This window comes from Bemisia tabaci, chromosome 1 (genome assembly GCF_918797505.1).
Source record: "Bemisia tabaci chromosome 1, PGI_BMITA_v3".
NCBI lineage: Eukaryota > Metazoa > Arthropoda > Insecta > Hemiptera > Aleyrodidae > Bemisia > Bemisia tabaci.
The window spans coordinates 81,867,869-82,012,047 of NC_092793.1; the positions used below are offsets into that span (position 1 = coordinate 81,867,869).

The 144,179-nt window shown below is 41.9% G+C and overlaps 1 protein-coding gene across 1 annotated transcript; it reads left to right on the forward strand.

Moving 5' to 3' along the window:
* Window positions 1–5,742: 5,742 nt before the first annotated feature.
* Window positions 5,743–114,378, forward strand: LOC109043807 (LIM domain only protein 3). Its single transcript, XM_072306292.1, has 5 exons — window positions 5,743–5,826; window positions 64,458–64,829; window positions 66,779–66,904; window positions 88,902–89,254; window positions 109,860–114,378. Exons 2-4 carry the CDS (start codon window positions 64,501–64,503, stop codon window positions 89,242–89,244), a joined length of 798 nt encoding a protein of 265 aa, XP_072162393.1. The 5' UTR covers window positions 5,743–5,826; window positions 64,458–64,500; the 3' UTR covers window positions 89,245–89,254; window positions 109,860–114,378.
* Window positions 114,379–144,179: the final 29,801 nt, after the last annotated feature.

The following is a 144,179-nucleotide window of genomic DNA, read 5'->3' on the forward strand; positions in this document are numbered from 1 at the left end:
TTCGTGAACTTTTGCTAGTAGTGTTGACAGGGCTTTCCCAAAAAATATATCCAACACAAGTAAACGCGTCTTCTGCATCCTTCCCCCGCTGGCACGTTCACTTGATGGTTTTTATTGATGTTTCAAATCGAATGAGAAGCAACTTTCCCTTTGTACTCACGTTTAAAAGGGTTTCCGCTATTTCACCAACTCTGTCAAGACATAACCACATGCAGTTGAAACACTTGAAACAATGACAAATGAAACAAGAGAAGGAGGAAAAGGGAGCCTTTCGGCCAGAGAATCTGAACGAGAGGAAACTCAGGGTTTCCATCAGCATTCCGAGTTCTCGTAAGGGCCGATTATTGAAATTGATAGACAAAGCCATAAAGACAAAAAAGACAAAAGGAACATGGAGAGACCTTATTGGTGGAAGCTAGTGGATGCTCTAAGGAGGTAGGTAATGGACTAACTAACGGCAACCCACGAGGGACCCTGCGGCTAGACCATCATTTTCTTCTTAAGTCTATAGGGACCATTCATCTCAACTAATAGGATCGCTCCATACTCCCTGTGCCTTATTTGTCTATCGTTGTGTCCATCAATTTCAATAATCAGCCCGCCGGATTTCTGAGAATCTGGTAAACCCAGGGAAAGAGGAAATTGAGGAATTCCAGGCACGATTTATGAAAGAAACGAGTGTCTATCATCATCAATGACTGATTGTGAGCCTTAACCGAGCCCGAGGACTCTACACTATACTGCCGTGCTAAGGAAGAACGCCGTACGAACATTCGAGAGTTGCCAAATTTCCTTCGATAAAACATGTATTTTTGACGAAATCTATGCACATTTACCTTTGAAATTTTCAGATATTTTAGAGTAAATTGCGTACAAAATTGTCAGAAAATGTTGGAAAAAAATATTCAAAATCTTTCCAGTAAATTCGGTTTTTATCGAATGAAACTTGGCAACGCCTGAAGGCTCATACGGCGTTCTTCCCTAGCACGGCAGTATACAGCGCGGCATGTCGGTCGCTGGAAGTTCCGTAAGCCTCCGTGAAAAGTCATCCGGCCCGGGGGACCACGATTAAACGAGTCTGCGTGGCGCGGCATGCACCGAGCACCGCGGCTGCGCCGTGAAGAAGGGGGAGGGGGGCTCGGCTGCGCGCTAACAAGCTATTCATTGTCGCGACTTCATTCATTTTCACCGTCGGGAACTCATTCACTCCCTTCATTCACTCGCTCACTCATCGATCCGTTCATTCATTCAATTTTTCTCCTCGTTTTTTTTTGGGCCGAGTTATTCTATTTTCCGTCTATTGTTGATAATTTATATTTTCCGCTTAATTCGGTGCGGTGTCGTCGCGACGCGCGGCTCTGCTGCCAGTTGATCACCGAAAATCGGCACTTTTTGGTCGCGCAGGTGGCTCGCCACGGAAAAGCCTCGGTGTGGGTAGAGATACTAGTGTGTAGCTGATATTTCCCATGGGAAAATTCATATTTTCATTCGCCACCGTAATCATTTTACGTCGACCGAGAGTCGCGTTCGGAAATCATTTTAGACGTCAGGGTGTCTACAAGTCCGTAATTTCCGGTAAGTCCGGAAATAGTACTGATTTTTTAAGGGCGGTCCGGAAGTACCGGAAAAGTGCGGAAATTCCGCAAAAAGGTCCGGAATTTCTTTTAATTTTTGTCATTTTTGTCGCAATTTCAAATTTTGGAAATTTTTCGAATTTCGTCAAATGGAGGTACTGTGAAAGTTCGGAATTTTTCTGTTGGAGAAGGTACTGAATTTCTTGATAAGGTACTGAAAAAGTACTGTAAAAGTACTTATTTTTGATCAGCCTATTTTAGTAGACACCCTGGACAAGGGTGACATCGTGAGAGCGGCGGTTTCTTATGTAACCACGCGGTGTTGCTCCCTTTTTCTCAATCCGGTTCATGATATATTTTGAAAGATCGCGAAGGACCTCTTGTCTTGAAAATCTCAGAATATAGGAAAAGCTTCTAACTCCGATCCCGGGTAGAGTCAGTGGCTCGATCGCTTTTGTCCCAAGTTTTTTCTGCACTAAACGTCGGTGGGCAACAGTGAAGTAGCTTGATTTTTTTTCTTAGATGCGCCGCGCCGTCAGGTCGTTTGTCGTCAGCGTCGGTCGTCAGTGTAGTGGGCCCTCGGTTGCAGGAGGGGAGGAGGGGCGGCCGGCGCACAGTGGATCGAGTCAATAGGAGAGGTCGAACAAAATTCGGAAACTTTAAACGCTTATAAATCCGTTCACACAAAACTTTGAGGTCTTAAAAGTAGGGCCATCGGTTTCCCCGTGAAATTTTTTTTCAGAAGCACCCCTTAAAATTCAAAACGAGACAAATTAAACTTCTAAATTTGCAGTTTGAGTCACAAAATTCTTGTCCGACCTCTCCCTCTGATCGGATCCACTGTGCGGCGACAGGAGAGGGTAGGGGTCGCGGGCTAACTCGATGATGGACCATAAATAAATGGGCATTGAGGAGCCCGGGCTTGCGTGACCGTGCAACTTGACACTTTTCTGTCCCACGGTCCAGCAATCTCACACCGACGACCAAGTTTCAGTAGTGGGAGCGAATACCAAGGAAGGATTTATCCGACAGTGAAGGGTTTATCCATCATTGAAGCGCAGATACGTCGCCCTAAACCCAACTGACTCAAAACCTACCCTTTATACAAGTGTTAAAATTGCCTCTGATACCAGAGCGTTCGTGCACAAATGGCAAAATCGGTCGCGAGGTGCCGAAGAAGTGCGCTACACAATTTGAGAACGCTGTCCTAGAAAAAATAGAGCGGTCCTATCGGTTGAATACTGCCGTGATAGCGAAGAGAGCCGTAAGTGCAAAAATGAAGTTCTGAGAAAACGGGCTCAGAAGCTTCTGACAAGATCATTTTATTGAAAGAAGCCTCCGTTCTTTGTCTAATTGCCACTAATCGTCCGGAAGACTCCTTGAAATCGTATGGATGATTAAAAATCGACCGATTTTATTTCCATTACATAAAAAAGGGTATTTTTCATTTTCATGCTAGGTTATTGTTAGGCAAGACAGCCGTAAGTGCTATCTTCTTCATGCTTTCGTGGTTGCGTTTTGGACTCACAACAAACACATTTTCAGGTTAGAAATTGGCCGAAGAGGGTGGCACTTTACTGGAAAGCACTGTTTTCATTGGCTCTCATGCACCTGCGGCTGTCTTGAAAAAAACTATGTCATTTTTTGTGCACTTACGGCTTTCTCATACGTCTCGTCTTCATTAAAATAGGATGAATTTTGCTGTTTTAGCTGTCTCAGTAATTTCATCTAAAAGAGTTTAGACGAATTTTGAAGAAAACTCGATTTCGAAAATTTTGCACTTACGGCTCTCTTCGCTATCACGGCAGAATAGGTAGTTGCAATGACTAAATGACCGTATCAACCTATAATTGCTCCTATAATAAACCTAGGATTGCTCCATTTGCCGTGTCTTTTTTTTCTATCGCGTTGTCTATCTCTCAGTAACAAACTACCTGACTGAAATGAATCGGATTTTCTCAGCGATTACTCGGGTTCATTAACTTTGTCGTCTCCAGTCACCGTCGGGGACTTTTCAGCCGAGCCGTCAACGGTGGAAAATGATGGATGGTCCGAACGAAGTGACTTGGACTTGGAGTCCGCGTCCCCTCGAAAGGGGACCAGATGGAATGAAGACTGAATTCGTGGCTCCTTCTTCGCAAGGGCGTATCTCTATTTGCTCATGAGCCCCAGAAAGCATGGCTTGTTATGTAAAACGGGGCTCAAAGGGGAAACTGAGGCTCGCCCTTGCGTTAGAGGAGTGACGGATTTTGACGCGCGATCCTAATGACGTGGCTTCCTGAGTCACGCTGTGTCGCGGTGCAGTCGGCGATGACGTAGTCGCAGATTTGCCGCAAGACCGCACTTCTTGCACAATTAGCCATCCGTGCAACCTCATGTCACTCCCTCCATGCTCCCGTCCCCTTTGCAATTTTCACACTTCAATGAGGGATTTTGAGAAAGGCTTTCCGCCGACAGAAAATTATTTTTCTCCAATGAGGTAGTCCTCAGGCTTAAAATTCGCAAAATGTTTTGCGATTTATTCGAGGACAGTATCGTATTTTGATTCGCTTCAAGTAACCGAGCCCCATTGAACAGGCGTTAAACTATGGCGCCTACTAGCTGTCCACGAATCACGTAACGCTGCGATCTTCATAATTTTGTGACGTATCATGACAGAAGGTACGGGAGGGTAAGAGCTCAGCGCTGCGGCACAGTATACTGAATTTCAACTTCTTTTTTACATTGTCATTAATTTTGTTCATTTTGCATTTGAGTATTTTTTCCTCAACTTATTTTTTTCTTTCTTAAAAATTAACTACATTTTCAATGTCATTGTCCTCGGTATTCATTTTTTCACCTCTATTTTTAGAATATTTCTTTTCAACTATTCATTTCTTAAATGGGCTGAGTTTATCAAGGGGGCTGAGTAAGAAATGTTTTTGAGTTCCTCTGGTCGTATATTTTCTCCTGCCAAAAACTCAAAGTCGAGTAAGGAAATTAGTTTGTGAAAAGAGGGATTAAAGTTTATTTTCTACTTTGAGTGTTGTGCAGGAATAAAACTTCAATGCTCCCTTTCTTGGTATTAACTCAATTTGGGTTGGTTCCTTTCTGATGAAGTCGGCCCAAATACACATCTTTCAGTGTCTCAAATGTTCATTTTTTCAATTAAATTTGAATTTTATTCATCAGTCATGCCAATGTGTGGCTATCATACAAACGTTAATCTTATTAGAATCGCAGGCACGCTAATCAAACGTTAAAGCCATTTTTTATGTGTTGGGCCATCGCACCCGCAAACTCCTTCGAATGGGTCAAATTGAGTTCGGCGGCGGTTATTCGACGAGGACCATCCGGGGCGTCCGGCCCCGCAATTACGGGCACACGTCCAATAACTCATGAGCCCTAGCTCCCTGCATAATCAACGAAAGTCAGGGCTCATGAGTGTTTGCACTTACGCTCCTCTTACGGAAGCCGATCAAATTGTGGAACACCTCGCGCCACCGTAGGTGCCAGGAATCAGCATAGCATTCTCGAGGAATTCCGCGAACCATCCGACTCCCCCCCCCCCCCCTCGCCCAATCATCATCGGCTCTTCACAACCGGTAAACCGGGCCCCTGTGCCCGTTTTGGTGGCCCCCTCGCCTCTCGACTCTGGCGTTGAATCGGCCCCAAAAACAAAACTCGAAAATATGATGAACAGGAAATTAGGCTCTCTACAGTGCGATAGGACCTCGTGCATAGGGTTAACGTGAAACATAGTTAGTAAAACAAAAGAATACATTCTATCTTCATTACTAAAGAATATCTGACTATAGTTCCTTTTAGCATAAGTACGTCCAATAAGTTATCGCTTATCATGTGTAATGTGGACTGCATTTTGCAATTTGGACCTATAAATTTTGGCTCATCTGAAAAAACACTTATGTGCATAGGGAAACTAATGGCACATACGTTGTTTTTAAACCGGGCCGGAATTTATAGGTCCAAATTGCAAAATGCAGTCCATATGGCGGAGGTCCGCGCCGGAGCAAACTATCGAAAACATCACAAAAAACGGCAAAAATGTCATTTCAAGCTTTACTTCAATCGATCATACACCTCATCGCTTCCTAGTAGTTTATTTTCGAAACCTAGTCTCAAATCAGTCTAAAATCCTATTTTTGACCCTTGAAAATATTAATTATATTGGTCGTTCTTTTTGTTGCAGGCAACGGATTGTTCGTGATGTGACCACATCGCAAACACACTTAAATCTCTTTTTTTAAATCACGTAAGTACCCTTTTAACATTCGGCTCCTTGAGCTTAATTTTCAGACGGACTTGACAAGTGTTTTCCAATGTTCCATTTTTATTGAAAAAAGTGTATATTGTGTCCCACGGAGAGTGCGTCGAGGAAAATGTTAAAGCCTTAGTGCCGCAAGTTATCTCCTTCTTCAGAAAAATCGGCCAGCCGCCGCGGATGAAGCGGTGAGTGCCGGGAGAGCCAAAACGCCTTCACTCCCGCGCGTATGCAATACGGACATCCGCGGAGTTCGAATAGTTGTATCCAGGCGATGTAATGGAATTTATTTAGTTTTCGTCGCATGCGATACTAACTGAGGGTGATATCCTTGTTTCTCTTACACCTTAACCTAATTTCAGAGTTGCTAATTGTGCCGGAAGTAAACTCTTACTGGTTTTTCTCGCCAATATGTCAATTTTCCGAAAAATGCACCGATTCATTAAATTAGTATCACGTCGTTGATTCTCGAAATCGCCCAAAACAAAACAAAAAAAAAAAAAAAAAAAATAATGAGTGAATGAGATTTAAATTCATACAATCCTAATTGTCTGGTATCTCTCGAAAGAAAGAAGTCAATGTCAAAGAGGAGACCATCACACTGCCGTGATAATCAAGAACGCCGTGAACCCATCAAAATTTCCCCATTTTTTTTTCTATTTTCTCTTATTTTTTTGTGTGGAACTTAACACTTTTTAAAGTAAAACCTGTCTGCACCCATGTACCTCAAATTTACAGGTGAAGCTTTTGATAGTATTCGCGAAAGAATTTTGTGAAAACTTTGTCCCAAGGCACACAAGTTTCTCCGCTGTAATACATCGTTTCCAAAACATTTCAGCAGTACGTGTCCAGGTGGCTCAGTTGAATCGACGCATTACTGCCGAATGCAATGCGAGAAATATCGGAAATATATTCACACGGAGTTTTCCTTGCCGTGGTTGCGTGCGCGCGAGTAGGCGGTCTTTTGTCTCTCCTCGGTCGAATGTGTGAAGCGCGCACGTTCGTCAGGGCCTGTGCGAGTGAGAGGGTGCTGCGTGGTGTGTGTGTGTGTGGATGTGGAAGCTGCACGGGGATGGAAGGAACGGGCCCGCGCGCGTTATTATTTTTTCATCAGTGAGTGACTTGGGAATATTTGTGTCTAATATGAGCTGTGCGGCTAAAGGGAGCGGGGCGCGCGAAAGGGACGTTAATATTGCGTTCCTGGGCCCGAAAGGGGCCAAGCGGGCGCGGCGGGGGAGCGGGAGGGGAGGGGGAGCGGGCATGCCGGATGCTTATTGGAAACACGCCTGAGATGGATGACTGTTTATGCGCGGCCAAGAGAAAGAAATTGGAATTTGAAGCCGGACTTATATTATAAAACAGAAGATAGCTGAGGAGCTGATCACCCCGAGAGGGGGCAGCGCCTCCATATCGGAAATAGCTGCGCGGCGCGGCGCGGCGGCGGGGTCCCGGGCGTCCCGCGTAGCCGTCGGGCGTCGGGTGACGAGGCGCGAGGAGGCGTCCCTTCGGCTCGGCGCTGTGCGGGTTGCAGCCGCTCGGACGCCCGGGCGCTCACAAACAAAACGCAGCATTAGCCAAGTGTAAGGACCGCCTCGACTCCACTTTACTCCGGGCGGCGGGCGCGCGACCCGTGCTCCCTGCTCCCCCCCGCCGCCGCCGCCGCCGCCGCCGCGCCGATGCCCACTCCGTCCGCTCGCCGACCCCTCTCGCTCCCCCCCTCCCGTCGGCTCCCCCGTCTACCCGCGACTGGCCCCTCTCCGTTTTACTTATTAAATTCTACCTGCTCACCCGCAACCCCCGACCCGGCCCCGGCTCGTCTTGCCGCCCACCCCGCACTTTTTCAATTTATTTCATATTAAACCCAAACAATATACGTTAAAGTGCTTCTCACGCTTGTCCCTGCCTTTTGGCTTCTTCTATAGTTTTCTTGCGCCCCCTCCGCGCTCGCTTTTCACCCCTTTTCCAGTATTCACACTCCGCTCCCAACCCCGAGCTTCTCCGTGTTCCGCACGTCCAGGAACCCGCGTAATTGGCTTTCCGTAGGATTCATCATTTTTCCAGGCCGTAGCCGATCATTCAGACTCTTCACAGATCCGAATCTCCATCCGACAAGTCTGCTCGTGCTTTTAAACCTTAGGGCTCTCCAGCTCAGTGTGCACGTGCCTCGAGATGTTGGTTTGGATGTTCAGGGTGTCTACAAGTCCGGAACTTCCGGAGAGTCCGGAGATAGTACTGATTTGTCGAGGACGGTCCGGAAGTACTGGAAAAGTGTGGAAATTCCTTAAGAAGGTCCCGAATTTGTTTCATGTTTTGTCATATTTGTCGCAATTTTAGCCAGGAATTCAAAATTCTGAAATCTTTCGAATTTCCTAAATTGGAGGTACTAAAAAGCACTGAATATTTTTGTTGAGACTGAATTTCTTGGGAATGTACTGAAGAAGTACTGTAAAAGTACTGAATTTTAGCCAGCCCACTTTAGTGGACATCTCGATGTTTGCACTGAAAATAAAAAATATGCTGTTTTGGCATCTAGGATGTCAAAAATGTGTCTGGTGATCCCAGGATGCTGCCTTTACTGCTCCCGCAGTTGATTTGCATTCACAGGATGTAAAATTAACTGCGGGGCAGTAAAACAGCATCTTGGATCACCAGACACATTTTTGACATCCTAGATGCTAAAACAGCATATTATTTTTTTCGCATGTGGTCAGAAAGGTCCACAATGCTAGTAGTTTTAATCCGAGGTTTTAAATTTACGTATCCAGGGATTGGCTTTAGAAAACTGCGATCTTCATAAGTTTGGCGTGAAATCGGCTCTTTGGGAGCAAGGCATTTCTGTCGGAGAACATGACGTGTCGGAGGATACAATGACAAGTCACGCTGATGAGCGAGGAAATGAAAATATTTCGATACTGACAATGAAACCTGGAGAGCCATGTAAATCCATCCCGAACTCAGCACGCGAACTTGTGTCCTTCCCCTTGAAGTTCCTTTACTTTCCCGCATTCTCACGATTCAAAACTCGCTGTTTCGAGCGCGTTGCCGAATCCGCTATCGTGACGATTCCCCATGAGCTACTCCGCCGTGCTAAGCAAGAATGTCGTACGAACATCCGAGAGTTACCAAACTTCCTTCGACGAAACGTTCATTTTTAAGGAGTGTTGTGTACATTTCCCCCTTGAAATTTTCGGGACTTAAAATTCTGAAAATTGAAAAACATCTGAAACATATTGAAAAAACAATTGAAATACATCTGAAATTTGATGAATTTCGTGTTAAGTGGAAACTATACTAAGTGAAATGAACACGAGGATACCCTTAGTTCATGAATTGAACAGTTATTGGAAAAGATATGACAAAATGATATAATCTGCTAAAATACGTGTGTTTTAATGGGAAATACCGCCAGATGACGTCACTAGGCGGTGCATTTTCTCAATCTTAAATCTATTTTTATACTATTTCCCATATCAGAAAAAAATTGTAAAAAATACTGTGAAATCAGCTTTTTAAGCACTTTCAGGTGATGCAATAAAAAAATTGTACGCAAATTCTCCATTGCGAGTAAAATCGTCTGAAAAATTGGAATAAAAGTATTCACAAGTTTACAAGAAAATTTATGTTTTATCAATGGAAATTCGGAAACGCCTGAAGGTTCATACGACGTTTTTCCTTCGAGCGGCAGTACCGCACTGAAAAAAAATTCTCGGCGTTTTTACCGAGGTCCGTTGGTACCTTTGCCATCTCACTTTTTTACCAATTATCGGTAATTTTACCAAGACAGACTGGTAAGCTTACCTAAAAACCGGTATTTTTACTGTTTTTTTCAGGTAAGAATACCACTTTTATTGGTAATCAATTCCCGATAACGTTACCATTTTATCTCGGTAATTCTACCACAGTTGATGAAAAATATTGGCGTTTTTACCAGGGTCCAGTAAAATTACCGAGAAAGTTCAAAATTTTCACCGAGATTTCTCGGTAAAATTACCAATTCCATAAATGGTAATTTTACCAAGAAAAAACTGGGCTCAAATAGAACCCTGAATTCTTGGTAATTATACCCTTTTCCTAGTAAATACACCGAGATTTTTTTTTTCAGTGCGTACAGTAATGAAATGCCATTGGTCTTCTGAATTGGAATCCGGGAAACTTGGCTCCGCGATTCTTTGGCGCTTCGTGTTTCGGCTCGGCCGGCAAGCAGTGGCGTGGCGTGAATAATCGATTATCGATATCTCGCCATTTGAAGCTACGGTAAAGAATCGATCATTAAGGTGTTCGCTGCGAACACCCTGATAATCGATCTTTTTTCATAGGTTTAAATGGCATAATAATCGATATATCGAAATTCACGCCACGCCACTGCCGGCAAGACGCCAACGGGAACCTCGTGACTTCCATTTTGGTCCTGACAGTGGTCCCACCTCCCTACTTCTTTCGACGGCTACCTGTCGTCTGTCGTGTTGAAGGTGTTGTCTTTGAAAATATACTTGTGTCGGAGCTCACCACCTCTTCTCAACCCATCCCTCGATCCCTCCCGCACCACCACTTTCTGCCCTTTGCACGGGCCAACATACGTCGTTTACGTATCCATTTCCTCGCAAGACTCAGTTTTTCCACGATAGATATGCATATGACGTCAAGAGCTACGCCAAGCTAAAAGAACCAAGATAACTAATGGTAAAATTGTCCAAGAAGATTCAATAATCTGACTGTCTAAGTCATACCGCTTAACTGAAGATTCAAACGATCTGGAATTGGTCTGGAAGCCGGGAAAATCAGGGGAAAACAGGGAATTTACGACGCCCGAGGAAAGTCAGGGAATTTTTGGGAAAAGTCAGGGAATTTTTGGAAAAAGTTAGGGAATTTGTGGGAAAAATCAGGGAATTTGTGGGATAAGTCAGGGAATTTGTGGGAAAAATCAGGGAATTTCCGGCTAATCTATTAATCACTGAAATATCACTGATCCTCTATCTGTTAACCTTTTCTAGTCATTTTTACAGCTTCTTATCCTTTTACCAGCTGCCTTTTCCCATTATTTTATCTCCAAAGAAGGATTCTGTGTCCAAAGTTTAGCGAAAGTCAGCGTATTAAAACTCGATAGAAATTTCGTTCGAAAGTCGAGGAATTTTGTCGATGTGTAAACATGAAATTGATACTAATATAAAGACGATAGAGCCAGGTCTCTGATTAAAACGACCGGAGCGCTCCTTCTCCCCCCTCCGAGCGGCGAATAACGAAGCGCAACTCCCGAGTTCTTTTAGGTTAAGTGTATTAGTCTCATTAATTTCACCGGTCGGACAGTGTAACAAGCCGAGTGGGGTCATTTTTCGAGTTAATCCAGGCGAGAGAGAGCGCCAGATTGTAAAGTAAATAAGTGGCGGTGGTCGACGGCGTGGAGAGTGGGGCGGGGGGGGGGGGGGGGGGCGCGGGGCGCAGACAGACAGAAACGAGGGATCGGGACAGTTGCAGCTCGTTAAAATACCTAGCCTAATAAAATGGAAAATAATATAACAAATACCCGAGTCCGTTGGATTCGAGCCCTGTGATTTCAAAGCGACTGGTCGCGCCGCGCCGTGCGTGGCCTAGCTGCAGAAGCTCGTACACGGTCCAGGTTATTTCGATGAATCGATTAATTGCTGCATCGAGCGTCACGATGGTGAAACTACCAAACCGCGTATCTCGGTTTGCGACGTCGCAAAACGAGTGATTTTTTTAAATGGAGAACCACGCATAGTCCACTCTTAAAGCTCTCCGTGATTTTTCTTCTCTGTGAGAGACAAATTCTGAGAAAACTTCAAGGAGGGATTTTTTTCTTCTCCTTTTAAAAAATATAAAAAGGAGCGGAGATTTATAAGCACCGCAAACGAGATGCGTGGTTTGGGAGTTTTTCTCTGTCGATAAGCTTCCTTGTATTGCTTCCCTGCTATTTCCAAGAGACGGAGGGGCGTTTTTCTCAACGATAGGCGATAGGGCAACGCTGATTTTCTTTAGGCTCTCAGAATGGTACCTGAGCTATTATTTGAAGAGTGACAATTTAAAACCTTGCAAGGGCTATGAATTGTTGCCAAGACTGTGTATAGTGTTTCTCACGGAAAAGAACCTAGATGCCCTTCATAGACTTTTTTCTATAGACTATAATTTTAATCTTATCATCATCGTCACCAAAAATTTTCATTCCTTAGAACTCTGTATGTCTGTAGCATAAAACAAGCAGTTGCACAATTGGATTGCATTTTGCAAGAATAGCATTCCAATGTCGCTTAGGTTGTGCAACTTTTTTACCTTGCAAGTATAAACTAATCATTTGAACAAGTTTGATCTTTAATCTCAATGAACTACAAATTCAAGGCAAAATTACGTTTGTAATTTAATTTTTTGCGTGATTCCAGTAATGTCATCGCTAAGAATGTAAGTTGCACAATCCTAGCAACATTGGAATACTCTTGGTTCCTTTTTGCAAAATGCGATCAGGGCCGGATTTACCAACTTGCCGCCCATGGGCCGCCTGCATTTTGCCGCCCCCTTATCATTCGTTTTGAGACATCAATAAAAACCATTAAGTGAACGTGCCAAAGGGAGAGGGGTGCATTAGACGCGTTCATTCTTGTTGGACGCATTATTTGCGAAAACCCTGTCAACACTACTAGCAAAAGTTCACAAAACTTTGCGCAAAAGTTAAGTTCCGTATACCTATCTCTGTGTGGACGAGGCCTTCCATTTGAAGAAATGAACGAAAAAATTATGAAAGAACAAACATAAATGTGATTTAATAATTTTAACTTCCGCCGCTAACCGCAATGGGTTTGGCGCAATTCGTAAAGTATTCCTACAGTCTAGTAAGCGCTTTGCGTTTCACGCCGACCGCTGTTGACCGCACTGTATTTGACGCAATGCGTGAAGTATTCATGCAGTCTTGTAGGCGCTATGCGTTTCACGCTGACCGCACTGTGTTTGACGCAATACGTGAAGTATTCATGCAGTCTTGTAGGCGCTGATATGTGTTACATGCCGACCGCCGCGCCGAGGGTTTCTCCTGTTCATCTCAAGTTCTTGTCATCATTGCTCTCTGCGCCGCGCCGTTCCAGGCCAAATTGCGTGTTTGGTTTCTCTCTGAACTCGACTAATTAAAGGTGCTGTCTCTTGCATCACCGAAAGATGACAAAATTAGAAATTACTATACTCTCAGGAAATGAGAGATTTTGTCACCTTTTCTCGTTTGTAATTTTTCTTCTGAACCCGATTTTTTTTATACCTATATTAAAAAAAAATTGCAAAATTTCCCGCCCCCTAAATTTGCCGTTATGGGCCGCGGCCCATGTGGCCATCCCCTAGATCCGGCCCTGAATGCGATCCAATTTTTAAAACACCTAATGCTACTCACTAGATTCTGAATTTCTACTCCTTATTTCGGTTGATGGTTTGATGATAATGTATAATGCCGTCAGTAAAATTAATGAAATTAGAAGACGGAGGCGAAAATACTCGCGTGGCAACTTTGTTTTGTGAGTTCTACGAACTCTGTTAATTTATTAATTTTCACAGTAACGTCAATTCATACTCAAATTACTATGAGGAAAAGGAATAATGGTTCGCTTTCGTTAAAAATTAACAAGCCATCCTCAGAACAACGCTCCACAGCATAACACTGCTTTGAGTGTTGGCAAGTGTTGCCAAATTTATCGTACGGAATTATTCATCGACCCACTGCTTAGCGGGAAAGTGTTTCCACCTCATCTGGAAACTGTGCCTCGCTCTTGAGTTGCCAAATTTATTTCGTTCGTAACTGAGTCATTTTATTCTCTTTTAGGAACGTACCAAATGAATTTCACGATCGAATTTCGCAACCTTGTCGAGTTGCGCGATTGCCAATGTTTGTTGCCGGATGGGACATTTCCGGTTGACTTGATTGGTTATTTTTGAAATTAACTGCGAATGCTGACAACTTTGGCGTGAAGAGGAGGTTGGGGGAGCCTTGGCTGCGGGCAGTAATTGAAGGGGTAAAACTGGATGGATAGTTAAAGGGAGAGGAGCCCTACAGGAGAGGGAGGCGGGGGTAACTGCATTTCTTAATTGCTTTCCGAGTATTGTTCCTGTTATTTTGCGTGCCTCGCGCGCAACGGCTCATCGTCTCCCTGCCCTGCCCGCAATTCGTGCAAAAATTCCTCATTTCCTCCTCTCATTCCCGGTTAAATTTTCGAAATTCGCCGATTGAGTCTGGCAACGCTGTCGCTGTTACTTCGGCAATCACTGCCAGCTTTTCGGATCATCGTTGGGGAATCATCGGAGTCGGTGGAGTAAAAACGGCAGCGCTGTAGCTATTATTCCAAGTCATCCTTAGAGTACCTGTATAGAGAGAGTATGGACATGTCGAAAATTTTGAGGTTAGGTGATGGAGCTCTTAGACCCCAAAAGGGTAGGCAATCTATGAATTCAAATTATCCAGAGTGATTTATGATCACAATTGTTGGGAACTGTCGTTGGTAAAGCACGTATTTGACTTGGTTTTTGCATAAACTTACTCATTTTTGCGGAAAAATGCTTACTTATGAAATTTCTTGTCCATTTTCGTTTAATATTCAAAGGTTACCTACCCTTTTGGGCCCTAAGAGCTACATATTTCGAGTTGTCCATACTCTCCCCATATAGGTACTCTAGTCAGCCTCAGCGCAGTGGAGCTTTCAGCAAGTTGGCAACACTGTTAATACTCCTTTAAATCCATCGAATTTATCGATTCTAGGTGGGAATCGATTGTTTAACATACATTGTAAAGGAGAAAAAAACAGTGTTGCCAACTTATAATAATCGCCACTGAGCCTGTGTAGAACTGATGTTGTTCGGAAGGTGTCCGAACTCTCCTGGGCGGGGTGTCTTTAGTCATTGAAAATCGGAAAAATCGGAAAAATCGGAATTATCCGGAAATTCAGTGTCATCAGGAAAAATCAGAAAAATATAAGGAAAATTGGTCATGGGTAGTGTCGAAAGGTGACAGTTGCCCGTAATGAAGTGGGGAAAAATGACGTCAAGGAATGAAAAATGGCATCATCTGTAGAATATTCAGTAAAACTGTTGTGTGTCAAAAATATTTGTTAATATCTTGCTCCGGAATTGATTCCCACGTCGAGTTTTCCGTTGTGAATAGAATAAAACATCAAAACTTGATTCTTTGATCAGTGCAATTGACCCATTTTTCGATATAAAGCGTGTCTTTGCGCACTCTGAAAACTAACAAGGCAAAACAAATGTTGGAAAGCGTTAGCTGTAAGTACCGAGAAGTATATTTTTAAAACGTCGCTGAGTGTGATATCTTAGCCAGAAATTAGATGGCTCTTTTTTAAAGGAAAAAGTATTTCGGCACAGTAAGGCTACTGCGGAGCTGGAGGAGCGATCCCGGGAAAAGGGCCAGCGAATGAAAAAATGATTCAACTCTTTATGACGATGGATATTACACAAGCTGCATGCTTGACACGCATTGGGGGCCACTCAAGTTTCAATTTGTCGCTGCTCGATCGCCGCTTCGGCCTCCCGAGGGGTGAGTGCCGAGGTGAGAGAGGGGGTAGAGGGGGCGATCGGGGGTGGCTCGGGAGTAATAAAAAGAAGCAGGCAACGGCGAGCACATCAAAAGCAGGGAAAATTCCCCGTCCTGGCGGGGGGGGGGGGGGCAGTAGCGTGGCCACGGCGAGCTGAGCCCTGAAGTCGAGTACTGTTTAAAGAACGCATAGCGTGGACACACGGACGAGCTCCAAAAGTAAAGCATCCCTGAAAAGTCGAAAAAGTACTTGTTTTAAAAGAAACGCAAATTCGGGGCTGTGGTCGCCGTGGGGTCGCGGAATAGTTCAGGGTCCGCCCAACACGAAACATTGTCACCATATTGCTGCAATCTTGTCAGTATTGCCGTTATTATCGTGAACAGATTGTCATTGCAATTATTTTTTGAAGTATTTACAAGATAGTCACGCAACGATGTTGTCAAAATATTTTTGAAAAATGTTTTATATTATTTTCAAAACATTGAAAGAATATACTCGTTGAATATTGTTCCAAAACTACCCCCGAAAATTATTCATCAAGTTAACAAAATATGTCATTCATTTATTTACGTTATTTGCTGACAAATTTAGTTAAAGAAATTTATTTATTTTTACATTATTCTCAGAGACAGTTTTTTGCAGCATATTGTATAATTATCATCATTATTTTCGTAAATTTTAAAAATCTTAGAGGAATTTTTTTTTTTTAATTTACAAAATTTCAAGTTAAAATTGTAAGAAATTTATTTTGAAATTATTTCAGTGAAAATATGATACTTATAATTTTAAAATATTGAAAAACACCATAAATATATTTAATATAAAACATTTGGACGACATTTGATGAATATTTAGGGTTCTACTCCGACACCCGTGAATCAAAATTGTTCTCCAAACTCTTTCACCACTTACATGGCTATTCCGAACTGATGTTTTGATTCCTTCTCCAACAATGTTCATCGTATTTTTTCCCAAATCTCCTGCATAACTTTCCTCGAACATTTCCTGAAACGTCTGAAAATCGTTAAATTCCATTACATTTTCGTTGTCGGGTGCTCGTTTTTCTGAAATTTATTCTATGAAAAATGACAGTGGCTCATTTTTGAGTTACCAATGGATCCGCATATAAAACTGGTTGGATCTCTCATCCAGTGACAACTGCAAATGATAACCTCTCCGCTCAGAAAAAAATTGCCATAAATTTCAAGCTCTTAATATTTTGCTGACCCTTGGAATTAGCAGATCAGCCATGTTGTATTTTTGATTTAGCTCTCTCTCTCTACAGTTCTTGCTCTTCTCCACGCAAATATACATGGTTGGTTGATAGATACGTGTATTTGGTGCTTTTAACATTTGAGCCATTAACACCTTACAGGAGAGATCAAAATGCTTGTGAATGTTGAAGTGTGAAACTGTGATTAAATAATCTAGCGAAAATTGTATCGTAAAATATATCAAGGCCGATCTCATTAACCCCCTACCCCAAAAACATCCTGTCAAGCAGCCGTCTCTAAATTACCAGCCATAGGAAGAGTGGGGAGGGGGGGCAGGGAGACCTGTACAACCATTACGCAGCATTACAAAGGAGGAAGGGGATCTTTGCAACCAATACAGAGCATTACAAAGGGGGCTGGGGGGGGGGGATTTGTGAACCGCAACGTAACGATGTAACGTGATATTCTCTAAATGTTTTCCGCCCGTCTTTCAAAGCGGTTTTGATGAACGGGCGCTTGAAAAGAGCGAAAACTGTTTTCTTGTTGCTATACTGCATCGCATGTCATACTTTTATTCTGCCTCGTCGAATAGCAGCCCGAATTTATCCCAAAAAAATAAACAGGCCTTTTTAAATTATTCTGACAAAATTTGTCTTATTCTTGCATGAGAATGGAGGGTAAATCAGTGATAAGTTCAGTCATAAATGCGCAAGATTCTCCTGATACATACATAAGAGTCGCTCTCACAGCGCTCTCCGGCGCTCTGCGACGCCTAACCGTCACAAAACTCTGTCCTCCCACAGGTCATCAGGGAGTTGGTATTCCCTCATCTCATCCATAACACCCTTCCGCCAACCTTTCGCCCTTCGTCTCCTCCCAGGAGGAACCCAATCAAGCATCTTTTTTGGCAGCCTCTCTTCCGTCATCCTATTGACATGACCGCACCAGACAAGCTGTTTGGTCTTGGCGTCGAACACGATGTCATTTTCGACTTCCATTATCTGACGCACTCTATCATTACGGACCCGATCTCTCCTAGAAATTCCTGATTCTCCTGATAACAATGCAATTTGCGAGGGAAAATTTGTCAACACTGAAATGTAGGTAGGTTCTTTCGCGAGGGAAACGACGAGTTACGTTGGACATTCTTCTTTGAAATGATGGCATAAAGCTCATTCAAGAATCACGAAGAAGCGGCATTCCGGCACGGCGCGCGGCGGTGGAGAACTGATCGACTCCATCACGAGGGAGGGACTTGGGAGCAGCAAGCTGAGCGTTTGGTCAAGTCTTCGTATCCTGATTACAAGTTGCTGAAAGTCAGGGCGTGGCTGATTGTGAATAATCAGTCGTAATATCGTAATAAAGCGCGGGCATCGAGGCGTAAGCCGTAGTGAACCCCCCGGCCGCGCGCGGTGAATTGATCGGGGGTCAAACTGTGGTCACTTTCACAGACTCCACACAAAGGGCTCGGCCTACCAAGTGGGTCTGGAAAGTTCTCTCGTTATCCTCAAGTCCCTGTAAACCCATTCGTCGCCAACAAGGTTTTAGTACATCAATATCGGCAAGTCAATGATGAATCTTCTCCAACTTTTTCAGCCGACTCTACAGTAAGTGTGCAAGAATATCTGAAACAGTAAAGAGGTATACTGGAAATTCTCCTCATAGCGATCAATGCAACCAACTGAATCAAATTAATCAAAACCGGAAAGAAAGAGCTGCCGGTCGTAGCAGTTTTATTCTTGATAGAGAGATGTCGGAACTTATGTAGTCAGGGCCGGATTAAGGGCGTGGCCACATGGGCCGCGGCCCATGGCGGCAAATCTATAGGGGGCGGCAAATTTTGCAATTTTTTTAAATGTAGGTGTATAAAAAAATTCGGATTTAGAAAAAAAAAATTACAAACGAGAAAAGGCGACAAAATCTCTAATTTTCTGAGAGTATAGTAATTTCTACTTTTGTCGTCTTTCAGTGATACAAGAGGCAGCACCTTTCATTAGTCGAGTCAAGAGAGAAACCAAACACGCAATTTGGCCTGAAACGGCGCGACTTACCTAGAGAAAAATGATGACGAGGACTTGAGATGAAAAGGAGAAGCCCTCGGCGCGGCGATCGGCATGTAACACATATTAGCGCCTACAAGACTGCACGAATACTTCACGCATTGCAATCAAACACGGTGCGGTCATTGCGGCAGCGTGAAACGGATAGCGCCTACAAGAATGCATGAATACCTCACGCATTGCGGCAAACACAGTGCGATCAGCGGGAGACGCATAGCGCCTACAAGACTGCGTGAATACTTCACGCATTGCGTTAAACACAGTGCGGTCTGCGAGGCGCGGCGGCGGAAGTTAAAATCATTAATCCACATTTATGTTTGTTCTTTCATAATTTTTTCGTTCATTTCTTATGAATGGAAGGCCTTGTCCACACAGAGATAGGTTTACGAAACTTAACTTTCGCGCAAAGTTCCGTGAACTTTTGCTAGTGGTGTTGACAGGGCTTTCCCAAAAAATGTGTTCAACACCAGTAAACGCGTCTCATGCACCCCTCCCCCGCTGGCACGTTCATTTGATGGTTTTCATTGATGTTTCAAAACGAATGAGAAGGGGGCGGCAAAATACTAGCGGTCCATGGGCGGCAAGTAGGTAAGTCCGGCCCTGTATGTAGTGATGTACCGCACCCTTTCATTACAAGTGGAGAGGAGATAAGAGTGTGCCAAACTGTAACGATTAATTTATTCTTTTTTGATTAAAGAGAAACAAGTTTGTCAACATGAAAAATCGAGATATTGCGTATTGGCGCACAAAATTTAGCAAAAATGTAAGCTACATTTTCTCTTTGGCTCCTTTGTCTATAGCTAAGTCTATCAATTTCCATTATCAGCAGGACCGAGAGGAGAGTAAGAGCAGAATAAGGCAGAAGTCCATGGGTCAAAATCAATGCCAATCTGGCGGCCTTTGGATAATTGAATAACGAGGACGTTTTTCTGTCTTCGTGGAATTCGCGCGAGGCAACATCCGTAAAAGTTTAAAAAGGCCGCTATCATCAGAGAATTCGACGAGGATGCAGAGATTTCTTAGCCTTCCTATTTCAACCCCGCCCCCTCCTTCTCCTCAAAAATTTGAAAGTGATCTCCTTTTCATGGTAATATAATAAAAAATTTAATTTCATAAATAAACGCGCTGTTTGCACTCGAAGTTTTAATCGCGGTTTTGCAAAATGAACGCGATTCGCCGGACTTCTCATGTTCAAAACTCGTTTCCGGAGCCTCGTGACCTGTCCGGACTCGTGTTCGTGAATTTTTCGCACCCCTGGTAGTTGGATATCTAAGAGAAACTGTCCGCTTCACAGGAAGGCAGGTGTGTAAATATTCAGTGGCAATGGGAACACCGAGGGAACCATGAAAAAGTAAGTAGAGCCAACTGCACTGCCGTCAATATCTCCCAATCTTGGGCAATCGGTTGCGACGGGTGGTCTATCAGGAGGAAGAAGGCGCTGCGCTGCGCCTCCAGCCGTGATGACACATGACGTCTCGTATGATATCAGATCATTTGTTGGGGGTGGATAATGGGGGGGGGGGGGGGCGATGAATCGTCGGCTTGCAATGCTTACATGCCACTCGAAGCGAACACCACCTGAACTCCCTTAACCCCCTGAATCCCAAACGGCATCTTTATTACCCGGCTGCATTGATACGCTGTCGTACACTCGTACCATCCGACTCTTATCACTGACCTCCCTTCCCCGAAGCCTCCTTCACCTTCCGTGCTGCGGTTACGTGTCCTTCTTTTTCGCGTTTCATGTCACTATCGGCGGTTCCACCAGGGCGCCCGGCTCCAGGGGTTCTTCCACACTGCTCAGTAGGTGGAAATTCCCTTTAACCCTTGAAGGGAATAACCCTGGAATAACAGGCCTTAACTCAAGTCGAAAGTTTTACCACAGCTTTCCTCTGTATGTTCACGGAAAAAAGAGCAGGGGATTGTTGGATGATATCGACATTTTCTGATTAATTGTGCTAGTAACGCAATTAATCGTGGTAGTACCTCAATAAATTAGGTTACTAACCCAAGTGTTGCGGCGCTATCCCAACTAGAGTTGCGGTACTACCACAAATCAATTCGAAATGCATGACCATATCATCTAACATATTGGGGTAGTCGCAAGTTTAGGGCATGGCCACTAACACTTTTTTTCCGTGATCAATGTTAGCGGTCCGACTTCTTGCTGATTTTAAGTGTTCCTTCTTTGCAACAAACGCTCAACACTTTTTTCCGTGATCAATGTTGGCGGTCCGACTTCTTGCTGATTTTAAGTGTATTCCTTCTTTGCAACAAACGCTCAACACTTTTTTTCCGTGATCAATGTTGGTGGTCCGAGTTCTTGCTGATTTTGAGTGTTCCTTCTTTGCAACAAACGCTCCAAATAATTTGGTAATCGATGGACTGTGCTCCATCGACGAAATTATATGGTTACCCGCGACTAAACCAGACATTTTCAGGGAAATCCGTGGAAAATGTTCCCTGAATTCCACGACATCTATTTCAATCATCAACCTATAAATTTTCAGAGAATTCCCCTCTCTTTTCAATGGATTCCCTCAGATATTTTTAAGGAAACCCTCTGGTTTTTTATATTTTTCCATTCCGCATGATTTCTGGAGATTTGCACGCGTTTCTGAATAGATTTACAAACGTCTTAAAAATGGAATATTTACAATCGGAGGCTTCTTAAGAGGGTCGCGCGACAAGCGTTTTAACCAACCGTCTCCATTCTGAAGTCGCAGAGAGGCAGAGAACGGGTGATATGACATAATTTGCCATCCAAGCTTCTCTCAAGGTTATCAGTAGTCCCGATGTATATGCCTGCCGACGGACGGTGAAATTTAATATTCAGTGATGTAGGCGCATAATGTACCCAACTTTTTACGGATTACAGACTTACACATCGAAATAGTTCCCTCGTTACGTAATGACCGGCCCGAAACTGGAATCCTCGCTCCTGCACGCAAAGCGTCGATTTTGGAACGTTCCTGTTCCTAAATAAGAAGATGTAAAAACTTGGCTAATCACGATCGTTCTACTTATTTCAGACGATTCTAACCTCCCTTGGTTCTTTTACTCTTTTACTTTGCTTTTCCATATGGATGCACTCCTTTTTCAAAAATCTCATTATATTTTTTTATCTCTTTTTCTGTTTCAGGTAAGTGTTCTTTTGATCGCTCAGCTGCTAATTTCGTTGGCAATACTGCCGGCAGAAACGTAAGGAATATTTGGCATCGTATTCAATTTTTGTTTTTAAGCAAGAGAGGGGTGGAACTTTTCCATTTTGTTTTAATACATACTCATTAACATACTAAGCGTATAAATGATTACAAATTCAATTGAATAATTATGTAAGTAGTCAGGGTTGCCGGCGGTTTAGAAAACCGGGAAAATCGGAGAATTTTTAACACATAAACTAATGACTAAAACATGTCACCGATCTTCCAAACGTTAACTCTTTCCGGTGATTTTTAAGGCTCGTCATTTTTCAACCAGCTACTGAATACCTTGCTCCACAATTATTTGGACGTATTTCTGCTCAAATGAGCTATGTTGCGTGCAAACCCTTTGCACATAGTTCCTTTTAGCATAAATACGTCCATTTGATCTCCAAACAAGGAGATTTTGTCCGAAATTCAGCGAAAGTCCGCGGTATCTAAAAAAAAGAAGTGAAATTTTGTTCGAAGGTCAGGAAAAGTCAGGGATTTTGAGGATGAAGAGATTTATGACAACCCTGATAGTTACTGCTAAAGACACATTCATTTAACGGAATAGAATGAAGCATCTTTTCCATTCCTGTTTGATTAGTAAGTGGCAATTGGAAATGGAATAAATCTGTGATCTGTAAGTGTGCTAGCTACACATGATCATCATGCCATTTTTAGGTAGTCTAGAACTCGTCGAAATCCGGCCGTTTAATCAGAATCCCGGGAATTTTCACCATTGATTCGAGGAGAAGTGACTTAGATTATCATCTCATCCCCATTTCCCAGTTTTGCGCGAGCGAAATGATACAGTCTCGTCTCGGATCGTCGGAGGCCGTCGCGTCGGCATAGCGTCCAGTCTGGGTCTAGCAAGTGCACCAAGATGGTTTTATTCTGGAGTGGGGCCGGAGGTGGAGTGGAGGGTTGATATTACGAATGCTCGCCGTTTCTCCGTGGTCACCCCCTAATGATCGGGACGTGATCTTCGGTATCTGAATTATTCATCCTCCTTGCGTCCTGGCCGCCGCGTTATCGCTCGGTATCTTCTTACGGAGCCGCCTTGTTACGCCGCGCTGGCGCACGCGACTCGCTCCCCCCCCCCCCCCCCCCCCTCACCCACCACCACACGCAAGTCCACGGAAATCAGTGTCGTCGGATTCCCAGGGTGGTCGGACGGTGAATTGGGGTGTTGAGAGAACGAGATTTGACCAAAACTTGAACATTTCCCGCACCAACTACACTGAAAAAAAAATCTCGGTGTATTTACTAAGGAAAGGGTAAAATTACCAAGAATTCAGGGTTCTATTTGATCCCAGTTTTTTCTTGGTAAAATTATGGAATTGGTAATTTTATCGAGAAATCTCGGTAAAATTATTGACTTTTACGCCAATATTTTTTATCGACTGTGGTAGAATTACCGAGATAAAATGGCAAAGTTACCGGGAATTGATTACCAATAAAAGTGGTACTCTTACCTGAAAAAACAGTAAAAATACCGGTTTTAGGTAAGCTTACCAGTCTGTCCTGGTAAAATTACCAATAATTGGTGAAAAAAGTGAGATGGTAAAGGTGCCAACGGACCTTGGTAAAAACGCCGAGAATTTTTTTTTCAGTGTAGGTATACTACAAGTAGTGTAGGGGCGAGGAGGCTGCATCCCTGGTTATATTTTACTTTTTCGTTCTCCTCCCGGGGAGAGGAAGTATTGTCATCAATAAAAGAAAAAAAAAGGGTGAAAGAAGGGTGTTTCAAGGTGCCTGGGGTCACTAAAACCTTACTTGAAAAAATGTGTGTCCATCCGTCCATCCGGCGTACCATATTTCTATGTACAGCCGTAGCTCTAAATCCATTTTTTCCAGTTTCCTCCAAAGTAGGCCTTAAAACCCATCTATATGGTCTTCTAATGCACCTTAAGTGATTTTGAGTTGCTCCAAAATTTAAGGGGGGGGGGGGGTAGGGGCAAAGCGCAATCTTTCTTTTTCTTCATGGATGGTGTAACTTGGAGATTTAGGTGTAGGACGCAGGGTTATTATCTGGCAATGGGGTAAACATTTTTTCTTTTTTTTTTTTAAGAGAAGACTATTTGTTAAGTTTCAGGGGAGGGGTTTTGATTTCATACAAAAATTATTCTTGCCATTTATTCTATCAGAAATGATCGAACTCGGGCGTAGAAATATCATCTGCTGTTTTAGGCTCTTCTCTCGGACTAGTTTTCAGAATCCGGAAAGGGGTAATAGAATTAGATAAACCGGAAGAAATAGGAATCGAAGAATTTGGCTCCCGTTAGAGTTTTTGACTCGAACCTATGGATGTAAACTACTCCGGAAGAGCTTCCGAATGAAATATTTCACTTTGTAATGATCATTTCCCCGCCCCGCCCCGCCGCTCCGACACCGACGGGAGGAGGATGGAAAGCTGGCACTCGTCTCTCTCACATTATTGAGCCGCTGCGTTGCTCTCGGCCATGTGCGGGCTGATTATTGAAATCGATAGACATAGTTATAGACAAATGTAAAAATTAAACACTAAGAAGTGGCCCGAAACTGTATATAACAAGGTGGAGAAATGGTGCTGGGTCCACACCCAGTCTTGTTATAGCTTTCTCTATAGCTTGTATAAGCTTTCTCCACCTTGTTATAGACAAAGAAGACATAGGGAGTACGGAGCAATCCTATTGGTTGAAATGGGTGTTCCTATAGACCAAGGGTGTTAAAGGGGTGATTTTGTCATATTTCATCCAAGAATGGTTCAATTTAGAAACCAAGGATATCCTCATGCTCAATTCTCTTAGCAGTCTCACTGCCAACATGGAATTTACAAAATTTCAGACCCCTGAAAATTCTCCGTGCGCCCGAGGCCGACCCGATGGTCGTGTGGTGTCGAGTCGCTTTATACTGAAAGTAAAGACGATACGAATCCATTTCTGATTGGTTCCCGTATTTTGGAACTCCGCAGTGTCACAAACGGGGATAAAGATTACATTTCCATGATTGCAAAGATTACGAACTGGAATGGACCGGGGAATCAGGGGCACGGCAAGGAACAAACGGAATGAGAGAGGGAACGGAGACAGGAATTCGGGAATGAGTTGATCAAAGATTACGAAAAACGTTCAATTTGTGTAATCCCCGTTTGAGACATCCATGAGCCGCGTTGTCTTAACTCTCTCTATAAAGGCACTCTAGTGTGGTCAGTAAAATTCCGCACCCGTAGACACTAGGGATTTTAGTTCAGTCTCATCGTGAACCTCTTTTAACCTAGCGTACTCCACCCCCCCCCCATTCGCCCTAAAAAAATGAAGAAGGAAAAGGGAAGAAAGAAAGGAAGAAGGAAGGAGCGGAGGAAATAAGAAGTCAGGACGCTTATAGTTGGTAATTATTCATGATGATATTGACACAAGTGCATATTGGAGGCTTTAAAATTTCAATAACTATATAGGGGAGCCCCTCAGCCCCCCTCCCCCGACCAGGGTGGCAAAATTTCATGAAAAACAAAATCTTAAAATTTCACGTGAAATATTTCATGAAATTTCAGAAAAATATTTATGAAGGATATTGAAAAATATCGGTTCCTCTTAATGTTCCGCTAATCGTAAACATTGTGACTTTCTTCTATTTTTGTGTGTTTGAGTGCGGGTTGCATACTCTAGCCCCTGAAAAATATGCAAGATTTCACGACCTCGTGGACTTTCATGAAATATTTCACTGGAGTTTCCAATCTTTCATTTCTTTCTTACGTTTCATGCCACCCTGCCCCAGACCCCCCTTCCGCCCCCCCCCCGCTCCCACCACCCCCCGCGTTGAGAGTGTCTGGACCCGCCCGTGTCATTTAAAGACAGCATTCGGAAAGTTAATTTAAGGACGAAAGGGAGCCTGACGTAAAATCTGGGCCGCGTCGCTATTGAAGATATTTGGCCCGCGGAAATGAATGCTTATTCGTCGTGAGCCCATCGACGGAGGTATCGATTTCAGGAGGCACTTGCCACCGTCGACGGCCGGGGCCCCGGGCCGGCTGCAAACTGTGACTGCGTTTAAAAGCCGAAGCTTTTAGTTAAATATGCCGCACCCTGATTAGCCGGGCTAATTAATGTAACTTCCCTCGCCCGCGCCCCCCCCCTCCCGCTCGACGCGCGCCCCTCCCGGCCTCGGCGCGGCGCGGCGGAGCGCTCTCGGCTACAGACGCCCGGCGCCGGCGGAGGGCGGTGTGGCGGCGCGCACTCAACCCCCTTGTTCTCGTTTTCATGTCCCATCTGGGCGGAGGCCCTCACTTTTAATTAGAAATTGGAGTCTTAATAACGGAGCTCTCTCTCGCTCTTTTAACGAAACAATTCCACCCTCGTGTGAATTCGAAGCTCCGTGTGTTTGGGATCGTCGCCATGGCAACCCGCGGATACCGCTTCGCACCTCGCCGCCATATTTGTTCGCGCCGCTCTACACCAACAGCCCAGGGTATACTTTTTCCAGGTTACGCACCTCCCATAACATACTAGTAATAATAAAAAAAAAATTGCTAATTCCAGTGAAACTGTTTTTGGACGGATCGAAAGGAACGTTCTGCGAGGTTGCCGGCGCCCAATGCTGCCTTGCTAAGGAAGAACGCCATATGAACATTCGAGAGTTGCCAAATTTCCTTCGATAAAATGCTTATTTTTGACGAAAGATATGAATATATTTCCGAGAAATTTTCAGAATCTTTAGGTGAAATTGCGAACAAAATTATCTGAAAAATTGGAAGAAAAATATTCATAAGCTTACCAGGAAATTCGTGTTTTATCAAAGGAAATTTGGCAACACCTGATGGCTCATACGGCGTTCTTCCTTAGCACGGCAGAATGGACCCGAGTCAATGGTAGAGGTTGGACATAACTCGGTAACTACAAAAGCTCATAACTCCGTTTGTACAAAACTTTGAGGTTCTAAAAGTGGTTTCATTGGTTTCCTCGTGAAATTTTTTCCTAGTAAGAGTTTAAAATGTGACGAAGTAAACATTAAAATTTGCAATTTTAGCCAACAATTTCATGTCCGACCCCTTTTATTAGCGCGCCACTGTGCGGCGGTCTGGAAAACTGGGAAAGTCAGGTATTTCGCAGCGACCGGGAAAAGACAGGGAATTTCTGGCACATCTACTAATCACCATAGAACTCATCACTGATCTTTCAACTGTTTATCCACTCCAGTCGTTTTTAAGGCTTGTCTTATTTTAACCAGCTACTGAATGTTTTTCTTCCATCATTGGAAAAATCTGTAATCACTACCCGATCTAACTCAGAAAAGTTACTTTACTGTCAGAAGTACCTCACCAGCAAACTTTTTTACCAAGTGGACTCTGTTCGGAAAATAAATCTACCGAGAGGTTTGAGGCTCATTTCATGATCATTCTCAATTTTTTTAATTCAAGTTTTCCAAGATCAAATTTGAAATTTTTAAACCGGGATTATAACGGTGTCGAGCCAACGTGCACTTCGAATGATTTCGAGACGGTAGATTTTTTATCATTAGACTTCTAGTTTATTTGGACACCCAACGTTTCTGAGGAAAAGGCATCCGAATTCTTGATGCGTGCTTGCACGCAATGGAGCTGACGTAAGCACTTGTACGCGCGTAGACATTACTGCCGTGCTAACGATTAACGCCGTATGAGTCGTCAGGAGTTGCCAAATTTCCTTTGATAAAACACGAATTTCCTGGTAAACTCATGAATTTTTTCCTTCTAATTTTTATGATAATTTTGTTCGCAATGTCACCTAAATTCCCTGAAAATCTCGAGGAAAAATATTCATAACCTTCCTCAAAAATAATGATTTAACTGGAGGAAACTTGGCAACTCTCGAAAGTTCATACGGCGTTCTTCCTTAGCACGGCAGATTAGGTAGAGTATAAGATTGAAGCGCAAAGATTAGGCGCGCATAATTATTATGAGCTCAAGGTCAGTATCGAACCTCAATCCGCGAGTTGTTAGCTGAGTATCGAGCAACCCACCACTCTAGCCAGAAATGATGCCTTGGCAGGACCAAATTAGGACCAATTTTATTATCAATTGCCAAAATCGGAAAATGTGTATCTTCCTTTGCGACAATACAGGCCTTGGCTCATATGTGCTTTCTTTTACAAGCAATCCCAAACCAATATTTTTTCACAAAATTGGCTTCGCCCATTTCAAAGTACTGACCGAAAATTTCGATCAGATATTTTGGTTAGTTTGCTTTTGGAAAAAGCATGTTTAATCGGATGTTTTGAAATGTTGCAATAGAGTCGGACATTTTTGCACCTCAGCGATTGATAAGTATAGCTGACTGTCTCTCCAAAATCAAGTTACAGCCAAATATCGTGTCGGAAATCCTATCTCTCAGGGGTAAAAATGCTATGCCTTGATATTATTTTTTTCACATTTTAATTTTTCATTTCCTTGTCGACTTGTTGATAGAATAAGAGAAAATAGAGCACCTGCATAGGGAGAGTACAGACATTCGGTAATTTTTAGGTTTGGTCATGGATCATTCAGGCCCAAAAGGGCAGCCAATCTGTGAAATCAAATTATCCAAAATTATTTATTAGTACAATTGTTACGACCCTTTGTTTGTTAAGAACGTATTTGACTTAGTCTATTAATAAATTTTCTAATTTTTGTGGAAGAACGCTCATTTATGAACATTCTTAGCCAGTCTGTTTTTCGTGTTAGGCGGTTGGTTGCCCTTTTGGGCCCTAAGAACGTTATATTTCGACGTGTTTTTACTTGCTCCATGTAGGTACTTTAATTGACAAAAAAAGAAAATTATAGATAGTCGAGAAACACAATTTTTAACTCGCAAATGAGACGTTCAGAATTAAATACGCCCTACTGACAATGTTAGGGGTTATAATATCACTGTTTTTTCTCTCAATCTAGTCTCATTAATGGTGATTGAGGAACTTCCAGTCCGTCACTACTTGGACAAAAAAGACGATGGTACTACCGTGCTGAGGGAAAACGCCGTTTGACCATCCGAATTTTGCCACATTTCCAGCGATTGAATATGAATTTTTGAGGAAAGTTATGAGAATCCCTCCTCGAAATTTTTAGATACTTTAGATCTGATTGCAAATTAAATTCTGTGAAAAATTAGAAGAAAAATATTCACTGGTTCCCAGGACATTTCGACGGTGAAACTACCAAACCACGTATCTCAGTTTGCGACGTCGCAGACTTCCTGTCATACTTCATTTTTTAAATGAAAAACTACTTAACGTCCAGTCTTGAAAATTTCTGTGATTTCACCGTCGATTTGTGTTTTATTGAAGGAAAAATATCAAATAGCCCATACTACGTTCTTTCTCAGCACGGCAGCGTAGTTATGATCCTTGGCAAGGATCGATCCTTGTATCGATTGTTATGCCATTTAAACCTATGGTAAAGAATCGATTATTAAGGTGTTCGTTGCGAACACCCTGTTTATCGATCCTTTTCCATAGGTTTAAATGGCATAACAATCGATATTTCGCAAAGCACGCCACGCCACTGCCTTGCGTAGAACTGCACAGCCGGCGCGGCGCGGCGCGGTGCGGCGGTGACTTGAACGCCCGACAAGACGGTAAACCACGGCAGCCATGAGCCTTGCCGATTGCCGCTCATTGTCCGAGCCCCCCACACCCCTTCCCATCCCCCCTCACCAGGCGTCGGCCCAAGCGGTGACCACTGCGGTAATGCGGTATGCGTGTGAAAACAGAGGTCAAACTTTGGTGACCTCCCACTCCACTCACTCATTTAGTCATTTGATTTAGCTCAGGCTCGCATGCGACCCGCTTGACGCTATGCACGGCAGAGGTGTACTAATTACCATTTCTCCTTCTTTCACTCCCCCCCCCCCCCTTCTCTATTCCCCGACGCCCGACACCCTTCGCCTGGCCGGCAGTTGATAATAAAACGTCAGAAGTTTGATTTTTGACCTCTAGTGACCCTTCGACCAATCGATGAGCTAGGTTGTGGCGAGGAAGGAGGCTGTGTTCGCATACACCGAAAAAAAATTATCGGCGTTTTTACCAAGGTCCGTTGGTACCTTTACCATCTCACTTTTTTTACCAATTATTGGTAATTTTACCAAGACAGATTGGTAAGCTTACCTAAAAGCCGGTATTTTTACTGTTTTTTTTTCAGGTAAGAATACCACTTTTATTGGTAATCCATTCCCGGTAACTTTCCCATTTTATCTCGGTAATTCTACCACAGTCGATAAAAAATATTGGCATTTTTACCAAGGTCCAGTAAAATTACCGAGAAAGTTCAATAATTTTACCGAGATTTCTCGGTAAAAGAAACAATTCCATAAATGGTAATTTTACCAAGAAAAAACTGGGATCAAATAGAACCCTGAATTCTTGGTAATTTTACCCTTTTCTCAGTAAATACACCGATATTTTTTTTCAGTGTACATCACGCACTTCCCTGTGCTAAGTAAGCTTCGTAGGAGTAATTAAGGGTTTGATGGATTTTTGGCGGGAATCGAGGAGTTGCTCTATGATCGATCAATTCACAAATGATCGAACTTACTTTCGGTGCATCAGTCAGGAAGAAGTCGCGTAAAGTCTCTACTTGTATTCCGGATTTTTTTTGCGGTTGTGTTCTACTGAGACTCTCCTGATTTGAAAATCGGTTGAAATTTGGCAACATGGATATGCAGTTAAGTTCTTTCATGAGGGAAACGACGAATAAATGATTCAAATAATGATGTCAGGGAAATGCAGGAATTTAGAAAATTTTGAAGTCAGGAAATATTAGGGAATTTGAAGATGAAGAAATTATGGCAACCCTGGTGTGTGTCCGAGCTGCTAAATCGTTGTATCCCGGGCGAAAGAACGTGTCTTAATTCCAAGGTTGTAAAATTGACTCAAATAAACCAAAGAAGGTACCAACGCAAATTTGATCCAACATTTTTCTGATTTTTGCACGGAATCGGAGGAAAAATCAGAGTAGTGATCAATCAAAATTGCCCAAGATTCTCCTGATTTGAAAATCGGTGAAAATTTGGCAACATTGAAATGGAGTTGAGTTCTTTCGTGGGGGAAACGTCGAAATTATCTGAAGGATGATGTCATCGGTGAGAGTTTCCTCCCTTATCATTATAATCAAGGAAGATGAAGATCTTGATGATTCTTTTTCGACGTGCTCCCGGGTGGGCGATGGACCGTTAGCGTTCATCCGGCTCGCGTCTCCTATAATATTCATAAAATATTTTGATAGGTTTTCTCAGCAGAGCCGCGCTCTCGGGTGGAATAAATAAATAAATTAGCTTTGGCACTCACTGCGGCAGCGCGGAGCAATGGTCCTCGGTGATTTATGCCCGTCGATTCATTGCAAGCCTATCTCCCGACTGGCGCACAGCAAAGCAAGTCTACGTCGGGCATCATGTGGAAACTGTAAAGACTTCACATCTTTCTTAACAAAAAACTTAGGGGCTCTAAGGTGGCTCCATTGGTTCTCTCGTAAAATCTCGTATATGAAGGACCGATAATGGGTCACTAAACCTTGTTTATTTTATCGAATATTCTGAAAGTACAATGTGAGTAGATAACGTGGTGATTTTTCCGCATTTTTATGGAGCCGAAATCGCGGAGAAACCCGCTTTTGAAAAATCTAAAAACTGCGAGACATTTCAAACGCACCCGAATGGCGGGAAACTGACGGTGTTGACGCACTGCGGTAGTCATATCGCAATCTTCTCTCATTTTCCTCTGATGTTTGTTAAAATAAAACGTGTTTCAATGTGGAATTGTTGCTCGTTTATTACAGCTAACATATGAATGAGATTCAAGTCTTGAATTCAAAAGATATAATTTCGACTTTAGTATTGTTTTCATATACGAAGAGTAGATAGACATTTGACGGAAGTCGTGGAAACCCGTGCCCGCTTCTGATTGGTGCCGGATGACATCATTCGGCGCGGCGCGAAACCGGGGCGTTTTAAATTTGCGTATAAGTTGAGCGATTTGAACTGCGCATTTCTCGGTTATTGAGTTACTTGTTCGCGTTTTTAATGTGCGCATCGTGTTCTACGCGTCATTTTCCTTCAGAAAACTATATTCGCAAGTCAAAATTCGTTCATGGTTTTGTGACCCGTTGGACGTATTTTTACCGAAGAGAACTATGTGCGGGTGAGAAATATGGGGTGTGCTCGTTAATAGATAACGTGATATGCCTCGACATTGATTTTGTCCTGCTCATGAGCCTTGCCGCTACTCTCCACGCCTGAGCTTTCGTTGATTTCCGAATTATATTCTTTCCGATCTGACAACCTCGATCGTGTATTAATGCAGTAATGTGGTTGCTGTGATGACTATGACAAATGACGCTCGAAATGAGCCAATCAGCATCGCGATAATATTTAAAGCCGACTGATCAATGGCCAGAGTCGAATGTCCTCGATTTGATTTGATCAGTCTTCGATGTTAAATCGCCTCTCGCAAAAAGCGATGCTAGGGGCTGCACTTGTAGTCGCTCCTTATACAACTTTTTTCGTAAAGGAAGGTCCCATGGTTTACATTGCGATTACGGGATGCTTAAGGGCTCCTTACCGTAGCATCGCAAAAAGGACACTTTTTACAGACTTTGATTTAAATTCAACAATAATGTAAGTTTCGGATAGAGATCCTCTCATTACAATGATTTGACCGTGAATATCTCGGCGCCAACATTGATCACGACTTAAATTATTCAAGCACCAATAAGAAATATCCAGGCGTAGTTTACTATGTTCACCATAATTTTACGAATATTTACAGAGTTTTCTCTCTCTCCCCCCCCCCCTCCCCCCCTTTAAAAATTAATCGTCGATTTTCACCGGCGCTGTATAGTTCGGCCAAACTGCCCCGATACAAAAATTCGTCGTTGCACGATGAAGGAACGTAACTCCATTCCAGCGGGCTGATTATTGAAACTGATAGACAAAGCTATAGACAAAGACGACAAAAGTGATTTGGAGGGATCCTATTGGTGGAAGCGGGTGGTGGCAATGGACATAGGAGGTAGGTAATGGACTGACTAACGGCAACCCACCAAAGACCCGACAGTTAGTCCATCATTTTCTTCCTTAGTCTATAAGAACCAACCATGTCAACCAATAGGATCGCTCTATACTCCCTGTGTCTTCTTTGTCTATCGCTTTGTCTATCAGTTTCAATAATCGGCCCGCAGGGTTGTAAAATTGACCCAAGTAATTCAATTCTTACAAGAATGTACCCGAGAATGCAATTTTTCCCCAAATCGTCTGATTTTCGCATGAGATCAGAAGAAATATCAGTGGTGTTTCAGTCAGAAATGCCCAAGATGCTGCAAGTGAAAACGCGGTTTGGGAGGGGAAATTTGGCAACATTGAAATATGGTTACGGTTCCTTCGCGGGGGATACAACGAAGTTTGCATTACTGACGTGCTAAGGAAGAACGCCGTATGAGCATTCGAGAGTTGTCAAAATTCCTTCGATAAAACCTTTATTTTTGAAGAAACTTACGTAAATTTAATCTTGAAATTTTCAAGGTTTCAATGTGGAAACGCGAATAAAATTACCTGAAAAATTGGAGGGAAAAATATTCACAGGTTCCTGGTTCACCAGAAAACCCGTGTTTTTAGAAAATTTCTGGCAACACCTGAAGGTTCATACGACGTTTTTCCTTAGTGCCGCAGATCAAGCATCTTCGTTCCCGATAAAAATGTACGGAATATTTATCCAGGAAGGATTTTCTCTAATTCATTTTTCATTTGCCGCAGAGATGCCAAGGAGCAGGCGAATTCTGCTCGCATTTGCGTTACCTCCATTCCCATACAGTTTTTTTTTCGCGCCGTGCGCGGTATCTTAATTGGCGAAAATTCCGGGGTAATCCTCCGCGAACAATTTACTAATTAATTGATCCGGTATAGTCGGGGTCAGGTTGTGGGTCAGGTTTGATCATTAATTTTAAAAATAAAAAAAAAGATAGCGCGGGGGGGGGGGGAGGGCGAGAGCGACGAGCAGGGGGCTGTGCCTCCTTAACGAACCTCGGTCCACGTTTAACAGCCACGTTGTCTGATCTACGTTTAATAGGTTCTTTTCCGCACGATACGAGTCGTGGACGACTCAGATTCACTCCTCTCGTGAGTGCAGGTGGGTTCTCTTGGGATTGCCCCTGATCTCCAATGATTTTTTTTTAAATTTTGTGCTTTCTCGTTCCCTTAGGGTAGAGGAAGTACTGTCATCCTCCAAGAAAAAAAAGAGAAAAACAGTTGAAATTTCATTATTTCTAGACGTTTTAAGGCCATTGGATTCAAAATAACCATACTTGAAAAAAATGTGTGTCCGTCCGTCAGACGTCTCCAAATCTGTGTACAGCCGTATCTCAGAATCTATCTGTTCACTTTCTTTCAAAATTTGCAGGGAAGACTATATCTATGGTCTCCTTATGCGCGTCAAACGATTTTGACGTACGCTAAAATGTGCGGGGGGGGGGGGGGGGGGGCTAGGGGCCAAAGTTGATTCTCAGCAAAATCACACGGAAAGCTCATTTTGAAGGACTGTAAATTTTGAAAAATGCCTTCAATTCTTTAAAATTGGGCATCAATTTGTCGCACTAGGTGGTTTTTAAAATGTCCACGGAAACACCCAGATCCGTAGGAACATTATTGCGTGAAAAACATTTATTTTAGTCGCACTCAACGAGGAAGAGTTCGAAATAGCAAATACTCAAGGTGTAAATTATTTAATTTTGTTGCTGATGAAAGACTATTGTAAATGACTTCAAGTTTTACGGTTTTGAGAAACCGAATTGTAAAACCTTTTCGGGAGAACCGTAATGAGAGCAGCTGACCCCTGGTCTTATGGAACGCATCTCGTGGTTTGCGCAAGGAAAGCCGGTGTCAAAATGGACTGGGACTGCAGCTTGGAAAGTAAAGAACTACTATTTCTGGCTCATCCCTAAAAGCAGCAGATACGTCGTTTCTTAGATGAGTCAGCTTTGTTCCTCATTGTAAAATGCAGTCCTTTCTATCACTCGGACCCGTTTAAGTCTCGTTTTTCTTTTTCCGTCCATTCGTAATCCTTAACTTTTTGAACAAGCTCAAACTCATTATCCGTACCATTTGAACGGTCGTACGACCAATTTTATATCGGCCGCTGTAGGTCCAGGGTGTCTACAAGGTCCGGAATTAGTCCGGAAATAGCACTGATTTTTCAAGGGCGGTCCGGAAAGTACTGAAAAAGTGCGGAAATTTTGCAAGTAAGTCCGGAATTGTTTTCATGTTTGTCGCAATCGGAGCGGGAAATTCAAATTTTTCGAATTTCTTCAGTTGAAGGTATTGAAAAAGTACTGAATTTTCCTATTGAGGAGGTACCTGAATTTTCGGGAATATACTGAAAAAGTACCGTAAAAGTACTGATTTTTGGCCAACCTGTATTAGTAGACACCCCGAGGTCTTTCCGCCGAAATGATGAGTCTCCGGACTGCCCTTGACCTCGTCGTGATTCGAGGTCATGGCCACGTTTAACCTGTAGAGTATGGGTCTCGGTGCTAAGCAGGTAAGTCATTTCGACTTCTTCCCGCGTTTTCGGAGCCATCCGACAACGAGGCCGTGGAGTTTCCTCAGCGTCGTAATTATCCGTCCATTCACAAAGCCCGTGAAAATTGAGCGTGGGGTCACGACTGGGGGGGGGGGGGGGGGGCGTTTTGCAGTGCGGCTTATCCTGGCGATTCTGCGAAGGAGTTATCCAATTAAGAGCGTCCTATCGATCCGCACGGATCACTGGGGTCCCGCGCGATCGGCTGCCCCGTTGCGTTGCCGCGCGAGAAAAAGCGGGCCGCACAGTGGATCGAGACAATCCGTCGTCTCCCGGACGAAAGAACGCAACTCCATTCCAATGTTGCCAAATTTCCCCTCGCAAATTGCCTATTAATCAAGAGAATCTTGGGCATTTCTGACTGAAAATTTCCCTGATTTTTCTCTAGATCCCAAGCAAAAAACAGAGATATTTTGGATGAAATTGCTTACGTACATTTATGTATCATAAGTTAATTGTTTGAGTCAATTTGGCAACCTTGGAGTGGAGTTACGTTCCTTCGTGCCGGAGACGACGAATTAGAGAGGTTGGACATGAAATTTTTAATTAAACTGTAATTTTTGATGTTTCATTTGTCACATTTTAAATTTTGAGGGGTGCTTCTGGAGGAAAATTACACGACGAAACCAATGGAACCACTTTTAAAATCTCAAAGTTTTGTATGAACGGGAGTTATGAGCTTTTATAGCTTTCAAATTTTGTCCGACCTCCCTCACTGGCTCGATCCATTGTGGGCCGCTGCGGTTTATGCCTCAGTTCTTTTCAGGAGAGAGGATTTCAATCCGTATCCTTTTGCCGATGGGAATCCGTGCCGTTCGCTCATTTGCTTCGTCGCTTTCATAATTCAAGCTACCCATTTTGAGCGCCTCTTCATGGGATCATTGGTTACGATAAATGCCCAATTTTCAGGAAGACGGCACCTGATTTAGTGAAATTCTGAAATCGCCATTGAAAAGTCACGCACTTTTTTCTTAAAATTTCACGTGCAATTTCAAGAAGTCTCTCAAATTTTATGCAAAATAACCTGAAATTTCCCACGAAAATTTCTTACAACTCCACGTGAAATTTTATCCTTGAAATTTCAAATTCTAACTTCATAAAATTCCCATCTCAGACTGCCAATAACCGAGAGCTAGGCCTGGTACGGTAGGTGCAGGCCACCCTGTATTTACATTGTTTTTCCCCCTAAAAGGAGAATAAGAAAGAAAGACAGAGAGAAGAACATAGATTTTAGTATCTCTCTTTCGGTATGACTCCTCTGCAAAAAATTTATACAATGCTTGATTTAATCCATCGTGGCGATTCTCGAAAGTCGGCAACACTGTATCTTCCATTTGAATACATGTAAAATAATCGATTCTTGATGAGGCAGCTTGCCTTGCCTGAAATCGATATTTTCAATGCATTTAAATGGAGGAAAACCAGTGTTGCCAACTTTCAAGGAATCGCCACTGATTTAAGCACATGGCCGCGATTAATGCACCTGCTCTCCGTTCGCCGGTGTTTTTCGAGTTGATCCTTTCCGTCGTGAATCTCCTTGCGGTAATTTAGGGGAGATTTTGCAACAATTGTCGGTAAGGAACTGGGGGTATTGCCAGGACGGAATGCCCGTTTCATCTTCGAATGATGACCAAACAAGGGAATTATTACGAGCCCAAACCCCGGCGAGGGGAGGACGGGGGTGCCTAGATTAAGGGGGCGCGATACGGCCTCGGGAGTGGGCAGCAGGGAGAGGAGGTACTGTAGCGACATTCCGTCGTTGAAGTTAACACGCCGGGTTTTTACGCGTATGAAAAATTATTCTCCTGTTAGCAACCGCGTTGTCAAGTTTAACCGTCTCAATCAAAAATTTGATCGACTCGTCAGGCCGATTTACAACACCGTGCTTAGAGGGAACGACTGGGCCACGTCAGTGAATAATTTACTCCCCTCCCCTCTTGAGAAATTTTCCACCCCCCCCCCCCCCCCCCGGTAGACTGAAATCAGTTTGAAATCTCTGACAGTGTCATTTCGGGAGAATTTTAAACCTTTTTTAACCAATGCAGTTCACGAGTTTGTAAGTGTAGCGCGTCGCATAATACGTCGTTTCCGGGGCTGGAGCCTGATTATTCGTTTTTTTTTTTCACAAAATAGTCCGTTTAAAGATCAAAATTTTAAATATATCGCAAGGGCGCCGAAAGTTCTTCGCCTTCACATTATTGGAGGCGACCCTCGCTTTTTTTGAGGTTGCCTTCACATTCTTGTCCCCGTAAGACTTGCGCACTTTACTGTTTCCTTCACATGTAAGGGTGTGTTTAACTGTTTTCCTCGCACAGGAGAGCGCGTTACACATAGTTACCTTCGCAAAAAGCTATGCACTTGGTAAGTGCATGCCCTCTGCTGTTTTCCCCCTTCCAGGTGCCCTCACGATTTTTTACCCCTTTTCAGGTGCTTTGCTCCGTGATTGGTCTGCTATCGGACGATAGAGCACTTTCTGCACCCCTGATGTATTGACCATACCCAGAATTCATTCCACTGAAGCCAAGGATTCACCTTCAAAGATGAAGTCGAGCTATCAGTTTTGGGTGAATCGGGGATAAGAGGTGCCCATAAGTTACTATCCCGTCTGGGCAGGTGGCGTGGCGGGCGTTAGTTGGTGTGAACTTTATCATGGATGTGAAAGAGGATTGTGAAGGGTAGATTGGGAGAATATACCTGGGATAGAGGATTATTAAAAAAGCGTCAAAAGTATGTTACGTCACATTTACAGTGTTGCCGTCTCCAGAGAATTTAACAACGTTTAAGGAACTCGGATTTGTAAACATGACCGAGAAAAATTAACGTTTGCGGGAAGTTCGTTGAAACGGAATGATTGCAACGACATAAAAAAGAACAATCTAAAGGGTGTCCCTGAGTTGGTACGCCAGACTTCAGGGATCGATTTTTAGGGTCAAATTAAGACTTTTTGTTGATACGTTGCCTACTTTTCTGGAGCTTTCGGAGGACGATCTTTTCTTTACCCCGCAGTTGAGAGCTTTCCCATCAGTGTTTGGTAAAACGCGTTAATTACCTTTTTCCTTCAAACTTTTACGGGCTTCACGCGGAGTAGTTGGAATTCAAAAAATTTCATAGGTTCAAAAGTTACAGCCATTTTTAAAATACCGATGCTGCCTACCTTCTTCCACGAAATCTCAGGCATTCGAAACTACAATAAATGAAAAATCGCGCTAAAAATTACCCCCTGCGAAGATTTCATATTTACGATTTGGAACAGAATTATGGAAAAATTTCCGGGGGAATCCTCAACTTTGATGGGCAATTGCGTCAAAAAAAGCATTTTCAGTAACAATTTTATGGAACGAAAAAGTCTTATTTTGAGCCTTCAAATCTATCCCTGAAGTCCAGCGCATTAACTCTGGACACCCTGTATAACTGCTCCACATTTCTCATCTCTATTTCCATAGCGGTGTTTTCTACCTTTAGTTTGAAATAAAAATGTCGTCACTGTTTTTTTTTTTTTTTTTTTTTTTACGATTTGGCAGCAGCTGCGCGCGGCAAACACGGTGCATGGGCACAGCTGGTCCGAGAACCGATCTAATTTAATTAATCAAACCATCTATTATGTTCATCCTCTTTGACTTTGATTTTAACGATCAATTTAATTCGTCCAAACCTCTCCTCCCTCCCCCTCCTCGTCACTCGTGTGCAGGTTGTTCACCGGCGCTCACATCCATGCCCTCCCCCTCCCCTCCCCCTCCCTTCCCCAAATGTCGCTCTCCCTCCCCGATGCGATTTTCGCAACTGCTATCTGTGTGTGCGCTAGTCATTTGATCAGTTTAATTGCTTTCGCTTTGTTTTCACCGCTGTTGCGGAAGAATTTGGGGTCAGAGCCAGAGCTAAAACGCGGAGCCGGAAAAGTGTTCTTCAGGCGCAACCCGAAATGCGCTTAGATCTGAGTTTGCAAACACAATCATTCGAGCGTCCGCTGCGTGGCGAAATTGGAGCCTCTCATTCCAAGTTCCAATCGCCGCGCCGTAGCTACGAGGGAAAGGACTCAAATATGATGTTGATATTCCGGAAGGAGTTAAAGCTATATTGTGCGTTAAAACCTTTTTACATGTCCTCGCGGAAACTTAACGCTCATCTATTTTTGAGATTAAACGTCATTTTGCAATAAGGAACTAAAATTTTCGACCCATCCGTATAAGCACATATCTGCGTAGAGAAACTATCAGCTCATACGTTGTTTCTGAAATGAGCCTAAAATTGTAGTTCCACATTGCAAAATGGAGTCCAGTCGTTCAACGGAGGCTATATAATGGGTGAACATCCTCGCGGCAGTGGCGATTTTACGAATTGGCAACACTGGATTTCCTCCATTTAAATCCATGAAAAGTATCGTTTTCAGGTGAGGCAGCCTGCCTCACCAAGAATCGATAGCTTTACATACATTTAAATGGAGGAAACCCAGTGTTGCCAATTTGTAAAATCGCCACTGCCTCAAGGTTGTTCACCCGTTATGTAGCCTCCGTTGAGCGACTGGACTCCATTTTGCAATGTGGAACTACAATTTTAGGCTCATTTCAGAAACAACGTATGAGCTGTTAGTTTCTCTATGCAGATATGTGCTTATACGGGTGGGTATGCGGGTGGACACGCGGTTCCCAGCCGCGTCGACCGCGCTGCTGTCCCGCGGGTGCCCGGTCGGCCCAATCCGCCTGAATCGGTCAAACCGGCAATTTTCGAAGGTGTGTAATTATCGCTTCGTGCTGAGAACACGCCCGTTATAAATTATGGAAATTAGAGGACCGCGCCGTAAAAATGAAGTGATAACGCCCCCCCCCCCCCACTCCACCGGCCTCCCGCGCCACACTCTGTCGGGATGGAGAAGTTCTACCCTCGGCCTCGGGGCGAAACGTGACTGATCCCGAACGAAATCCCGGGAAATAAGGATGAAAAAGGCCTTCAGACGGAGCGACTGCCGCGTCGTCCGACTGTCGAAGAGGCGTTGCTCAATTTCGCGAGAGCGGTCGGCCTCACACTGAAAAAAAAATCTCGGTGTACGTACTGAGAAAAGGGTAAAATTACCAAGAATTCAGGGTTCTATTTGATCCCAGTTTTTTCTTGGTAAAATTACCATTTATGGAATTGGTAATCTTACCGAGAAATCTCGGTAAAATTATTGAACTTTCTCGGTAATTTTACTGGACCTCGGGAAAAACGCCAATATTTTTTATCGACTGTGGTAGAATTACCGAGATAAAATGGCAAAGATACCGGGAATTGATTACCAATAAAAGTGGTATTCTTACCTGAAAAAAAACAGTAAAAATACCGGTTTTTAGGTAAGCTTACCAGTCTGTCTTGGTAAAATTACCAACAATTGGTAAAAAAAGTGAGATGGTAAAGGTACCAACGGACCTTGGTAAAAACGCCGAGAAGTTTTTTTCCGTGCGAGAGCGGTCGGCCTCACTGCCGTGCTAAGGAAAAACGACGTATGAACCTTCAGGCGTTGCCAAATATCCTCTGATAAAACACGAATCTCCTCGTAAACATAGCATCTTCATTTGTCCTCCGATTTTTCAGATATTTAGTTCGCAATTTCCCCGAAAGTTTCATGAAAATTTCTAGGGAAAATAATCATAACTTGCCTCAAAAATAAACATTTTATCGAAGGAAATTTGGCAACTCTAGAATGTTCAGTTCGGCGGTCTGCCCTAGCACGGCAGCTCAGGTGCCGCGGCTCGGAGAAACGTGGCAATCGGCGAGGTGCCTATTAATTTTCGCGATCGGCGTCGTGCGTGCTGCCGACTCCCGTATCTGAAGGGGCCGCGACACGATAACTGCGGAAACACCTCGGATAAACTACGCAAAAGCTCTTTTGATTGAAAACTCACTTTTTAGTGCATTTTCCGAAGGAAATACACAATTTTTGTCTCTTGCAACCCTCCGCTTCCACCAATAGGATCGCTCCATTTTCTTCTTTTTTTTTGTTTATCGCCTCGTCTATCAATTTAAAAAAGGGAGCTTTGCTTAGTGGGTAATTACAGGGTGTGTACTGTCAGTTTAAACTGGAAAATGACGAGAAATTCGATGTCATTCGGATAAATTGGGAAAATAATAGGAAATCAGTCATCGATCAGGAAATTCCGAGTGTTGCGAACATTTTTCAAACATTTGCTGCAATTTATTAAATATTTTGTTCTGTTAAATCAAACGAGTGTCAATTTATTGGTGCAAAATATCAGGAAAATCCAACAGACACTACGACCAATTCCAATAATAAGCTCGTTGTTTGTTTTTAAAAACTTGGTACCTAACTGCTGTACTTCACTATGATATTCAAATAGCTGTTATGGCGCATCTCTACTTCTCAAAATTATGTGTTGGTCCCCTTTTAAAAAATAAAACATAAATGGAGATTTGCTTTGTCGAAATCGAAGTTGCGCAATAATTGTCGATATCTGCCACCGATTTTCTGCTCGCACTTGTACACAGTGGAGCAAAGAGAAAAATAGATAAGTTGAACTTATACACAGTGGAGCAAGGAAAAAAATAGATAAGGTTGAAACCCTCCGTCATTGCAGCTGAAGAAGAAATCTGCGCGATTTCGCAGTGACGCGCCTTCATTTCCGTGTGACACTTCTCGCATTGTCGCGAAGCTGATTTAGTTGCGTGACCCAACCTAACCTAACTCGAGCCTTCTGTGACACTCCCACGCCTTTGTGACAGATTTGAATTGGATCGGAATTATTAATTGATGTGAATCGATACCGGAGGTAAAGAAGCATCTAGATTCCGGACATTTTCTGCTGCTTTTTGATTTCACTAAGAGCGAAAGTTTTACTTCTTAAAAGCTTATTTTTACCCAAAATTACCAATTACAGCCGTAGTCGTGCTCGTGGCTCCAGCTTATTGGTTGCTCTCTTTTTTTTCATATTTTCTACTTTGCCAGTAAAAAGCGGAATTCCAAGAACTACAATGTCATCAGGTACCTGTAATAAAACAAATCGGTCATGGGTCAGGAAATTACGAGTGCGTCCAGCATTCCTCAACTACGTGCAATATAGCACTTGCAGTTCAGCAAAAATGAAACATTTGATTGAAGTAATCATGGTTTGTAAATTCCAACAAGTGTCAATTCATCCCCGGCAAAATCAGGGAATTTCATTGAAAATTTCAGGAAAGTCCAAAATGAAATTCCAGTAGATACTCTGGTAAAATTTTGAAAAAATCTCTAAAAATGCTCTGAAATTGAACAAAATTATAGTTAGCTCAAATTGCACCCCTGATTGAAATTTTGCATTTCCAACCAAAGCAATGATGTACAATAGTCTATACTCGAAAAGGAATTATATATTTCCACGGATCGATACGACATTCGAAAGCTCATCGTGCCAACTACAGAGCCACCCATTGCAGCCTGCAGCTCCTCGCGCCCATACGCATACGTGCGCACAAGCACACACACACACGCACACGCGCGCGTTCAGCGTGAGGGGGCAGGGGAACGGCTGCGGTGAAGGGGGGGGGGGGTGAGAACGGGGCCTCTCTCAAATCATTTTAATTGACCAAAATAAAAATCCATTATCGGCGGCTATTAGTGGCTCATTGTTCCCCGCGCTCCCCTGCCCTCGCGCTGGGACGTTGCTCCGATTTGGGGTCCCCGCTTAATTTTCCACCTCTGTTTTCCTCTTTCCTTCATTATTTATTCTGTTTCCCTTTGGTCTCGCCGGCCTCGAGGCCTCATCCCTTCGTCTTGGTAATGAGCTCTGATCCGTAGATCTGCCACGGCGCGGGGGGCTCGGGGCCCGTCCGCTCAGGCGTCGCCTCTCCCATTCGAACCAATGGAAAAGGATTGATTATCAGGGCACAGCTTAATAATCGATTCTTTACCATAGCTTCAAATAGGAAACTTTCGATTTATTGATACCCGATGATGCACGCCTCACTGAAAAAAAATTCTCGGCGTTTTTACCAAGGTCCGTTGGTACCTTTACCATCTCACTTTTTTTTACCAATTATTGGTAATTTTACCAAGACAGACTGGCAAGCTTACCTAAAAACCGGTATTTTTACTGTTTTTCTCAAGTAAGAATACCACTTTTATTGGTAGTCAATTCCCGGTAACTTTGCCATTTTATCTCGGTAATTCTACCACAGTCGATAAAAAATATTGGCGTTTTTACCGGGTCCAGTAAAATTACCGAGAAAGTTCAATAATTTTACCGAGATTTCTCGGTAAAATTACCAATTCCATAAATGGTAATTTTACCAAGAAAAAACTGGGATCAAATAGAACCCTGAATTCTTGGTAATTTTACCCTTTTCATAGTAAATACACAGAGATTTTTTTTTCAGTGCTCTTGCCATTCCGTGGCGTGCCTTGCGATGAATCGATTGATCTGCCGTTTAAATCTATGGGAAAGGATCGATTCCCAAGGCACACCCTAAAAATCGATTCTTCACCATAGCTTCAAATGGGGAAATATCCATAGCAGATGATACACGCTTCGCCACCGACGCCCGAATCTTGGTAACGCTGCGCCTTAGCTTAGCCAACGATTGAAAGTGACCAGCAACCATGATATAGAAAAGCCACCGAAAATACACGCCGTGTCTCTTACCCGTACATGTACGTGGAATATAATTCACAACAAATTGTCCTAAAGTTTTGGTCGATGTTAACTTTTTCGCAATGAAGATTAAACCTCTTGAAGGTTTTTTAGTGAAAATTTTCTATCAACCATGATTCCAGCACCTAAGAGCCGTTTTATCTGTCCGATTTTCTGTTTGCTCTGGATTATGCAAGTCAGGGTTGCCATAGTCGGGGAAAACTGGGAAATGTCAGGGAATTTTAAAAAGTCAGGGAAAATGACAAAGACACCTTTATTTGCTTTCTGGAATGGGTTCGACATTTTGAACAAAAACTTTTGCCTGAAGACTATTGCTATTAATGTCTTTTTCACCATCTCGCATATTTTCAATCGTCAGGGAATTTCATCGAATTTTGACAGGGAAATGCCTGGGAATTTCATTCTCTAAAGTCTATGGCAACCCTGAATGTATATATCCGAGACGCTAACTTAGCACACTACGGCGAAGGGCGCTAGGCTAAGCTAGGACAATTCATTGGTTATCTGATTGATTTACTTTTTTTTTTAATATGCCTGTTGTTGGAGATATGCAATAATTAATCTGACAACGCAGCAAAGGGACCATCCCTCCTGCACTTGTGCCCTTGAGATTTTTTACGACTTTTGGGGCTATGCGCTTCCCACGCAGCTGCGACTGCGCGGACCAGATCACCAACCCCTCATCTTGCCTTTGTCTTTAGTCAGTCCAGATCCTTCTCTGTAGCTTAACGCCGTGTTCGTCTCAGTGCTGTAAAACTGAATAAATTCTATTTCGGAATTAAATCATATCTTATTAATATCATAACCTTAATTCCTTCAGGTTATGGGCCGCAGCTTACGTGATACGCGCAAATATCCGCGATCGTGACCGCGTATACGGAAAACAAGCAAAGTGTTCATTAAAACTTGTGAAAATTAAACGTGTGTGATGAAAACGCGTAAGTCTACGAAAATGAACCTAAACGTGTGTGATGAAAACGCGTGAGTGTACGTAAATGGATTCTGCACATGAATACGCGCGAAGACATTTGATTTTCAGTCGACGGAAAATACAGTGTGTGAAAATTCTATTGCGCGCTGTGACATTCGAACCTGATATTTTGTGTGTGATCGATAATTTGATATTGCAACAAAGTTGAACATTAAAAAAACAGTTATGATTTTTCTGCGCTGAATCATGCTTATTTGCGCCAAGAGCTACTTAAACCGCATTCATGGTTCGTAGTTTGAATGATACCTATCTCTGATTAGAAGATAGTGAAAAAGCTCAACTTCTGCTCGGATTGAGGAGCGTCCAGATAAATCAGCACCAGAAAATTAGTTGTGCAAAACTTTCTTTGAGTTTGCTGATCACAGTGAGCGGACACAAATATACTTGGTGAAGGATAACACGCATTCCTATCGCAATGGCCACACAAATTGAGAAGACACAAAGTACTGGATGAACATGTTTCATGGACTCTGGTTTCAAAGGCATTGTGGAAGACGTTTGGTTCTGCTATGATGTACCCTATGACCTGTTATCAATACCGAAATTTGGAAAGCTGGTCATGCAGAACCCACTCATCAGGAGTCAACGTTAAAAGGGAAGTACCGTTACCTTTTGTGGTAAGCTTTTTCAGAACTTAAGTTTCGATGACAGTGCAGTGGCGAGGCGTGAATGATCGATTGTCGATGTTCCCTCATTTGAGACTATGGTAAAGAATCGATCATTAAATTGTTCGTTGCGAACACCCCATCTGTCGATATTTTTCAATACCTTTGAATGGCAGATCAGTCGATACACCGCAAAGTACGCCACGCTACTGATCGATAAGAAATGATTGGTAAATATTCCTAACTTGAGTTGACAGTTAAAGAATTGATGAGATGAATATGAAATATGGTTTGAAAGTTAGAGCTATACAAAGTAATGAGTGAATAAAATTTACAGAGTTGGAAGTTCGTAGAATATGTGAGTATATTGGTCTTAAAAGGTGTTGTATCAAACGATAATTTATGCGAGTAGTATCAATAGTAAAAATTGCCATTTCTAGAAAATTTGAAGATGAAATTTACGTCAGTATAAACCTCCATTAAAAAAATGCACTCAAATATTGCTGATCCACGTAAGAAATCAAAACGATTTCGTTCTTTTCATACATGATTAGTATGCACACAATGGTGTGACTTTTAAAGATAGAACATAAATGAGAAGTATTTTGTCTTATGTTCGAAAAATTATACTGCGAGAATCTCAGAACTTTTTGATTTAGAAATTATTTCATATATATACTGTGACAATGATAGAAGTAAAAATTTCGATTAATTTAAACAGTTTTGTGTCGAGCAAGGTATCACGTCATAAGTCACCGAAATTTCACGAACCCCGCAGAAAAATGGCATCACCTAACGAATGGTGAAAGAGCTTGTGCAATGTTCATTGAAGTAGAATTATACGAGGCATTTTAGGGGTAAAGCTGTTTCAACGGAAACGCACCAAATCATAAGTACCCTAACAAAAGCCTTAGAATAAATTAAAACTTCAAATGAGTAATGGCACTTGAAATAAACCAAGGATGAATTTCCTATGCGTTTTTAGCTCTTCTGTAAGAATCTGGGATGAAACCAGGAGATGAAAATCCTGGAAAGCCATTCTGGTCCGTTTGATTTTTGAGCAGGCATAAAGCGTGGGAAGTGGAAGATAAAATTTGCGAGAGTCGAAATGTAATAGTCGGTAAGACAAAATTACATAACATCGAGATGCGTGATGCATTTCGAGTGACCGATAAAAAATCAAGTGGAAACTGATACGACTGAATTTGTGTCAAAATCAGGAATCTCCAAACTTGATAACAAGAAATCAAGTGGAAACTGATACGACTAAATTGGTGTCAAAATCAGGAATCTCCAAACTTGATAAAAATGATATTAACTCTGAAGACTCAGAAAGAAAATTCTGAGGATGAAAAACCAGAAAAAATAAATTCTGGAGAGGAGTTAAAATTAAAGGTCACGTGTGACTCAAAAGCAAATGAATGGTGCAACGTGAATAAAACGGAGACAAACTCTTTGCGAGACGTGAGTAAAGGTGAGCTCAGGCAAAACAGTATGAAATTCTGTGATAAGCTTAACTGAAATAGAGAGCAAGTCTATGATAAGCTTAACTTCAGAAAACTGTAATTAATAATATCATATACACAGTACTTAAAGCAAACAGTGTATGATGAAATTGAAATGAAAATACTGAAATAAGATTGAAGCGAAACGTGAGAGATTGGATCAGGCAAAAGGAAAGTGCAAATGGAAATGAGGATAAAACTGACGAGGCAAAATTTAATATTTATCTTTGTGAAGCCCAAATTTTGAACTTGCAATATTTACGAAAAGTTTCGACGAAAGTAGAAAGAAAACCGAGGAAACAACAATTTAACAGGCTCAATTCATTTACAAACGATAACTTTTGTGCTTTGATACATACTAAGGCAAAACGACAGGGGTACTGTCGAGTGAAATTGATACGTGTTTTTAACATTGGCGAATAAAGGAATTTTGCAAAAATATTTGGAATGAGATGAACAGTACGAGTTTTTAGTCTCAGAAGACCGAGATGAAACCTATCCTCTCGATTACCAGTTTTTTTTTGCCTCTCTAAATTCATTTTAGCGTTTGCAGCTAATTAAGAGTAAGAGAGAGAGACTTCATATTTTACACAGATTAATTTACAATCGAATTATTTTGAATGCGAAAATTGCGTTGATTGGCTACTATTTGAAAGTAGAAACTAACAATTTGAGAAGATAGATTCAAAATTTTGAGAAAGTTACTAGAATTTGAGAGGAGAGACTTCAATTTCGAGAGGAGAGATTATATTAGAAGGAGCGAAATTGAGGGGAGAAAAATGAGTATTTGAAGAAGAGAAATTGAGAAATGAAGAATGAGAATCTCTGACAGAGTTCGATTTGAAAAAATCGGAGATTACATGTGTTAATTGAAAAATACACTTCAAAGGTTTAAAGCAAGGTGCAAGGAACTCATCTGAAACGATTGCAGTCAAATTTTTTCTCTTTAACAAAAAGCAACAATTATTTTGAATATTGTGTCTGGCACGAGAATAACTTTGAAGTACTTCAGACTCTCATGCGATAGATCGTCAGATTTAAATTAAAGGTAAACTTTTGGGTATAAGCAGTGAGACAAATTATTATTAAAAAAAATTAAGCTCTAACAAGAAGAAGTAAGCAACAAAATGGTATGATAAGCTTAACTATACGTAGCGAGTGAAAAAGAAGTTGATGATTAGCCAGTGTATGAGAATGCGAATATTCGGTGAATAAGTACCCAAGTTGGGTGTGCATTTAAAAATTCAAACTGGAATAAAAGGCCTGATTAGAGAACTTAAGTAAATAAATTAAGTAAATGCAAGTAAGGGCGAAAAATACTTTATGAAAGGCAATAAGAATGAAAGAGAGACTAGAGGTAACGAAAGAGCTCTAGAAAATGTATTTTAGTAAATCGAGGTATCTAGTCAAGAGTAGACTTATTTCTATTCGAGAGTAGACTTATTTGATACCAGAAATTGAAGATGATAAAAAGTGGAAAGACAAATCATAAGAGAAATGATTTTTGAGATACGTTGAGGTAAAAGAGAAGATATTTTTGATTGGCATCGAAGATTCAAATTGGGCAAATATTGAGAATAACAAAAGGACTTTTCGAATTGAAAGTGAGAGAAAGAGAAATTCATCTGCATTATTATTTAAAACTGCATCATATGTTGGAACACAGAGAATCTGAAATCTGTGACGGCTTCTTTGGTGGAGGCAGAATAAATGCAGGTAAAGCAGTTGTAGATTCTCACTGGTCAAAAGTGATTTTTGTCAACACCAAAGCGAGTACGACGAAGCCCATTGCAACTTAGGTACGAGGATTGCATACATAAATTTAAGAATCTAGTTTGCCACGTGATATCAAAATATGAACGTGCATTATACGTGGTGAGAGGACGTCAAAATAAGGTCATTGATTTCGTACATGTGTTCACAGGAAATTAGCTGGCCGATATGATGATCAAGCTGTTACCAGTCTTGGAGTTCAATCAGTCGAGTTTTTGGACTTGGAGTAGAACTCATAGTAACAGCAAGTACACGATCTGGTGGAGGTTTTCCTGGGTTTCCCTTCATCCATGCAGCACCGAATGGTGGATCGTAAGCATCACCCCAGAGTTGGCACTTGAGGACGATTGCAGCACGGCATCGCAGTTCAACAGAGCAACATAGTCAAATCAAGCAAGAATCAGATTAATTCTTGAGGGGGCGTGTTGGAGATATGCAATAATTAATCTGACAACGCAGCAAAGGGACCATCCCTCCTGCACTTGTGCCCTTGAGATTTTTTACGACTTTTGGGGCTATGCGCTTCCCACGCAGCTGCGACTGCGCGGACCAGATCACCAACCCCTCATCTTGCCTTTGTCTTTAGTCAGTCCAGATCCTTCTCTGTAGCTTAACGCCGTGTTCGTCTCAGTGCTGTAAAACTGAATAAATTCTATTTCGGAATTAAATCATATCTTATTAATATCATAACCTTAATTCCTTCACCTGTTTTTCAATGAGCCATTCTGGGGTTTCTCAAGGAAGCATGCAGTCGTTACGGGAGTAGCTCCCATTTTCAAATGCTCGTATATTTTTCCCGTCAATGATGACCAAAAACTTCACACGCTCTCTCATCAATGTTAGCGATCTGGACTAATCTGCGCAAATAGATCTGTGTTGAGCTCAGATTAGAGGTAGGACAGGGAGGAACCACCATTGAGGGAAGAGCGAGTAAATTGTCGAACAATATCGGTTCGTTAACATGAGTCAAATTTGGAATTAGGAGGAAAGAAAAAAATTCTCTCGCACGAGAAAAAGCCATGCAAGATGAAAGCAGCGCTAATAGATAAGGGAGAGCGCCAGGAAGAGGGGCACGTGCTTGCGGAGAGAGAAACAGGACGCAGGAAGGGAAGGTGAAAGTGCGAGAGAGAGAGAGCAGATGAGTGAAAGGGGCATCGGTGCGAGAGGGAAAATCGAGTGGAGGAAGCAACAGGAAGAGTGGAAGAGAGCGCACATGACTCGAGAAGCTAGGAGAGAGGACCACAAGGGAGAATCGGAGTTTTGTGGGGGTTCAGAACTTTGAAGCTGGAAGAGCGCGAGGGTAGGGGCTTTCAGGGATGGGAGAGAAACCGCGTCGCCGAGAGAGGGAGGGTGGAAGAAAGACAGAGAAGCCGCGAGGGGGGCACGGGGGCCGGGAGAGAGACGGAGAGACGGAGAGGGGGCGATGACAAAGAAAGGCCGGTAAATGAGCTGATATAGGAAGGTGACAATGCGCGACAAATGAAATACGCAAATGAAGATTGCATTGAGGCCGTAAGCCCGGAGCCGGGTCCGGGCCGCCCGCCGCGCCGCGCCGCGGTGATTGTGCCGGGTCCCTCATAAATCATAATGAGACATTGTTTTCTTTACAATGTAACCAAATCATTCCTTATCATCCCCAGCGGGGCCCGGGCCAACCCGGCGACCAACTTAACTAACTCGCCTAACTAACTAATTTACCCAACTTTGACCGGCCGACGCGAGGACGTGACGTCACGCCGCACCCCGCACCGCCCCGAGTATCCTTGACCCTGCTTCGCCACAGCCTCTTCCCGTCTCATGTCACTGGCTTTGTCGATGATCCTATTCTCGCCGCCTCTCGCCGCATCCTCCGTCAAGAGATTTAGTTCGTCTCCACGATCCCGCGCCCGCTCTCTCTCTCAACATCTATGATCGTCCTGCCAATTATGAGCCTAATCTGACAACCTTGTGATAAACTGGACTGCATTTTGCAATTTGGAACTATAAATTCTGGCTCATCTGAAAAAAGACTTGTGTGCATAGGGAAACTAATGGCACATACGTTGTTTTTAAACCGGGCTAGAATTTATAGTTCCTAATTGCAAAATGTAGTCCAACTGTCACTTCCATGTTAAGTACCTATATCATAGAGTCAATAAGAATCGCCATGTACTGGAGCGCCCGTGAAGTCAATCCGTGCGCTGGCCATTCCGAGCCCCCTTTTCGCAGAAAGTAGGAACCATCTTGGACAGGGCCGGATTAAAGGGGTTGGCCATATAGGCCGCGGCCTATGGCGGCAAATCTAAGGGGCGGCAAAAATTTGCAATTTTTTTAAGTGTAAGTATAAAAAAAAATCGGATTTAGACAAGAAAAAAATTACAAACGAGAAAAGGCAACAAAATCTCTCATTTACTGAGAGTATAGTGATTTCTAATTTTATCGTCTCTTAGTGATACAAGAGACAGTACCTTCAATCAGTCGAGTTAAGAGAGAAACCAAACACGCAATTTGGCCTGGAACGGCGCGACTTAAGAGAGAAATGATAACGAGGACTTGAAATGAAAAGGAGAAACCCTCGGCGCGGCGATCGGCATGTAACACATATTAGCGCCTACAAGACTGCACGAATACTTCTCGCATTGCATCAAACACAGTGCGGTCAGCGAGAAACGGATAGTGCCTACAAGACTGCGTGAATACTTCACGCATTGCGTCCAACACAGTGCGTTCAGCAGCGGTCGGCGTGAAACGCATAGCGCCTACAAGACTATCTGAATACTTCACGCTCTGCGCCAAGCATGGAAGGTCTTGTCCACACAGAGATAGGTTTACGAGACTTGACTTTCGCGCAAAGTTCCGTCAACTTTTGCCAGTAGTGTTGACAGGGCTTTCCCAAAAAATGTGTTCAACACGAGTAAATGCGTCTTACGCACCCCTCCCCCGCTGGCACGTTCACTTGATGGTTTTTATCGAGTTTCAAAACGAATGAGAAGGGGGCGGCAAAATACAGGCGGCCCATGGGCGGCAAGTGGGTGAATCCGGCCCTGATCTTGGAAGTGTACGGCATCATTTAACACGGTGGCTTATGAGAGCATCGCGGACTGCGAGTGGTTTTCGGGATGCATCTCTTTAAATAAATTATTTTCGCAAATTTTAGAACATTACGTAACCGAAGTCGTAACGAATTAAAAAAGTACGAAACTTTCCGGTTTTTTTACAAGTATTTTTTAAGCAAAGCCCGGAGCAGGGACCCCTCGCATAAGGGGGATCTCTTATCTATGGTGATAACGGTGACGTGGGAAAATTTCCCTCATGAACATTCCTGTAGTCCAATTTTAAAGTAAGAGGTCTTAAATTCAAGCTGATAGTATACTTGATCCAACGATACTACTAATTTTTTTTTTTTGCATAACACTAACGGTTCGCCAGGGAATCAAGGTGAGACCTCGCTTTATGGGTGTCCTTCGTATATGCCTATTCCGAGCTGGTCGATAACAGGCAGAGATAATATTATCAAGTGAACCGCGTTAAGCAGAAAGGAGTCAAGCCACATCAGGTATTGCCAAATTAAATTGAGCAATTTAACATTTTACATGAAACCGGTTGTGCGGATTTCCGTGCAAATTTCGGTGAATTATCTGCACAGCACGAAGCAAATTCCTTAAAATTTTCGAAGGAATCCGCACAAACGTTTTCCTGTGAACAATGAAACTGCCCAGTTAAATTTGGCAATAGCTGATGTGGCTTGGCTCCTTTCTGCTAAACGCGGTCCATTTTGTAGTAGCGAGATAGGAGGGGATGCACACGAACTCTTTGTGGCACTTCAGTGACAGATACCGAACTTGAGTCGTGGCAAGTGGCGGTCCAAGCCGCAAAGCCTCAAGAGAACTCGGGGTAAGTCGGGAGCAAAAATTATTTCATCAACCTTTGATAAATTAGCAAAGCGGCGCGCTATTGCGATGCGAGGTTCGAAATCCGAACGCTGTCCACGGACGATAGCGCGAATGCTGCACGTATCGGCAATGCGTGGAATATAGGTTGTCGGAAGGTGGAGTAATATCACTCATTTCGCCAACTCGGAGGTCGGGAGAGTGGATGCTCTTTGGCCAAACGTGACAACGGCAGCGACGGCCAAGAATAGAGACTGGTCGAGGAAGGGTGCTGTCGGAGCCGCGCGCCCTCCCGCTCCGCTAATCCGCACACACGAGGAACCGCTCCTCAAAGTCTATACATAGTCATACAAAACGCGTATAGTTCCTCAAAGCAAATTAATTATGAAATTTTCATCCCCGCTCATCTTCACCTGCTCCGCTTTGCGTAGCAACCTCAAAGTCTTGCTCGAATCTTGACCCCTCCGGCAGCTCCAGCTCTGATTTAATATTTATGCTGGTCCGCGCCTTTTTTGGTCCTCCGGGCCCGCGCGGGCCTTTGAAGCTGGTTCCCGGGGATTTCCACCAAGCCGCTAAGCTTTCACGCCCTCCGCGAGTCTTGGTAACTCTCCTAAGCTAACCAATTTCCAAGCTCCGCTGTCTCCCCTCCCGTGCCCTTCGCCAATCCCCCAGGCTTAGACTAGATGATTTTTCTATTTTCCTCGAGCGTTCTTGTTTTTCTGCCCCCGGAGCTTTTTTCCATGGAGAAAATCCAAGGTAAAGAATCCCAATTTGTTTTGCAACACTGTACATTAAGTGGACGTATTTCTGTCAGACGGGACTAAGAGTCATAGGGGGAGGAAGGTAGAGGGGGGCTTGGATTGGCGGTGGAACCGAACGTCGGGTTCATTCGGTCCTATGCTCGCAATGCTTTTCCATGGCGCTTTCCGTTTGACAGAACGCGCTACCCGGCATTCCAAATTCCTCAAAAGGAACTCAAATTGGCGCTTAGTTCCGTTTGATAGAAATACGTCCAAATTATAAACTAAGTATTTTATGTATTATTCAAACAAGCTAATCAGGAGACATTGCCCTAAAATACATGTACAGGGAGAGTTCGGACATATCGAAATACGGAGCTCCCAGGGCCCGAAAGGGCAGCCAACCCTCTTACACAAAGAATGTCACTGCCAATCTTCAGATTTCAATAATTTGTTTTCAAATTTATTTATACTACGTATTTCCATCAGCTATTTATTTAGTGATGTTCATTATTTTTGCTTTAGCACGTTATCTTATTCCTGTTTAATCCGTTCTGTTTCAGGTAAGCTTTAAACTTCCTCTCTCAAATCTAAACAAGACAGTGAATCCGTATTCGTGAGTGTGCTCATATTACACCAGTTTTTAAAGTTGCGTCTTTTATAGTATTGGAATGGGCTTAATATATTTAGTATTTTATCCGAAGTTGGGCTCGTCATAAGAGGAGAGAAATCCGTGATTCCACCAAATGAAAATACGGAACATAATCAAGAGCTAACATGCATTGGAATTTTACCGCCGTCGAGTGACACCCTTATTTACACGATATTAAATTATTAGGTGCTCAATTCTATTGAACTGATACGTCATTTGATTTTTGACGACTGCATTTGAACAAGTGTTCGCTCGTTCGCGGTAAGTATGACAAACTGACACCGCGAGCACTGAACAAACACAGCCATCCAGGATTTGCATATGTTCATCTTTTTCTCGTGAAATTTTTCGCCGCGTATCGTAGATGAAAATCCCGAGCATGATCCAGTTGTATTTTATCCAGTCTTTAGGGTTATTTTTTACCGAGATCTAACTTACTGAAAATTATTTTTACGCAATTTTCCTGCCGAGTTGGACTTTCAATTGGACCGCGTCAAGCAGAAAGAAACCAAGCCACGTCAGCTATTGCCAAAAATTGAGCAATTTAATTTAATTTTTTACACGAAAACGGCTGGGCGGATTTTTGTGCAAACCTCAGCAAAGGATGTGTCCCATTAGGAGGGTATTTTGGCCCTAACTTTGGTCGAAAATTGAAACAGCTTAGAATGATGTCATGTATGGTCAAATCGACTCTCAATCATCTACCCTGTGAGAATTTTTACATATTTGAGATGTTTTTGAAAGGTTTTTGCCTGATTTACCAGCGCAAAGTAGTGAAATTTTGCAGTTTTCTCGAATAATTGCTCTTTTTCGGTCCTAAATTACAGATTGTTTATGTATGAGTACAAGCGACTACCACTTTCTCCTTTAAATATGTTGTAATGGGTGTACTAAAGATTAACATTTTCGAATATGAAAGTGGTAGTCACTTCTGCTCATTCATAAACAATTTAATTTAGGACCGAAAATGAGCAATTATTCGAGAAAACTGCAAAATTTCACTACTTTGCGCTGGTAAATCAGGCAAAAACCTTTCAAAAACACCTCAAATAAGGACAAGTTCAGTCGTTGATTGGTCATATTTGATTGGTCGTTACTTTGCGCCGGTAAATCAGGCAAAAACCTTTCAAAAACATCTCAAATATGTAAAAGTTCTCATAGGGTAGATGATCAAGAGTTGATTTGACCATACATGAAATTATTCTAAGCTGTTTCAATTTTCAACCAAAGTTAGGGCCAAAATACCCTCCTCAATGGGACACATCCTTTAATTTAATTTTTTTCACAAAAACTGCTAGGCGGATTTTTGTGCAAACTTCAGCAAATTTTCTGCAAAGTTCGAAGCAAATTCCTTAAATTTCTCAAAGGTTGGTTCACAAGTTGATTTAGAGATACCGGAAACGTTTTTTGGGATAATGCCCCCACTCCTCCCCCCTCCTAAATGTACGGTACAATAATAGTATTTGAGGAAGAGAATATTGCGTGTAAAGGCTAACATTTGTGGAATTTTTCAAGGCGTCGTCCTCTTCTCTCTTTCATTGCATCAGTATGCTTGTCTGGACGCAGATCGTTCGAGCACCATCCATCATTTCCATAAATCATCAACGGATCGAAGTTTGATGGAAAGGGAACCTCGTAAACAAGGTAATTTGATTGGTCGTTACGTGCACGCGGCAATAGCAATGGCGTTTATTCCTGCAAGACCGTGCGAGAAAGCGCCGGGTCCCCCCATCTTTCGGACACCCCCCCCCCCCCTGCCACTCTTGTTTTGAGATTGATATGCGCCGCATGCCAAGAGATGTCGCTCGCATCGCGTTCCGCGCTCGCATCTTGCACGGTTCAACACCATGTTGCCGGGTACTCCACCTGAGCACGAAAATTGTCCATGTGTGATTTATTACCACTTGACTAGATTTTCGCAGGCAAGGCTTATAGGCGGGAAAAGAGCGAATTTCTGGCTTCTGCATTGATTTTAAAGGAAGCTATCAATGCGGTAAGGAAGGATTTCTTTTTTCGTTTTCTTTTTCTTCTTTTCTTCTTTTTTTTTTGATTGTACTAGGAAAGCAGGTCTCAGCCAACCGATCAGTTCAGAATGGATACCGCACTCTGATCGAAGGAAAAAATTACACTACCACCACTACCACTCTACTACTACTAATACTACTACTAATACTACTATGCCGCTTTACAGCGCTTCCGTACGCTCTGCGACACCCGACCGCCATAGGTAGCCAGAGCTCCTCTGACAAATCGCATCCCCTCATTTCCTGCCTTAAACCGTCAATCCACGATTTAACAAACAAATTGAGGGCTGTTTCGGTCGAAGGGCGTAAGAGTCTCGTGGCGCTGCTAAGATTGTGCAATTTTTAAAGAAAACTGCGGCAGATGAAATTCATTTACAGTCGACTTACTTCCCTACATTAGTGAGGAAAAACTTGGAGCAGATTCAGGAAAAAATTCGTAGCAGAACTGTCCGATAAGTACTTACAACTAGAGAACCACATCGCACAACCGAAAAAGCATTGGAATTTTCACACGCCCTTTTACCGAAAAATGTCTCAATTATTTTCCCTTGTTAAACAATCCGTTGGAAGTGGAGCCTCATCCCTAATAGCACGCAAAACATTTACTATACGACTTTGCCACTCATGTAGTTCCATCAGATTGTAACCGATTATGATACATCTCGTGACCTCTGTTGGATGCAGTACACACGAAAAAGCTTTCCATCGGGAAAGGTAACTTTGATTGAAAGTCAGTATTTTCTGGACACAAACTGGCTACTCCATGGTCCAATCCAAAGCCAATTAATTAGCTCACCAGTGCCAACGATAATATCGTTCCACGCTCCGAACCCCAAGTGCTGCCAAGTTTATTCTCTTCCATCGCTTTTGAGGCAGGGCATGACCACAAGCCGTGGAATCAAATTTTCAGAACCGAACCACCCGCTTATCACGATGGATGGGTTTTTGTGATAAGTTTTCGTCTTTTAAAAAATTTAGAAGCTACATGTATCATCAAAGCAGAACCAGATTAGCCGGGGTGTCGGGGTGCTGTAAAAGCCGGGAGGGGGGGGGGGGTGACTAATAGTTGAATTTTTGCTCTCAACCAAAAGTTAGCGAAAAATAATATCGATGATAAATTTAAAGCATTCGAGAAAAAGGACAGAGATCCAAGCTTATAGTTTGAAAAAATTATACAATTTTCCCGCATGAGACATAGCATAATTTTATAATATTAATAGAACGTTTAAAAATTATAATCATTCGACATTTTTTACAAAATTATGATTATATAAGAGAAATAATTTTCCACCAATCAGCAGAAATTGGGACCGAAGCAAGGTCCTTACCTATAGATGGTTTTGATATCAATGTCCTTTCAAGTACGCGCTATAAAATATAAACATTTCTCCCAAGTAAATATTCCAGGAAACTGAAGCACTCTTTTCTCTCCCTTTCTTTTCCGCCTATTGCATCCGTTAACTGAAATATTTCGTTTCACTTCGAAGTCATCTTTCAGCTTGAACCTGTATCTCATTGCGATGTACCTGTAGGCAAATTTCTTTCATTTGGCAGCATTGTTTTATTTTCGCCGTCTAAAGAATCAAAGTGGTTCAACTGGGTTGACAGATACATTTTGTATAAAAGACACTTCTCAAGTTTTTGAGGATGCCGTCATTAAGGAAAATAACTGATCCAGCAGATGGTGATTGTACCCGTGTACCGGCTAAGTCTTGCCCACTTTAAGGTTAGGGATCCTTTATAATGATACAGGAGATACTGTATAATAATGCAGCCTTTTTGTTTGATAATGTTTACGTATCATATTTTTCGATAAAATAATTTCGTCAGCCATGTTTAGGCTTTCTTCGTTATTTTCTGAAAAATTGGGGAAAGTGGGGAAGTCAAGCCAGTCTTACGTAATTCAATAGTGGGATGAGCGGTTTTATTACGAGTGTCTTACAGGGAGACTTGGAAGGGGCAGGGGGGGGGGGGGCAAAAATTAAAATGGCTTACGTAACATTAAAGCGGCCCCGAAACGAGGTGCATCATCTACACACGTGAGCTCCTAAAATTATCTTAAATCACAAGTAGGGAACCTAATAACGATTAAACTAGGGTATCAGACTAATCTCTTTCCCTGTAAATTGCTATGATTGATTGCTTATCGTAAAGGTTAGTTGCATCTAAACTGCCGTCATCAAAACACATGGTTAAGTATCGAATAACAGCGAAATTCTCAGACTAAAATAAGTCAGCGGTAAAATATTAATTAATTGGATGAAACGTAGTAGCCTTCTCGTGTACCATACTTCTAGTGCAACTGGTTTTTAAAAGTGAACGCATGTGATCTAACCTATTTTGGGTTTAAATTGTGCGCTCTGATATCCTTCTTGTGTAGCTTCCCTGATCTTAGATCACTGTCTTGCCACACTCACGCACACTGTCGCAGATGCAGCACCTCACTTGCTGATGACGTACCCTGAAGTTTTTTTACCCGCGCCAGGAGAAGGTAGTTACAGAAATATCTAAATTTCTACAATGGAGATGTTGCATGTGTAAGGAATTTGCGATTTGACTGTTGATTCTTATGTAAAAGATTGCGAGAAACACGATGGTGCCACTGGTTTTCTCTGAAATCAACTCCCAAGCTCAAAAAAAGCTCTCAAGTTGAGGCCAAAATGAAGGGGATATCCCACGCTATCCTGAGAGTCCACCTTTACATCGAGACAAACTCTTCACGCAAAGATAGGGAGCAAATACATTGACAGAGTTGCCGTGATTTCAGTTTTATAGTCCCCAAATAAGGTGGCAACCCTGTCAATGTATTTGATCCCTATCTTTGCATGGAGAGTTTGTCTTGGTGTAGAGGTGGACTCTCAGGGTAGCGTGGGACATCCCCTACATTTTGGCCTCAACTTGAGAGCTTTTTCTGAGCTTGGGAGTTGATTTCAGAGGAAACCAGTGGCACCATCGTGTTTCTCGCAAAATTTTACATAAGAATCAACAGTCAAATCGCAAATTCCTCACACATGCAACATCTCCATTGCAGCACATCAGACGTAATGTATACATTAACTAAATCCTTTAGAGATTTTGAGATGTACAGTACAAAGTAGCCACAGTTAGGGAACACCGGGAAATGTCAGGAAATGACGAACGTTTCAGGAAGAAATTTTAAATCACCTTTATTTGTTCCTTAGAATGGGTTCGGAGTTCAAACAACAGATTTTGTGCGGAAACTTTTTCAAGCTATGTCTTTTTCACCATCCGGCATTTCTTCAATCAGAAAATTTTACCTAATACGACAGAGAAATGTCAGGGAATTTCGCTTTTTAAATTCTGTGGCAACCCTGACATTAGAAAGCTGCGAGAATATTCTTATAAATATTTCTTTTTGATTGTCTCCACTGTATTTCAGAAGTTACTGAATCAATTATCATATAACAACAAGAAATGTGGTATCCTTTGCGCAATATATTTTATTAATTATACTCACATATAGCCAAAGCTTTTCAACGCCGCAGGTGCCATCTTCAGGACTTACACATCAAATACGTACAACTACAACGAAAGGCAAAAAGACCAAATGTGGACATAAAAAAGAACAGTAAAATACAAATGCAAGTAATTATTTTCTTTCAACATGCACGTATTTTATTGTACTCTTTGATGTCTATATTTGGTCTTTTTGCCTCTGTTAGTTTTATGTATTTAATGTGTAAAGCCCTGAAGATGGCACCTGCGGTATTGAAAAGCTCCGGCTATGTGTGAGTTTTAATTAATAAAATGTATTGCGCAAAGGCTACCATATTCATTGTTAGTACAATATGCGCAACAACCATCAATATGTTCAAATTATCATATAATTTTTGGACCACTCTCTTCAATTGATGATTGCCTTAACCCTCTGAACAGCAACTTCGAGTGTGCACAATCTGGCACCAATGACGCGGCGAGTCGCCCTGAAGGCGCAGCCGCGGAGCGGTCACTTAATCAGGTTTTTTTCTCCCTTTTTAAATTATTCTAATGAGCAGCTTCATTCTACTTTTTCGAATTGATAACCTAGAAAACGTAACCCTAACTAACTCATTTGAAACCGACTTGAGGACGCCTGGACGTCACCTCATTATTTTCATTTCTGTTTTATTTCTATTTTTACTTTATTTTTATTTCCTCCAAGCGCACTGCCCGCGCCCGCGCGCCGTCGCAGTTAAAATGCTTTATTGCGCCCTGAGGATCGGCAGCGTTGCCTGATTGATCAAATTGTTTTCGCTCTTTTCACGACCTTTTCAGTTCCTCTTTCAGTTGAAAGGAGACTGGATCCTCGTCGGTTAATAATTCTGCAGGTCCACATAAAATCAGTAAGTGAAATTATAAAGTTAGTTTGAACAAGATGTGTGGCAGAATAACGAGATTTTTTTGTGAAGACTGAAAACAAAAGATCGATTCCGTAATCAGGTCATTCGGTACGTAGCGATTAAATAATAAAAATCTAATTGGCCCGTTTGAATTTCGATTAGTTTTGGCGCGCTTTGAAAGCTTGGTAAAAGTAAAACAACCTATCAGAGGGTTAAATCATATTAATTTTTCTTAATCACGCCAAGACCTCGATACAAAAATAAAGGAATTTAGGCATATTAATTTCCCCACGGACGATTTCAAAGTGATAAGCAGAAAAATTTCTCCCAAAATATAAAAAAAGAAAAAAAAATACGAGGTAAAGTCACCGCTGAATGACAAACGTCCTGGTTGGACGTTTGGTGAATAATTCCGGGTTTCCTTGTGATGATCTGACAATCGTGGCATCTGAGAGTGATACCACTATTCGGCCACGTGGGAGCTCGGGTTGCCTACACTGAAAACTGAAGGCAAACTGACAGTGAGGTGAAGTCACCGCTCCACCTGCCACGCTCGGTGAATCATTCCTACTTTCTTCCTCGAGCAATCGTGAAACTGAGGGTGATGACACTATTCGGCCAAATGGTATCTCTCGTTGCATACACTTAAAACTTAGGGCAAACTGAATATGAGCTGAAGTCAGATCTACGACGTTTTTCATGAGAGTGAGGATGGTGCACCGGAAAAAGAGTCTCTTACATCTAGAGCCTAAACTCTTAAAAAATTAGACATCAAAAAATACTCTTGATTCAATCGGATTTTTACTTGAACAAAGGGGAAATCCGCTTAAATCAAGAGGTTCGGCCTCGATTCAAGCAAAAATCCGGTTGAATCCCATAATAGGCGGATCTAGGAAGAAAGAAGGAAAAACGCTTACATTCTGTAATTATTCATGACGAAATTGACTCTAACTACATATTAGATGTCTCAAAAATTGAAAAATTTTCCGGGAGGGGGGCGGACCCCCTTATCCCCCGCCCCCTTCCGAGGTGTTTGTATCCGCCCATGTGGAATCAAGAGTATTTTTTCTTGTAAAACTTTGGAAGCGTCTGAACTCTGGATCCAAGATGCTTCTTTTTCAGTGTAGAAACATTTCATAGCGACAATGAATGCCACGTAATTGGATTAATTATTTTTAGATTAAGGTAGGCTCGGCGGAGACCCGGAATAATCCGCGGTCTCTACCGTCGTCGCAGCGAGGGTTCGTGAGAAAATGCACAGCTCGTAGTGTGTGTTGATAGTGTATTCGACCGCCACCACCAGCCGGACTCGAAGAAATATCTAAAGCTCTAATGAGCGCTCACTTGTTTTTATTGATACTCGGCGAAAAGATAACGCCAGCCTGCGGGACGCGTGGGGAGCGGAAAACAGAACACAGTCGCCGCTGGTGTTTACATAATCCGCACCTAATTACCCGCCTGACCTATCCAACACAATAATTGAACGCCTTTAAGTTTTAGATAGGGTGCACGCCGCCGCCGCCGCGTAAGGATCTAACAATACTTACGCCCTTCTGCCAACGTGCCGTCCGATTCAATTCCATTCCGGCCGCCGCCGCAGCTTCTTAATGAGTTTTTATTTTCGTATCTTTTCAGCGATTAATTAGTTTTCGTCTTCTCGACGACGACGCGGCGACGCACAGTGGATCGAGTCAATCAGAGAGGTCAATCTTTGACCAAAACCCCAAATTTTGATGTTAATTTCGTCACATTTCACATTATGGGGGGTGTCTCGAAAAGGAAGTTTCTCGGAGAAACCAATGAGACCACTTATGGAACCTCAGAATTGTGTATAAACAACGTAACAAGCTTTTAAAGTCTCCGAATTTTGTGCGACCTCTCCTATCGACTCGATCCTTTGTGCGACGACGCCTTCAATACTACCGTGCTGAGGCAGAACGCCGTATGAACATTGGAGAGTTGCCTGATTTCCTTCGATAACGTGGTTGTTTTCGAGGCAAGTTATGAATATTTCACCTTGAAATCTCAGGAACTTCAGGTGAAATTGCGAACTGAATATCTGCAAAATTGGAAGAAAAATATTCACATATTTACGAAGAAATTTGTGTTTTATCGAAGGATATTTGGACGTATTTCTATCAAACAGACCTATGTGGAGGTGAGAAATATGGGGTATGCTCGTTAGTTCTCTGGCCATAAGAGTGAATGAGAATATTAAAGCGCCAGTGACGTCAGCGGCAATGAAAAAGCCTCCGCGTCACGTCGTCGTCTTCGTCGGGGGGCATTAACTCATGAGCCCTGTCCACAAGGCTCTCTTGCCATGCCCGCGGCTCATGAGTTCCGCACTCAGTTGCACATAGGTCTCTTTGATAGAATGCAATATCCCGCTTTGCCAATTCTTCAAAAGGAACCACGCCCACTTTTACATTGCTTCTTATGCAGATTTCTAGAGCACACCCCATATTTCTCACCTCCACATAGGTCTGTTTGGTAGAAATACGTCCATTTGGCAACGCCTGAAGTTTCATACGGCGTTTTTTCTTAGCACAGCAGAATACTGTCACCTAACGCCGACAGCGAAAGTCTTATTTTCTTCCCGGGGCACCTCCTACTCCGACCTCCGCACTTATCCGGTGTTCGGGTTTAAGAATTCGCATTGAAATCCTCTCTTTCGTTCGCGTTTCAGCACAGTGGCGATTCTTGAGTGTTGGCAGCACTGTTTACCCTTCATTTAAATCTATTAAAAATATAGACTCCAGGAATCGATTGTTTTACATACATTTAAATGGAGGGGAAAACAGTGTTGCTAACCTTCAAGAATCGCCACTGTTTTAGCATAACCCCTATACGAGGTTGAGGAGAAGCTAATCTAAGGCGAATCGCAAATCGTCAATCCCCTAAAATCTTATTTCATCAAAGAACTCTAGTAAATGCAGATTGAATCACATTATCCATACTCATGAATGCAAGTTCAGTTGATTGATTACGTACTCGCCGCGCGATGATCACCGTATCACCGGACCGCTGATCGTGGATTTGTGAATTTTCGCGCCTAATCTGAGTTCGGTGTTTAAGCGGCATCTAAGAAATTTGATTCCTGCAGTTGCAGAATAGAACGTGTAGTGAAATCGCGGGTTGAAAGGGTGCTTCGGCGTAAATAGAGCAGAGGAAACGCGGGTTGATGACGGCGCAGAGATACAACTATTCGTGCTTGATGGATGTCCGTGTTGCATCTGCAAAATTGAAGGCGCGATGGTGCGATGCGTAAACTCGTTTTGCTCCGCTCTATGCTGCCAGTGAAGCGTTGCTGAGATTCGAGAGAAAAGTTGAAAACGAGGCCCGATCACGACTTTTCTATCTTCGGCTGAGTTGACACTCGATTCTTTCTCTAATTTTTCAGTGCGACAACTGTTTTTTTTTTTTTTTTTTTTTTTTTTTTTTTTTTTAAAGGAAATGTATCTGTATGTATTTCTTGTTAAATGAGAGGGTGCGATTTTTTGTGCAAGTAGGATAGAAAATTTTTCGAATAGATTCGTTTTACTATTACTTGAAAGCAGTGCGTGGAGGAGCCCAAAGCGAATGAATCAATGCGCAAGGTTAGCAGGGTGTCTACAAGTCCGGAATTTCCGAAAAGTCCGGAAATAGTACTGATATTTTAAGACAGGTCCGAAAATACTGAAAGAATTCAAATATTCCGCAAGAAGGTCCGGATTGTTTCCCCTTTTTTTTCATTTTTGTCGCAATTTAAGCGAGAAATACAAATTTTTGAAATGTTCTAATTTCGTCAAATGGAGGTACTGAAAAAGTACGGAATTTCTGCTCCGGAGGAGGCACTGAATTTCTTGACAATGTACTGAAAAAGTACTGTAAAAGTACTTATTTTTGAGGAGGCTGTTTTAGTAGACACCCTGTATGAGAACTGTGAGGTGGAATGGATATTAATTTTGGTGATTGGTGTGTTGCAGGCAGGAGACCCAGGAAGCCGTCAAGCTGGCCGCTACGGCGACGATGAACACCCACTACCACAACCCGTACACGACGGACCTGACCTCGCCGCACTCGCCGGTGCCCGAGTTCCGGAGCCAGGCCGCCAACGGGGACCACAACCACAATCACAACCACCCCCACCCTGGGCACCCGGGGGGCCCCCACCCGGGGCACCCCCACCACCCGCCCAACCACCCCCACCCCCATCCGCACCCCCACCCCGTCTACGGCGGGCCCCCGCACCCTCATTCCGCCCCCGTCCACCACCACCACCAGCAGCACCATAACCCCCAGGCTGTCCAGGTCTGCTCCGGCTGCAACTCCAAGATCGTTGACCGCTGGTTCCTCAGGTAACGCATTTTTAACCCATTCCCAAGGTAGATTTACACAGGTATGGAAAAGTTGAAAATTTCCCATGAGCCTTAGTACGTGTCACATGACTACGTGACGTAGGTTAAGGGGCCCGTTTTTTAATTAAATTACAATCAAATTAACATTCAAACGTTTGTGCGTTTAAACGTTAAAATTAATATCGCATTATCAAAATTGTGCAAAAAATCCCACAATATTTTGACAAACGATAAACCGAACATAATAAATCAAAATAATCAAAACATTCAAAATGGCTGACGTTAAGGGGCCGCTGGAGAGCCAATCAGAGGCCAGTTGTTAAGTTCTGTCCATACCTGTGTAAATCTACCTTGACCCATTCCCAGTTCACTGCCGTCCTATGCAAAAACGCCGTATGAACCTTCAGGCCTTGCCAAACTTCCTCCGGCTAATCACTAATTTTTAGGAAAATTATTGAATATTTTTCTGCCAATAGACCGTATTCGATAATGGTTCGATGTATCGTTTGGTTCAAAACAATGGAACATAACTTCAAACCAAACTGTTAGGATTTAAGTTGGAAAAGCTGAAAATGAGAAAATTCCTTACAATTTCACTTTGCATTCGCATTTGGTACTCAAAAGAATAAAACATCTGTTACAAAAGACCCGTTCCCTTCGATTTCTAAATTGACTTTTGAGGCTATGTTTATGTTTTGAACCAATCGATATCGATACAATCTCACCTGTTTGATGTATCGAATACGATCTATTTCTCAGATAATTTTGTTTGTAATTTGATCCAAAGTGTCGGAAAATTTCAAGAAAAAATATTCACAACTTTCTTCAAAAATAACTATTCTCTGAGAGGAAATTTGGCAACTCTCGAATGTTCATACCGCGTTCTTCTTTAGCACGGCACAATGGGTCACTAAACCTTGCGTTTTTTATTTAATATTTTAAAAGTACCAGGTGCATAGATTACGTGGTGATTTATTCTGTGTGTTCGGAATCAAAATCCTAGACAAGGCCGCTGTTAAATAGTCCAAAAACTCGACGGGGTTTAAAATGCGCCGGAACGGCAGGAAAATAATGGAAGTGATGTATTACGGCGGTCAAATTGCTATCCCCTCTCATTTTCCACTGATTGTTGTTGAAATAAAATGTATTTCAATGTGGAACTGTTGCTTATTAACTACGGATAACACGAATGAAACATGGTTCTTTGATTCTGAAGTCGTATTTCGAATATTTCATATACGAGGAGTAGAAAGATATTTTGCAGAAGTCGTAGAAACTCGTGCTCGCTTCTGATTGGTGCCGGATGACATCACTCAGCTCAGCGCGAAACCGCGGCATTTTAAATTTGCGGGAAAGTTGTGCCTTTAGCTGCGTATTTCTTGGTCTCTGCGTTACTTTTTTCTCGTTTTTGTGAGCGCATAATTTTCTACACTACATTTACTTTTGGAAAAATGTATTCGCAAGTCAAAAATTTGTTCATGGTTTAGTGACCCATTGTATCGGCGAGGATGAAAATACACCAATTCATAACTTCAAAATGCTTGATTTTTATTGAACCTCTGTGATGCACTATATCTTATTTTCTTTTTAACTCGTAGGTACTACTAGTCAAGCCAGATTCCGTCACTTACACAAGTCGAACAGCCTGTGAAATGAACAGGGCATGAATGTTTGAGATCACGCTTTTTATAATATTTAGCTCTCATTTTTACATTGAGCGTTAAAACCTTCCATCTCTAAAGTTGTGACTGATACGCTGATATCCAATCCAAAAATATTATTTCATTAGAGATGGCAATAAATTAATTTGGTCCAAGGTCTTAATAATAAACAATGAAAAACTGGTGGTTTTGTCGAAAGCCCTTCTGTATTTCTCCTTTTCATGCCCGTTAAAATTAATGGTTAATCAACTAATGAACGTTCTTTTTTTTATTTTTTTTGCTGATTAGGTGTCTAGAACGGAACTGGCACAATAACTGCCTCAAATGCACGGCCTGTGGGGCCACTTTAGCCGATATAGGAGCCACGTGTTTCACAAAACCGGGCATGATTCTCTGTAAAAATGATTATGTCAGGTAAGCTGTCTTCTCTTTTATCAGTATTATTTTTGTCACTTTAATGATTTTTTTTTTTTTTTTTTTGCTTGCCTCTTGAAATTCAATCTTGGTTTATAACTTGAAAGACGTGACAAAGTCAGGTCTGTGGAAGGTTTGTGGGGAATAAAATCCCATGAAATACAATTTAAATACAATAAATTACGTATCTTTTTAGGGGTGAGGGGTGCTCGAGGAGAGATATACCAACATTTTTCGGGAGCTTTATTGTAAATTACAAAACGTTCGATAAATCGTGCCAAACTACTGTTTTTTTTTTTCTTTTTTTCATAACGTAAACGCTTTGCTTCCTCCATGTCCGTGACCCTCAAGACGAGACGATCGGCGGAAGGGAGGAGGAATACAGATAACAAGTGAAGAAAGGCACGAACTGAACAACCACGAGACAGAAAAAAAGAGGGTGGTGGGACGGGGGGTTGGCGCGAGCCTCGGTACTCTGCATCGTTGCCAGATTGTGCTGAAAAACCAGCCTTTTTCGCCTTCTTAAACCATGAAAAATATTCAAATTTCATCATGCCACATGGCAACCTTGGTGCGCTGGAAACCCGCGTGGATCAAAATTGGTATAGGAAAGGCAAAGTGAAGGTACAACGGAAGAGGGGGGGGGGGGTGCTCTCACTGCAAGCGATTTTGATTGTGATTGTAATGGTAAATAAATACTCGTTAGGGGCTCTCACAATTCCACAATTCTTTTATCCCATCATTACTATCGGGCCTATATTCCCGTCGGAGCTATGCTCATAACGTACCCCGAGCCGTCTCCTCTATCCGTGACAGCGTCGTTAGGAACTCCAGCGCGGGTGTCATAGAGGGAACGCTTTAAAAACGCTCCAAGAGACTATTGTTATAGAATGAATGCTTTAAAATTGCTCCAAGAGACGTCGGAGAGTTCCCTTAGTAACCGGAAGATTTTTAGGCTGATTTGAAAGAATCCAGATCCTTTAAAAGTTTTGTTCCGATCGATAACTGCCTATTTCGGAATGCATGTAAATGTAATTTTGCCGCGGAATAGTTTTTATGTTCACATTCATCGTGTTTATTTTTTTTCGGAAAGTGCAGCTTTCATGTCAGTCTTGAAAAAAAAGTTCATAATTTTTTCAAAATTGCTTTACCACCCGTGTAGGGCTTCACGTTTACCTTAATACTAGGATCTCGAGGTCAGGCATTTTCTTCACCCCTGTCGTGGAGAATGTCATCTTTGGGGGAAAATAGGGTTTGTCTTTCTTTTTCGAGGTTGTCAGGACCACATCCACGTCATTCTAAGCACGTCTCTTACCAGGGCCGGATTCACCTACTTGCCGCCCATGGGCCGCCTGTATTTTGCCGCCCCCTTCTCATTCGTTTTGAAACTCGATAAAAACCATCAAGTGAACGTGCCAGCGGGGGAGGGGTGCATAAGACGCATTTACTCGTGTTGAACACATTTTTTGGGAAAGCCCTGTCAACACTACTAGCAAAAGTTCACGGAACTTTGCGCGAAAGTTAAGTTTCGTAAGCCTATCTCTGTGTGGACAAGGCCTTCCATGCTTGGCGCAAAGCGTGAAGTATTCAGACAGTCTTGTAGGCGCTATGCGTTTCACGCCGACCGCTGCTGAACGCACTGTGTTGGACGCAATGCGTGAAGTATTCACGCAGTCTTGTAGGCGCTATCCGTTTCTCGCTGACCGCAATGACCGCACTGTGTTTGATGCAATGCGAGAAGTATTCGTGCAGTCTTGTAGGCGCTAATATGTGTTACATGCCGATCGCCGCGCCGAGGGCTTCTCCTTTTCATTTCAAGTAATCGTTATAATTTCTCTCTAAGTCTCTAAGTTCCAGGCCCAATTGCGTGTTTGGTTTCTCTCTTAACTCGACTAATTGAAGGTACTGTCTCTTGTATCACTAAGAGACGATAAAATTAGAAATTACTATACTCTCAGTAAATGAGAGATTTTGTCGCCTTTTCTCGTTTGTAATTTTTCTTTGTCTAAATCCGATTTTTTTTTATAGCTACACTTAAAAAAATTGCAAATTTTTGCCGCCCCTTAGATTTGCCGCCATGGGCCGCGGCCCATGTGGCCACCCCTTTAATCCGGCCCTGTCTCTTACTAGCAGTCAGACTGATGGCGTGAGAGGGGTTACATGATCTTGGCGAACAGAAGTGAATCGGTCCCCAAACTGAAGGAACTGAATTTAGTCTGTATCGCTTAGGTGCACCAGTGGGCTGATCATTGAAATTGATAGACAAAGCGATAGGCAAGGGAGACATGAGGAGTGAGGAGCGATCCTATTGGTTGAGATAGATGGTTCCCATAGACTAAGGCAGAAAAAGATGGAGTAACTGTGGGGTCTCTCGTGGGTTGCCGATAGTTAGTCTATTACCTACCTCCTTTGTCCATTGTGCCTCCACCATAGGAACCCTCCATATTCCTCTTGTCATAGACTTTTGTCGATAGTTTGTCTATCAATTTTAATTATCGGCCCGCAGATAAGAGACCCGACACCGCTCGAGTCGTCTCAGTGCCTCCGATTGGCTGGCAGTGCCGCTCGACTCACCTTGGGGGGGGGGGGGGGGGGGGATCATCTGCCGACCAAATTCGGCCCGAGGCCTATTCGAGCGGGGCAACGCGGGCTAGCGCTCAATCAAACTCTCATAGAAGCCGTCACTCGAAAAAAGGAGCGAAACGAGAGAAAAAAGGCCCAATTTGTGTAAAGGAAGTGGTGAATGTAATCAAGCGTCGGCTAAGAATTTCCCGGGATGTGGGTAGTTGTGGCGGCGCGGACGGGGGAGAGGGAGGGGCATCCAATCACCAATCAGTTGGCCCACCCTCCGTCTCAGCTGAGCTCCTCACAAGGATGCTGCGTTGCCGTCGCCACTTCAAAAAAAAATCTCGGTGTATTTACTAAGAAAAGGGTAAAATTACCAAGAATTCAGGGTTCTATTTGATCCCAGTTTTTTCTTGGTACAATTACCATTTATGGAATTGGCAATTTTACCGAGACATCTCGGTAAAATTATTGAACTTTCTCGGTAATTTTACTGGACCTTGGTAAAAACGCCAATATTTTTTATCGACTGTGGTAGAATTACCGAGATAAAATGGCAAAGTTACCGGGAATTGATTACCAATAAAAGTGGTATTCTTACCTGAAAAAACAGTAAAAATACCGGTTTTTAGGTAAGCTTACCAGTCTGTTGTAGTAACATTACCAATAATTGGTAAAAAAAAGTGAGATGGTAAAGGTACCAACGGACCTTGGTAAAAACACCGAGAATTTTTTTTCAGTGTGGATGTCGCTCAGAGGGAAGCTACATAAATTCGTCAGATTCCCCCATTTTTGTAGGATGTTTTTGCAGTCCGACCAGGCAGAAGAGTGGTCGAAGCATCCACCTTGCTCGGTAATGCATATTAATTCTCATGATTCGTATGTTACATCGAGTGAATCGCACTCCGTAAAAAATCCGTGAAATCGTCGGTTAGAAATACCCAAGATCCTCATGGTAAAGATTAAATTTCGAGGGAAAATTGGACGTATTTCTATCAAACGGAACTATGTGCATGAAGGCATGAGCCCTGAGACCCATAAGAATATACGCATAACAGGGCTCATGTCATAATGCACATAGTTCCGTTTGATAGAAATACGTCCAATTGGGCATCACTGAAATGTAGTTACGTTCTTCCGTGAGGGAATCTACACGGTTTGTCCAGTAAAACGAATCGGTTTCAGCGCCAACTCATCATTTCGTGGAAATTAATGTCCGGATCGACTTTAAGCGAATTTTCGCGATCGAATGTCATTCATCAAACGAATTGATCAGTGCTGAGTGATGCCGATGATCGGTGATGTCAGGAGCCAATCAGAGCTCAGATTTTTTTCCTAAATGAAATTAAGAAGAAAATAAGAAAACACGAAACACTAAAACACAGAAATTGCGAAAACACCAGACTTGAAGTGACAAAACACAACAACAGAGAGAGATGACAGAACAAAAATTTTGGTGAGAGATGAAGTTTCTGACATCGATTGCATCAATTCAAAAATCGAATTCAAGTCCCGAGGTGAATTCGAAATTTCAAATTGATGGATTTCAACGGTCTCTGGTGAGACCAACGAAGAAGTCGAATATCATTGAAAAAAAATGCACAATCGTCGAATATCATTCAACGGTGAATGATATTCGATCGCGAAAATTCGCTTTTACGTATGTACTTTTGCTGTACTGATTTTTGTTCGGGATCCAGATTAATCCCCCCCTCCACCCCCCCCCCCCCGCACAAACCATGTCTTGTGGCGTGGCGTCGGCGTCGGTAGGTGGCGAAATGATTCGGGGAGGATACCCGCGACGGGGGCGGCTCAGTTCTGGTAGAAAGATAGTAATTGTTGTCGGTGATGGAAGTTCGCTGTTCTTTCGTCTTTAGTGCCCGTCTATCTGATAACTTCTCCTGAAGCTGACACGCAACGCTAAATTTTGATAAACGTAGGTAAAGTGCGTGTTGCCGGCACCGGGTGCTCCGCAACGTCGTCACAGCCCTCGCTCGCGCTTCTAACTTGACGCACAGTGGATCGAGTCGATAGGAGAGGTCGGACATAATTTGGAATATTTAAACACTTGTAACTCCGTTTATATAAAACCTTAAGGATCAATAAATGGCTCCGTTGGTTTTCTCGTGAAATTTTCTTCCAGAACGACCCCTTGAAATTTCGAATACGACGAAATAAACATCAAAATTGGAGTTTTAGCCGAAAATTCCATGTCCGACCTCTCTAATTGACTCGATCCATTGTGCGACGCGACCCCTTTATTTCGACTTAGTAAGTCCGCACCCACATCTCTCGGTTTGAGACGCTGAAGACTTCCTGACATACTTTCTATTTTAAATGGAAAACTATTTCACGGCAATTCTTAAAAACTTCCGTGATTTTTCTTCACTGCACGATGTAAATTCTTCGAAAACTTCAAAGAATGATGTCTATTTGTTCGCCTTTAAAAAAAATAATAAATGAACGGAGAGGAGATTTTCAAACACCGCAATCGAGATACGTGGGTGCGGGCTTACATCGCAGTTATTAAGTCGCACCCGAGAAAAATAGCAAAAAGATATGGAAATCATTTGGTAATGTGTCGGGCGTGGAAGAGACGGAGTGAAATGATTACTTATACTTTTGCATTCCGTATTCTGTTTTTCATGAAACGTTTTGCGTCGACTGAACTGATATTTGTAAAAAATTTTATGTGCTAATCCTCAAAAGCTCTAAAAAAAATGGTATCTCGCAATGAAAGCAATTGAGATCCTCTTTTACCAATCCATCATCAGCTGTGATTTTGACAGAAATCTTGAGTGTAAGTTTTCAAGTTTAAGTTAATTTTAAGGAGGAGCAGTAGAATAGCTGAGTGTGACCTCTTAAACGCCGTATGAACCTTCAAGCGTTGCCAAATATCCTTCGATATTAAACTTCATTGGGAAAGTTGTGATTATTACTTTTTCTATTTTTCGGACAATTTTGTCCGCAGTTTAATGTAAAACGTCTGAATATTTCAAAGGAAAATATTCATAACTTTCCTTAAAAATACATATTTTATCCGGAGAAATTTTGGCAAGAGCTGAATGTTCATGCGGCGTTTAGCACGGCAGCATAGCAGTAATTAGCAATCTTATGAGGAGATCTGAGCCGTGCTCTTTGCAGGCACCCTGTGTCGGCTATCTGAGTCACGTTTGGATGAGGGGCATGTACTTGCGGCTATCGCTTATCACTGGTTTGCATGTTCCTTTGCGCCGTTCCAATCTTTCCCTTTTTTTTCCTTCTGCCGTGGTTCGGTTTCCGGTTCACCTCACCGGAAACGCCGCCCGGTGGCGGATGTATTAATTACGGGCGAGCGATGACGTCCGTGTCTGCGGCCAACGTTGCGCATTCCAACTCAGTCCAATCGATAGTTTGACTACATTTTGCAATAAGGAACTACTGTTTTCAGCTCATTCCCATAAACGCCTATCTGCATAGGGAGAATCAAAGTGGGGAAGGAAGCGAGAGGATAGTAAGAGGAAGAAATAGAGGAAATAAGACAGGAAGACATTGATTTAGATTCAGATTCAAACAAGTTTGTTTAGTTTATATAGAGGGAGAGAAAGAACTCAAAGAAGCGGAAGAAGAGAATCAAGAAAAGAAGGAGAGGAGATAGAATAGGAAGAGAGGAGAAGGGAATAAGAAAAAGGAGGAGAAGAATAGAAAGGCATAGAGGAACAAGAAATGAAAAAGGAATATGAAAAAGAAAATATGATAGAGAATAAAAAGAGAATTTAAAAAATATAAAGAGAATATGGAAAAGAAAAGGAGGGTAAATTCGAAGAGGAAGAAGACGACGCAGAATCATCTACCCGCATAGGAGCTAAAGAGCACATACGTTGTTTTCCTAAATGAGCTTGAAATAGTAGTTCCTCACTGGAAAATGCAGCCCAGCTTTTCGTTGTCTCCTTTGCTGCTGTACTAAAGAAGAACTTCGTATGAGCCTTTAGACGTTGCCATATTTCCTTCAATGAAAAGCGAATTTAGGGGGAGGGAGGGTCTTAGGGGAAATTAGGGGGAGTTTTGTGTATTTTTCTTCGAGTTTTTTACACAATATTGACTTCAAAAATGTGTAAAAATTCCAAGTTATAATATGCACAATTTCCCTCTAAAATACTTTATCCCGGGACTACTATTTTATCCCGGGAAATTTGGCAACTCTCGCATGTTCGTGCGGCGTTTTTCCCTACACCGCATTGTGTGGATTAACGCACAATATATCGAGGCTCGATTTTTCCGCCCTCCGTTGGAAAGATAACGGAAAAATATCGATGAATCTCGTATCGAAAGCCCAAGATCGTGCCCTCCATCGCCGAACCGATTGCCGTTTATGAGCAGACCTAAGTTGCTCAACTGTTCCAATTCAACATGTTGTTCAAGTGGGGTCAAGTCTTGATTCGTTAGTTTTTCCCGCCGATTGGCAACGCCTGGTGGAGGTTATGTAGTAGCTACACGCGAGTTCAAGGAGTCAGAGTTGGTCAACTAAAAGTGTGTGCGACTCAATCGCGTGGCGTGCGTTGCGATGTATCGTTTGATCTGCCGTTAAAACCTATGGAAACGGATCAATAGACAGTGTTTGCAACGAACACCTCAATAATCGATTCTTTACCATGGACTCAAATGGGGAAGTATCGATAATCGATCATTCATGCCTCGCCATCGGTGCGACTGAGTAAGAGGATTTCTGAGCTACCAAACCAAAACCAACTGCAGACCGATAAGGGAAAAAGCCAATGTCCCTTGCTATATGGTCTTACGGCTAAGTGACGCGCATTGTCCCGCACAATTAAAAGTGATTTTACTTTTCTTTACAAACGAGATTTTGAGTGCCCTAGCCCCTCCCCCCATTCCCCCTTCAAAAAAAAAAAAATCAACAGTCAGAAATGTCAAAGTCATTCAATTTCGATTCAGGATTCTTCAAAGCCCTTAAAAGAGATTATACGATCGTGTATCTGAGTGCCGCCATTCTGCATGAAAGCACATTCAGTTCACGCCTAATAGGCCAGAGAAAGTTTCCTCGGTGACTTTTACGCAATATAAGCTATATTTTTTTTTTAAAAAAATTGACCTCGTTGGTTTCTTAGGCATGGAGTAAAGTGTATGAGGCGGGGGCGAGGGGAAAAGAAAATCTTTTAGATGTGCTCGCATCAAATTATCTTACTTTATCTCATCTCGTGTCAAAAATACATACAAGTAGTGCCGATAGAGTAGATTTTCGACGTATTGTATTTCTCCGCACACAAAAATGCGGCGTGTACTTTTAGGCCCAAGAGATTTGAGCTCATATCGTTCATATAGATTTAACAAGGGGGGCAAAAAGTAATCAATATTTAAATTCTTAAAAGTGATGAAAATTAAGATTCCTAAGGACCTAAAATCTTGTTTGAACAATCGGAATCATGGCTTTGCAGCATTAATCGCGTGCTTTCCCTTTTATTTTTCGCTCTTCTCAGCCATAATTTCTCATCAATTCATCATTAATTTTTTGTTTGGAGCCAATTTTCTGAGCTTAGAACAAGTACTTCTGTCTTATTTTCCCATGACCCATGCGATCATATTTGGTGGGAGATCGAAGGGATCAATTTGTAAAGCTCCTGTTAAGAGGAAGGGGTTTGCGCGGAAACACCTTGATAAGAAGTGGCAGCCAGCAACACAATGCGTAAGTCAGTAATCGGTGATATGTAATCGGCCATCGTGTCGGTTGAATATTTTCAGTCAGGTGGACTTACCCTGCTGCAAGCACCCTCAGCTCACTAGCGCCATGCCGAACCGGCCGACCGCTTTAAGCTCCGGTCGAGATTATTCGCATTGCTGCTTTAACAACAATCGAAAACAATGAACTACCTCTCGCGAGTCCCGAAATTCCGCTTTGATTCGACCGCCAATTTCGCTTATTGTAAGCCTCCCGGTTTAATTTGTCCAATAACGAGGAATTAATACCTCTCCACAGTGCTTACAACAGCCGGGAAGCTCGAGTCCATACAGAGGAGCTCTCGATTCAACCATGGTTGAATTTTAAATCCCTAATCCCTAATTTTATTTTTAAAAATCATCTGATTTTGAGACTTTGCAGTTATGCCAACCCATATACTATGATGTGAGGCAAATTCCTTTACTTCTTCAGAAGAATCCGCACTACTGCTCTCCTGTTAAAGGACGAAATATTTATGCTATTTTAAAAAAAACAAGTGTCACAGCCAAAAAATAACCAGTGTTTAACTTTATAGGTAAAATTTCAAAAGCCAAAATGACGATTTAACGTAAAGCCGTTTTTTCCACGGGTCCCACCTTATCGGGTTCTGAACTGACCGTAGGTTCATGTATATTTTTGCCAGGACTTCGTTTTAATTCATCTGCAATAACAAATGTAATATGATTCGCGCTCGAAATTTTTTTTCTTGAAGTGCTCTCAGGTCAGGAAGTGGAGGGCCGCAGCACACATTTTAGACGGGTGAAGTTGTAATGCACTTAAATAATTAAATCATTCTTGGGGAAACTTCCGATGTTACGACAAAAATCAGTATCAATTAACTTTATCGGCGCAATAGGCGACGCATGAATTAAGTCCAGTTATGAGAGAAACAAGCGTAGCAACGAACACCAAGCGAATTTCAGCCTAACGCCTGGATGCAACTATTCGAGCTCTACGGATGTCCGTGTTGCATAAGCACGGAAGTTAAGGCGTTTTCACTCTGCAGGTACTCACTACTTACCATCACTCAACTCGCGGCGTGGCAGCGGATTGTACCTTGATAATCCAAAATGACAGAGCGCCTTCAATTCTTCGTTGTACTACAAAGACGTCCTCTTCATAAAGGAAAAAAATTGATTGATCTAGGTATAATTCGACTAATTACATTTTCCGAAATTTCGAGCCGTCATTGCCGTTACCGGGTGAAAATCTAGTGAACTACTTGATTTGTGAAAGTACGTTATAAAACTATCCTCAAATACGAAATTTCACCTTTCCTCAACGAAACCTTGTCTACTTATTACGCAAATTCTGCAGCATTAGCATTACCGTAAGCGTCATTAACGTAACCTCCGCTCATAAAATTATAGCAATGATGGAAAATTTTTGGTAGAATACAGCGATGTTTTTGATTGATTGTACTGCATTTTGCAATTAAGAACTGAAAATTCTGGCCCATCCGTGAAAACACTCATTTGCATAGGGAAAGAAATGGCACGTACGTCGTTTTCGATCTAAGCCAGTTATTGTAGTTTCAAATCTCTAAGAGCAGTCCAATTATTACTCTGGAAGGCGGAGGCCCCAAAAAGTACTATATATACGTCAGTTATTGACAGTGTCGGTTTGGCTCGAAAATTCTTGGGATGCTGATACGTTTCCGGGGTCCCTCCTTTCGGGTACCCCACTGCCCCCCCCCCCCCCCTCAGTAACCTAAAGCCCTCTTTTTTGTCTTAGTTTACAAGTTTTGGGGCACCCCCTGAGCCACTTTTCAGAATTTCTAGGGTGCTGAAGCATCCTTGGCTAGATCGCCCCTATTTGCTGATCATTTTTGGGGATGGTCAAACCCTACAAATGAAATCTTCTTTGGACTGACCTCCATTGAGATTAATTCGTTGAGGTTTTCATTGTTGTTTACGCGAGAAGCCAAGACGCGTTCTCTCGTCGGTAATGATGAGAGAAATAAAACGGAACGAGGCTTATAAATTGGCGAGAAATGAAAGATACGGCGAAAAAATGGGATGCAATTGGAAAACGAGAAGAAAGGATCACCGAAAGGGGTGTGCGAGGGTGCGGGTGGCCGGGGGGGGGGGGGAGGGGGCGTGGGCGGGGAGCGATGATCGTAGACTGCAAGTTGTACGACAGATCTTATCTCGAGCGTAAGTACAGTCGAACTGTAAACAAGAGGATCGCGCGACGGCGTCGCCGATGGGAGCGGGAGGCTTTTGCAACTTTTTGGAAGTTGGCCAATCTAAATCAATGCCTCCCCCTCCCCCTCCCCGGCCCCCACTTCCGTCCTTCTCATCGCGCCCCGCTCCCGACGATTTATTGCACCCTAAATGTGTTTTTTTCTCTCTCTCTCCTATTTCTCCCTCATTTTTCCACAGGATCAAAGCTCTGACCTATCGGTTTTCCACGCGATAATCGCTCGGACGGTATCCATCCGATCCGTTTCATCCGGTTAGCGCGCTCAGCATCCTACGAAAAAGCGCCGGAATTTTAGGCACAAATTTCGAGTGTGGTGGTAGGAGGTGTTTGGCAGGACACATCCGTGGGCGAATGGGGGGGGGGGGCACAATTCTGTTCGGCCCCCTCCAAAAAAATGTCAAGGAACCAATCTAGTTATTAGTTTTGAGGTAAAACGCATAGGAAATGTAATGAATAAGAGCTTAATCCTAATGTAATCGATCAAAAATTTCAAAAGATGAACATCTCTCGATCAAAAATTTCAGGAGATGAACATTTCTTGCAAAGATAGCAGCTGCCGTTTCTGTAGCCCTAGCTTTCTCAGGTTCTACATAATGTGTCGTAATTTTACACCTTCCCCCGGCTTTAGAAGACTTTCCGTTATGCAAGAATCTCTCGTGAAAGAATTTTCTTTCTCTTGTCACTAATAAATAGTCAAAGAATCGTGCGAAGTCTAAAATTACTGTACTCTTTATAGCAACTGTCCATCCATCGATAGTGATATATTTTTTTGCTTTTCTTTTGTTCTTGCCAATTTTGAAAGAAATCAGTATATAGAATCATTAAGAATCATTTTCTAATTCAGATCAAAGAAATCATAGTGTTAATGCTTTAAAGGTCTATATGCCATGTCGGAAAGATTGAACGACTTTAAAACTTTAGTGCCATGGTACATAATCCGGAATGGTAGTTGCGTACAGTGAACATTGATTATCTACATTATTTCTGCCTAGAAGTAGAACATAAATCGCGATCATTAGCATCGTGTCTTTGTTTCCTCGTCCCGCATTCTATTTTATCTCTCCGTGCAGGGAAAGAACTCGAAAAAAATCAAACGTTAACAATACTTGCCACGAACTAGACATGGAAATAAAGCGCGACACAGTATGTATAGTCATGCTTTACGCTTTAAATTGACCGAAGCTAATTATAATCAAAACCGAAGCTCGGCGCACAGCTCCTTTCGCACGCTGCTGGGAGGGATTCGAATTTCCAAATTTCAAAAACGGCCATGCAAGTGGAACAGGACTATCCCTTTCCCCGCCCTTCTCCGGGCTTGAAAGGGCCGGGAAAGCTATCACAACTCGTTAACTGAACTCGGAGCTGGTAGAGGGAGAGAGGCAGAGAGATAGAGCCAACTCGAGAGAAAGCTCCAAGAGGGAAAGAGATAGATGGAGCGGTGGGGGCTGCGGGAAGGAGAGGTGGATGAGTGACATTCCAATAAGCAAGTTGCTGGGAGCCGTGGGTGATTAATGGTTCCAGATGGGGGCCTCTAATTACCCGGTTGCAATTTATTGGTTAAACACACAGTTGTAAGCACTCGTACCTCTTCTCCACCCCCTCCACCCCGGCCTCGGGTGTCATGCAAACTCACCCTCGCGCCCGATTCCCGACTCCCCCACCTGGAGCACGGCTCTTTTATAGTCTTTTACTCTGCTTTAAAAATAAATTGATTCCAATGCACGGGACCCGACGGGGAGACTTTGCAAATGAGATTGTTTTAAAGTGGTTAAAGCGGAGCTTAATTACGACGACCATGGGGGAGGGATGGGATGGGGTGGGGCGGTGGGCGGAGGGGAGCTTCAGGGTCCGTCGAAAAATAATCGTATCCGCGGATGAACCACCACCGTCCAGCCCCCCCCCCCCTCGCCCTCCGCGCCCCTCATTCTTCTTAATGTTGGTGGCTTCGGTTTATTGTTCTGGTTTCGAGAAAATGGAGTTGTTGCATGTGTGAGGAATTTGCGATTTGACCGTTGATTCTCATGTAAAAGTTTGTGAGAAACACGATGGTGCCACTGGTTTTCTCTGAAATCAACCCCTAAGCTCAAAAAAAGCTCTCAAGTTGAGGCCAAAATGGAGGCTATATCCCACGCTATCCTAAGAGTCCACCTGTACACCAAGACAAACTCTCCATGCAAAGATAGGGAGCAAATACATTAGCAGGGTTGCCGTGTTTTCAGTTTTAGAGTCCCCAAATAAAGTGGCAGCCCTGTCAAGGTATTTGCTCCCTATCTTTGCATGGAGAGTTTGTTTTGATGTAGAGGTGGACTCTCAGGATAGCGTGGGATATAGCCTCCATTTTGGCCTCAACTTGAGAGCTTTTTTTGAGCTTGGGAGTTGATTTCAGAGAAAACCAGTGGCCACATCGTGTTACTCGCGAACTTTTACATAAGAATGAACAGTCAAATTGCAAATTCCTCACACATGCAACATCTCCATCGAGCCCTGTATGGCAATGATTGATTTCGGATCTTGGATTCTAGGGGACACAAATTTATGTTCTGATTGATATGAAAACGTATAGTCCCATATTTTTTACTCAAACTTTCAACATTTTGATGATAATTTAAAAAAAAACTCTTGAATATCTGCAACATCCTGTCAGAGAGATGTAATTTAAAGTTTTAAAAAACCAAAAAAAAAAACCGTTGCTGCGAAAAATTAATACCATGCCGTAGAGGGTGAAGGTGAATATTCCCGCAAGGGCTTTTTTATCCTCAAAGGTTTTTATCGGTCAAATTAATGGCGAGTCATCAGTTGCCTCCAGACGCCTATCCCTGACTAGGCTCGAAATAGTAACCATGTATTAATTTACCTCATGCTATCTAAACTATTGCACGCGTATTTTAGAATGTATATACTGTAAATTATATTTTAGTTTACTTTTAAGGGGCTGTATTTTGACCAACCATCAAAGAAAAGAAATACATATCGCCGTACATAGCGCCGTATAATATCTCATTTTATCTTTTTAGGCTTTTTTTTACTTTATCTCTGGTCGTGGGTGCAAGAAGTCTGATAAATTAATAAAAAATGGGTCTAATTATAAATTGAATCGAATTCAAGAAAACCAAAATTGAGTTATATTATCGTTAATAATAAAATTGAATAACCTTCTACGTATAATAAGGTAAGCGTTACTGTACCTAAATCTTTAAAAAGAAGTTTATGTTTATTATTATTGGTAAGTCAACTCTTTTCACCGAAAAAACGTTTGGGCCCTATCGAAAAGAACAGAACTCGACACTTTGCGTAGCAAATCTAATAGCTGATGAAAAGTAGGAATATCCCTTTGATTTAGGGATTTTCCGCGGAGAAGTGCAAGGTAAAGCGGTGATTTTGTAGACCTCATCATTATATTATTTTTATCCCTCGCACCTGTACCTGGGGGCCATTCCTCTGGAGGGAGCAGTATAGGGTGGTGGTAGTAGTTATTGCGTCGCTTACTCTGCCGTGCTAAGGAAGAACGTCGTATGAGCATTCGCATGTTGCCGAATTTCCTCTCAGTAAATCTTTATTTTTGAAGAGAGTTATGAATATTTTCCATTGAATTTTTCGGACTCTTCAGATTAAATTACAAACGAAATTTCCTGAAAATCGGGGGATATTTTTTATAAATATATTCCCGAAAATTCTTGATTTATCAAAGGAAATTTGGCAACGCCTGAAGGCTCATACGGCGTTCTTCCTTAGGACGACAGTACTGCAGGCCTTTGAGTTAGAATGCCGCCGCACGAACCTCTCGACGAGGCTCTCTTTCACACCTTGCTCGGTGCTCCTCAATAAAGAGGGAGTAAGATGATTGGATGGCCTCCCCGCCTCTCCACCTCCACGCTTGTCTCACATCAACCATTTAAGTGGGTTAGAGAATAAAATGAGTGTCTTAGTTTGTACCTGCCGGTGGCACGCGTTTTGTCATTTTCTCGGGCAAATTCTTCCAATTTGAGATCGTGATAAGTTCCTGACATTTTGAGTCCTCGAGATATTCCGCCGTGCTAAGGAAGAACGTCGTATGAGCATTCGAGAGTTGCGAAATTTCCTTTGATAAAATTTTTATTTTTGAGGATAGCTATAAATATTCCGTGTAAATTTCAGAAACTTTCGGTGGATTTGCGAACAAAATTAACTGATAAATTGAAAGAAAAATGTCAATACATTTTCCCGAAAATTTGAGATTTACTAAAAGAAATTTGGCGACGCCTGAAGGTTCATACGGCGTTTTTCTTTAGCACGACAGCAAGGGAGAGGCGTATCCTTTTTTCTGTGAATCTTGGTCGCTTAAAAAATGTATGCCCGTAATTGTGCCCCGCCCCTTTTTAAGTTTCTTTTGTATTTTTGAAACGTTTTTTCTAGAAATTTAAGGAAGTTCCAGTATTCCCCTTCACATTCTCGTCCATGCCGCTTGATGGTATAGGATCCTTTGAAACATTATCTCACCGTAATATTAAATCCTCTCCTCTCCCTATTTGGGGGGAAAGTTATGCAAATTGTCAAAACTTAATTTTTGCATCAAACTTTGCAACGTTGTAACGGCATTTTTTCCCTCCCGATTTTGTCAATCTTGAGCTCGTTTCAAGAAAATTTTATGTACTTTATCTTTGAAAAGAACTACTTTCGTCGTAAGCTTTACATTGAACGAGTTATCTCGGTTTTTTGGCCGAAAAACGCAGATGTCTGCCATTTTTTCAAGATGGCGGCTTCAGCTGACCTTGGAACTTTTCGCAAACGTAGAATTCAGATTTAGCGATCAAAAATATACGGGCACAGTATTTCAGTAAGTTTCCTCAGAAATTTTCTCCTTTTTGTCCCCCTGAATGTTCTCTATTGACTGGGCTAATGGTCCAATCAGAGCAGTGTAAATATGAAACACTAATTAAATTCAATAGTTCTAATCGAAGGGCTCTCGGCGGGGGTTGAAAGGAGGAGGGGGGGGGGGATTTCGAACCGAGGTCGAGAGCTTGGCGTCGGAGTAGAAACGCAAACTGTGCAGAGTCAAATTGGGACGGAACTGTTTCAGTAGAGCTTTCGCGGGTAGTCCGGAGGGGTGGAGGCATTAAACTTTTTCCAGACCGAAAAAAAAAGAGTTGGAAACAGCCTTTGCCCGCATTAATTCAAAACGCACTTATGTTTACATTACCGTATTTAACATGTTTTCGCAGGCGGATTCAATTATGACTGTTTTCTTAGCGCGTTCCGAATTTTTCTCCCCACTTACCGAACGTGTGAGCCCGAGGTACGGCGCGGCGCGTTCGGGGTGTTGTTTGATTTTAAAAATGCATTCGCCCAGAGTTCGCCGCTCGTTCGTTTGACGCTCATCCCCGGAATGGAAAAGAGGGAAAAAGGGAGCGCAGCGAATAATCGGCACCCCCACCGCCCCCTCCTCCCGTTCTTCCCGCGTGTGATAAGCACTTTTCCCGCGTTGCCATCCAGTTTTTCCAGTGGCCCTATATTTTCAAATATTCATTTGAAGCTATCTGTACTTTCATATGTTTATGTTTTTTCTGAACACGGTCACGATAATCTCAGTTAATCAAGAATAGATTAAGGTAATTCGATGGACGCCATAATTTGTGTCAGAACGGCATGCGATATATCGCATCAATTGGTTCCATTTTTTCAGCTACTCGTCATTTTTCTCCAATTTTGAGATCGCAATTCTGTTGTCAGGAGACTACAGCAATCACTTACCAATTTTAACAAAGAAATTCAACGTAATAAAGGCGTGTTTTTTTCAGAGAGAAAACATCACATTCGATACCGATATCGAAACTGCACTCGAATGCGATATTTTCTCTCTAAAAAAACCACGCCTTTATTACGTTGAATTTCTTTGTTAAAATTGGTAAGCGAGTGCTTTAGTCTCCTGACAACAGAATTACGATCTCAAAAGTGGAGAAAATTGACGAGTAGCTGAAAAAATGGAACCAATTGATGCGATATATCGCATGCCGTTCTGACACAAAATATGGCGTCCATCGAATCACCTTAAGCAAAAGGAAACGCCGCATCATCTTAAAATGAGCCGTGAAATTTCTACAAATTTAAGGGGGAATACGACCTCGGAACATTTGGAATGCATTTTGCATTGAGGATCACAATATCTAGTTCACCCGTAAAAATACTTACGCGTGTAAGACACCTTATGGCAGTTACGCTGTATCTATAAGCACAATTTGTAGTTCCTAATTGCAAAATGTAATGTGGTCCATTTCACATTCTTCGTGTGATCCTATAAACCTTCAACCTACCCTCTACAACTAAACTTTCAGCCTCCTTAAAAAACACTTTTGGAATAAATTTCACACATAGAAGAAGTCTTCTTTTACACACTCATGTAGTCTAGCGGTTTAATCTTGGATCGCCTCATATTGCAAATGAGTCCAGGGCTTCAACTCTTAATTCAAAATGAAATCTTGTTTCATCCGAAATATCTAACGAAATTGTAGAAATTTTCGAAAGGTATTGTAAAATATTTCGAAATTAAATGCCAAAAAATATGGTTTTCGCCTTTTTAGTTTTTTTCGTGTTGCGCACCAGCCCCCGAGAGAATGTATTATTTATTTTTCACAGGTTTCAAAATTCTCATGGAGCATTTCATTTAAGTTTCAAATCTTTCGTATTTTTCATTTCGCTTGTGGAACCCTGATTGAGCTACGTGAAGCTGACGGCGGCAACAGCGCATCATGCTCCTGTTTTACCTTTTCACTTTTGTAATTTCCGAATGGGTTCAGTGAGGACGCTTTATTCTTCAAATCGCTCCTCAATCAGCTGTCTCACCGCACCCCTGCCACCCGCGTGCCCCTGCGGAGCCCAATTCCGGCGGGGCGCGGTGCGAATAATTTGATTTGCGCGCCTTCCCTGTCGATTAGCGCTCCGGCGTACAAAATTTACAAGCGCGCGACACGTGTTACCGACCCCCTCCCCCCCTCCCCGTCAATCCACCGGTCTGCCCCTGCTCCTGTCCCTTGTTAGCGCGTTTGCTCACCATCAGCGCATTAAGCGTTGCGGTGTAACCCCTCTAGCCCAGCCTCCAAGTCATGCCCGTGCCAAGAAATTTTACTCAACCCCCACTCAACCTTCCCGGTATACTTCTCCTGTGTCTTTCCTGAATTTCATGTTTTTCCTAACTTACTATGTCCTTAATTGGACGTATTTCTGTCAAAGGGAACTATGTGCATCATGACGAGAGCCCTGTTATGCATATATTCTTACGGGTCTCAGGACTCATGTCTTAATGCAAATAGTTCCGTTTGGCGGAAATACATCTAATTGAAGGTTTTTGAAGGAGAAAGTTAATTTTCCTCAATCACAAAAAATCATCTGATTAACGCGTAAAGCATTTCGTCCGAGGTGCAAAACGCTTCAGGGGTTGGACCGAGAAGCGGACAGCAGAGCTGCCACAGTCAGGGAAAACCGGGAAATGTCAGAGAATTTCACAAAGTCAGGGAAAATGACGAAAATGTTCGGGAAAATGTGTTAACTCACCTTCATTTGCTTTCTAGAATGGGTTTGAGGTTTCGAACAACAAATTTTGGCCGAAAACTATTTTCCATTATGCCTTATGAATCATCCGTCACATCTTCAATTGTCAGGGAATTCCACCAAAATGTGTCAGGGAATTTACATACAGGGTGTTCGTAAAGTCCCCTCCCCCCCTCTAACTTTTGACCTAATTGAGGTAGAGATTTGAAACTTGGAGGGTGTTCCTAGATCAAAGGGAGCTACTTTTTGACCCCCCCAAAATTTTGGGGGGGCCCCATTTTGGGGGGGTTACGGACCCTAACTTTTAATTTTCAAATGAGAAGACCCCCTTTGTGATACCTCGTTCGAAAGAGCATAAAAAAAGAAAATTTTTCGCGCAAACCGGAAGTCATTATCTCAAACCGTTTCAAAATGGCGGCCGGTCAAAGTTCCAAATGGCCGAAAATTGGCACCTCTGCTATTTGCACATGGATTTGCTTGAAACTCGGTATCTGGGGGTATTTTGGCACGAGAAAAACGAATTTAACGTTAGATTTTCAAAAAAACCCTAATTTTTCAAAATGGCGACCCGTTTAGGCTCAAAAAGGCCGAAAATTTGACAAACTCGATTTTTTTGCCAATGGATTCACCTGAAGTTCGGTATCTGGGGGTATTTTGACCCGAGAATAACGAATTCAACGTTAGATTTTTAAACAAACCCTAATTTTTCAAAATGGCCGCCGATTAAAGTTCAAAATGGTCAACAATTGGCAACCTCGACTTTTTGCCGACAGATTCGCCTCAAACTCGGTGTTTGAGGGTATCTGGGTGGGAAACAAACGAATTCGACGTTATTTCACCGAGTTTGAGGCGAATCTGTCGGCAAAAAGTCGAGGTTGCCAGTTGTTGACCATTTTGAACTTTAATCGGCGGCCATTTTGAAAAATTAGGGTTTGTTTAAAAATCTAACGTTGAATTCGTTATTCTCGGGTCAAAATACCCCCAGATACCGAATTTCAGGTGAATCCATTGGCAAAAAAATCGAGTTTGTCAAATTTTCGGCCTTTTTGAGCCTAAACGGGTCGCCATTTTGAAAAATTAGGGTTTTTTTTGAAAATCTAACGTTAAATTCGTTTTTCTCGTGCCAAAATACCCCCAGATACCGAGTTTCAAGCAAATCCATGTGCAAATAGCAGAGGTGCCAATTTTCGGCCATTTGGAACTTTGACCGGCCGCCATTTTGAAACGGTTTGAGATAATGACTTCCGGTTTGCGCGAAAAATTTTCTTTTTTTATGCTCTTTCGAACGAGGTATCACAAAGGGGGTCTTCTCATTTGAAAATTAAAAGTTAGGGTCCGTAACCCCCCCAAAATGGGGCCCCCCCAAAATTTTGGGGGGGTCAAAAAGTAGCTCCCTTTGATCTAGGAACACCCTCCAAGTTTCAAATCTCTACCTCAATTAGGTCAAAAGTTAGAGGGGGGGGAGGGGACTTTACGAACACCCTGTACATGTAGGTCACTTTACAGCACCCCCTCGCGCTCTACGACTCCTAACCTCCACTGCTCTATGTCGAACCACAAATCTTGGGGCATTGAGCACCTTAACATTTCCGCTTCAATCCCCTCCCCCCAACCTTTCATTGGGCGCCTTCTGCGCCTTCTCCTAGGAGGAACCCAATCAAGGACCTTCTTCGGCAACCTATCTCTTGCCATTCTCTGTTCACGGAATTTAATATTCTAAACGGACCACTAGACAAGGTACGAATTTCAGCATTCTGATACAGGATCGGACTGGCTCGCATCTGAGGGCGTAGACCCTTGGCTGGTTAAAGGGTCGTAATGTGATATTTTCTGGTAGAGCATTCCTTGGAGAGGGGTTCAGAAAATTTTGGCAAATTAGCACAAGTTTACGCTATTTTCAGGTTCAAAGTTTATTAATCGCACGGAGTAAAAATTACAAAATTGAACGTATTGAAGTAACCGACAGACTTCTGAAATTAAAGAAAACATAAAAAATTAAAGCCACTAGACGCATCCAAGCACCATTATTTCCAAAAGAACTGAGCTAGTGCTGCGGTTTACACGAGCTTAAGACGTGGGTCTGCAAATCCATCCTAAAAAAGAATCAGACAAGAACTTGAAAAAAAAAAAGAACTAGTATCAATACAACCGAAGACAGGAATAACGTATTCGGACCTCTTATTTATCTCTTCTCCCGAATCTGAGCGCCACCTCATGTAGCAGAGCATTGAGAGCTGACGCTTCGCGTCATCACGCCTTCAATTTTTCAGATGCAACACGGACGTCCATCAAGTACGAATAGTTGTATCTCTGCGCCGTCGTAAACGCGCATCCTTTCCCTCCCTCTGTTTCCATATTGTATTTGTTTCCGTTTGCCTTATTCGTAATGGTGCTTCAAGCACTACGTGAGTAACACAGCCGAGGGCAGGAAAAATGTATTTGGGCCTTTTTTAAACTTTTCTCCCGAATCTGAGTGACACCTCATTGACAGCATATAGCAGAGCATTGAGAGTTCACGCTTCGCGTCATCGCGCCTTCAATTTTTCAGAGGGGCGCGTTTTCGGTGCGTCAAGGGGGCGTATCTGCCAATGGCAGATTGGCCTTATGGCCAGTCCGAGCCTGTTCTGATACAGGTTTCTTAATCAAAATCTCACGTAGAATACGATGCGCACAACAAAAAATACCAAAATCAACTTCTTACGAAGATATTTCATGATTCTTGATGCGTGAATTCAAACCATCCGCTCATGAAAACTCAATGCTCTACGTGATTCATATCGCGCGCTAAACTTTATCATGACAGTCTTTGATATATAAAAATCTGGCAGCCTCGATCTTGACGCTTTGGCTCAGCTACAGCAAATTGCTTATAGTTTGAACAACGCATGGTGGGGAATGAACGTTACTCGATTGAGAAGCTTGTTGAAATCGTTGTAGTGCGCGATTTGACTCGCTTAGAGCCTCGAGTTTCTTGTGAGCGGGCAGTTCGAATTCCTCGTAACCAGTGTGAAATAAAAACGTTAATATCTTCGTTAAGTGTTGGTTTCAGTAATTTTCGTTGCGCGAATCGTGTTCCACGTGAAATTCTGGTTAAGGAACATGTATCAGATTGCTTAAATTCGTATACGGAGAAAAAAAATTGTGCGTGGGACCCGAAGTTTAGGTCATATGGATCCCTGAAGTTTTCGGATTGAGCATCTGAACACTTAAGGTCCAGCTGCTGAGGTTTGGATCACACATCTGAAACTTCAGTTCCAACATCTGAAGTACTTCGGTTCTCACATCCGGAAACCATCTGAACCATCCGAGAACCATCTGTTCTTACATCTGAAGTACTTCAGATGTTGGAACTGAAGTTTCAGATGTGTGATCCGAACCTCGGCAGCTAGACCTAAAGTGTTCAGATGCTCAATCCGAAAACCTCACAGATCCATATGACCTAAACTTCGGGTCCCACGCACAAGGTTTTTTTCTCCGTGTACCTTGTCTAGTGGTGCATTGTGGCAGTCGTGGGACAGGAGGCGCAGCCCCCCAGTATTATTTGGACGTATTTCTACCAAACAGACCTATGTGGAGGTGAGAATTATGAGGTTTGCTCGTTAGTTCTCTGGCCGTAAGAGTGAATGAGAATAATAAAGCGCCAGTGACGTCAGCGGCAACAAACGAGGGTGAGCGCGGGGGCGCGGCGGCGGGGACATCGTCGTCGGGGCACTTTAACTCATGAGCCCTGTCCACAACGCTCTCTTGCCATGCCCGTGGCTCATGAGTTCCGCATTCAGTTGGCACATAGGTCTGTTTGATAGAATGTAAAATCCCGCTTTTCCAATTCTTCAAAAGGAATCACGCCCACTTTTCATTGCTTCTTATGCAGCTTCGACGAGCACACCCCATATTTCTCACCTCCACATCGGTCTGTTTGGTAGAAATACGTCCATTTGATGTAAATGTGTGGTGTACGGGAAAATAATCGATTGGTTTGTTTGCTTGTTTCAGGTTGTTCGGTCAATCGGCGGCGTGCGCGGCGTGCAGTCAGATGATCCCGCCGTCGGAGCTGGTGATGCGGGCGGGGAGCGCGGGGGGCCAGGGGGGCGGCCCGGGGAGCGGGGGCCCGGGGCCGGGGGCGGGGCCCAGTAGTCAGGTGTTCCACGTCAAGTGCTTCGCGTGCTCCAAGTGCGGGCTCCAGCTCGTCTCCGGCGACCGCTACTACCTCCTCGGCGGCGCCGTCGTCTGCGAGCAGGACTGGCACAAGTTCATCAAAGGCTCCGGCATCTCGACCCAGGCCCAGACCACCGTCCGCAAAGGCAAGGTCGGCCGCCCTCGGCGGAGCAGAGACTGAAACCCCATCGGTAAGCATTCGCCGTCTTTTAACTTTTATAGAGAATCGAGAATTTGCGGGTGTCTGAAATTTTGTGAATCTCCAGGGGCGTAGCTAGGAAATTTTTCTGGGGGGCATTTTTTCAAGCCATTGCCTTTTTTCGAGGTTTGCACAACTGAAATATCCGCGGTTGCCCGTTTTAAACGCAGTTGATCTTACTGAAACATTTTTGACCTGAAATAATAGAAGTCGAACGTTACCACAGTACACTTCCTCATTCTGAAAGTAGGCTTAATTCTGTCCCAATTCCCATTCAAACGAAACCTGTATTTTTTTATCAGAGGAAAATACCCTGCTGTTTGGGGGAATTTAATTTTTGTCAACTGACAGCGTGACATTCAATTTGAACGTGAAGTTCGAAAAATCTCAAAAAAGGCGATAGAACGAGAGGATGGGGGAGTAATTATCAGTGATGACGCAGAGTTGCTCGTAGTTTGCACGTGAGAGCGCACGTAGACTCGTTTTAAAATTATTGAGTCTGGTGCTAATGCACTGGTTTTTTTTTTCATTTTGCGTTTTTCTCTCAACTTTTTCCATCATTAGTCTTCTTACTCAGTGGTAGAGTTTCAAGACCCGAGCCGTAAAAAAATGCAATTTTTCAATAAAGCTTTCATGTGCGTCATAAACTTCATATCTCGTAAGTGAGGATTTCTCTACATCGGCCGTTCATCGTATGCACAAGCATGAGATGGTCAAGAGTGAAAATTGTAGGTACATGGTGTGTCACGCCGCTAGAAACGAGCAAAAGGTGTATAATGTTCATTGTTCGAGCATTTTCACAGAAACAGCAGTTTCCATGCAAATAAATATCACCATTTTTATTACGTTTTAGTATATACGTCGCAAGCAAATCGACGGTGAAGCTACAAAACTACGTATCTCGTTTGCGGCTGTTAAAAATCTCCGCTTCTGTTTCATTTTTTTGAAGGAGAACGAATCAGTCTAATTCTTTGACGTTTTCACAGAGCTTTTTTCGGACGAGAAAGAAAAATCATGGAAGTTTCCAAAAATTGAAGTTGAGTGATTTTTCGTTTTAAAAATAGAGCGTGGCAGGAAGTCTGTAACGTCGCAAGCCGAGATATGTGGTCTGGAAGTTTCGCCGTCGAAATAGCAACCGCCAGTAAATCGCAATCTCTTTGTGCTGATAAAAAAAATGTAAAAACAGGAAAATGATTTGAAGTACCGGTTGAAATTCCTTAGAATTACAGGAAACATTTTTTTCAACTTTCATGCATGTTACCAGCTAGCACACTCGCGTGTGAATCTAGCGATTTCGATGACCTTCGTTGGGTCTCATTTGGTTTGGATAGGCAACTTAATCAACTGCCTGGCCAAGTGGAGAGTATCACCAGGATTTGAAGGCGCTTTCAGCCGAATTCGTGTTTTCGAGGTTCCTTACGAATGGACCTCCACCGCGTCGATGCCAATTATTGCAATATAGACCAGTTGCAAACTTCAGCTAGAGTGAAAAAAAGTCGTCTAATAGAAAATGGTTCCAAAATCACGAAAAGCGCATCGAGAAAGTCTGAAATACACGCCCAACCTTACAATCTCCGTAGAATTATGCGTTTTTTAAAGCTTCCGACTTCAAATACGATACTGCAGTACAGGTGAGCATATCGTAAGGTGAGTCGTTCCATCCAACTCATGCGAATATGGATGCCGCATAATATTCAACATGGCCGACGCCAATCCGCCAAAACACACGAGACGAATCGGGATTTTATCAACCAGCGTGTTTATATCTCGGTGCGTTAATGAAGACCATACCATGGTGTCCATGGTGCTTCCTCGCGATTTTCGAGCGGTAGCGTCAGGCATGTTGAATATTGTGTAGCATCCCTGTGCACAAGGTTGGATGGAACGACTCGTCTCACGGAATGTTCACTTGTGCCGAAGTATCGTTTTCGAAGCGAGAAGCGTTAAAAAACGCATATTTCTGACGCAGATTGTAATTCAGGAGTGTATTCCAGACATTTCCAATGCGCTCATCGTGATTTTTGAGCTGTTTTCCGAACTCTTCTTCTCGCTCTAGCTGAAGTTTGCTGCAGGCCCATCCAGTTCGGACGAAGCTCCAAAATATTCGAACAGGTCTGAGCGCATGTGACTCGTACGCGAAAAGTATTGGCCTCGGACTGTAATTTCAGGGCTGCGTCGGAGAAATACTGCGGCGGGGCGACCGCGGGTCGGGGAAATAACGAGTGATTATGAGCATAAACAAAGGTGGAACACGACTCCTAGTGACACGTAAGGGCAAGATGCAGCCGCGAGATGGCTCTGCTGTGGGAACCCTTGAGCCCCGCGCCCAATGAGGACCCCAGGAGCCGCTTATTAGTTTAATTAGGCCGTTCCCCGCGCTTCTCCCGCTTTTACTTTTCCTCCTCAGACCTTTTGCTTGCCACACTGTTGTCGCACCAACTCATTTCTCCCAATCAAAGCCAACTGCAAAAACCCAATAGATCGCATTCGATAGTGGTCAGATTAGAGTCCCTTTATACTGAGAGTCAAGACAATGTGAATCCATTTCTGATTGGTTCCCGTATTTTAGGCCTTTACAGTGTCACAAACGGGAATAAAGATTACATTTTCACCGATTGCAAAGATTATAATCTGGAATGGGCCAGGGAATTACGGGTTCGGCAAGGATCAAACGGAATGAGATAAGGAACGGAGAAAGGAATTTGAGAATGGGTCGATCAAAGATTACGAAAAACGTTCAATTTCTGTAATCTTTATTCCCGTTTGTAACTCCATGAGGGGGTGTTGTCTTGACTCTCAGTATAAAGGAACTCTAGGTCAGATGAGTGGTGTAGTAGTCCACGATACTGGTGGTTTGGTTCAAAACAATTGAACATAACCTCAAACAATAGTCCACGACAGTGGTGGTTTGGTTCAAAACAATTGAACATAACCTCAAACAATTTTTATTTTATTTTTTAAATTTTTGCAGTTAATTGGCTTCTATTCCAGTTTAGGAATCTACAGCTATCTAAAAGACAAGAGTTTTTATCGTAGAGATTATTTTTTATTGTCAGTATAGACATCAGGGGGATTTTGTCACATCCATACTCCGGCTCTCAAATTTTCAGGGATTAAGGCCGAGTAGAATCTGTTTATGCAGACCCTCTCGTCAACGCCGAGATTCGAACCCGGGACCTATTGGTCTAGAGTCAGTCGTAACCTCAAACAAAAAATTTGGGATTTTAGTAGGAGAGCTGAAAATGAGAAACCTCCTCACAATTTCACATTTCGTCGTCTCATCTGTTTGATGTATCAAATACGATCCATGGGGACGATTGAGCCTAATTTTTACAGCATTTTGATGGGCAAGGAACAAGACCACCTAGACCGCAATTTTGCAGGAGTAGAAATTTTCTTTCAGGCTATGTTCGTCAATCAAGGATCTATTTGTAGATTTAGAGTTGAACTCCAAGAAGATTGTCCTTTTTTAATTTTTTTTAGATTCAAAAATTAAGGGTTCAGTAAGAAGAATCCAAGTATTTCAGCGTTTTTTTTTTTTAAAAAAAACGAAAAGTTTATTCTTTCGATTCTATTTATTCTTTCGAGTGAATGATGGTGAGAATTTTTAATAAAAAAAACTCAGTTGAAAAAAATGTTCGCAGCCAAAGAAAATGAAACCCAAAAAAGGGTAGGATTCTGCTAAAGAGCTATCTGTTTAAGAACCGGACAATGGAGGAATGTTATTTCCCATCGTGTTTTTCTCTCATCCGACGGAAGTTAATTCGAATGCAAACTCAAAATAACTCTTGTCATAACCGGAGCCTGAATTCAGTCCGAATGGGCAACTCCGCCTCCGCAGTTTGAGACAAGGTCTGACCCCATCCCCCCCTTTGAAACGAAGAGGAGGGGGCCTGTCGGTGTGGTGGTGTACACTCACCCTGTACGCGCTGGATCCTAATGAGAATAACTACGAGGATTTTACAATATCAGTATCCATTGATCACCGCCGTTTAATGACCCCTCATCCTCATCCTCCCCCCCCCCATCCATCCCCTTGGAGGCAAGGGAGACTCTCGAAACAGATCGTTACTGCCTTTTTCACTGCGGAGACTGAACTGTACTGTGGTTTATACTCGCAGAATTTTCGACTTCAGTTAAGCATGCCGATAGGTATGAGTGTTTTTTCTTCGGCCCATACCTGGGTCCAAGGTAATCACTGCATGCGGAGACTTAAGTTACTTTGACTGCACTTATTCTTTGTTCAAAATTACCTCAAAACTGTCCTCTGAAATCACGCTCTGTGCAATAGCACGTAGGACAAATTGTTGCCTTGCTGATGAAAGTGCACACGATGAAGAATTCCCTGTACCCCTGGTCAGGAAGATTTAGATTTCAGAGGGATCCTTTAATTTTTAAAACTACTGCGTCCTATTTTTTTCTTCATTGTTGACCAACTTTTGCATTTGTAGACGCAACTACAGAGGCGAATGAGGCGACCACAGCATGACATGCATTTCTGAACGAATTCTGAACGCTTCTGAACGAATTTTTCTTCTTTTTTTCCTATCGATCGACTAGAGACCGAGTCCTGTTTGTCTAGCTTCTGCTCCAAAGGATGTTAATGATTTCTGATGGGGACGAAAGGGCAGCGCATTTTTCCGCGTCGAATTCTATGACTCTTCCAAGTTTGGTACTCTTGTATACTACCGTGCTGAGGAAGAACATCATGTGAGCCTTCAGGCGTTGCCAAATTTCCTTTTGTAAATCACGGATTTCCCAGTAAGCTTATGAATATTTTTCTTCCAATTTTTCAGATAATTTTGTTCGTAATTTCACCTTAAGTTCCTTTAAATTTCAAGGAAAAATATCCATAAATTCCCTCAACAAAAAACATTTTATTGAAGGAAGTTTAGCAACCCTCGAATGTTCATTCGGCGTTCTTCCTGAGCATGGCAGTATAGTACCCCTACTCCATGACACGCAAATCGACGGTGAAACTACCAAACCACGTATCTCGGTTTGCGACGTCGCAGACTTCCTGTCATACTTTATTTTTTTAAATGAAAAACTACTCAACGTCCAGTCTTGAAAATTTCTGTGATTTTTCCTCTTTGTGCGGAGAAAATTCTGTGAAAATTTCAAGGAATGATATTGAATTGGTCTACTTCAAAAAAATAAAATGTGAGCGTAGATTTTTAAACACCGCAAACGAGATACGTGGTTTGGTAGTTTCACCGTCGAAATGCAACTTCAAGTCCGAGGGCTGACCTCTTGAGCCGCGACCTCCTCGCCCGGCCGATCACAGGAGTCCTGCAGGGAAACCTCAGCCGCAGTTGAGGTAATTTCCTTCAAGAAGCGCAACGGATGGAAACCAGATTCCGGGAAGTTCAGAATTCAAGTAGCAAATTTTGGACTTCCTCTACGATTGCCCAGCCACCCGGCATGAACCCGTCGCGGCAAGGGTGAAATTCTCTCTTGATACACAACACACACTCCCGTGAGCGCGCCTCTGGAAAATCCCCATGAAATGTTGAAAGGGACCTCTTTGCTCCAGCAGCCCGGACTCAGATGCCACGATTCTGCCAAGAGGAAGTTTCGGCTTATTTTTTCCTTCTCAGGTGAAACGTGGAGGAATATAGAGAGAGAATATGGATATTGGGTCTCATGGAGACCCTTAGGATCAAAATGAATGGCGGTTACTCGAGGTAGGGGCGGGTGAAAGGGGGCTGTTGCCAACTTTTAACTTAAATCTTGTGCTCCGCCCGTCACCAACTTTGCCGCAGCAAAGGTTCAAATTGAATATAATTTTTCCTATGTAGTGCACGAAATTGGTATCAAAATTTAGTAAATACGCCCAACTGTTTGATTTGATCTAAATTTACGGCGATACAAACAAATAAAACCTCTTTATCTGATCTTTTGATTCTCCTGCATGCAACGTTGCCATTTACTTATATCCTAAGAGCTTCATAAGTCGAGCCAATCAGAAATGGATCTTTCAACAGCCAATTTTTATACCCTTAAAGATACTCGACGTGGAGATATGGGTCATCAAGACCGTCGCTCTCGGCCTATTTGAATGTCATAGAAACTTCACCCGTTTTCGAACAAATTTCGCTTAAATTCTCTCATTGCGTTTTCAGAAGTATTGCCTCTATCCTTTAGACGAGGTTAAGAACGCTCCTCACAAGATGCATCCGGATTGAAAACTGGTTCTTTGTCACCAGTTTCTTACCAACGGGTTTTATTATCCTAATTTTCTTTTACCCCTTTCTCCGGCGTATCTCCTACTTTGTAGCCACATCAAGAAAATATTGAATTTTTGACAAATTTTTTGGTGGTCATCATACGAAACCCCTATTACTCATGGAAAAATTGGACCGCGTTTAGGAGGCAGGAACGAAGCCACATCAGTCATTGTCAAAATTAACTGGACAATTTAATTTTTTACAAGAGAACGTTTGTGTGGATTCCCTTAAAACTTTTAAGGAATTTGCTTCGCGCTATGCAGCAAATCTTTTGAAATTTGCATAAAAATCCACCGGGCCGTTTTTATGTGAACAATTAAATTTGGAAGTAGCTGATGTGGTTTGGATCCTTTTTGCTCAACGCGGTCCAATTGGACGTATTTCTATCAAACGGAACTATGTGCATTAAGACATGAGGCCTGAGTCCCATAAGAATACATGCATAACAGGGCTCACGTCATAATGCACATAGTCCCGTTTCACAGAAATACGTCCAATGGTTACTCCTCACCCGATAAATCCTGCAGAGACAACCAAGTCTGTAGAAATCGTAGATGCCCGCAACCCACATGATATCTCAATGACCCAGCATTCTATGGCATTCACTTGGCAACCACTGTCCTCACCGTAAAATAAGGTGAATTTTAGCCCAGCCTCACGAATCCCCCCCCCCCCCCTATTATTTTTTTCCTTTTTTTAATAAATCAACAGAGGGAACATTCGTATCAAATTGGGCCGAGCTTATTTAACTGAAACTCAAGAGCCTCTTGGTCGACTGGAGGAGGAGGAGGAGGGGGCTGTGCGTTTGAAAGACTTGAAAAAGCGCACTCGGCCACTAACAAGTAACGAGTAGCCGATTTTGATTAGCCACCCCCCCCCCCTCTCCTATCGAGTGCGTGACACGTGAATACAGCAGTGGGCTACTCGTCCCGGATTCCGCAGTTTCCCTTCACCCACAGGAAAATTCCCCCTCCCCCCCCCTCCCCCCTCCCCTCTCCGATTTTTAAACGCCTCTTCTCTGGTCCTGCGTCAGCTCTGTCGAGTTTGGTCTGAGAGACACTGTGCGAAGCTTAGTTTATTCTTATTATTCTTCCTCATCTTTTCAGTATAACTTGTGCGATTGCAGCCCCATGCAGAATTATTGAAGCCTGAACTAGCACCGCGGAAGATTCTTTTGTGAGCACATAGTTGTGTTCATGAAACGAATTATTGCGTAAATATTCATGGGTTAGTCTCTGGTGCTTCTTGGGTTCATTATTCTGAAGTCTAAAAATGGAAAACCCACCTTCCTGTGCGACTTTTGAAACTATAGTGTGTACTTGATTTATTTGATTGGTAAGATGAATAAGTAAGTGTACAACTGTAGAACATTATCAAATTGAGTCGGTTTATGAGGCTCATCGTTAAGACGAGTACCTTTTTTTGTGTATGTGTGATGCTTGTGTGTGATGTTTGTGTATGGGTGGGATCGTATGACCTATGGTTGTGGTTCCTAGCACACGCTTCTGCTCCAGACTCCCTATGCTTATGGGGTGATTTTTCGTGACCCGACAGCCAAAAGTGTGTCATGAAGAGGCGTCCATATGACCGTAAAAATAGTCGGTTAGGTTAGGGAAGGCTGCGTCAGAAAAAATTACGCTATTTTTGGCGTTAGTGTAGATTACGTTAGCTTTTCAACAACACACAAATTTGATTGTCCCGCAACTGTTGTTGCTTAGAGCAGGGTGTGAGGGTGTGTTTATGGGTGTGAGATGGTTTCTCAGATCCGTAGAAACGTTTTACTGGACCACATGACGGCGCAAGAGTAAAAATTTAAGATATTAGTTAAACTAGAAGAAATTATTGGCAGACACAATTCCTGTATTGTTTTGCATGTCTGTTGCGGCTCTACTAATCCAAAATGCATCAACTTGGGGTGGCCTTTTCAAAAGGCAGTTCAAGATTAAGATTTTAGGATGATTTTGTCTCTTAAATCAATATAGTTGTACCAAACCAAGTACAAATCTGAGTATGCTCCCACGTTTATTCCCGTATATAAAATATGTCTATTTCGTTGGTTCATATGTCTTCGAACAAACAGCAACAACAAATTAACCACGGTGTCGATATTTTTGCGTGTAAAATGAATTAAAAAAAAATGGTGGATATTCAGTAATTCAGTTTGACAAAGTGTGCTCTGGGATTCTCCCAAATTGGGCTGTGGTGTTTACTTATTCTAAGCTGAGACAACATAACCGACAACAGCGCTCCATTGGCTGTTCTCCCGCTATGGAAACACGGTGTAGAGGGTGGCTGGGGCCGGAAAAATTATCTGACCACTAGGGGTTTTAATTGTGTGTGAAAAACGGATATCAGTGTTTACTTAGACCGCGGCAATGCGACAGGGAAGTGGCTTGGATTATTCGATTCGGGAATGCACATATCCCCCCTTCTTCCCCTCTTCATTCTCCCCCCTCCCCTGTATGCGGATGGTTGGCGGAGTACTACCAAGGGAGAGGGGAATCAAACAATTATCAAATTGTCAAAAAGGGAACTGTCAGGATCAGGAGAGGAGGCCTCCGAAAATACAGGGAAATGGCACCAATGGTGGATTCAGAGTAGGTTTGATGTGGGGAGGGGGGTCATTTGCTGAGGTTTCATGGGGGACTGGGGGAACAGGGGACAACCACAGATCAAGGACCGGAAATTTTTAAAAAAGAACCCCTTACAGAAAGAATTTCAAGCAGTTTCGTTGAAGTTCTTGTAGGATCTTCGTGGACTTTTTTTTTCCTTTAAAATAAAAAATACATTAAAAACACTTATTTTATCTTCTGTACCTAGGTCTTTATTAATGGTCCTAATTAGAAACTTTTAAAAGACATTGTTTTTAAGTAGCTGCGAACACTTTAATGTATTTCGACGGTGTCAGTGCGCAACCACGTATCTCGGTTTGTGACGTTGCAGACTCCCTGTCATACGTCTCACTTCCTCGCTCCCCTCGCGAGTAGAAGAAGTATTGTCATCGCTCAAGAAGAGGAAAAAAAGTTGGAATTTCATCATTTCTAGGCATTTTAAAAGGTGCTTAAAGTAAAAAAAAAAAACCATACTTTAAAAAATATGAGTCCGTCCGTAGTACGTGTATATTGCCATATCTCAAAATCTATCTGTTCAATTTCATTCAAATTTCGCATGGATTACCATATATGGTCTCCTATGCACGTCAGGTGATTTGTTTTAAATCGCAAATCACTCAACGTCAATTTTTGAAAACTTTCGTGATTTTCCTCCTCTGTGCGATAAAAAACTCTGTGAAAACTTCATTAATGATGTCGATTTGATCCTCTTCAAAAAAATAAAATGGGAGCGGAGATTTTAAAACACCGTACGTGGTTCCGGACATATGTACACCGTCAATTGAATCAGTGAGAACGAAAGCTCACCAACTCGGTCGCTCGAAAATGCTCAGTTTTCATTTAAGACGGTCAATTTTCCTGAAAGTCATTGGAGTTAGCGCATCTGTTCCAACGTGGACCTTTAAAGTGTCCTTAAATACTTGTCTTTCGACACCAAAAATCTCTATCTTAGTCTAACTTTTTCGCCTACTGTGCAGTTTTGTGTTTGTCTTGATAATTTTCATTTTTCAAGTTGGAGTATTCTCGTCCTCACTGATTCAATTTGAGGGAGAAATTGCGAACGCACATAGTTTTTGGAAAGAACATGAAGTAGAGAAGCTGTGGATGAAAATTGAAATCTGTACTTTTTCTGAACTCGAGAATAACACAAACGCGTATGGTTCTCTTTGATCTACGTTGAGTTTAAACAAGGATAAGGAGCATGAGGCCTTAAAGTTTTAATGAACTAAAACTTGGGAGCGAGGAAGTGACCATTGTGTTGACTCGCGGAACTCCGGTGCTCCGGTCAGTGTTGGGGCACAGTGTTGACTCAGCGCCCGGCCAACACGGAATATCTGAATATAGCCTCAAGTGAGGCCGAAACTCGGGCTTCAACACATGGTCATTGTTCCGCGGAAAAGTCTGAAACTGAGGATGGAAGCGAGGGATTTCCAGGGAACCGAGCCCTAAGAAAACACCCAAGAACTAAACATTCGACTCGTGAATTATTAGCGGCTGAAACAAAGGTTTAGCGTCGCCGATTCTCGCCGATCCGCGTCCGTTCTCGAGGGAAAGGAGGACTCCGGTTCCGGGAACGGTGCGGCGGCGGCGTCTGGCGGGCTGCGTGCCCGCCGAAAAAAGGGCGCTCGGTTCCATTGAAGCGAGCGCATGAATAACTAACCGTCGTCCGTCGGCGGAAATAATAAACAGGGACTCTCCGAGCAAGAATAATTACATGCTCGGCAAAATAAATACAGGAGCCAGCGAAGAAGTTGTGGCGCTATCTGACCTCGCGCCGGCCCGGAGTTTTAAGTAAAGGCGGGCGTCCGGAACCGAAACAAAGTTAATTGTTAATTGCTCCCAAAGTTAAGTCAACATCGGGGCTTTGAGAGCCGTTTTCCTGTGATAATCGACTCGGACGCCGCGTTTGTCGGACCCACCCTCTGCCCCTCCCCTCCCCTGTGTACCAAATATCCCGGCTTTTCCCCATTGAATAGTGATGCTGGTTTCGGTGGGGTACCAGGCAATCCTGTGCTAACGCCTGTGACCGCACATGTGTAACGCTCCGCAAACAGAACATTGTTTTGCCTGCCGACGGAATGACCGCGCGACTGTGTTTGCAGACATGCTCGGCCCGGTCTCTTGACACCTCGACTCCTGACAACCTCGAGGCCTTCAGGTGCTCCGATGGGCCTCCGACGCACCGCGGAAACTTTGTCCAAACAAAGCGTCCACTCGTGGAGCCATGGCTGCATTCGGCATCGCGCCGGCTCCGTTGCCTTCCACCTCCAAACTCTCCGACGAGGTCCAGGCATTGGAGTCCAGTGAAGTATAGGAACGCGAAGGAACCTCCATCAACTAAAACTCGATGCATCTAAAGTGATCGTTCCCGCATGATCAAAATATAAATAAATCGTAGACCAGGGTGTCTACCAGTGGCGTGGCGTGAATTGCGATGTATCGATTGTTCTGCCATTTAAACATATGGTAAAGAGTCGATTATTAAGGTGTTCGCTGCGAACACCCTATTTATCGATCTTTTTCCATAGGTTTAAATGGCATAACAATCGGTTTATCGCAAAGCACGCCACGCCGCTGGTGTCTACAAGTCTGGACTTTTCGGAAAGTTCGGAAGTAGCACTGATTTTTTAAGGGCGGTCCGGAAGTACTGAAAAAGTGCAGAAATTCCGTTGGAAGGTCCGACATTTTTCATTTTTGTCGCAATTTGAGAGAGAAATTCAAATTTTTGAAATTTTTCGAATTTCGTTAAATGGAGGTACTGAAAAAGCACTGAATTTTTCCGTTGAGGAGGTACTGAATTTCTCGGGAATGTACTGAAAAGTACTGTAAATGTACAACATGTCATGTTCATTTTTGTCCAGCATGTTTGAGTAGACACCCTGTAGACCTTGCAGTTTACCTTTTTTTTATCATCCGTGTAATGGATAAGTCATTTTCATACATTGCCTTAAAAACTTATTGCATGATGATTACTCTTGACCGAGGGTTTGAGACATCTTTTCGGCCGAAGAATGCTAAGTTTGACGAAAAAAAAGTGGCTCAAACTGTTTGTAAAACACGACGGTCGCGGGCCGAAATGGGCTACCGCCGAAACAGGGTGGCTAGCGACCGTGAAAAGGCAGGGAATGCAACTCGACCGGGGAAAATGAGGGGAAAGTCAGGAAATGTCATCTACGGTCAGTGAATTTTTTGTGGAGCCGGGTTCTACGTAAAAATCGGGTCAGCCCGAACGCGTTGTTGTGCCAACGTGCCAAACGGATGGCGCTCTCAAGCGGTGTGAAGAAGTCAGAGAATTTCATTAGAAGTCAGGGAAAAGTCTGGGGATTTCATTAGAAGTCAGGGAAAATTCAGGGAATGATAAAATGAAATTTTGCTAGCCACCCAGTGAAAAGGTGGTAAAGTAGTGCTGTGTCCACATTTTTTTCCAGGAAAGTAAAATTTGAACTGTGAAGTTTTTGGCTATGCTTTTCCCGCAAAACAGCGTTGACCCAGCACTACATCACCACCTTGTTAAAGTATCAAAAATGTACACATGTCTTTCATATATTTACTAAGTTTGGATAGCTGAGTCAAAGTTATCCAACACTTTTTTTCCGTGTAGAGCCCAGTTATCCTCCCAACAATTTTTTGGTCAGCCAAAGTCAAAGTAATCCAACACTTTTTTCAGTGTAGAGCTCAGTTATTCGCCCAACAAATTTTTGGGTAGCTGAGTCAAAGTTATCCAACACTTTTTTCAGTGTAGAGCCCAGTTATCCTCCCACCAAGTATCAGGTTTCAAACACGTCTCATTCACGTAGTGTAGAGAAATAGACTTGGAAAGAAAAGAAAATAGAATCATCATCATCGAAAGTAACGCTTAAACAGGCGGGAACGTTCTAATACTGTCGTATTAGAAAAGCACTTAGGTGTTAGTAAATGTATTTAGTGAAGAAAGGAAGTATAAACTCCGTCGACTTGGCTGGGAAATGGAAATAAAACATCAGCTGATAGCAAACAAAGGTTACCAAGGAAACCGTAAACGCGTTTTTTCGTTTCCCGAAAATGATAGCCACCGCTGAGTCATCAGGCGCGTTTTTTTTAGGCTTCTTTTATGTTCAACGATCAATTTCGATAAGAATTACTCTACCGCTAAGAAATTTTCTTATAGACAAACGATCGAAGCTACCTGCGCATTACGTTAAAAGCATAAAATACAGTTTTCACAGCTTTATTTATTTTAAAAATGGACCCCCCCCCCCCAAAGCCTACACATCGATGAGCTGGTGCGCCATTTAAACGCATTAGCACTAGTATTCTAGTACTCAGAGGCAAGTCGAAATCAAAAAGCGCTGCCTATCGGCTGAGCGCTTAAAATTAGTGCAAGATCCTCGATTTTGAGAATGATGTAAATGGATGTACCCGAAAGGAGGATTCACTGTGGAACCGAGAGGAGCAAGCACATTTTTGCTTTACTGGGTAAGGATTTCAATGTATTATGGAGTCTGAGACGTTATATATTATAGATGGCATAGCGCATACGTACAAAACGTACAGCGCCAGGGATATCCATGGGAAACGTACGAGACCCTGGAGCAAGAGCCAAGGGGTTTGGGTTATAAGCACTCAGGCTAATGAAACAAGAGCTAATCAAGGTTGCAAGCTCCGGCCGAAATAACAAAATTAGGATTGCTCCTTCCAACGGAATTATTTCACGTTTTGACGACGACATGCAGCAGTGGAGCTAATCCAACTTCATCTTTCTTCTCGGAACTTCATCTCTTTTTTTCATTTTTCATGTAATATGTTTATTGGAATCCCACTCCATCGATACGCAATCCTATCAAAGCGAAGCGCATAGCTGCATTCTCGAAGCATCGGTCAACTATATTTTGAGCCTTCAGCCTAAGATCATTATACAGGAGATAATTGAACTACGTTTGGCAATTACTGACTACAATTTCTAGTTTATTAGTAAAAGCACATACGAACGAGTTGTTGTATAAGAAGTTGCTTGATTGGGTTCCTCCTGGGAGGAGACGAAGGGGACGCCCAGTGAAAGGGTGGCGAAGGGGGTTTTAGAAGAAATTAGGGTTTGTCAACTTCCTGAAGGGCTTTGGGAGGATAGGGGCTTTGGCGGCTAGGAGTCGCAGAGCGCCAAAGAGCGCTATAAAAGCGACTTTACTACATCATACATACATACATACTGAACAGGTGAAATAATAGTATGTGTACCTCGTTTCTAAAACGAGCAAGAAGTTTTATTGCCTAATCGCAAAATATAATCCAATCGTAGATTTAACGGTGGCAGATGACTCCTTCTCAGAGACACCATCATAAATCCACTCAGTGATTCCGGTATAGTCAAGATGCTTGCAGGCATCTTGGATTTTCCGCAATTTTCGTGAATTTTTTCGAGGCATCACTAACTTGACTTCCCGACCAAGTCATGGATCATGGAGACAATATAGTTCGCGGATCCATATTTGGATTGCATTTTGCCAAAAGGAACCACTAGCATTGCAATGTTGCTAAGATTGTGCAACTTCTTTTGTCTTGGAGGAAAAACCCGATTATCCATTCATAGTTTCTATTTTACTCGCTAAAAATTGTAAATTTAAGACAAAAATTACCATCCAAATTTCATAGTTTTTCACGATTTCCGCAATTTTATTGCTAAAGATGAAGTTGCACAATCTTAGCATCATTGCAATGCTAGTGGTTCCTTTTTGCAAAATGCAATCCATTTATCGATTCATCATGCACACAGTCTGGTTCTGAAAGTCATACTTACACCGGTAGGTCACTTTCGTTAGAAAGATCAGACCCTCAGAGGATCCTTCAAGAGTCTCATAATCGTACCATTTTTTGAGTGGTTAGTATGTAGCGTGTCTGTATGGAGAGAGCACGGACATGTCGAAACAAGGAGGACGTAGGGCCCAAAAAGGCAGCCAATCTTCTTTCACGAAAAACACTAGAAAATTGCCACTGCCGATGTTCAGATTCCAATCTTAGACAAAAGTGGCCAAGAATGTACGCAAATGAGCGCCCCTCCGCGAAAATGAGTGAATTTATGCAAAAACCAAGTCACGAACGTGCTTTTAAAAACGACGAGCTCAAACAATTGTAATTATAAATCACTCTGGATAATTGGATTTCACAGGTTGGATGCCCTTTTGGACCCTAAAAGCTCCATGACCGAACCTCAATATCACCGACTTGTCCGCACTATCCCCTTATGAAGCACTCTGTAGTAACTGTGTCGACGGACTTTGAACACTGTACACTGAAAAAAAAATCTCGGTGAATTTACTAAGAAAAGGGTAAAATTACCAAGAATTCAGGGTTCTATTTGATCCCAGTTTTTTCTTGGTAAAATTACCATTTATGGAATTGGTAATTTACCGAGAAATCTCGGTTAAATTATTGAACTTTCACGGTAATTTTACTGGACCTTGGTAAAAACGCCAATATTTTTTATCGACTGTGGTAGAATTACCGAGATAAAATGGCAAAGTTACCTGGAATTGATTACCGATAAAAGTGGTATTCTTACCTGAAAGAAACAGTAAAAATACCGGTTTTTAGGTAAGCTTACCAGTCTATCTTGGTAAAATTACCACACTGAGAAAAAAAAGTTCGGTAAATCCGAACTAGTTTGGTTCATATGGAACCAACATTTTGTTCGGTACACACGACCGAATTATTTGGTCTGCTCAGCCGAACTTTTCGGTCCACTGAACCGAACTGTAATTGTTCGATTGCACAAACCGAACAATTCGGTTGAACAGACCGAATAATTCGGTTGTGTGTACCGAACAAAATCGTGGTTCCATATGATCCAAACTAGTTCGAATTTACCGAACTTTTTTTCTCAGTGCAATAATTGGTAAACAAAGTGAGATGGTAAAGGTACCAACGGACCTTGGTAAAAACGCCGAGAAATTTTTTTCAGTGTAGCCATGTAATCAAAAGGGGGGAACGAATCCGTAGCTGTAAGAACTGCCTCGGAAAGTTCCTAGAAGTTGAACTGAATTGTCCGGAATTGAAAATGAGACTTTTGAGATGGGAATGAAAATGAAATCGAGGTGACGAAGTGAGGCTCTGGGCCCGGAGTAGCGGGAAGGGGGTGGGAGGGGGGGGGGGGTGTCGGTTTGACGAGATGAAAAATTCCGATGACCGTTGATGCCGCTCGGGAGTGGGCCCCGCGTCAAGGACCAGAATATCCGCACGGAATATCCTCAATCGGGGGACCCGGACTCCGGCGGGCACTCAAATCGGATTCTGGGCCGGGTTCCCAGAAATTGGGGCTTTGACGGTGCCCCAGAACAAAGAGCTCCCGGAGCACTTGGTTATTCATCGGTTTCAATTACGCCCGGAAAAAAGGTGGAAAAGCGGAAAAGGGGTAACGGACCAAGTGAGGGAAATGAGGGTGCCCCATAAATTGTCCTCGACTGAATACGGCAACAAACAATGAATTTCAATTAAACTTTGAGTTGCCCCCGCCTCCTCCTCCCCTTTGCGTTGTGCAGTCCCTCCGACCCGCCCCTCCCCCTCCGCCGCCACGCTGCTCCTCGGTGGTGTGTCTGTGTATGTCGCTCAGTTTTATGTGCACCTACCGGAAAGTTGTCAGCTCGGAGAGCGACTCGTGTTCCCTCCAGAATTTTCAGAGCGGGAGCGTCGATGAAAATTCCGCTCCAAATTTCTCTGGACCTCCACAGTAATCTAGAAGAAAAGTCTCTTGGATCTAGAGTCCAGGCTCTTAACATTTTGACGATAAAAATATTCGTGATTCAACTGGATTTTTGCTTGAATCGAGCCAATCCTTCTGAAATTAGGCCGTTTTCTTTTTGATTCAAGCAAAAATCCGATCGAATCAAGAGTATTTTTTCTTGTCAAATATTTTAAGCGTCTGAACCCTGGATCCAAGACACTTTTTTCCCAGTGTAAATTGCGCATTTTCGGTACCTTTGTTTGAAAGAGAAGATATGATTTAGATAATGATCCTATAAATTAAAATTTTCATTTACCGTCTAATATCTCTTTTCGATCTTTGATTGTGTTCCGCTCCGTTCCGTCATTCAGTTGCGTCGTGGAAATTATTCAGAATTACGATCAAACTAAGTCGAAGCATGTAGTGCCCACGATTATGCTCGCCTCAACATCTATGCGAATCCCAATTCTGGGACCAACGCTTGTTTTGATCATTCACTAAGTCATTAAGTGAGAAAGACGAGTGATTGAAAACAAAATATCTCGATGATCGGCGGGGGCACCCTTTTGAACTTCAGATTTAATTTACGTATCTTGAGCCGTAGTTTTTCCTTCTTCTTTTTTTTCGAATAACTCCCTTTCTCTTGAACTCACTGATTTTTTCGATGGCTTTCCTAACCCTAAATGACAGTCCACTTGACAACGTTTCCTCCTTGCACTCCTATTTTCTATTACCCCTTTAAGATGAATTACATCCCCCGCGCACCCCGGAACCCCAACGGCCCATTCCTCATTGCTTTCTGATAAATTAACCCCCCACCACCCGCCTCCCCGCCAGGTTCGAAACTGTGTGACGAAGCACTGACGCTCGGGTAAGGGGAGGAGAGTTCGAATTCACGTTTACAACTGACTCGTGAGGTTTGGAAATTAGAAACGAACTTAATTTGTATGTTAGATTGAGGAGGAGGGGTGCTTGTGACATCGACTGTTTTGCGCAGGAGCATACGAATTGTGTCATTCCAGTTCACGAACATTCAGCAAGTCAGCCTCTCAGATATTTGACTGATTTGTGCGACGAAAGGTCGTTCAATTTTTCATTTTAACCGGAGGTTTTAAAAAATTGCGAGGTTTACAGGGTGTCTAGCATCAGGATTTTCCCGATTCTATCAGGATTTGAGGTCAATTAGGACTAAATCCCGATCTCATCAGGATTTAAGGAAAAATCGGTCGTAAAATCAGGATTTAAGAAAAGTCCTTAGAACTTAATTCTAGAGTTCTCCTTCTGCATTCAATCTTTTCATTTTTTGAAATTTGAGCCTTCGTAATTCCCGACTTTTTTAAGTCGATTTATTCGTCACGATTTAAATCGATGAAATCGGACTGTCGAGGAAAATCGAATCGATTCGATTTTTTCGAAAAATCTCCAACACTAGTTTTTGCGTCCCACAAGTATGCTGCCATGCTAAGGAAAAATGCCGTGTGAACATTCGAGAGTTGCTAAATTTCCTTCGATAAAATCTCTATGTTTAAGGAAAGTTGTGAACTTTTTTCCTTGAAATTTTCAGGAACTTCAGGTGGCATTACGAACAAAATTATCTAAAAAATTGGAAGGAAAATATTCATAAGTTCACCAGGAAATGTGTGTTTTATCGAAGGGAATTTGGCAACGCCTGAAGGTTCATACGGCGTTTTTCCTTAGCACGGGAGTATGGAAGGAAGCCAGTCGCTCACTCGGGGCAAAGGGGTCGACGCGACGGTGGGCAAAATGCGTGGGTTGCCTACCGAGCCAGGCTTCGTATGTCTTTTACGGCTCCGGCCCCCGACTCGGTGACTGAGGCTGGTAGCGGTGAGACGCCGAAAATGTAAACATCGTTTATGCATTTTGTTTATTTTCAATTATTACATTTTAATCTCGGAGGGGCTCCTCCGCGCCGTGGTTCCCGGCCGAGTTACCCCCGTCGAGGAATTGTCGGGTGACATCCGCTCGACCATCCTTATCACCGTTTACAAGCTTAGTCTCCTACACTCCTGTGCTAAGAAAAAACGTTGTATCAACACTCGAGAGTTGCCAATTTTCCGGTAAAATGCTCTTTTTAAGGAGATTCATGAGGACCTTCTCTTGACATTTTCTGATATGGTCATTCAAAAATGGAAGAATATTCTGATTCCCCAATAATCACCCTGCACTGATTTGCTCCCAACATTGCAGTGGAGAGTTTGTCTTGGTGCACAGGTGGACTCTCAGGATAGCGTGGGATATCGCCTCACTTTTGGCCTCAACTTGAGAGCTTTTTTTGAGCTTGAGAGTTAATTTCAGAGGAAACCAGTGGCACCATCGTGTTTCTCGCGAACTTTTACATAGAAATCAGTAGTCAAATCGCAAATTTCTGACACATGCAACATCTCCATTCTGTGGGAGCGAGACGTTAATTCTGGATCGAATTTTTTACTATGCGTTATTGGTACTCTGCCTCTTATCCGTTTTAATACATGCGTTCGATCCTGATCGGAGGCGCCCAAACCGATATCAATCTCGAATGAAGGAGTTATAAATGAGGGGGAGGGACAGGGGGCATAAAATTGTATGGCCGCACGCTTGGGGGATGAGCAGGGGGCTTGCCTGGCACCGATGCCTCATCTCCGGGAGACATCCACGGAAACCCCCTCGTGGGCCCTACCGTAAACCCTTCAGTACAAAGCGTTGCGTGTATTTCCCAACGCACTTTTGAGGGTTCGAGTCTAACGTCATGTTGCTTTACGAAAGGAGTATTAATATCCGATGACTTTAGTTAAACGTTGAAATGTGCGCGTTTTTTATCGTGGAATAAAGGAACTAAGGATGATGCTCGTAATTAGCAACCAGTGGAGCTGTACGTGAATTTTCCTCGCGTAGTTATTTGAATTTCCCTACAAATGATTAGCTTTTTAAAGCTTTTTTGAAACAGGTTGAAACGGTATTGTACGCTGGAAAAAGTTGAGTTTACTACGTTTTTTTTAAAAGCCGTGTTACGAAATTGCTAATCTTCTCATTCCGTTGCAATAATTGTGAGATACTTTCGTATTTAAAGGAATGGTGTCTCCCAAGCGGAGGGGGATTTCTTGAGCGTTGTAGGCCCCTTCGATCGCATGAGCTAAAATTTTCCCCGCAGAAAAGTCATTTTCTGAAATTTTGGGATTTCCTACCTTCGAAGCCGCCCTCCTCTTACAATTAAAAAATGTTCACCCTAGACCTCAAGAAAAACTTCCTGTCACGCTATTCTTCGTACTAACAGTTTAATGTTTATTGCGCAGCAACCGCGGCAAAGCCTTCATATCTCTACTTTTTTAACAGAAACGTATCCTCCCCATCCAACCTCCGAGAGATTCGAATCAATGAATCACAGGGAAAATGGTCGTTCTTGTAATTTTCGCTGAAATTAAAATTCATACTGAAAACGGTCATTAGACGACCAATTTCAAAGTGTTTCATAGCTTTTGAAGAGGTCTTATCATTATTTGAACTTGAGGCAATTCAATTGATGGCATCCGTGCCTGGCTAATTGGAAAATCTCTCTGATGATGTCACGATCCATGATTCCATCCGCAATAGCTCATTACACATGTGGAAAAAGTGGAACATTTTCATCCTGGCAGGCAACATCGTTTCGGTACTGTTGCAGAAGGGATCGAACAAGTTTCGGCCGAGGAAGGGAAGAGAGGGATAGGGGGTGGTTAAAGAGATGCGATGGTTCCATTAGCGTGATTAGACGCGCGTTGGTTGGATGGTCGGGTCGAGGAGAGAATTCCTTCACTACTTTAAATTACTTCTCCTTAAGTGGATTGAAGTTCGTATTTAAGTTATATTTAACTAATTAACTGCCCCTCTTCTGCGACCCCTTTGCGGTTTTTATCGGGACACATACCTGTCAATCTTCGGCCATCCCAATGAAGCACAACATATTCGATGCAACTTGAATCTATCTTGACCATGTAAAATAGTTTGACAGTTAAAAAGCATTTCAGACGAATCAAATTGGCTTCGTACAACTTCTAATAAATTTGAATTATGTTATTTTGTATGTTGCAGACGAGGAAACACTGTAGCCTAGTATCTCCATCCGGATTCGAAGTCAGAGCTCTGATGACGGGGTCTGATTCGCCTTGATTATCGCAACTTCCTATTCACCAGTAGTTCGTACGGAAACACCTCGCATCACCCAACGACCAATAGGAGCGCTCCGCCATTATTGTTTCCCGAGTGGTTTGTCTGCAAACTCCCTCACCTTCCAGTGTTTTATTAGATTCTATTTCTATTTTAAGGTGGTCTTTCATTGTGAGCAATCCATGAGCCTATCTTTTTCTCCCAATTGTAAGATTGTTTCACCGTTGTTCCTTCAGACTATTTCATGTATACAATGCAGTCTATAACACGTAACAACTGAGTGGCAGGTATTGCAAGTAGTAAGCGACTGTGTACTTTCTCCTCTGAGGAATATTTAATATTTTTTTTCATCTCCGCTAAGAGATCTTGAAATGGAAACATAATAGCGTGAATTCGCTCCCTGATTTTTTTGGCAAAGATTTGCTCTATTAAGAAAAAACTCTACCTTTGAAAGCGCGAAAACCCCCTTCTTTCAGTGCATTTTCCGAGAGAAATATTTTCGTATTGAACGAGGAGAGGACAACGTGTTAGAAAAAATTTCTCAATTTCCTTTTCAATATGATTATTTTATTTACTTTTTTTATTTCCAAGCTTTTTTCATAAACGTCTATGCCACGGTTCTTTATGACTTGAAAATGCCAATAGTTATTTATTTATTTATTACGGTGATTTCAGTCCCTCTTGAATCTACCAGCCAATAATAAGGCACGCTGTCTCTACAAATAATAAGTAAATTAATTTTTGTCTAATCTCCTTACTTTACTTTCTCTCCATACTTAGTATTTGCAAAAATACTACTCCCAAGAATTGCTCCATTGAAGCTTATTTGGATTGAATTTTGAAAAAAATAACGAAACGATTAAATAAACAAATATATGAAAAAAGGGGAAGAAAGAAAACATCACCACATGATGCGTCAAATTTGCGTCCGTCAATGTTCTTTCTCAAGAGACCAGTACCGTTGAAGGAACACCTGTGCTCTCCTTGGATAAAAAGCAGAATAAAGAAATTCATAAAACTCGTTGTATCGTTTCCCAAATGACACTCAAATTTTCAAGTCATTTTGATCATGATGACGAGAAAACTCGTGTGCTAATACCAGTCTTCTATGTATGAGGCGTTCCGAGTCACCGGAATCATATGCTTGAAAGTCTAATCTGTCAAAGCGCCTTCATCTGGCCGTGATACCGCCCCGCGACCGGAGCGATCGAATAGTGGTATCGCGCCCCCAGACACAGCACTCACGACTATGAGAGATAGAGAAGAATTTTCTCCATTTCGCCGTCGCATCGATCACAATCCTGCAACTTTGTTTGTTGTATCGATGCGTTAAAATTCAATGCTTTATCTTGAAATTTACCTTTATGAAAATGTGGACGTAATATCCTGTGACATCAGTTTTTCAGCGTCCAGAAATGTATCACGCACGCTGAAATTCTTAACCGACGAGAGATTTTTGCGGAATTGAAATGCGCGACCTCAGTGGCGATTCTTGACAGTTGGCAACGTTTTTTCCTCCATTTAAATGTATGCAAAACAATCGATTCTTGCCTCACCTATAATCGATATTTTCAATGGATATAAATGGAGGAAAAGCATTGTTTTTAAGCTGGAAAATCACCACCGCGTGACCTGCCACTCAGTTTTCAGCGTTGAAAGTCTTAGGAGAGAGAGGCGATCAAAAATCATCAAAACCTTTAACAAATCCCCTAATTATTTTGGTGCTTGCCTTTTAATTGTTTCGGCAACCCTTTTTTTCTTGATTGATGGTTTCTTTTTACTTACTTTTTAAATTTCGAGTTGCCCCATCAGTTTGCACACCGAATCAAAACGCATCTGTCCGTGTTGTCCCTCAGTTGTGTCCATTGTTGAACCTTGTTGACTAATTTATTCGCTTTTGTTTCAATAATTGTAAAACACTGTTTTCTTATGGTTGTAAGCTCGTAAGTTGTACATACTTTGTAGTAGTGATCAGGAAACAAATGTTGTAATTTAACTGTGTAAATAGCCAGTTGTAAGCCTCTTAGCCTAAACCAGGGTTACCTAATTGTCTGGGATAATTTCAGGCAATTAGGCAATTCTTTTCAAGGAGGGAAACTCTTCCTTGCCTAATGGACACCCTGCCCAAATCTTGTATGCATAATTTTTGTTCCCCAAAAAAAGACAATCTGTCATTGACCCATCTTGAGTGCGGTTGACATGAACTCTTTTTGTTGTTTCGTTTTGTTCTTTATTTTCCTTTTCTCCTTTTTTAATCGTTAACAATCACCTTTTTGATTGATATAACTTTAACTGTGATAAGACGATGATTCGAAAGAAAGATGTCGTGTCTGATGTTGGTGTTTTTGACGCTCCTATCCCCTATGTGTTGAGTCGTTGAATCAGATTTCTTTTTGTCTCCCCTCCATTACAAAATCAATCATTGACATTGCGTCAAAACGAAAGAGAAAAAAAACAACCCGAAAATTTCAATTTTATTTTCTACAGACTTTCGAAAAGTTAATATTAGTATCCAACTCTTCAGCACAAACTAATATGTGTCTCTGAAAGAGGAAGTTATAAATAAGTCATATTCTGTACGATTAGGCCACGAGATCCTATCTCATCAATGAGTACGTCGAACTGATTTCTATGCTTCTGATCCTCCCATGTATTTCTGTAACCAAGATTCTCATGAGTGTCTCTACTTCTCACAATTTTCTCCCACCTTTCCTCTTTTTTCAAATAAATAATGACTGTAGTAAAGACTTTTCTCACCCTCATACAAACCTATCGTAATGTATCACGTTTTCTAATAATCATACATGTTGTGCCAAAGGGAATTATACATCTTGAATATTTTTTGGACGAATTCGAATATCGGGGGGGGGGGGGGGATATAGAAATGACGTGGAATATTGGAATCATGTGTGGAAAATATGTTCCTCTCAAAAATATTAACACGAATTTCTGCGTTTTTCGATATTCGAATTCGTTCAAAAGATATTTAAGCTGGCCACTTTCTTTTAGCACACCCTGTTAGTCTCAATCTTGGTCATTCAAATATTTACTATGTCAATGAATTTTAACAATAAAGAAAGCTTAAGCTTACACGAAAAGAAGAGAAGAGTTGGCACATGGCACTGTGAATTTTGCCTTTTTGACTGGTGTTGGAGCCAAAACACACCTGACCGATTTTGTAATTGTAAAATCAGCATGGAATTATAACAACTTTGTTCTTTTAAAGTTCAGCCATGCGACTTTATCTAAAGACGACAACAGATTATAAACGACCTTAAAGTTACTTTTCGAGTGATTAATGGACTATGTTGTTGAACCAAGTTATTTAAACTAACTAAGCAATTTTAGATTGGAAGGGCTTACATTTTCTTGCCAAGTATGTTACAAGTACTTTACTATACCATACAGGTTTTTTACTCTTCTTTTTTTGTCTTATTTTTTAAATACTTTTTGAACAATTTAGGATGAAAATAACTGTAGCCCAGTCTAAGGATTTTTCCATCTGCCATTTGGACCTAATTTTGCAACAAGGAAATTCTATTTCTGGCACATTCACACAGACACTCATCGGCAGAGGAAAATTGCATACGTAAATTTAAACTTTGTACTTACACCGTTTCTAATACAGTGTGACAAGTTCTTGAAGAGTCGGTGAATTTTGTTGTGGAACCTTGAAATTTTTTCCTCCCGTCAGAGCATCGTTTTCTTTCAATTTCAGGAAACTTTGCCCCTAACATTTTTCGTCCTTTGAATTTTTATGAGAAATCATGCTAAAAGGAAAGAAACATTGAAGAGTCAGAGAATTTTATGCTCAAAATCCATGAAAAATCCGGGAATTGTGAAGTGCATAAGAAAACTTGTAACCTTGTAAAATGAGCCAGAAGTACTATTTCCTAATTGCCGAATGCAGTCCATTTTACCCACCCTGCATCCTTTTGTTTTGCTCAATCTTTATAGTGCTGTGTACTTCTGTGCAGCCGTTCTCTATTGTTTTTCGTTTTGTATTTCGTCAATTTTAGATCTCTTTGTTTTTCTGAATAGATCACTCCTATTTTGTAAATCGTTGAATTTTTATTGCCACGATATTGTTTCGATGCCCAAATGTGAAAAATTGAGTCGTTGTGATCATGAAATAATGAGCATGCGTGAATGAGGGCTCTTCACTCAATCGGTGGAAACGCTCGTCCTCAAGTTTTCCTCGTGAAAATCACAAATTTGGACTCTCGCAGATCTACCAGATGAGCGGATCCTTCTGTTGCCTTACCGTCTTTAAGTAGTTGACCTCCTGTTCACGGACTGGAATAATACGCGAAAATGAAAATAATGCCTCGCCGATCGGTCCTCCAAGTTGGCGACGTTACAAACAGCCCTGTTCAAATTACACTGAACCTCCGTTGTTTCTACTTATTAGGCTTCAACTGTAACGAGAGACAAAAAAAAAGGGGGGAAAAAGAGAAGATTTTTTTCGTTAAAACTGAGGTGATGTGTTGAGACATTACTTTTGATCCATACGCCTCTATTTGTAACAAGCGAGGAGGGACAGAGTTTGTACAGGGGGATCTAAGAAAAATCTCAATTCCTCAAAAAAAAAAACCGGCTAAAATGACTAAAATATTGATGTTCTGCGTAAACAGCCATCGCTAGTTTATTAATATCCTCAAGGACGTCAAATCAAAGTTCTGAAGTTTTACGAGTTTCTCTGAAATATGTAATTTCTTATTCTCAAACCTTGAATTTATTTAAAATAAGAAATGTACGTCATTTTTGGGGGTTTTCCCCCAAATGATGCGGAACTAATTTCTAAATGTAGTGATTTAGCTCTCTCACCTTTCTTAGTTTCTTATTTTTTGTCTCTTTTCTCTGAATCCGTCGGAAGGCACTCTGAAAAACTCCAGTTCTATTGTAAGTCGAGAACCTGAGTGTGTCCTTTATTTCCTAATTTGAGGAATAAAAACCAAGCGACAAAGACGTAAATTAAATTCAGGGCGACTAAGAAATGCTCGTTGGAATTAATGACTTTTGTAGAAAGAGCTCAAATGCATGCCGTCTCATTCTCACCGTTTCCCGATTCAGGTTTAAAGTTATTAGAGTATACTCAAGGAACTATCGTAAAAAGGAACGTACTTGTGCGCTTGAGAAATATTTACATCGAATATTCGTATACGCCTATGGTAAAACGGTGGTGGTTTTTACGTGTTACCGCCTGACCCTTCTCTACCTTTTACTCCTTGCAAGTATGAGAATGTTCCGACTTGAATGAAAATTCAAGTAGAATATCAGATACACCATATGGTATCCTTTATTTCCGAATACTTGCTATCAAAGGCAGCAGTGGAAATGAAAAAGGTAAAAAAAATCGTCTCCTCTTTAGACTCAATCCCAAGCTCAATTTTGTCGAAAATTGTTGGCAATTGATTGAAATTCAATTAAGTGGCAATACATTGCAATATTTTGTTATTTTGTATTTATAACTGTAATTTTATTTTAAATATATTTCGAAACTAGGCAACTTCAACGTTGATAGATCATATTTTTCTGTACTTATTATTTTAATTGATCATGGCCATTGTACATTTGTGTATTATACCTTTGAATTATTAAAAAAAAATAATAATAATTCTTGAAAAAAATAAATCTTTCTTTCTTATTTTTATCCGTCACCTCGTTCTTACTTCAAAGCGAATACGGAAGATCGAGAATGTAATAGAATATTCAGAATTTCAGTAGAAGTAAAACAATACAGTACACAAGTATTAGAAAAGTGAGCAATTACCTAAAATCAATATCTTCAGTACCCTTCTTGGTAACCTTCTTGGTAGTCTTTTCCTACTAATTTACAGTGCAGCATCCGTATTCTTTCAAGACGTCCAACATCTTCAAGAATAAACAACAACCTCATCTTTGTCAAGAGCTTTACACTTTTTGAGCATCAATCTCAATGGTATTATTGAAGTGAATTCGTATTGTTATTCATAAAGAAACGACCACCTCTCGCTGCTAAAATACATGTATTTCTCTGGAATTAACGTTTATTATAAGATTGTCACACATATAATTGAACTCAGCATAAGCACTGGATGAGAGAAGTTACAGCAGAATATGGGTGACATCAAGATAACAGGAATATTCGTGTGGTCGGTGGTTATGAGTGACGTATGACAAACCAATAAAAAACCCAGATAATTAATCGAAAGAAATGATATACCCGAGTTCGTTCATGTACAATATTATCACTCAGTCGATTTGCTTTATCGAGTATATTTATCAGGTTGATACAAAACTTCCTCTAACCGATTCCTTTAACTAAGAATATTTTCTCCGAAAATGAAAGTTACATCTTTTCCCAGACGTCACATGAGTAAGAAAGTCTTCAACTGGCCACAAAGCATTACATTTTTGTGGCTTGGGCAGATATAACACTTTAAAATCACTGGATGTATATGTTTAATTATTTAAAATCAGTTTTTTAAAAAAAATTATAAGTTAAACTGAAGAAAGGCACTTGAAATTCACGAAGGAGAGACAAAGTTTTTCAAGAAACTTCTTAAAAAATTCAAGGAAACCCGTGAGTCTATTCAATTTCAGGTGGATATCCATTTTGGATGTGAAGCAGTGGCGTAGCGTGAATTATCGATTATCGATATTTCTCCATTTGAAGCTATGGTAAAGAATCGATTATTAAGGTGTTCGCTGCAAACACCCTGTTTATCGATCCTTTTCCATAGGTTAGAATGACAGATCAATCGATATATCGCAAAGCACGCCACGCCACTGATGTGAAGCTGGAGCGTGGTCGATTCTTCTAAGACACTGAAAGTCACTATACCCCTGTGTGTCAATAATGCAACGAGATCATTAAAGATATTAGATGAAAATGACGAATCCACCTTCTTCTTTTTTCAAAAAACATAACAATAATCAACAATTTGTGCTTGTCACAATTATTGTTCGTTAAATGACGTCAAACTCTTAAAGGCATTCAACTTGTCTCCAGATTCCTCGGCGACTCTCATTGTAAATTTCACTTTTGATTGATTCTCGATTGAACGTATTGAAATCAAAAGGAGCCATATCCATATTGTGACATGAACCCTGTCTTGAATGCGTTCCTTTGCATCTCAGGACTCTTGTCGGAATGGATATAGTTTCTTTTGATTTAAATACGTTAAATTAATGGAGCTCTTGCAGTGCGTCAGGAATTTGTGAGTTAAGCAGCTACTGATTCCCATGTAACATTTCGCGAAAAACGCGATGGTGCTACTGGTTTTCTCTGAAACTTTCCAGGGTCAGACTGGCTCGTATCTAAGGGCGTACACCCTTGGCTGGTTAAAGGGGCGTAATGAGATATTTCCTGGTATGGCATCCCCTACGTGGAGAGGGGATTAGAAAATTTTGGCAAAGCAGCACAAGTTTACGCTATTTTCAGATTCAAAGTTTATTAATCGTGCGGAGTAAAAATTGCAAAATTAAACGTATTGAAGTAACCGACAGACTTCTGAAATTAAAGAAAACATAAAAAATTAAAGCCACCAGACGCATTCAAGCACCATTATTTCCAAAAGAACCGAGCTAGTGCTGCGGGTTTACACGAGCTGAAGTCGTGGGTCTGCAAATCCATCCTAAAAAAAAATCAGACAAGAACCTGAAAAAAGAAGAAAGAACGAGTATCAACACACGAAGACAGGAAAGACGTATTTGGGCCTCTTTTTAACTTTTCTCCCGAATCTGAGCAACGCCTCACTAACAGCATGTGGCAGAGCATTGAGAGCTCACGTTTCGCGTCATCGCGCCTTCAATTTTTCAGATGCAGCACGGACGTCCATCAAGTACGAATAGTTGTATCTCTGCGCCGTCGTAAACGCTAATCCTTTCCCTCCCTCTATTTCCATATTGTATTTGATTCCGTTTGTCTTATTCGTAATGGTGCTTCAAACTAGTAGCATAGAGCAGAGCATTGCGAGTTCACGACTCACGCCATCGCGTCTTACATTTTTCATATGCAATGTGGACATCCATCTTGCGCGAATAGTTGTATCGCGTTTACACTTTGGATGCCTCTTATTTTTGAATTTCGAGATAAATGAAGGTTAAGTTTGCCCGAGATATGCTACGGTATGTCCAAATCAAAAGTCATTTTGAAAAGGAAAAAATGTGTTTAAAGGTCTCTCAAGAGGTCTATAAAGAGTGCGTATGTCTAAAAATCGAACCGACCATCGCTACTAAGGGAGTTACATATAGAGAATGAAGGAGTGGGATGATGAAGCGCCTGTGTGTTAATTAAAATGTGAAAATTTCACAGAAAAGTGTTCACGCTTCAGAAAGTAGTTCTCGGACCTCTGTTCACCATTATCATGTGTGAAAGCATCTTTTTTTACTCCTAACTCTCTCTTCTTCCGTTCATTTAAGAAATTTTCCGCAAATATTCTAGGTCGTAATTTTTATCTCTTCTGATTTTGCTATCTGCCCGAGGGGCGCGTTTTCGGTGCGCCAAGGGAACGTATCTGCCAATGGCATATTGGCCTTATGGTCAGTCCGATCCTGTCTGTAACGAGCTCCAAAGCTCAAAATATATACGCTCTCAAAGTTGAGTCTGTTATGCGGATATCCCGTACTGGCTTTAGCGCCCTTAAACTACGGCCTTAACGGTCAAAACTGCAGTAGCGGCACAGGAAAACCGAAAAACCAAGCGGGGACGCTACTTCAATATTAAGCTTCCATCGCCTTGCTAAGGCGCAGGATACAACTATTCGAACTCTCCGGAACGCGTGAGGTATTACGCCTCAATTGAAGGCGTTTTCGAATCTTCCGTGTTACTTGACGAGATTCTCCAAATTGTTTTGCATTATATTGTTGATTTGAGTTACTTTTAAAGTTTAGTTAAATTATTCCTGCTTCTACATTTTTAATTATTCTGCAAAAATTATCCATTTGCGAAATACAATCCTGGCTTTAGCGCCCTTAAACTACGGCCTTAACGGTCAAAACTGCAGTAGCGGCACGGGAAAACCGAAAAACTAAGCGGGGACGCTACTTCAATATCAAGCTTCCATCGCCTTGCTAAGGCGCAGGGATACAACTATTCGAACTCTCCGGAACGCGTGAGGTATCACGCCTCAATTGAAGGCGTTTTCGAATCTCCCGTGTTTCCGTGTTATTTGACCAAATTATTTGATCAAATTATTTGACCAAATTATTTGATCAAATTATTTGACCAAATTATTTGATCAAATTATTTGACCAAATTATTTGATCAAATTATTTGACCAAAAAAATTCACCATATTAGTGAAAGCGTGAGTTTTTTTTTTTTTTTTTAAAGAAAAAACAATTTTAAAAGTTTCATGATTTTATATTACAGAGTATGGCGAGGCGATCTTGTTGATTGTGCATGAAGTTTGTCTGAAACTTAAACAAGAAACGATCGCAATCTCGTTGATGAACCTAAACGTTGCTGTTAACATTCTGACTGTGTTTTTAGGTTAAACGCTGCGCTAAATTGTGAACTAATAGACTTACTACATAATTTACGGTACACGATTTATGTAATTGTTATATGTATACACTTACGGTTCTGTGGCAGATGTCCACAATAAATTACAGGCATTTCATGTAAACCAAAATCGAAAAGTCTGAAACTATGAAAGCATTCATTACTGCTGCAGAAAACTATGTTAAAGTTAGGCAAAAATCACACACAAGAAAAGAAAATTTGAAGTCCAATTTTTAGGGTCTTAGTGATCTCTGATCACGGAAAAAAAGTGACAGGGGTTATCCCCTAAAATTGTGGCACTACCCCAATTTTTTGGATAATATGGACATAAGCCGATTTTGTAGTGGTTGCGAATTTTTTAACACTTTATTAAGTATGAAAATTTCATAGAAAACATTATTAAATTTTCACTCCACAATTAACTTGTAGAATAATAATGACGGGGCAAGAGATAGACTGTATCTTGAAACAAAGTGGCAACCCTGTCAATTTATTTTCTCCCTATCTCAGATGGAGAGTTTCACTAGTATGGACGTGGACTCTTAGGGTAGCGTGGGATATCCCCTCCATTGCGGCCTCAACTTTGACAGCTTTTATTGAGCTTAGGAGTTGATTTCAAAAAAATCCGATGGCAGCACCATGTTTCTCGCAAAATTTTACAAATGGAGACGTAATTTTCCCCGTCAGCTTCCCCTTGTTCCGGGCGCTGCCACACTAGATGGGCTCATTTCAGAAAGAAAATATAGAGGGTTGTGAAGAGTGTAAGAAATACGTTACTTCAAGTAACGTATTGATAAACGTGGCAAAATTGGGTCATTTTGGTATGAAGCAGGGTCTACTTCTTGATAAAGCTTCCTTCACATCGGCTGGTGGGCCGATGTACTTCTCTGCGTCACGACTAAATCTGAAGTTGACTGCTGCATACCTTTTGTATTATTTTCTCTATGAACTCCGTGCGTTGTCTATCAAGGGTGTTTTTTTTTTGACGTGAGACTACGTCTTTATCTCCTATGGTGGGGAGGGGGAGGGTGCGGCTTATTAGGGGAAAGTCTTAAGTGTTATGACGGTACGTCTGAAATCGGTTCCATTTCATGAAAAAACAAACCAAAAAAAATTTCAGCTCAAAATTAAAAAATTTAGAGGTCGCTCAAAGGCCTCTAAGTTTATACGATTTTGGCCAAATTTCGTAAAATTTCTTCGATATTGACGAACCCTCAGGACAATAAAAATGAGGACATTTTTTCATCGATTTAAAGACTTCTCAAATCCTCATTATTGTAGCGCTGATCGTTTTTTACCCCGCCATTCCACAGGGAATTTCACGAATATGGCTCAAATAAATATGATGCGCCACTTCGCACGCATGCAGACCTATTGTAGGATTTGAGAAGCTTTTTAATGTATGAAAAATGATTTTTTCATATTCACAGAGAAGTGAAGTGTCCATTGTGCTCCTCTCTGTATCAATTCTGCATTTCTCGAGGACCGATTGGTCAGCAAAAGCTTGTGGGTTCATTGATTGGTGACTTCGATGAACACTTGGTGAAATGTTGATCGTGTGTAAGTGATCAAAAGTATTTATAGAAAATTCTTAGGCTCAGTGACGCCGAAGATAGACAGTCGTTTGAAGCGCAAGATTCTTTCATTGAGATTTTCAGCTTTATGCTGAATTTTTAGCGCACGTTAGCTAAAAAAACTCCAACATAGATTCTTTTTTCTGATGAGTTGCTTCGTGGGCCGCGGAACTGGCTCCCGAAAAACACGGCCCAAATTCATTACGTAGCCACGAACAAAATTTTACACACTTTGAGTAGAGTTGTTTGTTGTAATTTTACTTTTTTCACCCTTGTTACCATCATGGAGCAAAGCCGAGAGAGGAAGAGAGAGGGTCTATTGGTCACTCCGACTGCCCTCTGATCAAAAACGAATTAACCTTTTGTGTCCACCGCTTCGGGATGAGCATGGAGGGCAAAATGCGGAACGGGAAAAAACAGGCTCTGTGTTTGCTGTCATCTCGAAAAACGTGAAATTTTTGCATCCATCTGTCACGATCCTTCATCTGCCGCTGTTAATTGTCTCTCAGTTCCACAAAAAATGTCAGGGGAAAACAAATAAAACCAACCGCGAAAGCGAGTGTTTTAGCCACGCGACCCTCCTCCCTCCCTCGTCCGGCCCCACCCCAGCGCCCATGCTCTGTTAATTCCATTTTTCACGACTCATGTTTGTCAAACGTAATTAATTTAATCCACTTTGAGTGTATTTCATTCGTTCTTTGTTAGGTTTCCCCTTTTTTACCGGCGCGCATATCGGAAAAGGTAAGATTGTCAGCGTTTGAATTTTCGTAATCAAATTAGCGCAATATGTTACTAGAAATTTTCAATTTCCAATTTTCACCGACCGCGGTGAAATATTGGAAGCAGACCGCAGCGCAGTGCGGACGTCGGAATAATATCATGTACTGGGATACATCAAGTTCTTACGACTCCCAGTTATTTTTTTCCCTGACCATACAAATGATCAAGTATGGAAATATTTGACATTCCTCTCATCTATCATACACCATTCCAGGAACTTAATAAAAATTCTGGATTCTCATATTAGTGGATAAGACATAATTATTTCGATAAGAAAGATTTCCAGGTCGGCATTCAGAGGTAATGATCATCTAAAACTGATAAACACAAAACTCGTCGCGCTTCTGAAGCAAGGGCATAACAGTATTTTAAGATGAGCCCTGTTGACCGTGTATTTTTATACTTTTCCGGGCTCAGTGCTCACATCAAAATGGATCTTTGGGTATGCTTCTTTACTTCAGAAAATAGAAAGTTTTGTTTTCGTAGCCAAAAAGTAGGACTGGATTCACCGTATGGAACCCATACCAGAGGGCTCACTTTTGGAAACCCGCATCACATACATCCCTTTTCAGTGGCGTGGCGTGCTTTGCGATGTATCGATTGATACGCCACTCAAACCTATGAAAAAAGATCGATTATCAGGGTGTTCGCAGCGAACACCTTAGTAATCGATTCTTTAGCATAGCTTCAAAAGGCGAGATATCGATAATCGATCATTCACGCCACGCCACTGAATTCCCTTTTTCATACACCAACACTCTATTTACCAGTCGAGTAAAATATCATAACTACTCGTTTCTACCCGAATATTAAACCTTGTCCCTGTCCACTACAACTTATTCAGATTGCAATATCAATCGGCAGGTCGTGGTCACGTACCATTTTGGCACAGCTTTGTCATAATTTCGAGGCAATGTATGCTCACATATACCTTGCTCAAGAAAATGAGTTATAAGTTACATTGACAATGAATCAAGTATAGAGGGGAGATACAGAGGGAGACACAGAAGGCTCGAGTTGACGTGAGTGTGAGGTAGAATATAAGGGTTTGAGGCATATGCAGCGGGTCCGAAAATCCAATAGCGGTTCTGATCCGATTGCTTTCGATTGTAATGTCACTCTTAAACCCCACGTAGCAGCGCTCCCGGTACGATACACCTCTCCGGAAAATAATTACACACTTTTCGTACCGCTGCATTTGTTGCAACGCTCAGTTGTGCTTTACTACCATTTGTTTTCGTTTTTTAGCGCTTGTTCCGACGGCTTTGTTTCACCGTAGTCTCGGATAGTTGTTCCCTCCTCTTTTTCAGCGAATCTATTGTCACCATTCGTTTCCTCCCGATGCAGCATTCAAATTCCTACAAGAGCTCCAATTTTTTAATTACAAACCTTCTGTTCACCTCTTTTTCCAGAGCCTTTTTTTCATTTACAGACCGGCTAGGATTAAACTGCCTCAGGATAAATTTAATTATTATTCAATCACAATTACGTTATCAGTCATTCGTTTCCGGTTGGATTTGGAATAATTTGTTAGTGTGAATGCGAAGGTGATAGAGGGTTAAATACAAAGCGCACCAGGTGAGAAACAACAATTTCAAACAAAAGTAGGTATTCAGAAACGCGCACTGAAAAAAAATTCTCGGCGTTTTTACCAAGGTCCGTTGGTACCTTTACCATCTCACTTTGTTTACCAATTATTGGTAATTTTACCGAGAAAGACTGGTAAGCTTACCTAAAAACCGGTATTTTTACTGTTTTTTCAGGTAAGAATACCACTTTTATTGGTAATAAATTCCCGGTAACTTTGCCATTTTATCTCGGTAGCTCTACCTCAGTCGATAAAAACTCTCGGCGTTTTTACCAAGGTCCAGTAAAATTACCGAGAAAGTTCAATAATTTTACCGAGATTTCTCGGTAAAATTACCAATTCCATAAATGGTAATTTTACCAAAAAATAAAACTGGGATCAAATAGAACCCTGAATTCTTGGTAATTTTACCCTTTTCTTAGTAAATACACCGAGATTTTTTTTTTCAGTGCGTCATAAGTTTTACTTGGATGGAAAAACAAATATGTCGACGATGAAACTACCAGACGACGTACGTCGTTACGATACGGTGTTCAAAAATACGGTGTTAGCATTCAGGAAACGCTGAGTTCACATTCAGGTTAGGACTTGAAAATCCCGCCAAAATTGTGTCCCTCAAGAACGGTGATAAAGATCGGTGATACTGCTCTTCGTCATTTGAATATCTCTGTCGCTGATTTGCGCACAGTCGCATTGTCAACGGCAAATTTCAGACAACAAATCCTCACGAGGCGGATCAGTTGTCTGACATTTGCCGTTCAGAGTAGAGTACCTTTATAGACAGAGTATGGCCATTCGTATCTTTTTACTACAGGAAAACTGTTCCGCTTTTTGATTGGTCAACGAGTTTTTAGGCTTCATGATGCTCTTAGGGCCGTAAATAAACAAACAAGATGGCGACTCTCTGTATCATTGATAAGAAGCTAAATTTGAAAAAAATATCAATTATACGGCAGTAACAATTTAAACTAGCATATCTACGAATAACACACGAAAAACACATGAAAACATTGTTAAATCGCCTTTCACCTTTATCACAGGAGGATGTAAGATGTGCATAACCTCAATCTTGCTTGCTGATAACGGCCATCTTGTTTGTTTATTTACGGCCCTAAGAGCATCGTGTCAGCCTATTCGCTCGCGACCAATGAAAAACCGGAACAGAAATGGCCATACTCTGTCTATAAAGGTACTCTAGTTCAGAGGCACTGGCAACTCTTTAGGGGTGCGTAAACAAAGCTAGAGATTCATTTCACCGTGAGGGTGGCAGAGGGCAGTGTTGGGGAAAGGGTAGGATGGAGGAGGCGGCAAAAGGATGCGAATAAAAATTGAACATGATTTGTTTTAAGTAGCATCCTGTCTGACGAAATGAATATTTTTTTGAGAGCTGAAGTCTCCCGGATGCGATGTGTATAATTTACACGATGCATGCGATACCAACCCGCGCAACAAACCCCCTCTCCCCACGCCCCCCATCCCAGGACTCCCTCCTGCCCATGAGAGATGTCTCGATCGAGTACTCACCGGGTGAGTGAAAAGTGAGTTACAGGTCCCTCGGATAATAGGAGCCAAGTGTTGTCCGTTTTTTTTCAAGAGCGAAGGGAACTTTTTGAATTTCGGCCGTGTTTTTTTTATTCTCTTTGCTCTCTTGCCCGCGCGAAATTATTAAGGTCACGGAAATTTATGCAGGAACAGTATATCCCTTTTTTGTCAGGCTGACCTCTCTTGAAGTCCATTCCTGAATGAATTTTGTTCCGTGGATAGTTTCTTTATGCGCACTAAAATCATGATTTCGCACATAGGGTGTGGAAGTAAAAGTTGAAAACCCAACAACGATATATCTGCATTTTCAGCACCTGAACACGGAGCAACGGAGAGCATTGTGTTTTAAATGTGTGGCTGCATCCAAAAATGAACTTTTCGCCCGCTATATAGCTTTTTCCTTAAATCTGGAGTTTCTAGTTTTTTGGAGACACCAAAACAAACTCATCTCCAGCTATCACTCAAGTGTTTAGGTACAAAATCGTTCTTATTTTATAGTAGTTTGTTTACACGACCGCGATATGTCGTATGCCATGTGGACTGCATTTCCCAATTTGGAACTATAATTTCTGGCTCTTCTGGAAAAACACTTATGTGCAAAGGGAAACTAATGGCATATACGTTGTTTTAAACCGGGCTAGAATTTACAGTTCCAAATTGCAAAATGCAGTCCATATATCTTTTAATATTTTTTTGAAGTTGATTCCCCTTTCTACAGATCCGGTTAGCCAAGTGTTCGTTAACGCATTCATTTCATTTAAAATTATTTGATTGATCATGTATTTTTCTTGATTGGAGAGTTGAATCTCTTCGGTATTTCTTTGGTCAAAGCCAAAAAATATGCTTGATCGGGTTCCTCCTGAAAGGCGGCGAAGGAGACGCCCAGTGATAGCATGGTGACAGGGGTTTTGAATGAAAGGACGGAGTGACTACTCCCTGAAGGGCCGTATGAGGATAGGGTGCAGGCTATTATGGCGGTTAGGTACGCCAGAGAACGCTGTGAAACCATTTCTCATGTAGTACGGAAGAAAGAGGTAGGAGTTAAGTCCCAACCTGTACATTTCCAATAATCGTGGTAGCACCCCGATAAATTAGATTATGAACCCAAATGTCGTGGCACTACCAAAATTAATTCGAAATGTCCATAGTATCCAACAAATGAACCGCGTTTATCAGCAATGAACCAAGTCACATCAGTTATTGCCAAATTCAACTGGACGATGTAATTTTTACAATAGAACGTTTGTGCGGATTCCTTTGAAAATTTTAAGGATTTTACCACGTGCTATGCAGAAAATCCAAACAACCGTTTTCATGAAATATATCAAATTACCTCATCAAATTTGGCAATAGCTGATGTGGCTTGGTTCCTTTCTGCTCAACGCGGCCCAAATTGGGGTAAAACAAAACTTTTAGGGGAGAACTCCTAATACTCTCCCGCGATGCAGGCAGGATTTGAATGGATCGTATTCGATACATCAAACGGGTGAGATTGTATTGAGATCGATTGGTTCAAAACATAGACACAACCTCAAAAGTCAATTGATTAATTTGACGGAACGGGTTTTCCGTGATAGATTTTTGATTTATATGCGTACTAATTGGCCAAGAGTAGTGAAATTGCTACGAAATGTCTCATTTTCAGCTTTTCTGACAGATATCTTACAATTTTGGCTTGAGGCTACGTTCTATTGTTTTAAACCAAACGATACATGGAACCACTATCGACTGCGATACATTTGATTCCAAGTCCTTGATCAGGAGTTGACGTTCAAAGCGAGCCGAAGAGCTTTGTGGGCACCTTTGGATTGTTTTTTTCGCGTCATTTTCTGCGGAAATTGATCGGCGACCACGCGGCGCGGGGATCCAGAACTGAAAACAGTGGCGCGGATGTTATTGCGAGCATGATTTTTGATTCGAGGCTCGCTCCGCGCGTCGCCGAGCAAATAAAAAATAAATGAAAAGTAAATAAAATAACGAGGACGAAACATGCAAATCGTCTGGCGAGTCGTGAGTAATTCGCGGGCCGGGGCGCGTGTGAATTCGCCGATTTGATCGTCCGCCATGAATCACGCAACTTATCAACTTCATGCTCCATTGAAAAATATTTCACCGGTGGCGCTGCCTCCCGCATTTTTCGCCCAATCCCACACGGATCCTCGTTGCCAGAGACGCGCTAAATTACTCCCCCGTCTCTCATTGGCCGATCCACCAATATGACAACACTCTTTTTCAAACTTTAATACAATAGTTAGGATTTAATTTTAGTAGATAACGTCGAGGGAATCATGTTCTACTTTAAATTTTGGTGAGGGAGCAGATACCCGAGTGCTCAACTTACGTCAACCTTGTCTAGCGGTCTATTATGATTCCGGACTGTAATGGTTACAACATAATATGTCATTGTAAATATTACGACTAAAGAAAGGACAATAGAATAGCTGACACAAGCTCAAATCGTGGTTCGCTTGAAAATCGCCAGGATTGAATATGCAAGTATGTGCTGCCAAAATTTGACAACACTTGCAATACTCCATTGAAACCTATGGAGATATATCGATTCTTGGAGGGACCAGGTACTCCGACAAAAATCGATATATTTCCATACGTTTAAATGGAGGATTGCCAGTTTTGTCAAATTGCTGGATCCGCCTCTGACGTCTCTTTCCCTCGTTGAAAACAATACATATCGGATTTTTGGCAGCACCTACCTGCATATTCAATCCTGGCGATTTTCAAGCGAACCACGATTTGAGCCTGTGCCAGCTATTCTATTGTCCTTTCTTTAGTCGTAACATTTACAATGACATATTATATTTTAACCATTACAGTCCGAAATCATAATATACCACTAGACAAGGTTGACACAAGTTGAGCACTCTCCCTCACCAAAATTTTAAGTAGAACACGATTCCCTCGACGTTATTTACTAAAATCATACCCTAACTATGATATTTAAGTTTCTGATTTACGTCGGCTACGGAAATTTTGAATTTCAAAAAATTAAAAAAAAAAAAAAAAAAAAAAACGTTGGAGTTATTATATTACATAGAATGAGTTCGTGGTTATGATAGCACATTCTGATTTATTTTTTAGAGATTTAGGGCATTGAAAAAAAAACAACTATTTACAGTTGGATCGTTTTGTTAGAAAGAAAGAATAGAGGCACCGTGACCGCCGAGCGCCGACATGGTGATAGCACGGAATCCGAAATTAAGTTAGAAACTAAGCCTCATGCGATGAGATAAATTGCCGAGATTTCGAAGACATAATAATCCTATTTATCTTTTACTCCGCGGCCGAAATTAAATTTTACAACTGTTAAGCCATCTAATTAATTTGGTTTAAGTTCAAGACAACGGAGTAGTTGGTAAGAAGAATCGGAAGTAAAACTGAAAGTCAATTAATTTCAGAGCTGAAACATCCCAGGAACATTTTTATCTCCGCGTGGAACATAATTTATCTCTTTGAAAAATGAGCGAGGCTTCAGCCGCTGTTCAAACACACTGATTAAAAAGAAACGGGCAGAAGAAAGGCTGAGGAAAAAAATTATCTCAAGAATAATTAATTCCGGCAGCGGAAGCTATCCGTGAAACCAGAACGGATTGACTAAACACTGTTAATTGAATTCTTTATCTATTTATTTCTTTCAAACTCCCTACTTTTGGCGTTTCTCTTGATAATTTTTGAAACCGAACATCATCAATCCTCATCAACACCTTTATTATCCTCATTAAGTAAGTTAGTATACAAACCAATAAAATATGTAAGTATATATTTTTTTAAAGCGCGCCTTTGCTGAGGAGCTGAGCATCATCCTTGGGCTATAAGAGATGGTACAAAGATATTCATGTAGTCGTTCCTTAGACCCCTGTTGCGACACCTCATTGAGTCTTTGCAATTAGCAGCTTAGAACGGAGAATTGCGATTTCACGCCTCGCGCTATCGCGCCTTCAATTTCGCAGATGCAACACGGACATCCATCAAGCACGAATAGTTGTATCTCTGCGCCGTCATCATCGCGCGTCCTTCCTTTTACTCTTACTCCATATTGTATTCTCTCCCGTTTAACTTATTTGTAGTGGTGATTCAAAGGCTGCCACGTGAGCAGCACAGCCGAAGATAGGGAAGACGCGATACGGCCACGTTTTTTTAACTTCTCTCCCAAATCGGTACGACACCTCAATAGCACCACAGGACATCACCAGTTCACGCCTCTCGCCATCGTGCCTTCAATTTTGCTTTTGTAACACGGACATCCATCAAGCACGAATAATCGTATCTGCGCTGTCATCAATGCGCAATGAAGTGCGGTAGTACTGTTAGGGAAAACGTCGTATGAACATTCAAGAGTTGCCGAATTTCCTCCTCAAAAATTGAGCGTTACGAGTATTTTTCCTATACATTTTCAGATACTGTTGTTTAAATAACGAATAAAATCCTGAGGAAAATCCTGTCCACAAGTTTTCCAGGAAATTCGCATTCTATTGAAAAAAATTGGCAACGCCTGGAGGCTCATATGACGTTTTTCCTTAGTGGAATATTGCCCAAATTTTAGTGCACGGTCTCTGGAATGTGTCTTTGGAATGATTGCCTGCGGGCTGATTGTTGAAATTGATAGGCAAGGAAGACGTACAGGGAGTATGCAGCGATCCAATTGGTCGAAATTGAAGGTTCTTATAGACTGAGGGACCAACTATTATGTTGGACCAACTATTGGGTCTCTCGTGGGTTGTTAATTAGTCTATCAATTATCTCTTTCGTCTATTACAACTACCCGCTTCCACCAATAGGATCCCTCCATATCCCTCTTGTCTTCCTTTCCTATAGATCATATTCGATACATCAAACGGGTGAGATTGTATCTATATCGATTGGTTCAAAACGTAAACATAGCCTCAAAAGTCAATGGAGAAATATAACAGGACGGGTTTTTTGTGATAGATTTTTGATGCATGTAAGTACTAATTTGCCAAGAGTAGTGAAATTGCCACGAAATTTCTCGTTTTCAGCTCCTCTGACAAATACCTTAAAATTTTGGTTTGAGTTCTTGTCTAATATTTTGGACCAAACGATACATCGAATCACTGTCGAATACGATCCATAGCCTTGTCTATCGATTTCAAAAGTCAGGCCGAAGGATGGAGATTTTCTTGTTCGAGTCTTGTAAATGTAATAGCTCCGCTAGGAAATGGAATGCGTAGCCTAGGAGACGCAAGGCTTAATTACCAGGGTAGTATTTGTGATTGTGACGTAGGAGGAGGCGCTCTCGAGACTTGGCTGGTTTTAATTAATTAGTTCGTTTCCGATTCTTGGCATTGATGACGGCGGCGGCGGCGGCGGTGGCGGGTCAGCAGCGACATCGCGGGTTCGCGGGAGCAGGGAAAAAAACTCAGGTAGTTCATTAGGGGCGCCCGCGCGCGTCCCGGCCCGGCCCCGGTCACGGCCTGCGCCGAGTGAATACGGCGAATCAAGAACTTTTGAAACTGAGCCCCTTTCAATTAGCCAGGATTTCCATAAAGAAAAGCTTGCAAAGCTCAAAAAGCTCGTGTAATCTGACCTGGAAATACTATTCCAGTTCGGGCCCCGCCACCCCTCCCGTCTCCTCGAGTCCTCAACAGTGTTGCCAGCTTCCCACTAGAGTCCCTTCATACTGAGAGTCAAGACAACACCCCTCATGGAGTCACAAACGGGAATAAAGATTACAGAAATTGAACGTTTTTCGTAATCTTTGATCGGCCCATTCTCAAATTCCTCTCTCCGTTCCTTCTCTCATTCCGTTTGTTCCTTGCCGAGCCCGTAATTCCCGGTCCATTCCAGATTATAATCTTTGCAATCGGTGAAACTGTAATCTTTATTCCCGTTTGTGACACTGTGAAGGCCTAAAATACGGGAACCAATCAGAAATGGATTCAGATTGTCTTGACTCTCAGTATAAAGGGACTCTAGTTCCCACCTAGGAGTGCAAAAGCTAATTTTAATTTAAGTTCTGTCCTGGTTTGTCCATCAATCACTAACACCAGTGGACACAGTTTTTACCAGGTTCGACCAATCAAATCTGTTGGTTTTTCATAGGTCGAACCTTTTTTAGGGTGTGTGACTTTGCATCCCCGTGCGATGCATTCACCAGTATCTAACCTCCCTAACTTGACCTAACCTAACCTACTTAACCTAATCTAACCAAACATAACCTAACCTAACCTATCGGCTGGGTGAATGCATCGCAGGTAGATAGGTAGATGCAACGTCCTGAGCCCCCTTTTTTAGAACCACCTAGCGAGGTGGCACCAAAATCACGCACCAACTCCGCGATTCGTTGGTCACCGAATCGGAAGTTCCGCACTCAAATAGAATGGCAGCTCGGAGATTCGGGCACAAAAGTAATACCGAACCTGTAAATAAAATTCGCTTCAACCCCGCATCCAGAACACACTCTCCAAGAGAATATCCAGGGCTAACCAAAAATACCACCTAACTCACAATTTTGGTGACAATAAGCTACCGAATTTGCAACATTCTTCAGTATTGAACAAGAATGCTAATTTTCTTAGTTTTTCAAATTCCGCATGGAAGCGCAGTTAATGTATATGAACGCTGAAGTGTATACAAAAAATTTCAATAAAGCCAACAGCAAAATTAAAAAAAAAAATTGGAAAAGTTTCTTCCTTGTCCTGCAAAATCGTCAGTTTGCAGGTAGGCGGTATTATTCCTTAGCCATCAATATTCAAAACATCAAAACACGTCAATCCTAAAAGTAAAACCATGTTAACGGTATCATTTTTTAAAAAATATTTCTGAATACGATTAAATGTTCCAAATGTTCCAGAGATAAAAAACAAGGAAATAAACTACAAAGCACCTGATAAACGATTTTAAAAAGTTTAAATAGATAAGTCGTGGTCACATCTTTACGTGTTTTAGTGTTTTAAGAACGTTTTTAATCATTTCCAAACATTAATAACAAGTTAAATATCACTAAAATACGTTTGTAGCTGTATAAGTAATTTTTTCAATTATTTCCAATATTCAACGGAATGAAAGAGAATCCTCCACCTTACTCTAAGTAACTCTAATTCGACGTACTTTTGTGAAACGGAACTATGTGCATTGTGACGCGAACCCTGTAATGCATATATTCTCATGGGTCTCAGGGCTCATGTCTTAATGCACATAGTTCCGTTTGGCAGAAATACGTCCAATTGTGAAATCACGATACGATTTTTTACAAGCTTCGTTTCAGGACCATCTCTATCAATGCTTCAGTTTTGTACTTGATGGCACATAATTATGGCGAGGAATTTTGTTTAAGTTACTATGATAGCTACATTATCTTCGGAACTGATGATGATTACCTAAATAACTACAATTGGTGAGACCTATATAAATAAATAAGTGCGGAGGAAACTACTTAATATCAATAACTCATAAGGAGATATATCGGTGAGAGCCAGTTTTTGGCCCGCACCCTTAATTTCTGAATTCTTCAATTTTTTGTTCGTCGATTTTTGTTCATACGGGGTGCATTATAATTTAGTCATTTGCTGTCTCTTTTCGGGTCTAATACTGGTCGCATGGGTCTTAAGACCGATTCTGGTGAAACATACGGGTTTGCGGTCGAATGCAGGAAAATCCGCATTTTTCGCGGAAATTGGCCTTCAGACCTATGTTTAGGTCAGTACTAGACCTGAAAAGAGACTCCGTGAAAATGATCGAATCATGATGCATTCCATTGAATATAAACCTTCAATTTATACGGAAATTCAATCAGGGTTGGCCAGAAAGCGGATCTTAATCGATACCTTTCCTCTCTGAGAAAAGTTTCAAGAAAATAAACAATTTGTTTAATTTGGACGAGGACATGGGTCACGGCTGAAGAAGTCCTTAAGTCTTATGTCATTATTGCTTTATGCTTTAGAGCTGAATATCTCTTAGTGGTATTTTGCCGAGGATATTTTATATCTTATATATAAGATGTACCTACATTAACTCAATGAGTGTCTGTGTTGAAGTAAAATAAAATTTTTGAAAAAATAAAAATAAATGAATAAACAAAGTATTTTTGAACGAAATAATTTGATTTTTCAAGCATTGACTATCTGACAACGCCAAATGAGAGGCAAAGGTCTAAGGAACCCATCGTGTGTGAAGTGATAGACGAAAGGGGCCATGGAGAGGGGGAGGGGGTGGGGTGGCAAAAGTCAAAGCTGAATAGAGCGTTGGGCAAAGCACGGGGAGGAGGGGGAGGCTGGAGCCCTGTCTATGGTTATAAATAATTAACAAATGCCAATTTAATGAACATTTGACGTTTAATGAACTTATTTTGCTGTTTCCTCAAGGACTTTTGCTTGGCACAAAGGGGAAACCTCGTTAAAATACTCCTCTATACGTATCAAGTTCTTAATTAGTTACCTGTTTTCCAGCCCCGCTCCTCCTTTCTCCGCCCCATCTTCCCGGATCTGTAATTACCTGCCCCTGCCCCTCCCCCTCCCTATAAGGTCCTTCCCCTCGCCACCCCCTCCGAGCACCCCTTGGTCCTGATTCGTCGGGCTCTCTGGCGTTTATTTCAAAACTAAAATAACTCCTTCAAAAATTATTCACCCTTCATCCCCCCTTGACTTTTTCAATTCTCTCTCACTTTCTCCCCCCTCCCACCACCCCTCTCTCTCTTCTCTCTCAAGACGCTTTAGTGTGGCTACGTTTTTCAACTCATTGATGAAACTGAAGTGAATCGCATAATTTTACGTTTCTCATAGATATCTGTGGGATTCAGTGTTCTTCCTATGTTATTCACAGTTCTGTGTCGTGAATTTATCGTGGTTAATGAAGCCTGAATAAAAGCAACGCATGACGCTTTTAAATTGTGATCCTTAAAAACTGCAAATTCACAATCATTACGCATGTTTCGTTTCATCTGGCTTCTTTTGAAGGCTGAATGGTCTCTAATTTTAAAAGTTGCCTAAATTTTCGATAAACAATGCGTGTTTGAACATTCAACCAGAATAGGCCAAATCCCATCACAAACCGCCAAATTTTCTTTTACAATGTTTGATGTTTTTTTAACAGCAAACGAAGCAGTATTCTGCCTTAAAATCATATGATATTCTTCAAAAGTAAACAAATCTCACAGCAATATATTGTACCGTTGTGGGTTTAAAAAAATTTAAAATATGAGAGAAAATGAGAAACTTTCAATCCAGTTAAGCCGAATGTGGTCAAATTCGTCAAATTGGACCGATAAATTTTGAAAATTTGACAAATGAAAAGTATGGTATTTGATTATTAGTAAGCAGGGAGTTTGTTAAAAACTTGGGAGCTGACAAATCTTTGGTGCCTCCGTCATATAGACATTAATCCCTGATAATATGGATGATGATGATGAAGTGTGATTACTCCAACTTCATGAGGCGAGATAAAACTGAGGGTTTACGCCGGTGTGGGAGGCAAATCTGAGGAAAGGGATGTTCATTTTAACAAACTGCCGCCTGCAGTGGCGTGGCGTGAATGGAGAATTTGCAAGGGTCTGAAATTTGATGAATTTCCTGTTTAAGTGGAATCCTCTGAGTAAACTGAACACGAAGATACCCTTGATTCATAAATTGAGCAATTATTAGAGGAGATATGACAAAATAACCGATTCTGCTAAAATACATGTGTTTAAATGGGAAATGCCGCCAGATGACGTCACAAGGCGGCGCATTTTCTCACTTTTAAATCAATTTTTCTCCAATTTCCCATGTCAGAAAAAAATTATGAAAAATATTGCGAACTCAGCTCATTAGGCACTTTCAGATGAAGCAATAAAAAAATTGCGTGCAAATTCTCCATTGCGATATATCGATTGTTATGCCATTTAAACCAATGGAAAAGGATCGATAAACAGGGTGTTCGCAGCGAACACCTAAATATTTCTTTACCATAGATTTAAATGGCATAAAAATCGATACATCGCAATTCACGCCACGCAGCTGACTGCCTGTGAAAAAGGCGCCCAAACGTTCGGTCGAGCGCCTTGTTAAGTACAGGACCAACTTTTGCGGCAATAAGTTGTATAGTAATGTATTCTTCTTCTCCTCATGGAAGGAAGTCGAAGTAAGTGGTATGTTGAATTTCATGTCCTTGTAATGATAGAATTTGGTAAGGCTACTTTTTGAAAGGCTTTTTCCAGTCGAAGAATTGTGTTACGTGACAAAGTACTTCGTACACTATGAGGGAAAACTATTCTCATTGAAGTGGAAGGGTCCTAAACTTAAAAAAAAAAATCCCAGATATCCCGAAATTGTGCGTTTTTAGAGGATAAGTTTAAAGTTTGAGAGGAATCTAGACCCCTCCTTCCCCGCTGCACTGCGCATCCAAGACAGGATAACCTCAATCCTAGCTCCCCACCCCGCCTCCCCTCGTAGCTCCCATCCGAGCTATCTCCTGATAGATCAAGAGTAAAGAAAAGATGGTGAAGAAAGGGAGCTTCAATTTTTTGAAAGTGGCAAATCGATTGCCAAAGTGCTAAACAAAAAACAACGTATCTTCCTGTGACTTGTTGTAGACCTCCTATCATACTTATTTCCTTCTCCGAAAACTTGTCAAAATAATTTTTTGCAAACACCATCGAGCGTTATTGTTCGAAATGTTTAACAAATAATATGTGTTAGGTAAATCGGTAAAAATTCCAAGAAATAGCGTCTATCAGAATTCTTCAAAAAATCTGCAACGTCGGGAGTTTCGATGGGTAAACGTTTTGTGACATTCGCTATCGAAAAATTGAACTCTTAGACGTGAATAGAAATAAAAAAGAGATTAAGTAAACTGTTGGAGATATCGATAGTTAACAGAAAAGACACATTTGTATTCATAAGCATGACTACAATTCTATCAATGGAATTTAAACATACGGCTAGATAACGCAGACAGTGTGTGCTTCTCTTAACTATCAGCAGTTTCAAACTTGAGGTAAGTTCCATTGTCCGCGATGATGCACAAGTCTAGTAACAATTATCGAGCCACAGATTGAAGAAATTTGCAATCTGACGTCAACTTAGATTACATAAGAGGAGTGTTAAAAACATCGGAATATAAGTTGATCAATGCTTTATCTGGTCCGTTTGATTACAAGGCATTATGAATTGAAAAAAGAGAGGGAGAAAAATCATTATTGATGCCAAGGAAAAATAAGCACGAATGGTTTTTTAGTGGCAGTATTAATCTGCACGAATAAAATAAGGAATTGGATGTGTTTGTGGGTACCTTGTTTCAATTCTACTTCAATGGACTGATTTGGTGACTAAATTTAATATTCGATACATTCGATAGTTCCATCCAGAACAAGTGGGCTGTTTTAATATCGATCGCTTTCCCGCGCTTACCATCTAGGTTTCCTCCATCCTAATGAGCTGAAAAAATGGAACATGGATGCGTGTGTAGAGTGTTGCCTATCATAATTGAGAGGCCCCTCTACCTTTTAATCAACATGAATCACAAACTAAGGGTCAAAAGATTGTTTTTCGATGCTTTGTTTTCGATTAAAGTTTATCAAAAAGTTAGGCCCCTCTCAATTTTGATGGGTAACTTCCAGCAGTCGCAACGAAGTCCCATTTTGCGAGTGTTGCAAACTAGGACCATTGGAATTCCTTGCACCTGGGTAGGGTATGGTCACATACCTGCTGTACTCTTGCTTGGCAGGGCAGAACAAGAGATTCAGCTTGTTTTTATTTTTTGTTAATTTTACTTCGACTACTTTTTTGTTGTTCCCTGGTTGAAAAGGGGGTTGATACCACTGAGAAATTTCCCAGACATTTTCCTAATGCTTTCTTCAGCCTCGTTTCCTCAATTCCTTTTGTTTATTCCTCCTCAAACTTAGGTTAGTACCTTTCATTGTTTACGAAAATCCACCCATGTAGTTATTACTTTCCGTATGATCGTTGGATGATATGGACATTTCCAATTAATCGTGATCGTACCCCAACTAATTAAATTACTGACCCAAATGTTGTGGTACTACCTCAACTTGAGTTGATGAGAAACGAGGAAAAATGCGGAAATGACGCTAAAAATTTAACAAAAATAAAGGCAGGACGTTACGATGCCTTGTGGCGTCATTTTCAACTGCTGAAAAGAAAAGAGAGGAAACTGAAACAAACAAACAAAATGTCAAAAGACCATCACATGTTGTGGTACTACCACGATTGATTGGAAATGTCCATATCATCCGATATACATTTATAAGTGGTACCACAAATATAGAGGATACTCCTTAACGCTTTTTCCCCTGTACGCAAAGGGGGGCGGCCTGTGATGTAAGGGCAAATATTGATAATGAATACATTATGTTAGCACATATACTTATTTGCGCGAATTGGAAGGGCTTTTAACGAAAATGAGGGATTTTCACGAGACCTCTTAACAATCTTCACAATCATCCTCACAATCGTCGCATGGATCCTCGCAAGTGTCGTCGTCATCGCTATGGACGGGGAAGAATAAGTGGCAGGATGAGACTCGATGCAGTGAGATCGAGAGCAGAAGCACCGCCGTCGCAGCAAGCGAGAGAAGGAGCAAACGTAACAGACGCATCTTGATCCGATCCCTGCAACACCTGCCAACATTCGCACGTATGTGCGCACACGAACACGCAGGTCATCTTTGGGGCTCATTCAATCTAGTAATGTACCACCATAGACAAGATACGAATGAAAATAGAGTACCTGTTTACGATAGAGTATTGCCATCTCAATCCTTTTACTACAAAAAAAGTGTGCCGCTCTCTGATTGGTCGGCTATCATGGAGCTCCGAAGTTGGCCCATTGTAAACAAACAAGATGACGACTGAGTTCTACAAAATTCTAGACGTGATTTTGGATGTGATAGAAATTTTTTTTATGATCAACTCCTGAATTGACTTCGGATCGACCTTTGATGGATATTTTTCCCGAAAATTAACCTTTGAGTGTGATTGTTATTCATTTCTCAGCGATACGTATTCCTCTGGGTCGGGTTTGTTTACATTGATCCAACTTTGAAGCTCCATGATAGGGTGAAACTGATAAACCAATCAGAGAGCGGCACAGAAATGACAATACTCTCCCGTATACAGATACTCTAAATGAAAGCACCGTGTTAAACGCAACTTTATTAAAATTCTACGTAGAGAGCTATTAACGCAGCTTCGAGCTCAAAAATCAACTCCTATGCAAAATATGAGCATGGGAGGGATACATACCTGGCACTCATCTAATATAACATAAATTGTAAAAATGACTTCATTCGTATTTTCTATATCCATCCAATGTTGATTGTAGATAGTAAAAAAGCAAAGCCACGTATCTCCATCGCGGTGTTGCAAAATGTCTGCTCCCATTTCCTATTTTAGAAGCGAAACAAGCTAACTTCACAGCTTGATATTTATATACCTACAGAATATTCTGCTAAAAGAGAAGAACAATCAAGGATAAAGTCGCCCTAGCAATTTCACTGCTCAGGCATAACTCACCCACCGGGAAACACGAATACGAACACGAATGTGTTTTGCGAATAGATAACTATCTATTCGCAAAATACATTATATTTCATATTTTAAATTACTGCATGGGATTTGATTGAACCGATGAATGACGTCGTCAAATTACTAATACTCTTAGCCAGATATCTTTACAATGAAACAAGATGAAACATCTCTACGCGTACGAACGAAGTCATAAATGGATTACATTTTGCATTAAGGAACCACTATCTCTTGCTCTTCCACAAAAGCACTTTTCTTAATAAGGAAACCAATGGCCATAAGCCAGAAGTGGTGGTTCCTTATCGCAAAATGTAATCCAAATATCTTTCACTCTTGAGAATTTTCATCCAAAAAATTAGAACGGAATTCAGTCAGCATACGCACCTCGAGGTGACGATTACTCGCAAGAGGACAGCCCACACAACTACCAAAAATACTTATAATACCGATTTTATAACCAAGGATTTAGAGACATTATACTAATGCGGTATTCATTATTCATGCCTGTTACGAATCATGCCTATCATTTTTCGAAACAATGCGACTTTGCACTTGACGCGAGTTAAATACACAAAGCGCAAGAAATTTAGTCAATCAAAATTCGAGTATTAAGATTAAACGTACAGTAGGGGAAAATGGCATAATAATTATGCATGCAAGTATTGGGTGGTAAACATGTGTCCGTAAATCTGTCTATAAGGGCCGAGTGCCTGTTATCACAGAGTAGCAGTAGAAGCAAAGCCTCGATTTTCAAACCGACTAGGAGGCTAACCCGCTAACCCATCCCTACCGACCGCTTTGTAGTACAACCCCCAGAAGCACTTCACGTCTCAGGCGAAGTCAGTGATGTGTTACTGTTACGATTTTATAATAAGTATAGAATAAAATATGAGTCCGTTGTTCCTTCTAATTGTATACCGAAAACAAACAAAAAAATCGTTTTAAAAATGCTATAGTGTAATCTTCGAAAAACAAATTTTTCAGAAATATTTAGGAAATGATTTTGAGTTATTTTAGGAAACAACTTGGGATTCCATGGTTTTGAAAAATCTCTTTTGAATGTTAAAACATGTTTTTTCTTGGTTCTAAAAATAAAAGTTGAAAAATTTGAAAATAGTTTTTCTTTAAAAAAAACAATTTTTAGCAACAATTTTGGACCATACAGTTTCCTAATAATCATTTTATATAATTATCAAAAATATTGTTATACAGCTTATTCAACATGTTTTCAAATGATTAAAACATCACAATATATAATGCCGTAAGCCCGATCCTTCGGGTCAAAATTCAGCGGCAACCGCTGGGCCGATCCGGGCACGTGTGGCACCGGCTCGACCGCCCCGGACCCCCGATGCCCGGAAAAATAGAGGGATTATGCGGCGAATCCAGCACCCCTTGCTCCCTTTGAAAGATTCGTCCCGTTGGGAGATGCGCGATTTTTGTTCTTTTCAGGCGCTTTTTTTCGGGCAGCTGATGATTCGACTGCCCGAGGCGTTTGTCGTCATGAAAATCGCCGTGGATGATGGATTTACGGCGGAAGCTCACTTCAAAATTTTACGTAAATGAACTATATTTACACAATGGGAAGTTCGGAGATCAACTTTTGAACGAGACGTAAACATATCGATGACCAAAGTGCGAAGCCACGGAATTCCTTTTGCGACGTTGCAGAAGCAAACTCCTTGCCATACTCATACTCAACGTAATTTATTTAAAACTATCTTGACTTTTTTTCTCCCGTGGCAGAATGTTCTATGTATATTTCAGGCTACAAAGTTCACTTCTTTTTCACCGAAAAAAATTGAAAAATAAAACAAAAAGCAAAAAAATTTCAACAATCCTTCGATCCCAGGATTGGAGGCTCGCGGTGTGAGCACCAATACGCGACGAGGATATCGATCTCTCGACGTCAAGCTCAAAGGATCGAAATCCTAAGCCTAGATTAACTCCTAACCGTGGTAATAACTTTTCTCATGAATAAATTCAACCTTCCAGATCAGGGAAGAAAGAATAGTTTACTTGGGTTAAATTGCACGCTAAACTTCACTATGACAGTCTCAGTGATATGAAAATATGGCAACTTCAATCTTGACGCTCAGCTTGAGCTGTACACACGTTGAACAACACAGTGTGGAAAAGAAACAATGCTGGATTGAGTAGTCTGCTAATGCCGTTGTAGTACGCAATTCGACTCACGTATGGTTTTGTTTTTTCTTGGTACAGTTGCCTCTTGATACCTGAGGCCGAGGCAACTCGGATATGAGCTATTGCGGTCTCTGGTGACCGAGCAATTCAAAGTTCCCGTAAACAATGGACATAAAAAGTCAATATCTTAGCTAAAGGTTGATTTCAGTAGTTTTCGTTGCGCGAGTCGTGTTCAACATGAAATTTTGTTGAAGAATCATGTATCAGAGTGCTTAAATTCGTACCTTGTTTAATGGTCCATTCAATCTAAAAAAGCGAACCTACAGAACTTTCCTAACTTTTCTCAGAGAAAATATTTCATCGGGAAAACGAGGCAACGTTGGACCACTCATACGGCGTCGAAACACAACATGAGCCTTTAAAGCCCCATTTTCCGATGCCGCGATTATCCTGACGCGAGTTCAAATAATCACACCAAACACAGTACGGTCGGCGTCGAACTCATATCAGCGCCTGCGAGACTGCAGGAATACTTCATGCATTGCGCCAAACAGTGCGGTCGGCCTCAAACGCATGTTAGCGCCTACAAGACTGCATGAATACTTCTCGCGTTGCACCAAATGCATTGCGAGAGTTATTTGCGATAACTATTCGACTACGGGTATAGGCACATTGCCGCTAGCTGGATTGAAGACGCATCACACTGTGCAGATGATTTAACACTCGACCGCACCTCCTTCCCTGGCTTGCGCGTCGCTAAAATCGGCGCAAAATTAGGTCCACGCGTCATTTCTTTTGACGGCCCCTGCCCGGCTTTTACCCCAATTATAGGGTTAATATGTGTCTTAATTACAACGATTCAGAATCTCGGACGATGTTTGAACGATGCAGCTATTCTGACACTTGAATCGCATGAAATTAATTTTGGTTTAAAAAAAGAAAACAGAACGTACGAAAATATGGCGTCAAAATTTTTTGTGATTTTATTTAACATCATTCCGGAAATTTCTTGGAAACTTCTAAAAAATTGTGTGCAGCTTTCTTTGAAGAAAAAACTTGGGAACTCTTCAGAAGGCATAGAACAGCTAAGCGCACAGCTTTTTGCAAAGGAGGCTGTTTAGCGCTCTCTTATGCGAGAGAAACAGTAAAGCGAGCAAGTCTTGAGTGGATATGCGAAGACTGCCTCCAAAAATGTGAAGACGAAGAACTCTCTGCACCCTAGCAGGCTGATTGTTGAAATTGATGGACGAAGCGATAGAAAAAGATGACATAGAGAGTATGGAACGATCCTATTGGTTGAAATGGTTGGTTCCTAAAGACGAAGGGAGAAAATGATGGACTAACTATAGGGTATCTCGTGAGTTGTCTTTAGTTAGTCTATTATTTACCTCCTTTGTCCATTGTAACCATCCACTTCCGCCGATAGGATCCCTCTAAATCCCTTTTGTCTTCTTTTGTCTATAGTTTGCCTATCAATTTCAACAATCAGCCTAGAGAGCTCCTTGGCCTAAGCTCATAATTACCGATATGTCCGTCCCCTCTGGGCGAATTTTAGCTTAGACCTGAAAACTCAACTTTGGCCTGACCCGATTACGCCGCTTAGATTGTTAGTGGGAGAAAGCTGGCTGGATGGCAATCGGTTGGCAACTGCGCTCGGCGCGTATCGGAGATTTGAATGTTTTCGGAACAAGTTGTATTAAAACATTAAAAACAAACATAAAATTAATGAAAATCACAAGATAAACCGAGCGAGCGGAGCCGAGGCGGGCGGGGGAGGGGCAGGCTTGGCTCGAGTGTCGAGCAATATAAAAGATAGCAGATATTGTTGACTTAGAAGTTGGAATGGGGTTCGGCTTTGGGCGGAGGGGCGGGAGCGCGGTGGTGTTATCCCTTTGTTTTAATTAATTTCTGTTTGATGTAATTACACCCCTGATACTTCCATTTCTCTCCAGCACCCTTCCGCCCGAAAGATCGGCCCGTAAAGCGTTCGCGTCGTCCTCGCTGCACCTCGCAATGCCGATTCATTCGCGGTCCAGATTCCGCTCCAGTCCATCGACGAGCGACGCCGCGCAGTGGGTCGAGTCAATAGGAGAGGTCAGACAAAATTTGGAAACTTTAAACGCTCATAGCTCCATTTATACAAAACTTTGAGGTTCTAAAAGTGATTCCGTTGGTGTTCTCGTGAAATTTTCTTCTAGAAGCACCCCTTGAAATTAAAAATGTGACGAAATAAAAAATCAAAATTTGCAGTTTCAGTCTGGAATTTCATGTGCGACCTCTCTAATTGGACTACATTTTGCAATTTGGAACAATAAATTCTATCTGGGTTTAATAACAACGTATGTGCCATTAGTTTCCCTACGCAAATAAGTGTTTTTCCAGAAGAGCAGAATTCATAGTTCGAAATTGCAAAATGCAGTCCAATTGGCTCGATCCACTGTGCGCCGCGCCGACGCCGCTCTCGTCGCCTTCCCCGTCTCCGATCCATTCACCGCCCAAGATTTCCCTCCAAATAGAGCTGTCAAGGGCAGTTGGCGTGCTTTGCGATATATCGATTGATCCCCTGTTTGAACCTATGGAAAAGGATCGATAGACTTGGTGTTCGCAGCGACCGCCTAACAATCGATTCTTTACCATGGCTTCAAATGGGGAATATTGAAAATCGATCATTCATACCTCGCTACTGCTGTCAAGGGTCCATGTCCCTTCCTCCTCCTCCGGACATCGAAATTTAAGTGAAGTCGGTGGTGCCTATCCCCGCAGATTAAAAATGACCTTAAAAAGCCTAGAAATGATGAGGTTTCAGTTTTTTTCTCTCTTTTTTCGTTAAAATGACCATACTTTCTCTATCCGTAAGGGGAGCGAAAAAGTAAAAAAAAAGTAGGCATAGTATTTCATTTGCGATGGTCGCTCGGAGCGTACTCTCGGAAATATTTTAAAGTGTGTTCCGATCAAGTTTTGTGTACAAATATCTGATGTACTGCAGCGTGAGGTGATGCGTAAAAATTCTAAAGAGTCTTAAAATCCGAAAATTATCAATTGATTTACCGGCAATCAAATCGTTTTAAAAAGTGTTGAAGCTCCACGTTAAATAAATTAACTTTTCAATAAATAACTTTGGCGAATTACGGCCTCACCATCTCAGTTGTTTTCAATCCTTAGAATCTAACACAGAAATATTCTTCTGATACGCGAAGAGTATGCAGGGATCCCTGATGTAAGAGGTCTTATTTTGGCTGCGGCAAGTTGGAATTCACTGCAACGCGCTGAACAACAACAATTCGCGCTTCGAAACAATTGAGACAAAGTAAATAAAAAAACTGTTTGGAAATAAGTCATGCCTCCGTACAAAAAAAAAGAAGAAGAAGAGGGAGAAGGACGATTCCGAGGAAAACAAGCTCGATGTCCCTCAAAATTCATATAAATCCTTTTTCAAGTATGGTGATCAGCTCCCACTATGTTCTGCGGGTTGTCTACACCTCAATGCAGCGTAGCAGCGTAATCTAGCAACATTGTTGCCATAAGTGGTCCTCTCTTAGCCATTTATTAGCTTCTGTTGGTACAGAGTGTCTCAAAAAGAGCATGGTTTCAAGTCTTAACTATCCTTAGAGAGACAGGACTTGATCCGTGTATCA

What these genes read in the sequence shown, in the direction of transcription:
- LOC109043807 (XM_072306292.1), top strand. Translation starts at nt 64,501, where the DNA reads ATGAACACCCACTACCACAACCCGTACACGACGGACCTGACCTCGCCG. An exon ending in GTTGACCGCTGGTTCCTCAG is followed by an intron (nt 64,830 to 66,778) that starts GTAACGCATTTT and finishes TTTGCTGATTAG; the next exon opens with GTGTCTAGAACGGAACTGGC. An exon ending in TGTAAAAATGATTATGTCAG is followed by an intron (nt 66,905 to 88,901) that starts GTAAGCTGTCTT and finishes TGCTTGTTTCAG; the next exon opens with GTTGTTCGGTCAATCGGCGG.